The sequence below is a fragment of the Amblyraja radiata genome, chromosome 11, assembly GCF_010909765.2.
Source record: "Amblyraja radiata isolate CabotCenter1 chromosome 11, sAmbRad1.1.pri, whole genome shotgun sequence".
In the NCBI taxonomy this organism is placed as follows: domain Eukaryota; kingdom Metazoa; phylum Chordata; class Chondrichthyes; order Rajiformes; family Rajidae; genus Amblyraja; species Amblyraja radiata.
In genome coordinates this window covers 17,256,565-17,370,283 of record NC_045966.1, presented here as the reverse complement: position 1 = coordinate 17,370,283, position 113,719 = coordinate 17,256,565, and the positions used below count along the sequence as shown (strand labels likewise).

General features: G+C 41.3%; 2 protein-coding genes across 2 annotated transcripts; both read right to left on the bottom strand.

The window, feature by feature from the left end:
• Nucleotides 1-23,077: 23,077 nt before the first annotated feature.
• Nucleotides 23,078-88,148, bottom strand: pfdn1 (prefoldin subunit 1). The gene is made up of 4 exons (XM_033029439.1): nucleotides 88,033-88,148; nucleotides 84,058-84,224; nucleotides 73,642-73,726; nucleotides 23,078-23,903 (listed from the first exon to the last, which is right to left on the bottom strand). Exons 1-4 carry the CDS (start codon nucleotides 88,081-88,083, stop codon nucleotides 23,820-23,822), a joined length of 387 nt encoding a protein of 128 aa, XP_032885330.1. The 5' UTR covers nucleotides 88,084-88,148; the 3' UTR covers nucleotides 23,078-23,819.
• Nucleotides 88,149-104,121: 15,973 nt separating this feature from the next.
• hbegf (heparin binding EGF like growth factor) lies at nucleotides 104,122-110,038 on the bottom strand. Its single transcript, XM_033029438.1, has 6 exons — nucleotides 109,676-110,038; nucleotides 109,144-109,323; nucleotides 108,729-108,918; nucleotides 107,769-107,924; nucleotides 107,114-107,201; nucleotides 104,122-104,666 (listed from the first exon to the last, which is right to left on the bottom strand). The coding sequence occupies exons 1-5, from the start codon at nucleotides 109,716-109,718 to the stop codon at nucleotides 107,126-107,128; spliced, it is 645 nt and encodes a 214-aa protein (XP_032885329.1). The 5' UTR covers nucleotides 109,719-110,038; the 3' UTR covers nucleotides 104,122-104,666; nucleotides 107,114-107,125.
• Nucleotides 110,039-113,719: the final 3,681 nt, after the last annotated feature.

Genomic DNA, 113,719 nt, shown 5'->3' with positions numbered 1-113,719 from the left:
TCTAAATTCCACCATGTCATCTCGACATTTCTCCTACTATGTGAAAGCTGCATTGTAGGTTTGGCTCCTGCTTAAAAAAACACATCTATCTTTGGAACATGCAGCTTGGAAGTTGAGCAAACAGAGACCAATCTACTCGGCACAGAGATATTAACATCCTTTTCTTTAGGCTCTAAATCAAGTACTTAGATTTATTTACACAAACAATAGACACAAAGCTGGAGTAACTCAGCAGGACAGACAGCATCTCTGGAGAGAAGGAATGGGTAACGTTTCGGATCGAGACCCTTCAGATATTTGATGTGCATGAAGTGTAGATTTGCTCAAGAACGATTAAAACTGCTGGGGTTTCCAGCTGTACTAATAGCTCCTAAGAGGCATCTTGAGTTTGATCCTGTGACATTTTGAAGTGAGAAGGAAGGAAAAGCCTGGAGTTGGGAATTTTTTTTAAAAGTCCAGGCAAAAATCTAAATTCCATATCGAAACTGTTCTATATTCTTTCTATGGGTAGTAACCCATAATATTGGTTTCAGAGAGAAGTTGAGTTGTTATTTGTCTTTTGTAGAATACAGAGTGAAAAGAGGAATTTGCAAAACAACATGTTCAATAATGTTTCTTTTTGTTAGATCTTGCACAACAATTAAGAAACTCTACGCCTAGATTACCATCAGTAGGACCTTAGGGTTTAATTTTCCATTTCAGAGGGTTCAAATACACTTGATGACTTTGATTTATGAAATCAGAAAATGCTGAAATCACTCCGCTGATCAGTCAGCATCTCTCTAGCAAGGTGAAATTGACCTATCCAAAGATATAGCATGAGCTGCTGAATGTTCCAGCAATTTGGTTTCATTGCAGTATTTAATAAATATACAGGTTAACAAACCGCAGAAGAAAAGTGAACATTTTCAGCACCATTGACCAATGTTTTCTCTTTTTTTCTCTTCACCACTCTGTTTTGTATAGCAGTGAGTTTGGCACGTTGAATTGAATTGAATAAATGTTATTAGCCAAGTACGTATACATACAAATAATTTACCTTGGTGCTTTTCTCACAAGTACCAACATGATATAGAGTAGACAATTTAAAATAAAACTTAATTTAAACATGTGAAGAATTAAATAAAATACCAGAGCAAAAGGAGGCTATAGACTTTTGGCTGTTGAGTAGAGCCACTGCTCGTGGAAAAAAACAAAACTTTTTATGTGGCGGCTTTGTGGAGGGAAGTGCTTCCAAGAGTTTGTGGCCAGGGTGAAAGGGGTCGGAGATCTTACCTGCTCACTTCCTGGCCCTTGCAGTGTACAGTTCGTTGATGGGGGGAAGGTTGCAGCCAACTACCTTCTTGGCTGATCGAATGATGCGCTGCAGCCTCCGGATGTCATGCTTGTCGTGCCAGAGCCAAACCAGACCAGGATGAAGAAGGTGAGGACAGACTCTATATAAAACTGGACCATCATTGCCTGTGGCAGATTGTGTGTTCTCACCTGCCGCAGGAAGTACATCCTCTGTTGGGCCTTTTTGACTGGAGTCGATGATGGCCTTCCATTTAAGGTCCCTGGAGATGATGGTTCCAACAGATGTGTCTGTTGTGTTGGTGATGGGGAGGGGAGGGGGAGCTCTCCTAAAGTCTACAATCGATTCTACTGTCTTAAGAGCTCCAGGTATTTGCGATGGCACCAGGATGCCAGCTGTGTCACTTCCTGTCTAGGCAGATTCCTCCCCATCCTGGATCAGTCCAATCAGGGTTGTGTCGCCTGCAAACTTGAGAAGCTTGACAGAGGAGTTTGTGGAGGTGCAGTCGTTGGTGTAGAGAAAGTAAAGGAGAGGGGAGAGTATGCAGCCTTGCGGTGTTCTTATGCTGAGGGTCAGTGGGTCGGAGATGCACTTTCCCAGCCTCACATGCTGCTTCCTGTCTGTCACTGACAGAGCAGTTCAGGCACAGTCAACTGGGAGAGTTTGGAGTGTAGCAGCTCTGGCACAATGGTGTTGAATGCAGAGCTAAAATCCACAAACAAAATCCTTGCATAGGTCCCCCTGGTGGTCTAGATGCTGGAGGATGAAGTGCAGGCCGAGGTTGACTGTGCCATCCACTGATCAATTTGCCCGGTATGCAAACTGCAGGGGGTTTGATGATGGAGTTCGCACTGTGTCCGGCTACTCAGTCATGAGTATAGAGTAAGTACAGCAGGGGGCTGAGCATGCTGCCTTGAGGTGCTCCCGTACTGATTGTTATCGACGATGACACATTTCCACCGATACGGACAGACTGTGGTCTGTGGATGAGGAAGTCGAGGATCCAATTGCAGAGGGATGCGCAGAGACCCAGATCTGAGAGCTTGGTAACCAGCTTGGAGGGGATGATGGTATTAAACGCTGAGCTGTAGTCTATGAATAACAGCCTGACAAAATGTTAATTGCATTTGAAGTAATACAAATTACATTTTACATAATTTAAATGCTTTTTATCATTCTTATGGTCATCTATCAATAACATCTTATTTTTTAAGTATCTTTTTGTAAAAAAGCAATTCTAATCTCCCAAAGCCCATGTCTGGGAAGATGAGTTTAGTTTTGGGAACCTGAATGATCTCTAAGTCACGCTCCCACAGCAAAAAAAAATTGCAAGTTGTGTTCAATTACACATGGTCTGTGGTCTGGTAATTGCATTCAAATGGTGTGGCATAAACTAGGTTCCAATTACTGCAAAAGGTCCTGGCCATTAATGCTTGCCCTGTGCTATGATAGAGAACTTGTATCTCTTTCTCGAATTTAACACAATTTTTCTTCTCACAGGTCAAAGTTAAGGCCGTTTGGACACACAACACAGCACAGCAACTAGCCCTTTGGCTATTGTGTTTGTGCTGACATGTTGTAGAATATTCTGCAGCAATCAAAGCTTGAAGGGTCAACATTTACATGTTTTTATTCTAAGGGAGCTGAAAGCTACTGTTTATTAATTGTTTTGCTTTCCTTGGGTGTTTCCATTTCTCCACGGACAATCATTTATTCATTTTCCAAATAATTTAAATTAATATGTTTCCATCTAGATATATGTCCAATCTCTATGCTGTATGAATTGCAATTTTAATGGATCCAGCGGTGAAAGATAGACTCTACAATAAAACCATCATTGCTCCTAATTACTGGGGTTGAACGAGAAAAATAGATCGCCGATGGTAGAGTAGTCAGGCAGCATTTCTAGAGAACATGGATAGGTGACATTTTTGGTCTGGACCCTTCTTCTGACATAGTGTGAGGGGAGTTCTGTGAGACCCTCTCACTCCTGCCTCTCTGTGGATATGAGTTCTATGAGACTCTTTCTCACTGCTCCCCCTCTGTGAATCATGTCTGAAGAAGTGTTCCAACCAGAAACATCACCTATCCATGTTCTCCAGAGATACTGCCTGACCTACTGAGTTTCTCCATCACTTTGTGCCTTTATTTGTAATACAGCATCTGCAGTTCCTTGTCTACAGAAGAAATCAGAGTTGGATTTGTTTTTGTGCTTCTAAGCACAGAAATGAGTGACAGAAGTTATTTGGGAAGGAAATTATGGATGTGTTAATTTTTAAAGCAAGTTCAAAATCTGCCTGACCTGCTGAGTTACTCCAGCATTTTTTGTCTTTCTTTGGTGTAAACCAGCATCTGCAGTTCCTTCCTCCACAAACACTGTCCCTCTCCCTGAAGGTGAAGTTCACCCAAAATTAACAACTAGTCTAACTGCTTTCTGTCCATTGGGGCCTCCTACTTGCGATGGCTGGCTGGGGGAACTTGAGGATTCCGGCACCATTCTGATCCCGGTCCAAGGTGAAGTTCTCTGCACACATATGTAACATGCATTTTATACCCAAAAGCCTGAGGTTCTACCCTAATCTAAGAACTAACAATTATGTTTTAAAACTAGCTATCTTTCTTAGTGTCAAAAACAAGAGATATTTGTTGCAACGGGTATCAAGCTTGTCTCTGAGAAGGTAAAGGTTTATCTCGGTGACCTAGCAGGTGTCCTCATAATATACTGGTTCTTCTATATTAGCCCAAGCATCTAATTGCTTTTCTAAGCAAGACTGCTTGTTTGACAGGTGGTCTGTTAATTTAACTGAAAAACATGGTTAGCTGGCAACTCCAATTTTAATTGACACCGTCTGTTTAACCCTTACATATGCCTCACTGTTAGCAGTCAGTTTTGTGTTTTGCTTAAGATTCCAGCATCTGCAGTTTGTTGTGTCTCCAGATTATAATTCTACTGCACAAATTTTCACTTCGTACTGAAAAGGTTTTATGGAAAGGATCTTATAAGATTTGCTTGAATGAGAACCTTGCAAAAAATTGAATACTGTGCATATGAGAATTTCATTTGTTTTGCCTGCTAATGGTTGCTAAGTTATAACCAAAAAATCCATCCCTGCTCATTTCAACCAATTCTAAAAGGAATGCACTCATTTTGCATTAAATGTTCTTCTATTAATAATATAATGAAATACAAATACGAATAGATGAGTCTCTCTTTTTCTCATGGCTCAGCAAATATGATCACAGAGATATTGTGTTGAAGAAACTGCCACTTCTTGCATGCGGTTTGAGTACCTGAGGCAATCAACACTCAAAGTTATAGGATTAGGAAAAAAACAATAAAGTAAGATTAAACAAACTAATTCACTGGCACAATGGGGAGAAATGTCCATGATACCTGAAGAAATGGAGGAACAAATTCCTTGATTTATTTGGATTTGAAAAAGTTTATGGAAAAAAATACAAAGTAAAATAAGGCTTTAGGCCTTACAATTATGCAAGTTAATTATCTGGCCTATGTGACATCGTGAATATTTGTGCTCTGCCTTCAATCACTAAATGGAACATCAAAAGTCATTCAACAACTTTCAGCTTTAAATTTTAATTTCAGGTTCAATATTTGAAAAAAAAGTCAAACACTTTGAGAAATTTATCTGTGGAGGTTTTTATTGCCAAAGACTGTCAAATATGTTGAGCCTGCAGTATCAACATTGAACACCCTTTTGTCAAAATTGGAACTAAATAAAGTACTTTCTGGTTAACTACTCACCCAATCCAAATAGCACCATTCTTTATTGATATGCTGCAGAATGTTTCTTAAATAGATGTTAAAAATAGCTGTATTGATAAGAATGTTAGGCAGAACCCATTCAATTATAGTTATATACATAAGGATGGAAGAGCCAAGTGATTCTATGGAAAAGGTATTAAACAAGGAAATTGATTCTTGTGGATTTTTCGGCCAACCATTTCAAAATGTGTGAGAATTAAGAGAACGTTTAAAGATTTACAGTAAGTAAAGGAGAGATACTTTCTTCTGTTTTATATTACAATGTTAACTTTCTTGTCAAATGAAACCAAAGCAAACCTCCCCTTGACCTTCGCCAATCCTTTGGTCTCACCCGTCTATCCATAAATCTACCATCTGAATTTTTCTCTGGGTTCCTTTCATGCCTGCTACAAATGCACCAGTGAATCCACATCCTGTTTCATTTTTCCCATTTCTTTTTCTTCAGCAGTCTCCCTAGATCAAGATTAAGAATGACTGGTTTTAACTCTGTTTTTGTGCTGGTGGTGATGGCGGTGGCTGGTGAAGCTAATGTAGGAATTGCAACCTCTTCCACAGATAGGATGCTGGGTGGAAAGGTGATGCATTCCTGTTTCCATTTACCAAAAACTTTATGCTGATGCATTAACTTGTGATTCCCAATACTATCCCAAATTCTTCTCCACTTTAAGCAGTTATGGTTAGGGACCCAACAGTCGGAACGGATGTCGCATTTTTCAAGGCAGCTTTGAATTCTTTTCCTCGATTTGCCTGGTAATCTCTTCAGAGAGAAAGAGATCATAAAGTCATACAGCGTGGAAACAGGCTTGTCAGCCCAACTTACCCACAGCGGCCAACATGTCCCAGTTACACTTGTCCCACCTGCCTGCATTTGGCCCATCTATCTATATTTAAAACTCTGTGGCTGTGTGTGTGTGTGTTTCTGCCTGGCTGTGTTGTGGGTGCCACATTCGGCCTTTGATTCCATGCAACGCCAGCACTCCGTCATTAAACTCCGTCATTTTTTCCATGTCGCTAGCTCATTCATTTTACATCCGATTTTGCACTCCTCAAAACATTTTTTCTTTTTATGTACCCATTTTTTAATAAAATCATACACCCGCCCCCCCCACTCACTCATTTTTTCGCCTCCTGCTGGCCAGCGACCATAACGGCTGCTGGCGCCCGCCTCTCGCCTCAAAGACTCCATTTTAAAACAGCCGAAAGAAGCCGCCCCACGACCGCCAGCTGTCTTCCCCCTCTCTCTGTCTCTGGCTCTCTGGCTCTCTGGCTCTCCCTCTCCCTTTCCGGAGACTGCCGCTGCGGGCAAAGCCCGGTTCGACGACCGCCCGCCCGCCGCCTCGCTCGGCATCCTCAGGTCTATCCCCGCCCGTGGCCCCCCCTTCAGTCCATGCCTGGTGGGGAGGCTGCTGCCTGGGCTCGAGCAGAGCCTGGAGCTGGAGTGAGCACCCGCTCCAACCCTCCCCCCTCCTTCACCTCTCTCCCCCATCCTCTCCTTCCTCTTGTCCTCCCCCCGCAGACAGAGCAGAACACCGGCTGTTGCCAGAACCGCTACAATAGGCACTGCTGGAATCCAGCCCGCCCGCCTGCCCGTACACTTCACCCCCCCCCACCGCCCCCATTCTCAAAATGCTCTGCAGATCAGGAGGTCACCGGAGGTCACAGCCGGTCACCGGCTTGAACATGGCGGCAGCAGTTAATGTCGCGCGGGGCATTACTCCCTCTGGGAAACCTGAAATTCCTCCGTTGATCGCAGGCCCCGTCCGACCCGCATGCTCACCGAGTTCAGGTCCGCCCTCTACCTCTCTCTCCCCACCTCTCTCTCTCTCCCCACCTCTCTCCCTCTCTCCCCACCTCTCCCTCTCTCCCCCCCTCCCTGCCCCCCATCTCTGTCCTCCCTATCTCTGCCCCCCCTCCCTCTCTCCCCTCCCTCTCCCCCCGCATCCCTCCCTCCTCCCTCTCCCCCCCCTCACCCCTCCGTCCCCCCGCCCATCCCGCTCCCCCCTCCCTCCCTCCCTCTCCCCCCCCCCTCTCTAGACGCGCCTGCGAGTTGGGGGCTATGCGTCAGTAGATAGGGCTATTATGGGGTAAAAGGAGCAAATTAATAATATTAATATATTAACAAGGTGTGATTACCGTGTGTGCGGGGGGGTAGTTAGTGTGTGTGGGGGGGGGTGATTAATGTGTGTGATGCCCAATGCCCCTCCCCCCCTCAACTGAACGTTGGGTTGGGGGAACAGACCCAACGGGTCTGCACTTGGTCTAGTATCCCTCCAAAACTGTCCTATCCATGTACCTGTCCAACTGTTTCTAAACAGATCAGAATAGCGTGTGTTCTGGGAATCATTCGTCAGACATGGGACAATGTTAACTGCTCATTGGAGCCCTCCGAGTATGTGGGGCCCCAATGATTGCCGAGACGAGAACAGTGATGTTAGGTCACTTATAAATCCAGATAATTTGGAGGTTGCTATGGATACATTGTTGATGGTTTCTTTCCAGTGCCCTAAGCTATCAGCTGTGGGTAGTGCAAATTTCAGAAGTAAACACTTCTCTCGCTGCACTGCTGCTGTACATCACACTCCAATTAATGTTTCGTTAGTTGCAGCCTGTCTTTACAACTAATAGAAAATTGTTCATCCAAGGTGACAACGTTCCAGAATCAAAAAACATCTCAGTAGTCAAACTGCTATGAGCAGATGATAAATAAATGAACATTTTAAAAAAAAATCACAGATGCTGGAAATACAAAAATAAAACAGAAAATGTTCAATAGACACAGCAGGTTGGGTCTGATGAAGAATGACCTGAAAGGTTAATTATGTTTCTTTTCGATATGATACAATACAATAGAACTTTATTTATCCCAGGAGGGAAATTGATCTGCCAACAGTCATAAAAACACAAAATACATGAAACTTGAAATTAAAGTGACAAGTGGAAAGGATTGGGGATGTGCAAAGATTGGGGAGGTGGGGGGGGGGGGTCAGTCTCAGTCTACCCCACGACAGAAGGGGGAGGAGGTATACAGTTTGATAGCCACAGGGAAGAAGGATCAACTGTGGCGTTCTGCACTGCATCTTGGTGGAACCAGTCCGTTGCTGACCAGTGTGTCATGGAGGGGACGAGCTGTATTGTTCAGGATGCTCCGCAGTTTATGGAGCATCCTGCATCAACAGTAAGGCATTATTTGTGTTTTTTCTTGATTCCTTAAAAGTCTCAGAAGTGATAAATCTGGCTGTAAATTTTGCTTCAGAGGCGTTTTATTTTTGTATGTAAAAACCCACTTGAAAACCATGGGCGATTTTAAAATTTGACAGCCAAATTTATCACTTCTGAAACTTTTTAGATGCCAAAGGAATCAAGAAAAAAAACAAATAATGCCTTACTTGTGCAGTGAACAAAAGGCCAATGCTCACCAAGCACTGTTGTTGTCCCTTCAGCTCTCGCTTCTATCTACCGTCATTTCTCCTCACTTTTGGAATTCTGAAGTAGGCTAAATGTCTCTCACGCTTATCCCGATTTCCTTAATTGTTTAAAGTGCAAAAATTGACAATTTCGGCGGGTTTTAACAGGCCCGCTACGCTGGAAACAATGGTAAGTGCTTACCTGCGGTTTCCATATAACCATATAACAATTACAGCACGGAAACAGGCCATCTCGACCCTTCTAGTCCGTGCCGAACACGTATTCTCCCCTAGTCCCATATACCTGCGCTCAGACCATAACCCTCCATTCCTTTCCCGTCCATATAACTATCCAATTTATTTTTATATGATAAAAACGAACCTGCCTCCACCACCTTCACTTGAAGCTCATTCCACACAGCCACCACTCTCTGAGTAAAGAAGTTCCCCCTCATGTTACCCCTAAACTTCTGTCCCTTAATTCTAAAGTCATGTCCCCTTGTTTGAATCTTCCCTACTCTCAGTGGGAAAAGCTTATCCACGTCAACTCTGTCTATCCCTCTCATCATTTTAAAGACCTCTATCAAGTCCCCCCTTAACCTTCTGCGCTCCAAAGAATAAAGACATAACTTGTTCAACCTTTCTCTGTAACTTAGTTGCTGAAACCCAGGCAACATTCTAGTAAATCTCCTCTGTACGCTCTCTATTTTGTTGACATCCTTCCTATAATTAGGCGACCAAAATTGTACACCATACTCCAGAATTGGCCTCACCAATGCCTTGTACAATTTTAACATTACATCCCAACTTCTATACTCAATGCTCTGATTTATAAAGGCCAGCACACCAAAAGCTTTCTTTACCACCCTATCTACATGAGATTCCACTTTCAGGGAACTGTGCACAGTTATTCCCAGATCCCTCTGTTCACCTGCATTCTTCAATTCCCTACCATTTACCATGTATGTCCTATTTTGATTTGTCCTGCCAAGATGTAGCACCTCACACTTATCAGCATTAAACTCCATCTTTCAGCCCACTCTTCCAACTGGCATAAATCTCTCTGTAGACTGAAAATCTACTTCATTATCCACAACCCCACCTATCTTAGTATCATCTGCATACTTACTAATCCAATTTACCACACCATCATCCAGATCATTGATGTACATGACAAACAACAGTGGACCCAACACAGATCCCTGTGGCACCCCACTAGTCACTTGCCTCCAACCTGACAAACAACCATCCACCATTACTCTCTGGCATCTCCCATTCAGCCACTGTTGAATCCATCTTGCTACTCCACCATTAATACCCAACAATTGAACCTTCTTAACCAACCTTCCATGAGGAACCTTGTCAAAGGCCTTACTGAAGTCCATATATACAACATCAACTGCTTTACTCTCATCAATTTCCTGAGTAACCTCTTCAAAAAATTCAAGAAGATTAGTCAAACATGACCTTCCAGGCACAAATCCATGTTGACTGTTCCTAATCAGACCCTGTTTATCCAGATGCTTATATATATTATCTCTAAGTATCCTTTCCATTAATTTACCCACTGCTAACATCAAACTAACAGGTCTATAATTGCTAGGTTTACTCTTAGACCCCTTTTTAAACAATGGAACAACATGCGCAGTACGCCAATCCTCCGGCACTATTTCCGTTTCTAATGACATTTGAAATATTTCTGTCATAGCCCCTGCTATTTCTACACTAACTTCCCTCAATGTCCTAGGGAATATCCTGTCCGGACCTGGAGACTTATCCACTTTTATATTTCTCAAAAGTGTCAGTACTTCCTCTTCTTTGAATCTCATAGTTTCCATAGCTACTCTACTTGTTTCCCTTACCTCACATAATTCAATATCTTTCTCCTTGGTGAATACCGAAGAAAAGAAATTGTTCAATATCTCTCCCATCTCTTTTGGCTCTGCAGATAGCTGTCCACTCTGACTCTCTAATGGACCAATTTTATCCCTCGTTATCCTTTTGCTATTAATATAGCTGTAGAAACCCTTTGGATTTACTTTCACCTTACTTGCCAAAGCAACCTCATATCTTCTTTTAGCTTCTCTAATTTCTTTCTTAAGATTCTTTTTACATTCTTTATACTCTTCAAGCACCTCATTTACTCCATGCTGCCTATAATTATTGTAGATATCTCTCTTTTTCCGAACCAAGTGTCCAATTTCCCTTGAAAACCATGGCTCTTTCCAATTTTTACTATTTCCTTTCAACCGAACAGGGACATAAAGATTCTGTACTCTTAAAATTTCACTTAAAGTTTCATCACGTAAACTTCATTTGGCGTAGCGTAGCAACAGTACGGGTCATGGGTCATGACCCGACTGCCGTGCAACATCCCTATTAACCTCGTGAACCTACATTGCACTCCCTCAATAGCAAGAATGTCCTTCCTCAAATTTGCAGACCAAAACTGCACACAATACTCCAGGTGTGGTCTCACTAGGGTCCTGTACAACTGCAGAAGGACCTCTTTGCTCCTATACTCAACGCCTCTTGTTATGAAGGCCAACATGCCATTCGCTTTCTTCACTGCCAGCTGTATCTGCATGCTTACTTTAAGTGATTGATGAACAAGGACCCCTAGATCTCGTTGTATATCGCCTTTTCCCAACTTGACACAATTCAGATAATAACTGTTTTTGCCACCAGTGGATAACCTCACATTTATCCACATTAAACTGCATCTGCCATGCATCTGCCCACTCACCCAACCTGTCCAAGTCACCCTGCATCTTCATAGCATCTCCTCACAGTTCACACTGCCACCCAGCTTTGTGTCATCTGCAAATTTGCTAATGTTACTTTTAATCCCTTCATCTAAATCATTAATGTATATTGTAAATAGCTGCGGTCCCAGCTCGTGTAAACATTGTACACTAAACATACAATAAACAAGGAAAAAAAAAAAAATGATGGGTCTTTGTCCCAAACATTATGGAGAGCACTGTATATACACATATACATACACACACACATGTGGATATATATATATATACACATATACATACACACACACATGTGGATATATATATATATATATATATATATATATATATATATATATATATATATATAATATATATATATATATATAATATATATACACATACATATATGCATACACACACACACATACATGCACCTCTATAAGGTCACACTCTCCGAGAAAACAATCCATCTTATTTAATCTCTCCTTATTATTCAAGCCCTCTCTGCCCAGTATCAACCAAGTGATTTTTTTTTTGCACTCTTCCAGCTTAATGATATATTTCAAAAAGTTAGGCACTCCAAAAATACACACAATGTGCGGTCTCACCAAAATCTTGTAGTTGTAACATGATGTCCCAACTGTTCCACTCAGTGCCCTGTCTGATGAAGATAAGTGTGCCAAATGTTTTCTTCACCCTCCCTGTCTACCTGTGCCGTCACTTAGAAGGAGCGTTTTACTTGTACCCCTAGATCTCATTATTCAATACTTGTCAGGGACTTGCTGTTTACTGTGTAAGTCCAGCCCTCACTTACCTTCCCAAAATGTTAAACTTTGCACTTGTCCAAACTAAATTACATGTCATTCTTTGGTTCACTTTACCAGTTCTTCTTGTAATCTTAGGTCACATTTTTCAGACCTTGATACCAACAATTTGGTGTCACCTGCAAACTTACTAACCATGCATTCTCCACCAAATTTGGATGAAAAGCATCAGGGTACCGAGCACCTTGGCCATAAGGTCATAAGTGATAGGAGTAGAATTAGGCTATTCAGCCCATCAAGTCTACTCCACCATTCAATCATGGCTGATCTATCTCTCCCTCCTAACCCTTCTCCTGCCTTCTCCCCATAACTCCTCTAGGGGCGCTGCACTGGCAGCAGCCTCTGCCTACAGCCTGTCTGTCATTTCTATCTTTTTATTTTTATTTTCAGTTAGTCCAAAGTCTGTTTTAGGGGGAAACTTTAACTTTTCTATGTGGGGGAGGGGGGCAGGGTAAGGGGGAAACCGTTTCCCAGTCTCTTCCTGGCGGGGACGCGACTATTTCTCCAAGTCGCGCCCTCGCCCCCCACCTCGCGGCCTACCAGCTGGATCGGAGCGGCCTTTCCTGCCGGGGACCGAGTACTGGACCAGGGCTGCTACAGCGGCGGCGCAGCGCTGGAGTCACCGCGAAGCGGGCGATGCCTACCTGGGTCGCCGTTTGGAGCTCCGGAGCGTTGGGCCGCTGCTCCAACATCGTGGAGCTCTGGTGCGGAGAGCTTCCAACGCGGGCGGCGCTGAACGGCATCGTGGAGTCCTGGGGCAGCAGTCTCCACCCGGCGCGGCCTGCGGACTTTGGGAGCCGCCGACTCCGGTAGGAGGGGGCCGACTCTGGTGTCCACGCCGCTGAGGACGTCCCGCAGCCCCGACGTCGGACTTACAACACCCCGGCGAGCGGTCCTGGACATCGGGCCGCCCGTAGCGGCAACTGCGGAGGGCACGGGGAGGCCCTGACCACGGGGAACAATGGAGGAAGAGACTGACTTTGGTGCCTTCCCACACAGTGGGAAACTCTGATTCTGCTGTGTGGGGATGTTTTATGTCAAACCCTATAGTGTGTTGTGTCCCTTTTTTTATTGTATGGCTGTATGGGAATTTCATTTCACTGTGCCATCTGGCACATGTGATGAATAAATGTATCTTGTATCTTGTAACCTCTAACACCTGTACTAAACAAGAATCTATCTATCTCTGCCTTAAAAATATCCACTGACAGCCTCCACAGCCTTCTGTGGCAAAGAATTCCACAGATTCACCACCCTCTGACTAAAGAAGTTTCTCATCTCCTTCCTAAAAGAACATCCTTTAATTCTGAGGCTATGACCTCTAGTCCTAGACTATCCCACTAGTGGAAACATCCTCTCCACATCCAATGGCATATGTTGTGGCATATCATTGGTCATAGGCTTTCATAGGGATGAATAACATCCCTCCACTACCCTCCTGACTCCCACCACCAAGTTAATTTTGTATCAAATTGGATAGTTCACCCTAGATCCCATGTGAGTTGACATTTTTGACCAGCCTACCATGTGGGACCTTGTCAAAGGCCTTGCTAAACTCCAATTAGCCAACCATCCTATGTCTGCCTCAACATCACAGCCCTTCTTAAAATAAAGGCACGACATTAGCCACCTAAGCTTCTGGGACTCATCTTGGGGCTAATAATGATGCAAATATCTCTTCTAAACCCCAGTAATTACTTCCCTGGTAATTACTTCCGACAATATCCTAAAGATGCACATCATCAAGCACCAGGTTTATCCACCTTTACGCACTTTGAGACTCCAAACACTTCCTCTTTTGTGGTGTGGATTTGTTTCAAGACATCATTGTTTTCTTGCTTGAGTTCCTAGTTTCCATGACCTTCTCTGTGCTAAATACAGATGAGAAATATTATTTTAAGACCTCGCCCATCTTTTGTGGCTCCACACACAGATTACCACATTGATCATTAAGGGAAACTATTTTCTCCCTAGTTATCTTTTGTTCTTAGGTGCCTCTAAAATATCTTAAGATTCTCCTTTACCTTATCTGCCAATGTTATTTCATGTCCACATTTAGCCTTCCTGTTCTCCCTTAAGAGTATTCCTACATCTCTTATACTCCTCAAAGGATTGACTTGATTCCAGCTGCCCATGCCATTCCTTTTTTCTGAAGTCTCAATATCCCCTATCAATCAGTGGCAGCCATGCCCTTCACTAACAGGAATATGTTTTTACCTGAACCTCCCTTATCTCACTTTCCAAAGCCTCCCACATATTAGATGTCGTAGAGCTGCAAAAACCCTCTCCTGATCAACCTTTGCAACTTCCTTATTTAGCCATCTTACCATCCTCCATAAACTTTATCTCATCCAAAAGTCTACTATGCTACCCAAAGTCGCATTCTACTGTATCATTGTCAACCTAGATTGTTTCCACATCCCCCAATGTCCACTAATTTAACATTGTCGGAAGAACCTGGGAATCAATACTGTGGGAGACCTCTATAAGAAGGGAACTCTCTTCTTTTCAAGAACTACAGGTGAATTATCACTTGAATGCCAATAATTTTTTAGATGACTTCAAATCCGAGGTTACGTGAAAACATATACACAAGACTGTCCTCTTATGGGTCCAGATATATTAGACGATTGTTTGAATAGACATGCCGATACAAGTAAGTTGATATCTTACATTTATAACACTCTTCTAAATATTGATACCCCACCCTCTGAGATTTATAGGCAAGCATAGGAGGACGAGCTGGGTTTACCCATTTCGAAAGATATATGGGAGGAAAGCCTACTGTACATACACTACTGTTCTTTAAATGCCAGGCATTGCCTGATACAATTTAAAGTATTGCATAGGTTATACTACTCAAAGACCAAATTGAACAAGATCTTCCCAACTGTCTCTCCTCTCTGTGATAAATGTCATTTCCAAGAAGCCACCCTAACTCATTCTGTTGTATCCTGTATAAAAACACAAAATTTCTGGACGGGAATATTCAATATCATTTCTAAAACACTTAAAATTCAATTGGAGTCAGATTCAAAATTAATAATATTAGGAATGTCAGAGGGCTGCCCTAATTTAACGATATCTCAAAGACGCTTCCTTGACTATGGTTTAATAACTGCAAAAAAACATACTTAAATTCTGGAAAAAGATGACAGTCCCCACAGTGAAGATGTGGATCACAAAAATGATCGAGACACTACATACATCTAGAAAAAATAAGGCTTGTCTTGACTGACAAACCAGATCAATTTTCCAAAATATGGTCTCCTTTCATTGAATTTCTTCAACAACATAATGTTTGAACACAAACTCAAAACCGACGCTAGGGTTGGATAAGCGGGCGTAGGGAAGGGTAGTGGGATATATCTCCGCTTCCTTCACTTCTTTGTTAGTTCAAGGGTTTTTCTTTTTTCTTTTTCGTGTCTTTTTCGAAATTCTTTCGTTTCTTTATCTTTTCTTCTTTCCCTTTTTTCCTTTTTCCCAATTTAGTTATTAGTTTATAAAATGTTAAAATTGAAGCAGTACGAAAATTGTATAATTGTTATGTCGATTACTTTCTCCTTGTACAATTGCTTATTTGTTGTACAAATAAATAAGTAAATAAATAAAGAATTTGACATTCTACCTGTTCCTATCCCAGTGATCCCCTCTACAACTGTTCTTCCACCCTCTTCTAGCTCCCAGCCATCCCTAGATTCTTATGAGTGGCGTCTCACCTCTCTGTCTCTTTCATCTTTACAACTATGCTTTGAGCCACCCAATCACTATTCTGGAAAGTTTCTCAACACATACTAACTTCCTTCCTTAAAATTCAGCTGTTTGACCACACTCCTAGATTCCTTTTTTTCTGTCGTGCTTTAAGGCCTTTTGTCTTCGTTAAAGGTAATATTAAACTGGCATCTATTGTCATAAATCACAAAAAATAGATTAAATTAGTACAAAATCAATCAATCAATCAATCAACCTTTATTGTCATCTTGCAAGCAACAGTGCAAAATGAAAAGACGTTTCCCAGGGAATAGCGGAGCATCGCACATGAAATTTAAAACATTTCACACATAATAACACTAAAAACAATCCAGTCCCTGATGGAACAGTATAAATAGTTAAAAGCAGGTAAAACACAACGTTAAAATACAATAAACCAATCATAAAAATGTCCGGGGCAGCTGATTTGAGTGGCCAGTGCCAGTTATTAAAGTGGCCAGTGGCAGTTATTAAAGTGTCCGTGCCAGCCGCAGAATCAAGTGACTGAGTACAGAGTGACTGTTTAGCAGCCTCACAGCCTGTGGTAGGAAACTGTTTAGCAATCTTGTAGTCCGGGCTTTGATGCTTCGATATCTCTTGCCTGATGGCAGGAGATCCAGGTGTATGTGGAGGGGGTGCAGTTTGTCCTTAGCAATTCTCTGACCTTTTTTCAGACAGCGGCTCTGGAACAGTTCTTGTACCGAGGGTAGGGAGACGCCAATGATCCTCTCTGCTCCCCTCACTACCCTCTGCAGAGCCTTCCTGTCCGAGCAGTTGCAGGTGGAGTACCACGTATTTATGCAGTACGTGAGTACAGACTCCACCGTACCCCTGTAGAAAGTCCTGAGGATGTTGGTGGGGAGTGAGGCCTGTTTTAGTTTCCTCAGGAAGTGCAGTCGCTGATGGGCCCGTTTGACGGTCCCAGTGGTGTTCCTGGACCAGGTGAGGCTGTCTGTAATTTGCACACCGAGGAACTTTATGCTCTCCACTCTCTCCACTATAGTGCCACTGATGTTGAGGGGTGTATGCTTTGGCTGCACCCTCCTGAAGTCGACAACCATCTCCTTCGTTTTGTCGACATTTAATTCTAGATTATTTTTGCCGCACCAGTCCACTAGTTGTTTTACTTCCTCCCTTTACATTGATTCGTCATCTCCGCTGATGAGTCCCACCACTGTTGTGTCATCCGCGAATTTTATGATCTTATTGTCCCTGAATCTGGCAGCACAGTCATGTGTGAGCAATGTGAACAACAGCGAGCTGAGCACACAGCCTTGAGGGGAGCCGGTGCTCAGCGTGATCGAGCCTGAAGTGTTCTTGCCAACACGGACTGACTGCGGTCTCTCTGTCAGAAAGTCCAAGATCCAGTGACATAGGGTGGTGTTGAGGCCCAGCAGGGTTAGTTTCTCCACAAGTCTCTGTGGGATGATGTTTATGTATTGAACTATTCTAGTTACAGACTATTCAAGAAGTATTGTAAATCATAATTATTGCTGCTCTGTTTCACCACATGAGGGCACATTGATCAAAATTGCTGCATATCTCTTCTGAAAAAAGATCTTTCTATTGTTTCACTCCTATTGCAATGAATTTTAAAGCCAATTTTCCTGAAAGCTACAAGCAAAAATATTATTATTTTATTGATTTGTATATATCATGCATTAACTAAAACTCAAATTATTCAGAAAAGTATCTTTGGTTTATTCACCGTGTTTTCCATTTATGTTGCAAAACATGTTGATAGTTTCCTGGTTATTTTCTACATGTCATGCAGCTCCACAATTTTCAAGAAAACTGACTTTTAATCATTAGATCACATGGTTAAATTTTCATTTTTGTTGTACTAATCGCAAAATGGGCACGAGGATATAGACATGAGAAATTAGGTTATTTATTTTTAATTTTGTTTAATAAAAAGCTGTAAAGCCAAATCTGGAGGACTGGTCCATGTGATGGACTAGGCTACATCTGCAACTCTCAGCAATTTCTTGTGCCCTTGGGCAGGGCCTTTACCAAACCAGTTAAGTATACAAACTTAAAGCACACGGCATTGGGGGTTCAGTATTGATGTGGATAGAGAACTGGCTGGCAAACAGGAAGCAAAGAGTAGGAGTAAACGGGTCCTTTTCACAATGGCGGTGACTAATGGGGTACCGCAAGGCTCAGTGCTGGGACCCCAGCTATTTACAATATTATATTAATGATCTGGATGAGGGAATTGAAGGCAATATCTCCAAGTTTGCGGATGACACTAAGCTGGGGGGCAGTGTTAGCTGTGAGGAGGATGCTAGGAGACTGCAAGGTGACTTGGATAGGCTGGGTGAGTGGGCAAATGTTTGGCAGATGCAGTATAATGTGGATAAATGTGAGGTTATCCATTTTGGTGGCAAAAACAGGAAAGCAGACTATTATCTAAATGGTGGCCGATTAGGAAAAGGGGAGATGCAGTGAGACCTGGGTGTCATGGTACACCAGTCATTGAAAGTAGGCATGCAGGTGCAGCAGGCAGTGAAGAAAGCGAATGGTATGTTAGCTTTCATAGCAAAATGATTTGAGTATAGGAGCAGGGAGGTTCTACTGCAGTTGTACAGGGTCTTGGTGAGACCACACCTGGAGTATTGCGTACAGTTTTGGTCTCCAAATCTGAGGAAGGACATTATTGCCATAGAGGGAGTGCAGAGAAGGTTCACCAGACTTATTCCTGGGATGTCAGGACTGTCTTATGAAGAAAGACTGGATAGACTTGGTTTATACTCTCTAGAATTTAGGAGATTGAGAGGGGATCTTACAGAAACTTACAAAATTCTTAAGGGGTTGGACAGGCTAGATGCAGGAAGATTGTTCCCGATGTTGGGGAAGTCCAGGACAAGGGGTCACAGCTTAAGGATAAGGGGGAAATTCTTTAAAACCGAGATGAGAAAAGCTTTTCACACAGAGAGTGGTGAATCTCTGGAACTCTCTGCCACAGAGGGTAGTTGAGGCCAGTTCATTGGCTATATTTAAGAGGGAGTTAGATGTGGCCCTTGTGGCTAAGGGGATCAGAGGGTATGGAGAGAAGGCAGGTACGGGATACTGAGTTGGATGATCAGCCATGATCATATAGAATGGCGGTGCAGGCTCGAAGGGCCGAATGGCCTACTCCTGCACCTAATTTCTATGTTTCTATCCATCAAGACGTGGGGAGATGTCAGTAGCTCATATTTTGCTTGAGAAACAATTCAGTCCTTTAGCATTAATGTTATACTGTTTTCTAGTGTTTTATTGCTGAACAGAGAAACCGTGGCATATTTAGAATCTAAAATTCTGAAAAAGAGCTAGCAAAAATATCTGTGACAATGTAGTCCTGTTGCAATGACCTAACTGGTTACTATTTTACCCATTTTAAGCCTGGATGTGACTTGCATGACACATTAATGAATTGTCACACACTTGTTGATTATTAACAGAGCTATTTCCCAGACACACTGTTAGAATGCAGATAATCACAGAATAAGAGAACTGGAGTAGCTCTGCGGGTCAGGCTCCATGAACATGGATTAGCAACGTTTTGAGTCAGGACAAAACATTGCCTATCGATATTCTCCCGAGATGCTGCCTGACCTGCTGAGTTATTCCAGCACTCCTGTATCTACTATTGTAAACCATCATCTGCAGTTCATATACAGGCCACTTCTGGGGAGTGAGCATCGTCCTATGAACATCTGTACATACTATTGAACTCCTATATTATTGCATTCAAACGTCCGATGTACATATATATTAATTCCAACGGCAAACCTAGCTTCTGTCAACTTTTTGTCAACTTTTTGTAATTGTTCTTCCTTATCAGTGCTTTTGATGCTATTCATCGTAATATTGTACGATCACCGCTTTGGACGATTTTCATGTAGTTTCCTAATTAAGAGGAAAATCAATACAAGTACATTTGTTAATCAGTGCTGGCCTATACAGGGTTGGTTAGGTGAGGCTTTACCAAGGCAACTATTTAAGTCTGAAATAAAACAAAATAATTAATGGACTAAACCAAAGTCTAATGAGCCAAGTCTTCGAGTATTTTTAAAGCAAAGATTGATAGATTCTTGATTAGTAATAATAATAATAATAAATTTTATTTATGGGCGCCTTTCAAGAGTCTCAAGGACACCTTACAAAAATTGAGCATGTAGAGGAAAAACATGTAAGGGGAATGAAATAAATAGTAGAGACATGACTAGTACACAAAGTAAAGACAGAATTCAATACAAAACACAGTATGAGGCAATTAATGCACAGATGAAAAGGGACGGGGACGAGGGGCTAAGGATAGGCAGAGGTGAAGAGATAGTTCTTGAGGCGGGACTGGAAGATGGTGAGGGACACGGAATTGCGGATCAGTTGGGGGAGGGAGTTCCAGAGCCTGGGAGCTGCCCTGGAGAAGGCTCTGTCCCCAAAACTGCGGAGGTTGGACTTGTGGATGGAGAGGAGACCGGCTGATGTGGATCTGAGGGACCGTGAGGGTTGGTAGGGGAAGAGGAGGTCAGTGAGATATGGGGGGGCCAGATGGTCGAGGGCTTTGTAGGTGAGGACCAGGATTTTGTAGGTGATCTGGTGGGAGATGGGAAGCCAGTGAAGTTTTTTGAGGACTGGAGTGATGTGATGCCAGGATTTGGTGTGGGTGATGAGTCGGGCGGCTGCGTTCTGGACCAGTTGGAGTCGGTTGATGTAGGTGGAGCTGATGCCAAGGAGAAGTGAGTTGCAATAGTCCAGTCGGGAGGAGATGAAGGCATGGATGAGTCTTTCAGCAGCGGGCGGTGTGAGAGAGGGTCTGAGTTTGGCGATGTTGCGGAGATGAAAGAAGGAGGTTTTAATGACATGGCGGATGTGAGGCTCAAGGGAGAGGGTGGAATCAAAGATTACGCCAAGGTTGCGGGCCTGGGGAGATGGGGAGACAGTGGTGCCGTCGATGGTGAGAGTGGGGTTATTGATTTTACTGAGTGTGGCTTTGGAGCCTATGAGGAGGAATTCTGTCTTATCGCTGTTGAGTTTGAGGAAATTTTGTTGCATCCAGGTTTTTATAGCTGACAAACAGGAGTTGATATGGGAGAGGGGGGGGGGGGGTTGTGGGGGGATTTGGTGCCAAGGTAAATCTGGGTGTCATCAGCGTAACAGTGGAAGTCCAGATTGAAGTGGCGGAGTATCTGACCAAGGGGGAGGATGTAGATGATAAAGAGGAGGGGGCCGAGTACGGAGCCTTGGGGAACGCCTTGAGTGACTGCGGCTGTAGCAGAGGTGTGGTTGTGGAGAGAGATGAAGTGGGATCTGTTGGAAAGGTAGGAACGGAGCCAGCTGAGTGCAGAGCCTTCAATGCCGAGGTCTTTGAGTCTGGTGAGCAGGATGTTATGGTTCACTGTATCGAAGGCTGCGCTCAGGTCGAGGAGGATGAGGATGTTGAGGGAACCAGTGTCAGCAGAGGTGAGGAGGTCGTTGAGGACTTTGAGGAGAGCAGTTTCTGTGCTATGGAAGGGGCGAAAGCCAGATTGGAGGGGTTCAAGTAGGTTATACGCAAGGAGGTGGGAATGAAGTTGCGACGCAACGATACGCTCCAGGGTTTTTGAAAGAAAGGGGAGGTTTGAGATTGGGCGGTAGTTAATGAGAGAGGAGGGATCAAGACCAGGTTTCTTTAAGATTGGTGTAACGGCAGCAGTTTTGAAAGCGGAGGGGACAATTCCTTGGGACAATGAGGAGTTGAAGAGATTAGTGAGGTAGGGGCAGAGAACGGGGAGGCAGGACTTCAACAGGGGAGTGGGGAGAGGGTCGAGGGAGCAGGTAGTGGGTTTGGAAGAGCTGATGAGTTTGGAGATTTCAATAGGGGTGACCAGGTCAAACTGGGAGAGGAAGCAGTGTGGAGGAGGGGTAAGGAGGTCAGTGGAGATGTTGAAAGGAGGGGCCTTGGTAGGTGGTGGAGTAGATGCTAGGGAGTCGGGTACAGGGGATAAAGATTGATAGATGGTGCTGATTTTATCAGCGAAAAAGTGGAGGAATGAGTTGCAGAGATCCGGAGTAGAGGTAGGGAGAGTGTTGGCTCGAGGCTTGAGGAGGTTGCCCACTGTGGAGAAGAGGGTTCTGTGGTTTAGGCAGGGATCGGTGAATATGGAGGAGAGGTAGGCAGATTTTGCAGCAATGAGAGCATCTTTGTAGTCAATGAGGTGGAGTTTGTAAGCTTCAAGGTGGACTGTGAGAGATGATTTCTTTATGTCGTTCGAGTTGGCGACCAGTCTGTTTCAGTTTACGAAGTGCAGGTGTGTACCAGGGTGAAGATGTGTTGAAAGTTACGGTTCTTGTTTTGAGGGGGGCCAGAGTGTTGAGGGAGGTAGACAAGGTGGAGTTGAGATGGTTTGTGAGATCATCAGGTGAGATGGGGGTTGAGTCCAGGGGGAGAGTGGTGGAGAGCAGGTCAGAGAGATGGTGGGAATCAATGGATTTTAGATTACGGAAGGTGATTTCTCGGAGGAAGCGGGGGCGAGGTGTCGGAGAAGGGATGGTGAACCGTATAAGCTTATGATCAGAGAGGGGGAAGAGGCAAGGATGGAGGTCGAGTACCGGTTGATTTGTGGAGCAGACCAGGTCAAGGATGTGACCTTTGTCATGGGTGGGAAAGGTGACATGCTGAGTGAGAGAGAGTAAGGGTGTCAACGGTTACGAAGAGAATTCAGGAGAAGGAGAGGAAAAAATAGATCAGCCATGATTGAATGACTAAGTGGACTCAATGCGCTGAATGGCCCAATTCAGCTCCTATGACTTATGAACTTATGAAATGTTGTAAATAGAGATTGTTTGTACCTTACAAGTATCAGTAAATTATTCAGTAACCAAAACATTGTTCATGTTGATGTAATGTTGGATTATTTACACGCTACAATGGTGAGCTTAGTGTTCATTAATCCACCACTACTCATGTATCAAATCTTGTATAGAGCTCCTTTATGAGGGAATTTCCAGTTTCCGGTTGTTAGCATGAAAAGGGAATTTAAATGTCACAATTTGCAACCACTTTAAATCAGTTTCTAATACATCAAAGTCCCATTTAATGTTTAAACACACTACAATGCTTTCCTAATTTTGCTAATTAATTGACCCAGTAGCTCTGTGGGATGCTGCCACACAAAGCAAAAGTTCAAAGCTTAGCCTATTCACATACTTGTTAGCAAGATGAATCCTATTTCCTAAAATAATGGCATGACCAAGGCCATATTACTGACTTCAAGAGAACATTGTCACAACATTACAAAAGGAAGTGTGCAATTGAAGATTTTATTATTGCTTTGCCAGATTATTCCCATCATGTGGAACAAATAATGAGACAATTTCAAAACAAAACATCTGACATTCACAAACACTTATTTATATTCCTTTTATATTCCATTTACATTACATAACAGATGCCAGATTAAGGGACAATGGTGTTAATAAACCTCTCAAGATCAGTTCACCTCTCAAGATAAATTCACCTCTCAGAATACACAGAAAACACAAAAATGCCTTCTAAGCAATGCAGCTACTTTAGGTTCAGTGTTAAAATGACTGTGATATAGCAAAATGGGGCTACTTACATTTACCATATAAACAGAAGTAAGGATTTGCTGTTTTGACAAGGACATTGAGGAAATATTAATAATTAGCAATAAACATATTGCTGGATCGCACTATATTGACTGGACCAAAATGTTCCCACAAGCAAATAATCATTTGTACAGATAAGATGTAACATTTCAACTGCTCTTATATTAATGTTTATTTCAGTTGGATTCCAGGTTATTGGTCATGAGACAGCTCCTGTCATTTACACTACTTGATCCTTATAGAAGGATTACAGGACGTAATGATAAATGGGCCTACAATTATGCCACTGGAGAAGGGACATTGACCTACAGGTAAAGCTATGATCTAGGTTATGTGCACCAGCCTCCTCAAACCCAACTAAAATGAACACTGATATAAAAGTGGTTAAAAACCGGTTCCTAGTTACTAAAACCGTTATTGTCCTCTTCGTGCCATTAACATTTCTCTAATGTTGTCTTCTGCATCTTTCACACTACGTTCCAAATAGGACTTCCGTTGCTGTCAAAAGAAAAAAAAAACACATGTAATTAATCTGTTACCAAATTGTTCACCTTTAGCTTTTCTATTAATGACTCCAAGGAGACCAAATTAATTGCTGAATCTATCTTTGTAGCCATACAATAATCATTGAATTAAATCATGCAAAAATATCTCTAACGGCTCTCTTGTGCGTACTGAGCGGAGAAAAAAAACTAGCCACTTAGTACATCATGGTGCTTCCAGGTGTTTCTCAGACAGCTGAAGTACTTGTGCAACCACTGGATAGAAGCATTTATTTTATCATTCGGGTTTTCTGAAAAAATGTGCCAATAAGTGAGCATGAAGTCTGTTCATGAAAATAAACTGAGGATGAGTAAATGGACATTCTATTTGAGTAATAGACACAAAATGCTGGAGTAATTCAGCGGGTCAGGCAGCATCTCTGGAGAAAAGGAATACATGTCATTTTGGGTTGAAACACCTCTTTAGACATTTTTGACCCAAAACGTCATCTATTCCTTTTCTCCAGAGATGCTGCCTGCCCTGCTGAATTACTCTTGAATTTTGTGTTTATCTACTAACTGAATAACTTACCCTGCAATGTACCTTTCTGAATATGGTTTATATTCAAGTTCCATGACAGAAAAAACACAAAACATGTTTTCAGTTTTCTTCTAATTTTCCAGAAATGATGGCCAGAATTTATATTATCAATATTCTTGTACAAGGTTATATTTTTCTACTTGAATGTATACCTACTGTTTTATCTTGTTCATTCATGTAATATTTCCCATGCTATCTAAACACCTAATTTTTTTAATCAATTGGTGTTATGCTGTACACCCAAATCCTGTTTTGTTCACTTAATTCCCAGTGCTGGAAAGTTTCTCATACACAATTCCACAAATAGATTTATTTTTACAACCAACCTAAATTTAAGGGCGTATTTCAAAATATTGCAGCTGAGTCAGTCGGTGTGTTCATTTCTTGGGAGTAAATAGCAGCTTTTAGAGTACATAACTTCTGATATTTTACCTGCTAACAAACGTGTTGGCTTCAGACATCGGTAATTGGCCTTCCTTAGCCATTATTATTCAAGGTGGATCAGGGAGTGAGTGGGTCACGGTGTTGACAGCACTGAGAGATGGGCTGCTTTGCTCCCTTGCCCCTTAGCCGAGACATCCTGGATCCAATACAGATTTCCCCCAATTTCTGATCAGAATCTACATGGGTCAATCCCTCCACAAACTCCCCAATAGCTCTGCTGTAGTACTCTCTCCAAGATCTCTTTTGCTCTCTCTCCTTTCTGGAACAGGCAGGGGCAATGGAGTGGTGTTGAGAGCAGTCTACCACAACTTTGTGATAGGGACTTCTACCACAATTTCATCAAACTATCAATGTAGATACGATATTTTATTATTAATCAGAATGTAAACCTATCTGTACATTGATTAGAATCATTGCAACCTTCCAGAGATCTGAAAATCACCTGTCACTGGAGAAGTAGTGTATTGGCTCCACAAGCCCAAATAAGATAGAGTTAATAAAGCATAACCTTGCAACTTTTTGTTTTAGAAAGCTATAAATACCATCTGGTTCCCCATCTATTTTCAGAAGGTTTGCCAAAACAAGGCAAATTACATATGACCTTCTTTCAAGCTTTTAGTTAAGAATTCTGGGTCAACTACTACAAGAAATTTCTCAGCTTCATCGACAACTGAGACCATAAAGGCAGTGGAGTAAATGAACTTTGTGCTATCTGTCATCTCATTCTCTAACAAAATCACCATCACTAAAGTGTATTGTGTACAATATAAGGTTATATTGCAGACAGTACTAGCAGCACTATGTAAAATAGCCATCATTATGGCAGATATAATCTAGAACATTTAATCCTGATTCAATTATACACAATCATAATTGAGCTAATTAAATTAGTTTATTATCATGTAAATCTTGCTTGCCGCAACATCAAAAGGTGCATAGACTCAGACAGCACACAAAAATAAATTATACTTAAATTATACATGAGATTTAAAAAGAAAAGACTGTGCAAGACCTTAATGCAGTTATAAAATAAGTCCATGGTAGTGTAAGAGGTGGTCCGTGGTGTTCCGTTGCAACGGTAGGATTACAGTTGTGCAGGTCGGTTCAATAACCTGATGTAGGAAAGTAACTGCTCCTGAACCCGGTAGTGTGAGAATTCAGGCTTCTGTACCTCCTGCCCGATGGCAGCGGCAAGACATAGGGCATGACCGGGTTTGATGATAGATGCCACCTTCTTGAGGCAGTGCCTTATGTAGATGCTTTCAATGGTGGGGAGAATAGTACCCATGATGGACAAGGCAGATGGACAAGGCAGAGTCCATCACTCACTGCTGCCCCTTCTATTCCTCTGCATTGGAATTGCCATAGCAGGCCATGCAACCAGTCAAGATATTTGAACAGTAAATCTGCTCAGTGTCTAGTTTGGTTTAGTTTAGAGATAGAGCATGAAAACAGGCCCTTCAGCCCACCAAATCGACACCGACCATTGATCACCCATTCACACTAGTTCTATGTTATCCCACTTTCTCATCTGCTCCCAACACACCATGGGTAATTGTTACACAGGCCACTGAACCTACAGATCCACACGTCTTTTCAATGTGAGAGGAAAGGGAGCACCTGGAGAAAACCCACACGGTCACAGGAAGAACATGCAAACTCCCCACAGACAGCACCCAAGGTCAGAATCGAACCTAGATCTTTGGCGCTATGAAACAGCAGCTGTATCAGCTGCGCCACTGCGTTGATTAATTTCCCCAACTCCGATGAACGCTATTTCTTCCGAAGAGCTGTCTGGGTTTCTCACTCCCCAGATGTTGTCCGACCTGCTGAGTATCCCATGTATTTGTTTCATATCTCCCAGCCTCTATGGTTTTACTTACAAAATTCTTAAGGGGTTGGATAGGTTAGATGCAGGAAGATTGTTCCCGATGTTGGGGAAGTCCAGGACAAGGGGTCACAGTTTAAGGATAAAGGGGAAATCCTTTAGGGCCGAGATGAGAAAACATTTTTCACACAGAGAGTGGTGAATCTCTGGAACTCTCTGCCACAGAAGGTAGTTGAGGCCAGTTCATTGGCTATATTTAAGAGGGAGTTAGATGTGGCCCTTGTGGCTAAAGGGATCAGAGGGTATGGAGAGAAGGCAGGTACGGGATACTGAGTTGGATGATCAGCCATGATCATATTGAAGGGCCGAATGGCCTACTCCTGCACCTATTTTCTATGTTTCTATGTTTATGTTTCAATTATCAGCCTTGATGCCCATTATTAATTTCAGCTATTTTCATCTTCCAATGCGCCTTCCAGACCTCCCGCCAGACACAGGGACAGCTTTTTCCCCTCTATTATTTGGCTTCTGAATGGTCCTTTCATAAGTTATGGTACTGTTCAATTCACCTCTACCCCAGACATTGGACTTTGTCTATGGAACTGGTGAGTTACGATGCTGAGAACAATATTCTGCAAGGCATTTAACTTCTTTTTGATCTTTGTATAAATATTGTTTTCTGTTTTTTAAAAGATCAATCAATCAGTACTAATGCACTGATAATCGAGTCACTAAATGCTACTTTACTCTGCATTTGGACAACATGGCTCCAAACCACATCACAGGCTTGGTTCACGAACTTAACCAATGAGCTGAGTTCCAGAGGTGAAGTGAATGGCTGTCTTTGATATCAAGCCAATATTTGATCAACTATGGCATCAAAGAGTTTCAGTTAAACTGAAGTTAGTAGGCTTGAAGAGGACCAGATTCCAATGGTTGGGAGTCATACCTCACACAGTTGTGGTTAATGGATGTTACTCAACATAGCTATGCAACATCACTGCCAAAATGTATCTGAGCCCAACCATCTTCCGTTGCTTCATCAACGATTCTCCTTCCATCATAAGGTCAGAAGGAGGGATGATCACTGATGATCAAGAAGGTGAAAAGCAGATTTACCAAAATGATACTGGATAAGGAATTTTAGCAATCAGGTTAGATTGGAAAAGCTGTAGTTGTTTTCTTTGGAGCAAAGGAAGTTGACATAAGATTTGACAGAAGAGTACAGGATTATGATAGATTTGGACAAAGGAAACAAAGAGAAGCTGTTCCCATTTGTTGCTGATGGGTCAGAGGCTCAGCTTTAAAGTTTTAGACAGGAAACATGGGGGCTATACGAGGAAGATAAAAAAAACATACCAAGTAGTAATGAACTGGAACTTATTGCTTATATGGGCAACGGAAGTAGAGAATATAAATGATCTCAACAGGGTTGGGGAGGCATTTAGAGGGAAATAAACTTACATCATTAAGAGGATATGGAGGGTATATTGGGAATGCCAGGAATGAGTAATGGAGAACTGACATGGAGAATAATTGCCCCTGCATCTGAAGGCAGAGAGCCAGTGGTAGGGTCCCTTGGTATTACTTGCTCCAGCCCATTCATTCACAAGAAGGATCTTTCAGCAAAGGGACATTGGGAGAGATATGCATAAGGTAAGCAGATTCTGGAACAGTAACAAGGAAGAGCATGAAATACGTAAATAGGAAAATAAAATTTTAATACCAAAAGAATACATAACAGATTCAAATTCTAAAATAAAGTAGGAAAAATGCAAAATAATAAAATATTTTAAAAAGCAACAAGTTGGTGCATGAGAAACAAAAATGTTGGATATGCACTAGAAAAGTGTCTAGGAGTATTCGGCCATCTACCAGCACACAGAACTTTAAAATACAATTTCAAAGCTAAATGAAAAAGTACGCCCAGCACTCTTTTATTTAAAAATGTGTCCAATAATCTTAGGAAATATTTCATTTTTTGTTTCCAATCAAAGCATATATGGTGCTCTGCTAAAGGAAATTTTATAAGGACTGAACTACTATTAATGAAATCATCTAATTTTATAACAATCCAGATTAATAGTGATAAGTGCCTGATTTATTCAGGTTTGTCAAGTATCATTGTCACACGGCCAGGATTCAACTTAAGATTCTAACTACATATAAGAAATGCCCTCAATGCACGGATGTGTGTTATAGAGTAAATACGTAAAGGACAAAAACCATCTACAGAAAATAAAATGGATGCAAATTATACCAAATTGATGAATTATCTTCTAGTGTGTGAGTACAAATCTATGCATAAACTCTGAAGTCTCAACAGATCAAAACTGATTTCAATTAGATTTTTGGGAACTGGGGTACAATGCCAAAACTCAATGCACTCTGAATGTTTAACATTGTCAGATTTCAGAAATACATTTTTTTTAAATTATGTGACAGTCAATTTTAAATTTCTAGACAAAGCTACATATGCAAATACGCAATATACAACACATGTATTCTTCAATTTACCATGGTTTGATTTGGACATTTTCCCAACAAGGCAGAGACTCTAATGGGTATGCGTCTTTGATTTAGTTTAATTTTATCAATGTATCTAAAATTATACCAATCTCCATGCATAATGCATTTTATATATCCTCCCACGTCAATTTGTCTTTCATGGGGTCGCAGTGCTCCACACGTTATGATGGTTCACTACAATTATTGTGGACTTTCTTCAAGACAAGTAGTTCTGGGGATTGCTCCTTCCGAGCAGTCAAGACTAGCTATAAATATTAATGTTAAGCAAGAAGTACTTAATAGGTAAAAAGTTGAGCGTTTGATAGACATCTAGAGTTTGTTAAATTATGCAGAGCCAATAATGTGAGCAAACTGTAACAACATGAACAAAATTAAAAAAGGCAGGCACCCATTTACCCCTGAAAGTACTTTAAGTGTTACAAAGGACAGTAATATTATAACGATTAGAATGTAAAAAGGGTTAAACATGTAGTCACATTGGAATCACATGATGGGTCTTAAGGTCTGAAGAAGGGACTCCACCCGAAACGTCACTCAATCCTTCTCTCCAGAGATGCTGCCTGTCCTGCTGAGTTACTCTAGCTTTTTGTATCTATCTTTTAAGATCTTTTTTGATATCTTCAAGGCCAGTCTTGGCTGTTTGAATCTTTCAAGACATGTGCAAACCGGCATAACATTTGTCTTGAACAGGAAGCAGCCAGCGCAGGTACCATGGTGGTGAAATATTTTCCAGAGTATTCTCCTGAACAAATGTCGTGTGGGAATAAGATGAGCTTTTTTGGAAGACTTCGGATCTACCACACACAGTGCCTCAGGAAGGCCGTCAGCATCCATAAAGACTCCTCACACCCTTGTAATGGTCTGTTCGAACTACTTCCCTCCAGCAGACGTTACAAGGCCTTCTACGCCCGAACCTCCAGACTCAGGAACAGCTTCATTCCCAGAGCTATAGCGGCTCTGAACCGGCCCTGCTGAGTGCCCCCCATCCCCCCTGGACTGTCTCCCTCGGATGGTCACGTCGCACAGACACATATGCACTTTAGTCTGTTGAACAGTTTTGACTGTTTTACTGTTCTTTTTACAATCCATGTTCTCGGGATATCAATACCTAAATCCAAATTTTATTAGTTATTTATGTTATGACATCGGTTGGAAGCTGCATACCAAATCTCGTTGCGCTTATGTGCAATGACAATATAATATATTATTATTATTATTATTATTATTATAGATTTGAGGGATGAGAAAACTACTGCAGACTTCAACACAACCAAAGACTACCTTTCTCTTATCCTTGAAGACAACGTTGATAGACCCTATTTGTCAATCACTCAGGAAATTGTTTAGGTTTTTCTGACTGTAATTTGCTGAGTTCTGGAATGTAACTAAGCTTTTCACATTTAATAAATGGGACCCTTTTGATTCAAGATATGCAACACTTATCAAGGAATATCTTTACATAATTCTCTGACACATCCAAGAGATTGTGTCCATAAACTGTTCAAGTTGATATAGATGCCTCTCAAGCAGAAGCAGAAAATCAAAATTCTACTTGGTTTAAATGAAATACATTTTATTTTACGCTGATGAAATTTAAGTCAGTCACAAAAGAAAAACTTTTAAATTAAAAATTGTGTTCTTATGGCTTTTAACATTGTCATGCGGTAGGATAACTTGCTTGGCAGATGAAATCTCTAGAATTGCACATAACTTAGTAGTTTGATCCTCTTTAGAACTATGTAGTTGTCCTTTGTCCAAGGGTAACTACCACAGTCAGTAGTAGCCAACCTAATAAAAATCAATATAATGTATAGATCCACACTCCCCTACCCACTACCCCCCCCCCCCCCCCCCCACCCCCCCCCCCCCCCCCCCCCCCCCCCCACCCCATGCATACTGGCTTCTAATTCCCATTTAATATTCCCACCCAATTTTTCAGTGTTGCAATCTTAGTGACTAGTGATAAAGTCAGGCACTATGGCTCAATCTACAATCTTTGGAATTTATTTTCCACAGGTCTCTGAACATCCAGTTCTCATGCAGTTACATCATGATAAGTCACTGGACTGACAAATTAAAAGCAAGTACCTGTGGTTAAGTTTTAAAAAAGTGGCTTCCGTTTTAGCAAACTAATGGTTTATCAAAGTAGATGACAAGGCTGTTCAATCTTTGCTCACCTGGTAACATTTCTCTGTAGTTGTGACAACTACCTTTTATTTACCAGCTGCTTATGTGATTACAGGAGAGATAAGCATACAGTCATCCAGCATACCCAGCAGGCATTTACCAACATGCATTTAACTATTTTAATAAAAGTAACTTACATTTGAACAAGTACATTCTGCCAGCAATCTAGTACTTCATGAATTGCATGTATGTTAAGTGCATCCAATGCATATATTCATACATTTGGGGACATTAAATAATCAATTTTAAGTAATGTAGACCAACCCACATTTTAATCTAACATGTGAAGCACAACAACTCGAAGATGAAAAAGCCACTAAACCACATCATCCTTAAATTCGCATTTTTAATTCCTTCCTTTCCACAACCGACTCACAACTCGGACCAACAAAATCATCCACAAAGATCCAGTAAAATCAATAATGCTTACTCACATTGAAGACATAGAAATAAGAATTATGAAAAACGAAAACATTTTAACCATAATCAAGGTTACCAGACAACTGGGATGACTAGAACAGTCCTCTCTGGGAGGGGGAAGTGCTGCGGCCATTTTGCTACGTCCTAAATAGGTGGTTTCAAGACAAAGGCCAACATGGACGATGCTTTCTGCATTTCAGAGCTCAAACGCAAAAGCTGCATCCATGTATCTGTTGATTACGGTCACTTTTGAAATGAAGTGAAGCCAATTTTAAAATAAAAGGCATAATTTATTTTAAAAAGTTGATTATTAAAAAGTTATTTTTATGCTATCGTTCCCATTTTATTAATTAACAAGATTCTATTCTATGGTTAGTCTAGCATTCATCTCCTCCAAAATTGCTGAGGATATCCAGCAGTTTTGCAAGGAACTATTGCAAACACCAGTTTGGAATTCTTGCACAAATATGCAAGTCCTGAAATTACTGGTTAATACTGGGCAATGTTATGGCAAATGGATAGGGATTCTGTTATTGGCATATGTGGAATCACGAGAATCCGTATCTGTAGGACCCATAACCTGTCATCAAGTGAGTCAATGTCTGTAGACTTACACCCAGTTAAAGTCAGTGTGTGGAACTAGCCTGAGACTCAGTGTGCACGGCTCCCATTTCCAGGGAGAGTTTATGTGTGTTTTTACTCCAAGGTCACATGGAGGCAGTAATGATCCCAGCAAATAATAAATATTTGTTTGTCTAAGTCCCCCTGACTTCAGCAGGTCTGAGGCGGGGGTAATAGATCCGGTGTTGGAGATCTGTTCTACAAACTATAGTGGAAAGAAGGAACTGCAGGAGCTGGTTTACAAATTAAAGACATAAAATGCTGAAGTAACTCAGCGGGCCAGGCAGTATCTCTGGAGAACATGGACAAGCGATGTTTCGGGTATTACAGCATATATTATACATTAATAAATGAAGGAATTTGGAAATTTGGTAATTGTTAGTTTCCTGTATAATGCAGATAGATATTTACATTTGTTAAAGTTTCTCCAATATCCGTGTTATATAGAGGTTATGCTATAGTGTCTGCAATCTCTGACGGTCAGAGGTTATCATTTAAGATAAGTAACAGTTAGTAATAATTAAAACAAACTATCTTAATTAAAAATGTAATATACTTTTTATACATTTCTTTCTTGAAGTAGTCTCTCTGGTCATATGGGCTTATGGGATCCTGTCCGAGGTTTAACCTGACAGTGGTTTATCAAACAGACTCCTCATGGAAGTGTCGGGAATGTTAGCAAATTTGTGCTCCAAATTTGTGCGGAAAAATGACCGTCACAGCTATTTGGAAAAACTTGACACCGTTGACAGAAGGCAAAGCCTAGGAAGTAGCCCCTGCCTTTGTCAGAAGTATTGTAGGCATTGCATGGGTGAGCCTGGTTACACACTCAGTGACCTGCGATCACATAGTCCTCACCATTTTAAATCCAGAGTTGAACTTCTGCAAATTCAGCTTTCCAGATGCGATTCGGTGATGTCTGCCACTCACACGCAGACTTGGCAAACATGAACAGCGATCTGAACTTGGCAAATATCAGACCAATAGATTAATAGCTTCCTTCGATATTTTCACTAAGGAAATGGGTGCTTTGAGAGAATTGTTCATGGGAAAATGTATCATCACCTTCATTCATTCAGAGAAATATTTTGTTCATTACATTATGGAGGAAGTAAGAACAGGATGAGTAATGACCTAGTCAGGTTATGACTCAAATCTTCAACTGTAGGTGGTAGTTATAATTGACAGGAAATGATATATCATCCAAAAAGAATGAATGCATGAATCGTTTCAACTTTCTGCCACAAATTATGTCGAATACTCAGCTCTGGTGTATGTGAAATAAAATGACCAGACATACAGCATTATCCCTAAGTAGGTTAACTGTAAATAGTGAATTTTTCTACTAAGGTTACAGTAACCTAATATTGTTTGATGTGGTAGGGCCTATTTATTCAAAGATTATAAGAAATACAAATGTTTTCTATATTAGAAAATGGGTCTCTCTTTATGAAAGTACTCACTACAGTTCCCCCAGGCTTTCCTGAATTCACTGACTTATCATTACCAATGATTCCATTAGATATGAGAGGCTCAACCAAGTAACCATTTATCACACAAGCTGAAACAATCAAGGCAAGCCATCCAGTTGATCTGTGTAACAAAAGTGATTCTGAGTATATTTTATATCTAAACATATATTTTTCCATTACGGAAAAAGATATGTTTAGATACAATATATACTCAGAATCACTGTACACTAGTGTATGACTGAGGAATGAGCCTCGAATGGCCTCTCTGGAAGATAGAGGGTGCAGGGGGAAGAGGGAGAGGGTGCGTGATGGTGAATATTAATCCATTTTCTTTTCCTGATCACAGTCCAACTAATTCGGGATGAACTAGTTTTGATGAATGAATTTATGGAATCCCCTGCCACAGAGGGCAGTGGAGGCCAAGTCACTGGATGGATTTAAGACAGAGTTAGATAGAGCTCTAGGGGCTAGTGGAGTCAAGGGATATGGGGAGAAGGCAGACACGGGTTATTGATAGGGGGTGATCAGTCATGATCACAATGAATGGTGGTGCTGGCTCTAAGGGCCGAATGGCCTCCTCCTGCACCTATTTTCTATGTTTCTAACTTCATCAGTGTCAGTCGACATGCTTCACTCAATGCAGACTCATATTTGAAGGCCAAAGGGACGGACCATATCACATCCATGGGATCCACAATTCACTGTAAGCAGTTATTGGCAGGAAGGAATAAAAATAAAAATAACTAGTAGCGAAAGAAGCTAATTATGAAAAATGTAAAAGACAATTATATGTTCTCCACACTTCTTGATGCATCTCATTTATCTGCAATGCACAGCTGTAGAGTTTCCAATGAATACTAAATGACATGACACGCCTTACAGAAACAAATAATGCGGTAAAGATAGTGACCACAAACATCCTATATTTTCATATTTTGTGATGGTGTTTGCAAATGTACAGCATTAAAAGGAAACCCTACGAGCTCAAATAAGTTTCTATTTCTTCATGACTTCAGAATTAAGGGACAGAAGTTTAGGGGTAACATGAGGGGGAACTTCTTTACTCAGAGAGTGGTAGCGGTGTGGAATGAGCTTCTAGTGGAAGTGGTGGCGGCAGGTTCGTTTGTATCATTTAAAAATAAATTGGATAGGCATATGGATGAGAAGGGAATGGAGGGTTATGGTATGAGTGCAGGCAGGTGGGACTAAGGGAAAAAAGTTGTTCGGCACGGACTTGTAGGGCCGAGATGGCCTGTTTCCGTGCTGTAATTGTTATATGGTTATATTTATCCTTCACTCATAGTTACTCATGTGGTGAAACAGTTGTTAAGAAGTTTATGAGCGGCACACTGGCGCAGCTGGTAGTGCTGCTGTATTACAATGCCAGACTTCTGTGTTCAAACCTGACCTCTGGTGCTGTCTGTGTCACGTTTCACATTCTCCCTGTGCCCACGTAGGTTTCCTCCAGGTACTCAGTTTCCTCCAAAATCCAAAAATGTGTGGGTTTGTAGGTTAAGTGGTCTCTGTAAATCGCCCTTAATGTGTAGTGGATTAGAAAGTGGGATAACAGAACTATGTGATGGTCAGCGTGGACACGGTGGGCCAAAGGGCCTGTTTCCATTGCTATACAGGTGCACAACCTTTTATCCGAACATCCAAATAACGAAAAGCTCCGAATAGCGGACATTTTTTCGGTCCTTGAAGAAAGGTCCTTGAAGACGTTCACCGAGGGCGGCCCGCAGAGGTGACAGCGGAACCTCGGTCGGTCGTCGAAGAAAGGGGAACTAAATCCCCATTCATAAAAGAGAAGGTGAGAGTATATTGCGCGGGAGGATTAATAATTGACAATCTGCTGCTGCCTGCCCGCTGAGTTAAAAAGTTCCCACGGTAGACAGTGTATCGTGTGTCTTGCGTGGGAACTTTTTAACTCAGCGGGCAGGCAGCAGCAGATTGTCGCTCCCTTCAGTTTCACCCCACCTACACCCCTCTGCTTCCCGGCCATGTGTGTGACCCCTTCCCTCCCCTCTCCAGCGTGGAGGCTTTGCACTGTCTTCACGTCGGCGATGCCAGTAGGTCAGTGCCAGTCACCGGAGACGTCAGGACCAACGGGACACCGACCCCCAGGCCCACTGCAAGCACGGAGATCCCAGAGACCCACAGCCAGCAGCAGCCCAGCCCCGTTCCAACTCCAGAGGAACACGCTCCCCGTAGGGACAGAAGCTGATGGTGTGCAAGGTATGCCTTGTTCTTGGGGTTGCGGATGAGGGGGCTGTGATATCTCCGGCCACCCCCTTGTACAGGAGCTGAGAAGTCCTGTACAGGGGGGTGGCCGGAGACGTCCTGTCAGCTCCTGTCCAGGGGGGTGGCCGGAGACGTCAGGACCAACGGGACACCGACTACAAGCACGGAGATCCCAGAGTCTCACAGCCAGCAGAAACTCTAGCCCAGCCCCGCTCCAACTCCAGAAAGGTTGCGGATGAGGGGGCGCAGCTCGGGCTGTGGGCGAACTGCCACTTGTCGCTGTAGCGGCCCATCGGGGAGCGGGTTCCTGTTGGTCCTGACATCTCCGGCCACCCCCCTGGACAGGAGCTGAGAGACGTCAGGACCACCAGAAGCCGCTCCCCGATGGGCCGCTACAGCGACAAGTGGCAGTTCGCCCACAGTCCGAGCTGCGCCCCCTCATCGGGACACCGACCCCCAGGCCCAATGCAAGCACGGAGATCCCAGATCAGCAACTCCAGCCCAGCCCCGCTCCAACTACAGAGGAACACGCTCCCCGTAGGGGCAGAAGCTGATGGTGTGCAAGGTACGTCTTGTTCTTGGGGTGGCGCAGCTCGGGCTGTGGGCGAACTGCCACTTGTCGCCGTAGCGGCCCATCGGGGAGCGGGTTCCTCTGGAGTTGGAGGGACAGGGAGACACAGCGGCTTTTGAGAATGGTGGGCAATCACTTCCAAAGTTCTGCCCACACAGTCAGTACACCTCTCCTACACTTGTCTCCCGCACTAAGATCATCTCGCAGAGAATTATCCCAGCCTAACCCTCCCTATTCTCTCCTATTCTGCAAGAAAAAACTACATTGAAGACTCAAACTCGCGATCGAGTAACTGCCGGGATCGAGGCGCAAACTCGCGACCTTGCGGATATGAGTCGAGCACTCTACCACTGAGCCAGCCGTTAAAATCTACGCTAAAAAATTTCCAATCCGAAAGCCGAAAAATTCTGAATTACGAAAAGTGTCTGGTCCCAAGGCTTTCGGATAAAAGGTTGTGCACCTGTACCTCCAAACAGAACGAAACTAAATTGGAAAAGTGATACAAATCTCAGGTTTTCAAGAGGCCCTTTAAATTATTAGTCGTAATGCAAGATATATTCTGAATATTCCACAAGCAAACCTGCGAAACAGCAGAGAATAAAATACAAATTTAGCTTCCAGTTTCAATGGTGGCAGGATTTTCCCTTCTGGAAATACATAATTATCAAAAGAAAAGGAACGTCAACAACTTGTGGCTAACATCAAATCGTAATCAAAACAAGTGGCTTCCAAAATTTCTTATGTAATAAAAATTGGGTTTACTGTAACACGGAATGCAATTATTCCCAATTAAAGAAAGCTGTAAAGAAATGACAAACGGGTTATCATTTATTGCAGGTTTCTTCACCAAAAAAAAATGTTTCTTTAATTCCCAGTACCTTCCCTCAGCTCAAATATATCAGGCAACACCCACCATAATCAACAGCTTTAAGAAGATTAATACTAAGGCCAGATCTGACCCTAAATTAAATCAGGAGGTTTTAAAAAGGGCCCTTCATGTGGTCAAGACTTTCTTTGGTTTTAATGTCTCAGTCAAACTAATTGAATTTTTATGATTGGAACGAGGCCAACCACAGATTTCTGAGAGCAAGTCTAAAAACATTGCCTCAGGATGAGAGATCAAATTTCAATGAAAGGTTGAGACAATTACACTTCCACTGGTTGAATAATATTCCATAGGAAAATTACAAAAATCTTAAAGTATCTCAAAAAGTAGCATATGGTTTTCAGCTTGAAATATTAACTGAAAGAATTCTGCTGCAGCTACACTCATTTAGCACTGACCTGTGGTTACTGACACACTGTCTAGCCACAGGAAGAAGTGAAATGAAGGTCAGACGAAGATCAGACTATTACATCCTCCACATTCATAAAGTTGTTCCACCGGAATTTTCTACCTCACCCACTTAAGCCACCCACTTTATTGCTAATTCAACCATCCTTAACCAGCTCCTTAATAAACACAAAGAATCATAGGCTGATGCAGCTGCCAAAAATGGCACTGGAAATTTTAATATTGCTTGGAGTACCACATTGCAAAAAACTGATAATATGGAAACCTGAGCATAAATAGCAGCAGGTGCTTGAAATTTGAATCAAACACAAAAAACGCTGCAAGCACGCAGCAGGTTAAGTGGCATCAAAGAAAATCTGAAGTGGACACATTACAGATACACAGATCCAAGGGATCTGTTAAAAAAATATTCCATGGCTGGTCACTGGAATTATCTTTGCACATTACACCTTAATCCTCTGCCTATCTCAAAAAGACTCATTAAAGTCAATTGAACTGTCAACTGATCAGGTCATATATTTGTACTTCAACAAATGAATATTTAGTATGGGTTTAGAACAGCCCTGTTTAAACCCACATTTACATGATGCTTTAAGTATGACGTCCATATCAACATCTTCTCCTTGGCTCAGCCTTATGAATGATTTTTAAGCTCTATCTTTTGCCCAGGAGTCATTTGTTGTACATGAGTTATTTGTTTACCAGTCAAATAAAAAAATGTTTCTGTTGATTGATCTCCAGATATTATTTGCTATGGCTCATTTACAATCCAGATTGGCCAAATGTACTTCTAGGATCAATATTTTTTTACCATAAATTTACCCTATTTCAATATTATTATTCTAATGTAAATTATGCTAAAAGATTTCTATTAACTTTACTTTGACACCATTGAAACAAATTAAATAATTTCACTGGCCAGCACAGCGGAATAAATTCTAAGAATGTGGTGTTATGTGAAGTGAATGAAATCATGAAGTAGAAAAATTAGCTCTGCATCACTCTTTAAGAAGTCACTGCATTTCATTTCACTGCACATCTTGTAGGTGTATGTGACAAATAAAGTTGACTTGGCTTGACTGGATCCCTGTATTGGACATTTAGCGGTTTTGAAGCAACTCACATAATGTAACTATAACACGAGGATATTGTACGCAATCTTATCAGTACAGAAATTAGTTTTAAATAACCTCACAAAATACAGCATTATAGAACATTTCTAAAAACACTGGACAATTCAATTTCAAGTATGGTGTGTCCCATTTACCACGTCAAATTTCTAGACTATTTTATTTTGATTTGAAATGTTTTCCCTGTCAACCAGTTATATCAGACTGAAGCATTGTTCTACACAGGCAGGAAGTTTTCCTAATGCCTGTCGGAGTCATTACCATGCATAAGTCATTCTCACAATTGCGCACTTGCTCAGAATTTCTGACAAAGACACCGAATGAAAGGGAAGTGTGAAAAATTGCTAGAGGAGGCTAATATGGGTGCAATTTACCTTGTCACTCTCAAGTTGTAGTAAAGTTGGGCCATTCTTGATCTGATGTTTAATATTAAAGATGCTGTTAAAATAAAAGACCTGGAGCGAACAGCAAAAAGCTGGAGTGAATAGTAAACCTTTGGAAATTCCCTATCTGCATCTCATCCTGAACCCAACTTACTGCAGGACAAAATTAGGGTCAAATGTTATGTTTCTTGTAAGGGTTGTGGCTTGGAACACTCCAAAAAACAAATTTTACTCATGGGAAGTCAGCACTCTTTTTTTTAACCTTTCACTGTTGATTTAGTCTGGCTATTCATGAAGCCTGATTGCAATACATTCTGGCATGAATGCAAGTGAAAGTTCTATAGATTCTGGAAATCCTGATGGGGATAGGACTTGAGCAGTGACAACACCAATGGTCAGATCTATGGCACGGAAACAAAAGTGTAGATACAGTGGACCGTGAAATTAATTCTGTGCTCATCACAACCAAAGATAACTTTCTTTTTAAGCTGTACAGAAAAAGCCCAAAAATCTTAGAATACATTCAAGGTAACAATCTCCAATAATTCCAAATAATTGAGTGTTTCAAAATGTAACCGAATGCAATGAATGTGGCATCTTTTTATTATGTTCTCACATCTTTCCCACCACCACCTCAAATTCTACACCACCTCATAGCGATCTTAATAGTACATCAGGAATTGCTGTTGGTGAACGAAGAGTTCAAATTTTCGACATTTATAAGAATCTCACCATATTTTCCTAATTGAATCTTTTCCTAATTGAATTGAGTGTTTGCATTACCTACTATAATCAGATATATGGCCTACATTACTTTAGCAGCATTTCCTATTTTCTTTTAAACTCACAGAAGAAAACTAATTGTAGCACCCCAAGGCTTATCTGAGTTTAGCTCACTTATCAAGGACCTAAAATTGACCATGGAAATCTTTCTTTAGCAGTCCACTGCAATTGCACAAAATGAAGTGTAATTAATCTTGGAGGAACCCAAGCAAAAGGTAAATCAGTTGAAATACCTGATTACAGACCTTGAACTCTTTCCTCTGTAACGCTACAATGCTGTTATAATAGTGTATTCAGAAAGTATAAGCGAGTTTGATTTCCGACTGCGCATGCCGAGGTCATAGGTCACTCGCCATAAACATTCACGGCAGCTGTGGTGCTGCATTGTGTGCAAGCCTGTGTTTCGTCCGTGGTCGGGGTCGGGCCCGGGTCTCCGGCGCTGCGGGCGCTGTTGAGTTGCTGCTGGGCCGTCCCTGTCCGGGGTGGCCCTGGACTGGCGAGGTGGCGGCGGCCCCAGACTTACAGCTGGCGCGGGGTGGGGGGGGGGTTAAATATATTTTTACACATAAATGAAGAATAAAGATAGGAATTTATACACAGTTTATACAGCCAGTGCTTCGTACGCTTTTTCTTTATAGCGAGTGACCTTTGAAAAATCATCCAGGATCTATCTGTACTTTGCTCCATTCTTCTTTCCCTCAATCCTGACTAGTCTCCCAGTTCCTCCCGCTGAAAAACATTCTCACAGCATGATGCTGCCACCACCATGCTTCACCGTAGGTATGATATTGGCCAGGTGATGAGTGGTGCCTGGTTTCCTCCAGACGTGATGCTTGCCATTCAGGCCAGAGTTCAATCTTGGTTTCATCAGACCAGAGAATCTTGTTTCTCACGGTCTGAGAGTCCCTTAGGTGACTTTTGGCAAACTCCAAGCAGGCTGTCATGTGCCTTTTACTGAGGAGTGGCTTCCATCTGGCCACCCTACGATAAAGGTCTGATTGGTGGAGTGCTGCCGATATAGTTCTCCTTCTGGAAGGTTCTCCGATCTCCACAGAGAACTCTGGAGCTCTGTCAGAGTGACCATCGGGTTCATTATCACCTCCCTGACCAAGGCCCTTCTCCCCCGATTGCTCAGTTTGGCTGGACAGCCAGCTCTATGAAGAGTCCTGGTCGTTCCAAAGTTCTTCCATTTAAGAATGACGGAGGCCACTGTGCTCTTTGGGTCCTGCAATGCTGCAGAAATTGTTTTATACCCTTCCCCAGATCTGTGTCTCGACACAATCCTGTCTTGGAGATCTACGGACAATTCCTTTGTCTTCATGGCTTGGCTTTTGCTCTGACATGCACTGTGGGACCTTATATAGACAGGTGTGTGCCTTTCCAAATCATCTCCAATCAATTTAATTTACCACTGGTGGACTCCAATCAAGTTGTAGAAACATCTCAAGGATAATCAATGGAAACAGGATGAATCCAAGCTCAATTTTGAGTGTCATAGCAAAGGGTCTGAATACTTATGTAAATGTGATATTTCAGTTCTTTCTTTCTAATTACTTTGCCAAAATTTCTAAACACCTGTTTTCGCTTCTTCATTCTGGAATATTGTGTGTAGATTGATGATTTAAAAAAAAATGTAATCCATTTTAAAATAAGGCTGTAACATAACAAAATGTGGAAAAAGTGAAGGGGTCTGAATACTTTCTGAATGCACTGTATTCTGCACACTGGTGTTTTTCTCTTTGGACTACCTGTTGTACTTATGTGAGGCTTGATTGTACTCATGTGCAGTATGATTTGACTAGATAGAATGCAAACAAATCTTTTCAATGCATCTCAGTACACATGAAAGTAATAAACCAATATCAACACTTTTTCTAAACTTACCTGCATTAGTAGGAATGTAACTGGATTATTGGATTATGCAACGTGCATTTGAAAATCAGCACATCTATTTATCAGTTTATTCAATCAAATACAGCATTACTGTCTACGTTTTGTTTGTGTAATGGTGTACCCAATGAACTTACATGCAAGTGTTATCCTGCGTTTCTTTACGTTTCTTCAAAATTAAGCTTTTTTTTCCTTAACCTATAAATTCCACTGAGCCAGTAAGTGGTGCTGCACCTGATTTTATTAACAATGATAGAACTAGTATACAGCAACGATGGGCTGAAGGGCCCGTTTCCATACTGTATTTCTCTCAACGCTAAATAAGAGTTGATTCTAGTAGATCTTCCAGAATCTAAGAAGATTTTTACTGAGAGGTGGAGAATTTCTTGTATCATCGAAAACAAAGTATCTCACTTCCAGTAGTTTTCAGATGAAAAACACTTCTTTTAAAATGGATAGAATCTTATTGTGCAATTATTTGAAAATTATGACACACCTTATGATCATTCCATCATAAATGATGCGTTAGGTTGCAGAATGAATGGATCCTTACAGGATTTCTTACTCCAGCTGTCTGATGTAATGGGTGGAACCTGAAAGTCACTTTAAGTCGACTAGTTGTAAACAAAATTTGAGAAAGTGTGCTGAGTGCTCTTTGTGAAGCTTCCATTGCTGTGATGACCCTCGCCATTTATTCATAGACAAATGAATGCACAGTGTAACATTACCCCCCTCAAATTTCTGAGCATTGGTGGCCATCATATAAAAATATAGTTGCGCAACATATTTCAAAACAAGTTCAGATACAAAACCACTCCAATCTTTCCCCTGATGAAACAACAGAGGAATGTCTCGGCATACACTGCTTTTTCAAGTATTCTGATGTCACTCTGTCCTCTACGCTTGGCATGCTAACAAGTTCTCCATTTCAGGAAAGTTAATCATATGTGACAGAGAAGTTATATGATACACCAAGAATATGTTCATGGCAATTAATAACTGCTTACATTGTATAATGTAATACACCACATAATATTGACCAATGCGGGAAGTATTTATTGCTCTATAAACAATCCCACCAAAAATGCTTATTTGGGTCCTATGTGTAATGAATTCGGACAGTCTCACTCCAGTAGTGTGACTTCCATAGTGCAAGCCTGTCCTCAAACAGGAAACCTCAGAGAAATCAATAGGATTCCTGGTGTGTGAAAGGAAGACGTGGGTGTTATGTCTGATAAACGTACGTGTTGGTGTGGTAAAGTAATGTTTGTTTTCATGGTAGTTTCCGTAATATTCTTCTTAGAAGACTGTAGTTTAAGCCCTACAAAATTCTAGTCCCAAATGAAGTTCTATACATTTTAATTGCTATGCAGAGGAAACAAATTATGTTGGTTTAGGGGGCATTATTCTGAATTTGGATTAGTCATATAATGGAGGTTATCTTAATTTTCATTTTGACAATTTACACTTGACAAAAGATGTTTTGGCCAGATTTTAAAGAATTGATACAACTTCAATTGGTATAGTTAAGGGAGTCAAGAGTGCTTAACTGGCATATGCACTGAAACAGAACAGTGATATTCTTACGTTTAAAAAGGAACTGCAGATGGAGGAAAATCGAAGGTAGACGAAAATGCTGGAGAAACTCAGCGGGTGAGGCAGCATCTATGGAGCAATGGAAATAGGCAACGTTTCGGGCTGAAACCCTTCTCTCTGAAGGGAAAGGAAACACAAATGAACTATTCTTTTGGAGAGAAATAATCTAACATACTGCAAGTTCCTTCGAGGCTGTATTAACACAATCTAATTCTCAACTATTTTGAAATAGAAACAATTTCAGGAATGCACAAATTGCTTAACTTAACCATTTAAAAAAAGATTGTGCTTGCCAGTTACTAGAGCATCCCACAACGAATGATAAGGATGTTGTAGTCTTGCATATAGATAACAACTATTTGCAAAGCTGTTCCAACTTAATTCCCTGGGGAAACACTCATCTGAGAGTGTGAGATGAGTCAAAAAACTTCTGATCCAAATATAGATACCTCGTGTTCATTAATTTACAAAGCAGAAACAGAATGCGGAATTTCCAGTGTAAGTTATCAGGAGTACTCTGCTGGAAATCTGTCAGTTACTGTCAGATGGATCCCTAATATGCCAAGCAAGCCTTTCATTATACTGGAAACTTCCCAGTACATATGAGAGTCATTAAAATGTATGAATTGTATACTACCTATTTATTCGATGAATGAATTTAAAAAAATTATAAATGCCTAGCATTGGTCTTTATCAAAAAAAAGTAGCCAAAAAATGAATCAAGCACTTTAACTTATAACTTTTACATTTTTCCTTCCAAACAAAAAAAAGAACAGGTAACCAACATTTAGATGCAATTCACAATCCCAGCTGATGACTTATTCACAGAATTGACATTTTATAGCACCTTGAAATTGGTGACTAAAAGCCAGCAGGAATGTTTTCAACATTTGGGTAATTGACTGGCAAAGGGCATTAACTAGCCATCCATCTTTTCCACTGAACAGTCAGCCATAATTTTGATACACTGGTGTGATTTGAATCAGGTAAACTGTGAATGCCAAACAGATGACCAAAAGCCAAATGCAAATCTCCACTGTTCAGCCTTCCAGTAATCAGAGTGCAGTAAGCCAGTACAGTCTCATGGGGCTTTCTCACGGGGCGACTTGACGCAAGAGGTAACCAGAGTTGAACATCGTGGGAACCTCGTACGATAACCGTACGGCATTCGTGGACCACCGTGGCGCTAACGGCAGGTACTCGTGTAACTTGTTGACTCAGGAGAAAATTCAAGCAAGCTTGAATTTCTCCAAGAGTGACTTGTACACTTGTGGTTGAACATTGAAACATTATATGGACGTAGTGGCCAGTGCGATATCCGTAATAACTCTTGCGTTTACCGTGGGAACTCCTGCGAACGGTGAACCGGAAGCTGGACAGAGGGGACAGAAGGTGAGTAAAAAAGGTGGTCTCAATATCGCTAATGGAACATGTGTCCATCGAGGACGTCCCACCTCATTGTCATTGTTGGAGAATCTTTTTCACTGGAACACTTGCAGAGATGGCTCCCAGAAAAGCTCAAAGAAAGGGGGTAAAGCGTGTCAGAAAGGTTTTTGCCATGCAGGAGAATGAGGAGGAGACGCAGCAAGAGAGACAGGTGGAGAGGCAACAGGAGATGCCACAGATAACACTGCCTGTGGGCTCCTTGGAGCAGGGAGAGGGTGAGCAAGGTGGATTTCAGATTGCCTCCCCAGTAGCCGTTGTAGGAATAGCCTCAACAGACGCGTATATAAAGGGAAGATGGCAGAAGGTAAGGCCATATAACTTCACCAGGGAACAAGAGGGGGAACTTGTAGAATGGTACCAATTCAACAAAATTCTTTACGATAAATCCAGAGAGGATTACAGAAACAGGGAGAAAAAACGGAACCTGCTGGAGACGAAGGCTGCGGAGTATCCCGGGTGCTCATGTAAGTATATATAACGATATATTAGTACATCAACAGGAAAACCATTTAATGTTATCCATGATTTTAAAACATACATTGCTATCGATGTAAAAGTGCTGTTTTTGCAGATAACTTAAACTTCTCTTATAAGTGTGTCTGTGCCCTGCAGCTGCAAAGTAAAAAAGTCGCAGACAGCTTTTGCACGCTCTGTGTTTGAAGTTGGAATCATGTCTCCAAGAGCCATAAAATAAATTATGCATGAGGGCAGGCAATTTCCTCTTCGCACAGCACATTAAGCAGTTTATCATATTGTCCAAATAGAGGTCTCCGTTGAAAGATGGGCTTCACCCAGTGAGACTTCCTCTTAATTCTCTTTTTCATTAATCTCACCCTTCTGCCTTCACGCAAGCGTCCTCGATTCACATAGAGGGCTGCTGCATACAGCGAGTCAATGAAAAACACCACCATCCAGTACTCGAAACTACTTAGTACAGGCATGTCTCCAAATGAGCCAATTCAACGAAGGGAGGATATTTATAGTGTGTGAAAAAAAAAGTGACATCATTTGTGCCACGTGATGATTTAACAACACTTCACAGTTCACAATATTCATTCAAGATTTAACGGGAAAGCTCGGGAGACGGACAAGTCACTCGCACAAATAACAGAAATGCCGAGTACCCGTGGGAACTCTTTATCTACCCCCCGTTATATCGTGTGATATCGTGCTAGACCACGACCACTTCACTCTGGTTACATCTTGCGTCAAGTCGCCCCGTGAGAAAGCCCCATCACAGTTAAGGCCTTGGAAAGCAAGGGCAAGAAGCTGACACTTTCATCATGGTTAGTTTTTATTTAACCTAGAAAGGGATGTTATACCGTCATAAGGAATAGGAGTAGAATTAGGCCATTTGGCCCAACAAGTCTACTCCGCCATTCAATCATGGCTGATCTATTTCTCCCTCCTAACCCCATTCTCCTGCCTTCTCCCCATAACATCTGACACCTGTACTAATCAAGAATGAAGATGTAATGCTCTGCAAATTTTTTTTTTACAACTTTGTCTTTGTTGCTTTAAAATAATATACACACATAATACTTGTTTGCTTTTATAATTGCTATCGTCCTATAGCTTAAGAGCTATAAAACTTGAATTTAAAGGTCATTTTCACAATTTCAGGATAGCTTAAAGTGCTTCACTGACAATCAAGTATATTTGCAGTTGCACTCTGGGGCAGAGCAATGTGCCAGTTAATGTGTGTGCCTTGTGGGAGATAAATGACCAAATATTTTTTTAAGAATAGTGTTTGGGGATAAATAACAACCAAACCGCTTTTACACATAGGTGGGGCATATCTGCAAGGTTGTATCAGTACCATCCCACCATTCTTTCACTCCCAAGTCTCATTCCATAATATATGCTTATCTTACAACTAATAATTGGTGACTGGTTTGAACCCACAATCTCTGACGCAGACAAGTCTACTATCACTGCCTCGGGCTGACTGACACCTCTAATCCAGGGCTTCTGTCTGCTCAATTGTGGAGCAAGCAAACAAATAGGCTGGCTACATGTGTGAAAGCACATCTACCTCAATCATCGCTGCACTTACTAATTTTTAAAGGCATACCAATTGCATTTAAATGTATTTGTAATTCAACTACTTTATTTCTATCAAAGGCTGTAAGGCTGTACACCTGGGAGCCTTCGGGTAGTGCCCTGCACGCCTTCAATAAGACTGTTCAAAAAGATGGATAACAATTTCTCAACATTTACCCCTGCAGTATTCCACTAATTACTCCCCCTCACGTAGAAGCACTTCAAATTAATACTTATTTTCTTGCCACAGGAATCCAACCACATCTATATCTAGTTTGATCTGCCAGCAAACCTACAAATGTTTTACTTACAAATGTATGTGGACCACATTAGCTCCTATGCTCAAATATGCAATTGCAGTTAAAGTCCACATTGATGATAAAACTAACTCAAGATTTTTTGAAACACTTGATACATAATTATGTTGATGCATCTAATAATCAAAAGAAAATCGATAACTCAAAAACTGTATTACAAATCCATAAATGCAAATTCTGAAGGCGATGTATCCATTCAGATTCAACTTTAATTGTCATTGTCAGTGTACAATACAGAGACAACAAAATGCAGTTAGCATCTGCCTGGAAGAGCGACATAGAATATGATTTCAATAAATAAATCTATTTACATGCATACAGTCATAGTGTTTTTCCTGTGGGAGGAGTGTCCGGGGGGGGGGGGGGGGGGGGTGATTGGCAGTTACCGAGGTACATTGTTGAGTAGTGTGACAGCCGCAGGGAAGAAGCTGTTCCTGGACCTGCTGGTCCGGCAACGGAGAGACCTGTAGCACGTCCCGGATGGTAGGAGGGTAAACAGTCCATGGTTGGGGTGAGAGCTGTCCTTGGCGATGCTGAGCGCCCTTCGCAGACAACGCTTGCTTTGGACAGACTCAATGGATGGGAATGAGGAACCGGTGATGCGTTGGGCAATTTTCACCACCCTCTGCAGTGCTTTCCGGTCGGAGACAGAGCAGTTGCCATACCATACTGTGATACAGTTGGTAAGGATGCTCTCAATGATGCAGCGGTAGAAGTTCACCAGAATCTGAGGAGTCAGATGGACCTTCTTCAGTCTCCTCAGGAAGAAGAGACGCTGGTGAGCCTTCTTGACCAGAGTTGAGGTATTCTGGGTCCAAGAGAGGTCATCAGAGATGTTGACCCCCAGGAACCTGAAGCTGGAAACACGTTCCACCTCCGTCCCGTTGAAGTGGATGGGGGTGTGCGTGCCGCCCCTAGACTTCCTGAAGTCTACAATGAGCTCCTTGGTCTTCTTGGAGTTGAGGGCCAGGTTGTTGTCAGCGCACCATGCTGCTAGGAGCTGGACCTCCTCCCTATAGGCCGACTCATCGTTGTTGCTGATGAGGCCAATCACCGTTGTATCATCTGCATACTTGATGATGGTGTTAGTACCATGTACAGGTGTGCAGTCGTAGGTGAAGAGGGAGTACCTTAGATGCGTTACTGAGGATGATTCAAACCTTTAACTGCTATCGGTACTAAAGATAATAATTGATGCACTGGTCATACAGTTAAGATAACATTCATTTACTCTTAATCTGGGGTCAAGGAAAGAGCGCTCACGTCGCTGCCCTGTTTCCACCAATCTTTCCACCACCATGCACAAGAAGCGACCATTGTATGCAGATGCCGAGAAGTGTGTTCAGCTCTAGCTGAACAACTTCTAATCTTATGTGTGGACTTGATAAGATGAAGAAGACTCTTAATCTCATTTATGAAAGAATCAAATAATAAATTGACCGATTTTTATCAAATATTCAAATGTTTTGCATTTTGAGACTAAATATATTTTACTATAATACAATTCTTTAAACTGATACAAAATATATCCTGAGGGTATAAAAACTGTTTTGACATACCTACAGCAATATAACATTAAAACATCTGTTGCATGAGTCACTGCTGAATAATCATGATTGATTACTGTGTTATTTGCAATGTCGCGTGTCCACACCTATTAGCTAAGAAGCAAGATGTTATGTATCCTAGGCAATTTGGAACCTGTAGTTGACTATACCTTAGGTACACAAACCTTCCTCAGTTCTGTATAGCACTGGGAAGAAAAAAGAAATACTATGGCAAAACCGTTTAAGTTTAACCAAAGCATGAGATAATTTAGTTTGGTTTAGAAATACAGCGGAAACAGACCCTTCAACCCACTGAGTCCACGCCGACCATCTATTATCTGTATACACTAGTTTTATGTTATTACCGGTAATAATAATAATAATAATAATAATAGTCTATTGTAGTTCAGAGCTTATTTGAGTTTGTTGTATTTAATAGTCTGATATCTGTAGGGAAGAGGCTGTTCCTGAACCTGGACGTTACAGTTTTCAGGCTCCTGTATCTTCTTTCCGATTGCATGGGTGAAATGAGTGTGTGGGCAGGATGGTTTGGGACTCTGATGATGCTAGCTGCCCTTTTGAGTCAGCGACTCCGATAAATCCCTTCGATGGTGGGGAGGTCAGAGCTGGTGATGGACTGGGCTGTGTTCACAACTTTTTGCAGTCTTTTTGTTCCAGGACATTCAAGTTGCTGAACCAGGCCGTGATGCAATGAGTCAATATGCTCTCGACTGTACATCTGTGGAAGTTCAAGAGGATCTTCTCTGACATCCCAAATCTCCGTAACCTTCCCAGGAAGTAGAGGCATTGATGTGCTTTATTTATAATTGCATCAGCGTGCTGGGTCCAGGAAAGATCTTCGGAAATAATTACGCCCAGGAATTTGAAATTTTTGACTCTCTCCACCTGATATAAACAGGATTGTGGGTCCTCGTCCTTCCTCTTCCAAAGTCCACAATCAGTTCATCGGTTTTATTGATATTGAGAGTCAGGTTGTTGTGCTGGCACCATTTGGTCAATCGGTTAATCTCACTTCTATACTCTGAGTTCTCACCATCTGTAATTCGTCCAACAATAGTGGTGTCGTCGGCAAACTTGAAGATGGAGTTCACATTGTGTCCGGCTACACAGTCATGAGCATAGAGGAGGGGGCTGAGCACGCAGCCTTGAGGTACTCCCGTACTGATTGTAAATGAGGAAGAAGCATCTCTGCCAATTCGAGCAGACTGTGGTCTGTAGATGAGGAAGTCGAGGATCCAATCGCAGAGGGATGCACAGAGACCCAGTTCCGTGAGCTTGGTAACCAGCTTTTTTTTGTATCAAAAATAATTTATTTAATTACAATCACGATAACAAGCCATGGTGATACACCCACCACCATATTACAAAATCACCAAATTATCTAAATTCTCAAACAACTATGTTACAATCCTTACAAAGATACTAAATAACAACTATTCAACTATGTCCCTCTCTAATACTACCCGGGCGCGGACGTAACCCCAGTAAAGGGGAGAATAAGTGTTCGGCACGGACTAGAAGAGCCGAGATGTCCTGTTTCCGTGCTGTAATTGTTATATGGTTATATGGTTAAAGGGGCAAGAATCTGGCTCGGGCAAAGCCCTCTTCCGCCTGGTGCCGTGACCAGGCCTGGCCAGGCCAGCTTGGCCAGGCCTAGGAGCAACTCAACCAGGACATCTTCGGCCCTGCCCACTCCCTAGATCTCGTCACCAGTCCTTCGGTCACTGACAGCAGAGCCACTCCTCCCCCTATGGACCCTAGGTGGAGTAGTGGTGCTCCTTGCCCTCCGGACCCTGGCTGCAAAGGACGCTCTACTGGTTCCTCTGCCCTCAACAGGAAAGACATTGCTCTTGGCCTTGGCGTCCTTCTCCAGGTCGTCCAAGAAGGACCCGAGCTGACGCCAGTCATTCCTGGTAACCAGCTAGGAGGGGATGATGGTAATGATCGCCGAGCTGTAGTCTATAAACAACAGCCTGACGCAAGTGTTTTTATTGTCCAAGTGGTCCAGTGCGGAGTGGAGAGCCAGTGAGATCGCATCCTCTGTTGACCTGTTGTGACGGTATGCAAACTGCAGTGGGTCGAGGTTCTTGTTGAGGTAGGAATTGACATGCACCATAACCAACCTCTCAAAGCACTTCATCACCATGGACGTTGGTGCCACTGGTCAATTGTCGTTGAGGCACGTCACCTTACTCTTCTTGGGCACTGGTATTATAGATGCCCTCTTAAAGCAGGTGGGAACCTCAGACCTCAGTAATGAGGTTGAAAATGTCTGCAAAAACCCCAGCCAGTTGGTCTGCACATGTTTTGAGAACTCGACCGGGGAAACCATCAGGTCCAGATGCTTTCCGAGGGTTCACCCCACTGAAGGTTCTTCTGATGTCAGCCTCTGTGACTGTGATACCATAGCATGGGGGTTCGGGAAGGCACATCAGTGTTCCCCCTATTAAAGTGTGCGTAGAACGCATTGAGCTCGTCAGGGAGTGATGCTTCGCTGTTGCTCGAGCTGCTTTATGATTTTACCTTGTAGGAGGTGATACTATTCATGCCCTGCCACAGTTGCCCAGCATCCGCCTCATCCTCCAGCTTTGAGCAGGTCCCTTTTGGCCTTTTTGATGGTCTTGTCAAGGTCGTATCTGGACTTCTTAAAGACAGCGTCACCAGACCTGAATGCCTGGGATCTGGTCCTCAGATGAATGTGAATCTCCTATTTCATCCAAGGCTTCTGGTTAGGAAACATTTGGATGTTTTTTGTAGGAACAGTCCTCCACACATTTCCTTAAGTTTGTACGAGGCCAATTAACCTACAAAGCCGCACCTCTTTGGGATGTGGGAGGAAACTGGAGCACCTGGAGATCATCATCCCAGGGAGAACGTGCAAACTCCACAGAGACAGCACCCAAGATCAGAATTGAACCCGTGTCTCTGGCGTTGTGAGGCAGCAGCTCGACCCACTGCACCGCCCAATGTGTAAGCTTCAATTCAAATTAAAATACAAACTTATTCTACTAAAATTCTCCTTTTTTTGCTCAAACTTTCAGAATACAGAGTCTCCTGTGTCGCCAAAGAAGCATATTCTTTCTTGCTACGGTAAATTGTTTAGCACAATTCGATTAGCGGAAAAAGAATATCATTGATATGACAGTCTCCCCAGTCTACTATCAGTTTGTCACTCCTACTTTAGGTAATAATTTATGTTATGATATTGTTTCATATAGAAAACTTTGGTACTTAACACAGCATATTTTCAGTATTTTAGTGAAAATCACTAATCAATAGTTTGGACACATTTTCAAATCTTTTGTAGACAAAAAATGCTGGAGAAACTCAGAGGGTGAGGCAGCATCTATGGAGAAAAGGAGTATGCGACGTTTCAGGTTGAGACCCTTCTTCAGACTGACGTCGTGGGGGGGGAGGGGGGGGGGGGGGGGGGGGGGGAGAAAGGAAGAGGCGGAGACAGTAGGCTTCTGGGAGAGCCGGGGAGGGGAAGGAGGGAAAAAGCAAGGACCAAAGATCCTATAGCAAGCAAGATAGTGCACTCGACGAAAAAGACGTGGTAGGGTCATGGGCAGATTCATGGGTAATCTTCGGCCCCATTTCCGGAACCGGCTTCCGTTTCCACACTTCTATCCAAAGCAAAGATCCTATAGCAAGATACTATAGCTTGCTATAGCAAGTTTAATACAAACATCAACTCAAACACAGCACATATTAAAATATATATATTTTTTTTAACTTAAAAAAAAAAAACATTAAAAATAACATTAAAAAAAAGAAAATTAACAGAATTATAATTTATTGACCTATTAATCATTAACAAAAAAATAGCAGAATTATGAATGAACAGAATTATGAATAATGGGTCTAACACTATATCACACATATAAACTGTTCCCCCGCGACGCTGATTACACTGCGAGAAGGGTTTACAAAGTCGGGTCGGGTTTACTGAAATGGCCCGACGAAAAGGCTGCTCCGTAGCGTACTACACGTCAGCCCATTGGTTTTTGCAGGAATGCACTATCTTGCTTGCTATAGGATCTTTGGCAAGGACTGTGGAATTCTCTGCCACAGAAGGTAGTTGAGGCCAGTTCATTGGTTATATTTAAGAGGGAGTTAGATGTGGCCCTTGTGGCTAAAGGGATCAGGGGTTATGGAGAGAAGGCAGGTACAGGATACAGAGTTGGATGATCAGCCATGATCATATTGAATGGCGGTGCAGGCTCGAAGGGCCGAATGGCCTACTCCTGCACCTATTTTCTATGTTTCTATGTTTCTATGACTGTCTGAAATTAGAGAAGTCAATGTTCATACCGCTGGGGTGTAAACTACCCAAGCGAAATATGAGGTGTTCCTCCAATTTGCGCTGGGCCTTGTAGTAGCCATTTAGCTTAACTCAGTATGTTATAACTATAACCAGTTACCTTTACATTTTATCTGCCTGTAATTATGTAGGTGGGATTTTTACGTAGTTAGAGGCATGTTTGCAGCTGGGATTCTCACGCAGACGCCCTAGCAATTAGTTTAGTTTAGTTTGGAGAAGCATGGGGGAGAGGTCATTGCTTTCCACCATGCACGAGTTCCACCATGCACGAGTTCCACCATGCACGAGTTTGACAATGAGTAAGATCAAAATGTACTTAAACAAGAAGAAGTTTGGATGAATATCTTATTGTTTTTACTACAATAAAGAAACTATTAATTAAGAGACTGTTTTGGAAGATTTATCTTTCGACGGCATTGAATGTCTCGTGGAGAGCTCGTAAATGCGTTTTGATTATCCCCTGAACCCCTGTCTTCAATCATAGTGACTAGAGGAAAGATTCCTTGAATGATATGAAAATCTGCCACTACAGGCCTCACTCTGGCAATGGAGGAGGCAGAGGACTGAAAGGTCTGATTCAGAATGTGAGGGGGAGTTGAAGTGCTGGGCAACCGGGAGATCAGGTTGGTTAGTAAATACCTGGTGGTGGAAGGCATAATGTAATTTTGATCAAGGACATGAATAGTAACTATATTTATCCTCTCCAGCCTGTGGACATGCATTTACTGATGTCAAATGAGATGTGTTCAATTCCACCCAGACCCACAATCATCACTGCTATGATGGTTTCAGTATCACAACTAGCCAATATAACCAGCATCACTGCCAGAACAGCAAAAGCTAGTTTTAGTCCAAGAAATGTGCAGGTCAGGTTTAAACTTATCAGGTATCATAGGCATGGCAATATTCATTTCTGACAGTTACTCTCATATTAATAGAGCCAATAGTCCAGCCGCAGCAAAGGAAATATAGAGTTGATGATCAATCTGTCATGAAAATGAATCATTTGAAAGAGTGGGAAACAAAACTCAAACTAAGAAGTGCTGCAGTAAAGTCAAAGTGATAACTAAGGTAGACACAAAATGCTGGAGTAACTCAGCGGGACAGGCAGCTTCTCTGGAGAGAAGGAATAGATGACGTTTCCTGTTGAGACCCTTCTTCAGACATAACTGAGGTGCCAACCAGTGTGGAAGTTATCACTTCCAAATCTGAGGGAAGACTAAAGTGAGGATAGAAATGGGAGTGGAGGGGAGGGGAGGGGAGATATAGGAAGCAAGAAAGAGGACTACACAACAAGAGGAGTAGGTTTAGCTGTGAGAGGCTGAGGTGTTTGGGTGAACAAATTGGGAATGTAGTAAGCTTGGAAGGATTCTACGACACAGAATAAGTACTCACTGAGTGAGACAGCAATAGAAAAGATAAAGTAGGACTGGGAAGAAGGTTTAACAATTTGACTATACAGTATATATGACATACTTGTTTGTATTTTCAAATTAAAAACACAATTTGATTTGCTATATTTTAAGGCAAAAATTTTTTATGAAAGAGCAAGGGAAATTCATTAAATCTGCATTTGTACTAAACAAAAAGAAAAAGAAAAACGAGGATTACTGATTGTTAACTTTACAGTGGTACAATGTAGTCAAAATATCAAATACCCTACATAATGAACAACAGTTCCTCAGATAAGCTCAACATTCATCAGTGTGAGTTATCAAATTCCATTCCACCCACATTGAACAATCCACCATTATCATTGGCAAATGAGAAGACTCCCTGACTCATAGTTACGGAACTCTGGCTAACGCTGCAAAAAAACCACCACTAATTGGGATTTGAAGGTGACAATTTAATTTCCAGTTTCTCTTTGAACACGACATGCTTTCTAACTTCTTTAAAATTTAAACGAAAAAAATCAAATCGTGCCATTTGACAATCAAATACTTTTTAAAAACTTACTCCACCTATGAAATTACATGTGTACACTGAAGTAACTAAGTTTGAATCTTTAATTGCACAAGAATGTTCATCAAAGAATGGTTATTAATTCGTTACAATTTTCTGGATTTAACCATTGGGAAGGCCTAATTTATTAGCTGTCCATTTTCCTTATCATCGATTCTATCCCTCTCTGGGTACTGAATTGAGACGATCCAAACTGCTATGACTATGATTAAGGTCAGATCTGTACCCTTGTTCTACTTCCACAGAGAATATGTTGCCCTTCTCCACCCTTCCTTGTTTTATCCATTGTTGAAACGTTCGGCCCTGCTTTTCTTATCCCTCAACCCTGTATTTCTTATATATGATTGCTTATTTTCTCCATTTTCTCCTGTGTGTAGTATATCAACCAAAATCCAAGTTCTGAAATTCTCTGCATTAAAAACTCATTTTCTTAGACTCCTCCTTAAAACAAATTTATTTTGCCATTTTTTCGGTAATCTCCTCCTTTTGCTCTGTGTCAACTTTTAGTTTAAATTTTCCTGTGGGGCATCATAGGACAATTTCCTGTGTTAAAACACTTGAAACATGTTAAAACTGTTTTGAAACAGGAAACATGTTCCCGATGTTGGGGGTGTCCAGAACCAGGGGCCACAGTTTAAGAATAAGGGGTAAGCCATTGGGAACGGAGATGAAGAAAAACTTTTTCACCCAGAGAGTTGTGAATTCACCGTGGAATTCGCTGCCTCAGAAGGCAGTGGAGCCCAATTCTCTGTATGCTTTCAAGAGAGTTGGATAGAGCTCTTAAAGATAGCGTAGTCAATGGATTATGGGGAAAAGGCAGGAACAGGGTACTGAGTGTGGATGATCAGCCATGATAACAGTGAATGACGGTGCTGGCTCGAAGGCACTCCTGCACCAATTTCGTTTAAATGATATATGAACCTAAACCAATAAACCAAATCAGATATATGAACCTAAACCAAATTACTCGGGTAACTGAGTGGGTCAAGAAGCGTTTGTGGAGGGTAAGGAAATGTCGACGCTTCGGGGTGAGTACTTGCAGTAGAGCTGAAAGCAGAGAGGGAAGGTATAAAGTGTATAAAGAAGTGGGGAGGGTAGAATCAGTGGATAATGAACTGAAGAGTGGTGAGGAACGATGTGCAGATGGAGAGAGGCAGGGTAAGGAGGATGGATGGAGTTGGGAGACAGGCAGCCTGGTGATGGAACAAAGCAGACAAGGGGTACAAAGGATGCAGATGATACATCTCTCCCTTAAATGGTTCCCATAATCACATCCCTTGCATATCAAACTCCAGTACATGTAGCCTTTGTGTTCCTGCTTATCACCCTCCAGTGTCGGTCTCTACCTTCACCAACTCCACCTTTGTATTCTTCCTGTCTGCTTTCACCACCTGTCTTTGTGTCCCAACTCCACCCCTCCCTTCTTCCACCTGGCTCCATCTGCCCATCATTCATAGATACAAAGAAACAGAGAAAAATAGGTGCAGGAGCAGGTCAATTGGCCCCTCGAGCCAGCACCACCATTCAATATGATCATAGCTGATCTAAAATCAGTACCCCGTTCCTGCTTTTTCCCTACATCCCTTGATTCCTTAAGCCCCAAGAGCTAAATCTAACTCTCTCTTGAAAACATCCAGTGAATTGGCCTCCACTGCCTTCTGTGGCAGAGAATTCTACAAATTCTCAACTCTGGGTGAATTTTTCTTCTTCATCTCAGTCCCAAATGGCCTACTTCTTATTCTTAAACTGTGACCCCTGGTTCTGGACTCCCCCAACATTGGGAACATTTTTCCTGCATCTAGCCTGTCCAATCCTTTAAGAATTTTATATGTTTCTATAAGATCCCTTCTCATCCTTCTAAATTCCTTTCACTAAACAGATGCCGCTGAGTTCTTCTTGAATTTTGCTTTTAGCTCCAGATTCCAGCATCTACCTGCCTTTGCACTTATAATAGCCAATTGAGAAATGGTTGAAAAAAAGAATTGGAAAGAAGAAAAAGTGAAAAATATAACATGAAAAGATACTAAATGTTTTTATAATCACAATTAGATTACAGTTTGGAGAATGAGGACATTTTGGAAATATAGTGGGGGAAAAAAAAGTAAACAATGCTCATCTTTGATCCATTTGCGATTAACATGTATTAGTGCTTCCAATGTTTGCCGTTCATTTAATATTATTATTTGCCTATGTAAAACTCTATCAATAATGTCAAATGTTTCTAACTTTAAAAGATAATCTTATGTTGATCTGTTAAACATATTACTCATTCTGCTATGGAAACAAACAGAGCTGATGTCACAAGCTTCCAAATCTGTGCACCGTAGAAATGAGCCAATATCATGAGTTAAATTGTCCCTTGCCCGACTTGAAAAATGCTCAGGCGTAGCATGTTCAGGCAAGTTACACTAATGCATCACATTTCAACCACCCATCATTAACTGCAGACAAGCTAGGATGAAAAACAAAGTTTACACAGCATATTCTAAAAAGCAGAAGAAGAAACAAAAAGGTAATGGAAGTTCTTTAAAAGTCTGTCAGTTTCTCTGGAGAGAATAGGAAAATTAACATATCCAACCTGGAATGCAGCAATGAAAAGATACACCAAAAACAGCTATGTATTCGCTGAATAAATGAACAGCTATGCATTTTCAAATATAAAATAATTAATGTTCAGCACAAACAGGTTACATTTCAAAATTACAAACAAGATCCCATAAAATGAGGAGATTATGTGACAGTACACTGCAGGCCAAGGAAGATCTCCACAGCTGATGACAGAAGAATTCTCTCTATAATAAAGAAAAATCCCCAAACACCTGTCTGACAGATCAGAAACACTCTTCAAGAGTCAGGTGTGGATTTGTCAATGACCACTATCCACAGAAGACTTCATGAACAGAAATACAGAGGCTACACTGCAAGATGCAAACCACTGGTTAGCCGGAAAAATAGGATGGCCAGGTTACAGTTTGCCAAGAACTACTTAAAAGAGCAGCCACCGTTCTGGAAAAGTTCTTGTGGACAGATGAGATGAAGATTAACTTATATCAGAGTGATGGCAAGAGCAAAGTATGGAGGAGAGAAGGAACTGCCCAAGATTCAAAGCATGTCACCTCATCTGTGAAACACGGTGGTGGGGTGTTATGGCCTGAGCATGTATGGCTGCTGAAGGTACTGGCTCACTCATCTTCATTGATGATAAAACTACTGATGGTAGTAGCATAATGAATTCCGAAGTGTATAGACACATCCTATCTGCTCTAGTTCAAACAAATGCCTCAAACTCATTGGCCGGCAGTTCATTCTACAGCAAGACAATGATCCCAAACATACTGCTAATGCAACAAAGGAGTTTTTCAAAGCTAAAAAATTGTCAATTTTTGAGTGGCCAAGTCTATCACACAATCTGAACCCAATTAAGCATGCCTTTTATATACTGAAGAGAAAACTAAAGGGGACTAGCCCCCAAACCAAGCATAAGCTAAAGATGACTGCAATACAGGCCTGGCAGAGCATCACCAGAAAAGACACCCAGCAACTGGTGATGTCCACGAATTGCAGACTTCAAGCAGTCATTGCATGCAAAGTATATGCAACAAAATACTTAACATGACTACTTTCATTTACATGATATTGCTGTGTCCCAAACATTATGGTGCCCTGAAATAATTACAAATCTCAAATTGTGGAGTACAGAGGCAAATAAATAAATGATGGGTCTTTGTCCCAAACATTATGGAGGGCACTGTAGCTAACACCCTCAAATCTGGGCATCATTCTGGAAAACTTCCTCTGGACCCTTTCCAAAGCCTCCATGTCCTTCCTATATTGAAGTGACCAGACCTGCACACAATACTCCAAATACAGCCTGCATAACACCATACACTACTCCAAACTCCTAAAAAGCTGCATCCTGACTTCCTAACACATACTAAATTACTTGACCAATGAAGACAGGCATAACATATGCTTTCTTTACCACTCTGCTACCTGTGTTTCGACTTTCAGGGAGTTATGGACTTGGACCCTAAGGTCCCTCTGTACATCAATACTTTTAAGGGTCTTGTCATTAACTGTTATTTTCTCTATACATTCAATTTGCAAAGTGTAACACCTCACACTTGCTCAGATTAATCTCCACCTGCCATTTCGCTGCCCATTTCTGTAGCTCATCAAATACCGCTGCATACTTTGACTGCCTTCCAAGTCCAAGACCCCAGCAATCTTGATGTCATCTACAAACTTATTAAACAACCCACACCCAAGTCATTTATATATATCACAAACAAAACAGAGTCCCAGCACAGATCCCGGCGGAACACAAGTCACAGACCTACAGCCTGAATATCGTCCTTCCACCACAACCCTCTATCTTCTATTAGTGAGCCAGTTATGAATGTATATGACCAAGTCACTGTTAATCCCAAGCATCTTAATCTTCTTGATCAGCCTACCTTGAGGGATTTGATCAAATGACTTACTAACATGCACGTAGACAATATCCATTGCCTTACCCTCATCCATTTGGGGCTTTTTTTAAACCCAATTTCTATATTATTCTCCCTAAACTTTCATCAGCTATCAGATCTGAGCAGTCATCTATCTACACACTCGTGGAAATGTACTATCATTAGATACAAGATACATTTATTTGTCACATGTACCAATTGGCACAGTGAAATGTGTGGTCACCATACAGCCATACGAATAATAAAGAGCACAGAACACGATAGTCTTTAACACAGACATCCCCACACAGCGGGATCAAAGTTTCCCACTGTGAGGGAAGACTCCAAAATTCACTCATCCTCCTCTGTGGTCCTCCTGTGGTTGGGGGGCTCCCGAACCCCCCCCGCTGTCGCCGCTACGGGCGGCCCGATGTTCAGGCCCGCTCGCCTGGGTGATGGAAGTCCGACGTCGGGACTGGAGGACATCCTCAGCGGCTTGGACATCCGAATCGGCCACCTCCTACTGGAGTCCTCGGCTCCCGAAGTCCACAGGCTGCGCTGGGCGGAGATTCAACCCTGGCGGCCCTCGGCAAAGGGCCCCAGGACTCCGCGACATTGCAGTCAGCGCCGCCCGCGCTGGAAGCTCTGCAAACCATAGCTTTGATGTTAAAGCAGCAGACCCAACACTCCGGAGCTTCAACGGCGATCCAGGTAAGCAATCGCCCGCTCCGCGAAATATCCAGCGCTGAGCCGCTGCTGCTGAAGCTCTGGTCCAGGTCCCCGGCAGGAAAGGCCACTCCAATCCAGGCGGTAGGCCGCTAGGAGGGGGCCGAGGACGTGACTCGGAGAATAGTCGTGTCCTCGCCAGGAAGTCTGGGAAACGGTTTCCCCCTTACCCTACCCCCCCCTCCCCCACATAGAAAAGCCAACGAAATCTCCAAAACAAACCTTCAACTGACTAAAAAAAATTTAAAAGACAGAAAAACAGACAGACTGTAGGCAGAGGCTGCCATCAATGCAGCGCCCCTAGTGGCTTATTAATCAAGCAAGCCACGCCTTTTTAGAATGTGGGAGGGAACTAAAGCACCTGGAAGAAATCCACATGGTCGCAGGGAGAACATGTAACTCTACATGGACAGAACTGGAGGTTAGCATCAAACCCGGGTCGCTGGAGCTCTGAAGCAGCAGCTCGAAAAATGTCGCCACAATTTCAACAAATTTTTCTGCAGTTTGAAACCTGGAACCTTTCGCATGCAAGGTAAACGTGATAATCACTGTACTACAGAAACTGTCATCTTAGTATCTACAGAACTATGAAGACCGCAAGATACATAGGTGAGATAGTGAGATGCGTGTCATTATAGATTAAAGAGCAGTATAAAAGAGACGTAATGGAACTCCATTAAAACACTGGTCACACCCTAGCAGGAATCTAGTTACTACACTCCTGAAAGGATATGATAGCATCAGTGAAGAAAGAGAGATTTGTCAAGATATTGTCATGGCTGGGGATGTTTAGTTTCGAGGACAGACTTATTCGCTTTGGGGGAAAAAGAGAGGGGATATTTAATTGTGTATGAAATTGAGACACTTACGAGATGAATATTCCACTTTTTTTAAACAAAATCATATAACATGTTCTAGCCATCTTTATGAGTGCAGCAAGATTTACGAGATCATTGCTTTGCAAGGCCTCGCTCAAGAGTCTGAACCAGCTACTCAAAGTAACTTCTCGTAAGTATCAATTTATTTTTTTGCAACCAGGAAACGTTCTCAGATTCTACTGGCAATGATACGTCAAACTGTGGGGTGGAAGCTGGTAGTCATGTTGCACTGTGACCAGGTTCCTGGTGCTTGTGGTGTGTAGGTCCCGGCATGTTGGGCAGCAGGAATGCTTCTGTCAGTATTGGTTACGCCAAGTAACTGGCAGAGTACTGCAGCACATAATGAAAGACAGGGCACCTAATCAAAGAGAAAAACTGAAGAGCAAGCGCAGAAAAAGAGAACAAAAAATACCAATGGCATTGTGATTCCTGCAGTAATCAAAAATCACTGAAAGAATGGAATCCTGGACCATATGATTGACATGGTCCAAGCAAATAGTCGCAGTCATAGAGTGATACAGCGTGGAAACCGGCCCTTTGGCCCAACTTGCCCACGCCAACCAATATGTCCCAGCTATACTAGTCCCACCTACCTGCATTTGGTCAATATCCCTCCAAAACGGTCCTATCCTAACTGTTTCTTAAACAGCGAGACAGTCCCTGCCTCAACTACCTCATCTGGCAGTTGTTCCATACACCCAACATTCTTTGTGTGAAAAATGCTTCTCCTAAGATTCCTGCTAAATCTTTTTCACCACCTTAAACTTATGTCCTCTGGTCCTCAATTCACCTACTCTGGGCAGGAGAATCTATCTGATCTCAGTTTAATTTATTGTCATGTGTACTGAGGTATAGTGAAGTTTAAGTGAAAATCTATTCCCTCTCATGATTGTATACACCTCTATAAGATCACCCCTCATCCTCCTGTACGCCAAGGAATAGAGTCCCAGCTTACTCAACCTCTCCCTCTCGCTCAGACCCTCTAGCCCTGGCAACATCCTCGTAAATCTTCTCTGAAACCTTTCTGGCCTGACAACATCTTTCCTATAATATGATTCCCGGAACTGAACACAATACTCTAAATGCATCCGCACAACGTCTTATACACCTGCAACATGAGCTCCCAACCTCTATATTCAATACTCTGATTAATGAAGGCCAATGTGCCAAACGCCTTTTTGACCACCTTATCTACCTATGACTCCAACTTCAAGGAACCATGCACCTGCACTCCTTGATCCCTCTGCTCTTCAATACTCTCCAGAGCCCTACCATTCACTGTGTAGGTCTTGCCCATATTAGGCTTCCCAAAATGCAACAACTCGCATTTCTCTGTATTAAATTCCATCAACCGTTCCTCAGCCCACCTGGCCAATTGATCAAGTTCCTGCTGCAATTTTGCACAACCATCTTCACTATCTACATAACCAACCACTTTTGTATCATCAGCAAACTTGCTAATCAGGCCATGTATGTTCCCATCCAAATCATTGATATAGATGACAAACAGTAATGGGCCCAGCACCGAACCCTGAGGCACACCACAAGTCTCAGGATATATATCGATAACATAGACTGCATTGGTTTATCTGTCAACAAAAGGTCTGATGAAGAATCAAATAATCTGAAATGTTGACTCTGCTTCTCTTCTCACAGATGCAACCTGACTTGAGTGTTTCCAACATTTTCTATTTATATCTTAGATTTTCAGCAGACAATCATCTTAGTTCAGCATGTTTGGTAAGTGGAAGTGTTTGCTTGGGTTCATATAAAGGAATTTCTTGAAGCAACTTATTGGGAATTTAAGAATTACATTTGGGATAGCAAAGAAAAACATGGACTTCCTGCTCTTTCAAAATAAGGAAGCAGCAAAAAAGTCTTGAAGAATTGGCGTTAAAGTAACCAGATTTCTGAACGTGAAGTTTGAAGTGTATCTCCAGGCATGTAAATCAGCTCGCATTGTATCCCCATTTCAAAGCTAAAATAAATTATCTTAAAAAGTATAATTAATTCACATGATAGAAATAAGTAATACATGTTAGATAACATTAATGCATTCTGATTTAATGACTCTGCAGTATTTCATATCTCATCTGGGCAACAAAAGAAAGGCTATCTATTTGATCTTTGGTTTGATTCAGGCAATGATTAGGATAAGCACTGAAACCAACAAGTCTTGGCAGTTGTCAACATTACCACAATACTTGTATCTGTAACATTTAAAAAGCATTTAATTGCATCAGAAAATGATTATACTGTTTCAGGACATTAGGCACAATGCACCCCATATTTCAAATGCACAGTAGAGGATTCAAACACCAAAAAAAAGAAGAAATTCACACAAGGACATTGTGCAAAAGTTTCACATATTCCAGTAAGTTACAGATGCAGCTTTGTTCACATTTGAAAGAAATCAGTGGGAGAAGACATTCTGGGTCCAGGCTATTGGAAGCAATAGATACAAACAGCTGAATGCGTCAGCAGTTTAATAGAATGCCACTCCTACCAGAAATGTGTTATTTCCCCTCTGCCCTTTTGCAAAGAACTACATTCAATGCATTACATCAGTAACCACTGCAAGCCTAAAGCCCCCGCAAAGGAGATTATTTTTAGTAATTTATTCTGCACACGTCTGCCAAATCAAGTGCCCAGCATAGCTTCACACAGAAAAAATTGTGCGCACCAAGCCAGTCACTGTATCAGAATCCCGAATCACTTCTACGGTCTTCAAATAATTGCAGTGTTAGACAGTGACTTAACCATTAAATTAAGGTGCCAAACAGTATTTATAAAGTTGTAGAACACAGTTTGCCATATTATCAATTATAGGATTAAATGAATAAAGCTAATTAAGCATCAGACACATCACTTGCATTTAAACTGAATGTTTCTTATTTAAGTCAATTGCAGACTCAGAATGATAATTTTCTAATATTTGATGACAGTAATTCATCTCTACCATTGTGTTTTCCAGTACACCAAGTGTTTTCAAAATGTAGACAAATCTTTTAAGTTTTGATCCATATTAATTCACAAAGACTTTTAAACCCGTCCTTTACTGCAATCAGTTTACAGGATGTAGAAAGTAAAAAAATGTGGCAGAACTAATCACACGTAGCCTTCCAACTGAATTTACCCACTACAATTCCCATCCTGGTCCAGATGCAGACGGACAATTTCACGAACGCCCCATATTCAGACGTTGGGGAGTGAGCAATGGTAACTTGACCTCAGGCACTATATTCCTCAGACCCCACCCAAGAACAGCATAACTATCCCCAACACAAGATAAAGTTTGGCTGGTGTTCAACTTGACCTTCTGATAAAGTTGGGGTTTTTTTTTAAATCATTGGTTAATATTTCCAATCTCAATAATTCAAAAGAAAACATTTTAAAAAAATTAAAGCGTTTAATGAAAGACATTAAAACACCAAGAAACAAAAATATTGAAATAACCAGCTTTTTCCCCTCTTGATCCCGAGTGTAATCAAGACTCTTGGCTATTGGACTCCTTGTGGACCAACAACTGCGTAAAGGAATAAATGCACCACAATCCATTACTCAATGAGTATACTCCAACTATTATTCTACATGGAATGGCCAGCACAGAGGCTGTTTGTGCTACTGAACCAAAGGCCAAATAGTTAGTTGGGGGAAAATGCAGAGGTTTGAAAGATGTTCATCCAGCAATGTTCTCCAGAGATGCTGCCTGACCCATCGAGTTACTCCAGTACTTTTGTCTTTTTTTGTAAACCAGCATCTGCAGTTCCTTGCATCTCCAAACATCTTTAAAGTTAATTTACCTGAACTCATATCATCTACAATATGATGGAAATGAATGCTGGCTACAACACAAGTGTTGGAAACAAGTTTCATTTATAAATAGCTGGTAGATGATAGCAGATTGAGCACAGGAACAATCTGGTCATGAAATACTCTTTAAATGGATTCCTAATTTATATGTAGTTACTGAGTTTCTCCAAGCACAGATCTTTACCATTCCAAACAGTTAAAAGATGTCCAACTCCAGCAAAACATATTATTCAAACTGAACTTTAGATGGGAACATGAATCTCCATTTACATTATACATTTTAGGCGATTTATTTAACTGCAAGTTTAAGTACATATAGGTAAATATGTGTAATAACTGTGGGCATGTGTAGTAACTCAGGATATTACAACTCTTGGGATGATGTTACAAAATAAATGCACACAGCTGTACAATTCTGTTCTCAAATTTGAAAAGCCGTTCTGTCATTGCAGTAGAATTTCCTCTGACAGGATGCTGGTTTCTGCTTCCCATGCGATGTGGTGTGTCTAAACTACAGATCATGTTTACAGAAATGGGTGTATACATTACAAACCACATCACTGAACCTCACAAAGAAAGTTTTGGAATCAATCTTTTCTGAATGAATACAAAAAAGAGTTACAAGAGTTAATGTTTTCAATGTAAATAGAGATTTACAATATGGTAACCACAAAATTCACAATGGAATTAAATCATGACAATTGCCTTGCTGGAACAGAGCTAAATATTTTACCCTATGTTCCAGATATTAAAACTTAAACAGAAAATAACTAAGTTGTTAATCAAATGAACTGTGTGGGAAGGAACTGGAGATGCTGTTTAAACCAAAGATAGACACAAAATGCTGGAGTAACTCAGTGGGACAAGTAGCATCTCTGGAGAGAAGGAATGGGTAAAACTTTCATCAAATCACCCATTAAGAATTTAAGTCTTATGGAATTCAATCATGGTATTTGTAATTTCTTCTTGTAATTTGAAGCAGGAAACCAACATCATTTCAGGTCGAGACCCTTCTTCAGTCTGAAGAGTTCACATCATCACAGTTACAATTTTTCAATTAAACAATCAATCAACAACAACAATCAGTTTTATTTGTCACATTGTACATAAAGTGCAAGTGAAATGAATTTGTTAAACAAACTGGAAAATGCTAGAATGACACCTCCAAAATAAAAACACTAGCAAATTATGTCATAAGGAATAGGAGTAGAATTAGGCTATTCGGCCCATCAACTCTACTCCGCCATTCTCCTGCCTTCTCCCCATAACCTCTGACACCTGTACTAATCAAGAATCTATCTATCTCTATATTAAAAATATCCACTTTGGGGCTGTGGAGGCCAAGTCAGTTGATAAAAATTTAGTCAAAAGTCAATAAATTTCATCCGTTAATAGACAGTCAAATTAAATTAAATTTAAAGTAAATAGTATATTTAACTAGTCTTCCATAATTAAACTGTTAACCTTTGTTGAAAATTTGGTGGCCAAAATTGTCACACATAAAGCTGGACAATTATTCTAAAAGAACTACAAATCACAACAACGGAACAGTTCCCACCAGAAAGAATCTCCGTAAAGGATGAAAATAGGAAACTATAAAAATCTGCTGAGATGAACTGCATTGGTGTAGGACATAACACTGGAGAGACATTATAAAAGTACAGACATTCAGCTACTCGAACTCAGTGTTGTTCGAGAGAGTGAAAGATCTGGGAAATACAGTTAGAAAAAAATAACATGGTTCACAAAGACTGGCATAAGCCTCCAGCTCTGCCATACCAGGAAGCTTCAGAGAACCAGAACCACGAAGTGGTAGAAGTTACACATTAGCTATGTAAAGTCTGGTCATGCATTGCCATGAACAGTTCCAAGTACTAGATCTTTGGTAGAATGAGTTGAAGTTGGAATGTGCAGTGTAGATTTACCAGAATGATGTGGGTTTCCAGCTTCAAATTACAGGCAAAAATTACAAATACCATGATTTAAATTCTTAATGGGTGATTTGATTAAAGTTTTCAGGATGTAAGGGGGACAAAAATGATGAGAGAAACTACTTCCCTTGGTTAGTGGAGTGGGTGTTTCATTTCAAAACTTAGAGCAAGGCCTTTCAAGAATTAAGGAATTCAGAAATTAAGTTGGGAAGCACGTATATATGAAAGGATGATAGTTGAAGCTTTTCTTCTACAATCAACAATTGATCTAAGTTCCAGTGTTAATATCAAAGATTTTTGGCTACTAAAAGAAGTAACAGAAACATTTGTAGATTTGGTTCACCAATTACCTATGATCTCTTGAAAGGCAGAACTGGTTCAAGAGGCTAAATGACGTAATTCTAATTATGCACAGAATCAGCGAAGATGTACTGACTGGAAGGAAACCATTCTGTCTGTCAGGTTCATATTAATTCTGTGAAAGACTGTGGAGGTGGAGTTAGTCTTTGCTTGGCGCTCAAAATATGAACATTACTTGGCAACTATCAACCCATACTGAAAGTTGTCCACATATTACTACATGGCAGCTATGATATAAATGTGAAATTGTTTTTTTTCCCATTTTAGTGCACAAAACAGAATAGCTGAATATTTTTTTTCAAAACAAGATTGAATAATAGAGACATGGGAGACTGTAGATGTTGGAATCTGAGTCACAAATAATCTGCTGGCAGAACTCAGTGGATGAGGAAGTGGAGTAAAGCGAACAGTCAACATTTCTGGTTGGGACCCTTCATCTAGACCGGAGAATTTGCAGTGGGGTAGTAAATGAAGACACACGATATTGCTGATGCTAGAATATGGAGCAACTAACAATTATCTGGAGGAACTCAGTGGGTCAGGAAGCATCGCTGGAGAGAAATGAACAGTCCTGTTTTGGATTCAGAACCCTTTATCTGGACTGCCATAATGTTCATGAATATGCTAATATACAAAGGTATGCTTGTACATAAAGTGCTGAAAGCTGAAACATATATGCGCAATAAGTGGATGAGTTCAGAGGAAAACCAATAAGGTCTTAGGAAGATCATACCTGAAGTATTGTATGAAGTTTTGGTCCCCTTAACACAAAAGAATATGCTCGCCATGGAGGTGGTGCAGTGAAGATTCATTAGATTGGTTCCAGAGGTGGCAGGTTTTCCAAATGAGAGATGGAATGGACGAGGTCTATGGTCTCTAGAGTTTAGAAGAATGGGAGGAGATGTTGGTGAAATTTAAAGTTTTTTTACAGGGCTTGATGGCTGATTTTTCACTTTGCTGGGGAACCTAGAAACTAGATACAGGACATCATAACCACAGAATGAGGATAGGATATGTGGGACTGAGTTGAGGTGAGATTTCTTCAAAATAGTATATGAAGTATCTTTGGAATTCTCTGGCACTGAGGGTTGTGAATGCTCAGTCATGAGGTAATTCAAAAGTTTGAGGAATGACACATCATCTTTCATCTGGACATTTTGCAGCCTCCCATGCCCATATCGTTTTTTCCAACTTTGGGGAATTGGCTTCCTCTGTCTGTATTAAAACTGACTACTTCATCCAGTTATTCACATGCAATTTTGACGGCTTCTCTTTCCATTAGTACAACCTGACCAGTTATCCCAGAGCCCCGCCAATAGCAATAACATAATATTAAGCATATTAAAACTCTCATTGTCCCTCAGGATTGTCTCATCTCTAACAGAAATTCCTTTATTCCTACCCATTAACCCCACCATCTTCACTGCAACTTAAATGTATCTTTATTGTACCCAATTAAGTCCCTGACCGGAAATGTTAATTCAGTTTCTCTTTACGCAGATGCTGCTTGACATGCTGAGTTTTTCCATCATTTTTCATTTTTATTCCAAATCTATACATGCTTGGAAGGTCATGGAGAGTGCCTGAACAGTTTCTTGACTTACTTTCCATATGCACACCCCACCTGGATCTAGTGATTTGATCACTCAGTGAAGCCAACATTTCTGGAACCCACTCTTCAATAGTTGTGATCCTATCCGGAAAGTTAGATACATCTTGCTTTACTGATACTCTGCGAGTAGTTTCTTCTATTGTATCATCAACCACATCCTCTTTCCCCATGAATAGATTTCATTTTTAAAACTATTATCAGCCCCATCTCTCCTATTGCCACTATTTTCTTTTTCTGATCTCTATAGAATATTTTTGGATATACTTTTGTACACCCTTTCATGTTTGCTATTATTTTTCTTTGACTTTCTTATTTTCGTTCCCTTCTGCATTTATCATCACATTGACTTCACACATCATCAACATGGCACCAGTCATATGCTTTTTTTCCCTCTGTTTGGTTTTATTCTCTGCTATCTTGGTCATCTCGGGATCTCCAGCTGTAATTTTGTAACATGCCCAAGGTTACAACTGAAATAGCTGAAGTTTGAAGTTTCCCGTCGCTTACAAGGCGAGTTAAGTTTGCATCCCATTAACATTGATACTTCCCGAATAAATATATGTTTAGACATTATTTTTATCCTTGAGTGTTCCCTATCCTTTCCGATAGCTCTTCTAAACTTTTTGACATAGAGCTCTGCTTCCAAGATATTCCCCTGTTAATACTTGTTCCAGCTGGCATTTCCCAGAGCTGCTAATATTGCCATCCTTGACATTTGGCCAGAAGTTCATTGTTTAAAAAAGTTATTCTGACAATAAACTTCTCCGCCACCTCCTCTTTGCCATTTATGTTCCTGCTCTCTGTCTATATCTGGATAGCTCAAGTCCTCCATTAATAATCTATTGTGGCATTCCTCATCACTGCACAACACTGGGTAAATTACGACTTCAAAGAAAATATGGAGAATGACAATGAAACTGACATCAAAGATTAGTTATATGAGATGTGAGAAGAGACAATGGCTTAAATGTTGAAAGCAAATCAAAAAAACAGCTGAAAGAGGGTTTGTGGTTCAAAAGGGAAAAGATAACCTTGATATACTGTAGTAAACACAAATCATACCAAATTCTCGAGTGTTAAAAATTCTTGAGTGTTAAAAATTGAAGATTAATTACATTAGTTGAGGGATTGGCCAGAATTTGGGAAAAAATATTTTCTTTGAATATTTTATTCAAAACAACTTTATACAACACATTCAACATTGCAAATACACCCCAAGGCACTTCACAGAAATATTATCAAATGGAAAATTTGATACTCAGCCACAAAAGATGGCATTTGGGCAGATGATCAAAATAGTTTATTCTAGAGGATCATCTTAAAAGAAAGTAGAAAGGAGTTACAATTAAAACACAAAGTACTTGTGCTATAACTCCAGGATAAGCGCACAACTAAGAAAACCAAGCCCAACGCCAAATTATTATCCAACTATCTAAATATACCAACATCCTAACGCCAAATAAATAACTGTATGCACAAAACAGGTACCTACATGTTAACTAGCTCTTTAAAAAAAATCATATAGATGCAAGTATTGGGATTATCAAGTGGGCATCTCCCTTCACTGGTGTTTTGTTGAGTTAGGCCCTAATGAGTGATCAATCATTAGTTGAACACCATGGAAATACTCCAACATGTTTTAAATATGATTCCATAATCAAATTAATAAATAATCTCTTTTTTGCACTCGACAGTTTTTGTGTGCATGACTGATGAGTTTAATTCCAAGTAAAAATTGCCCGCAAGTAGGTGATGAGCCACATACTATGTATGATGTTTTTGAGGCCATTAACTCCCAGCACTTATGTCACACGTTCTTGAATTTTGACCATATGACAATGAAGAAATGCAATACATTTCCAAGACTATTGGTGGATCATGAAATTGAGAGGCACATATTCACCTTCTACCATTGACCTTCCAGATGGCAGACAACATGTTCTGGTGTTATAGAAGTTTGGAAAGCTGCTGCAGAGCATTTTGAGCAACTTTGCATCAATTGTCACCAGTAGAGGAATCAATGATCAAGGTGATTGATGAAAAGCCAATCAAATGAGGGGGTTCGTCCTGGATAAGAATAAGCTCGCTGGAAAATTCCTCCCACGACTTTGTTCAGTGACCCTGACAGTTCTTTCAGGTTAGGCAGAGATTCACTTGCACCTCCTCCAACCTCATCTACTGTATCCGTTGTTCAAGATGTGAACTCATACATCGAGGAGACCAAAAGTAGACTGGGCGATTGTTTCGCTGAACACCTTCGCGCAGTCCGCCTGGACCTACCTGACCTACCTGATCTCCCGGTTGCTAAACACTTTCATTCTCCTTCCCATTCCCACACTGACCTTTCTGTCCTAGGCCTCCATTGTCAGAGTGAGGCAAATTGGGGGAACATTATCTCATATTTCCCTCAGGCAGCTTATAACCCAATGGTATGATTAAGAAAGAATTGCAGCTGCTGGAAAAATCGAGCTTTTCCTTTGACTCTTCCCATTTCCTCCAAATCCAAGGTGTAGCTATGGGCACGCATATGGGCCCCAGCTATGCCTGCTTCTTTGTAGGGTACATTGAACAATCCTTGTTCGAGGCGCACCGTGGCCCGATCCCCGAACTCTACCTCCGCTACATTGACGACTGCATTGGTGCTACTTCCTGCACCCATGCAGAACTCACTGACTTCATCCATTTCACCACTAACTTCCATCCGGCACTCAAATGGTGCATTTCCAACATCTCCCTACTGTTTCTAGACCTCACTATCTCCATCGCAGGTAACAGACTACTGACCGACATCTAGTTTCTCCAGCATTTTTGTGTACCATCTACAACAAACCCACTGACTCTCATGGCTATCTGAACTACACTTCTTCCCACCCTGCTTCCTGTAAGGACTCTATCCCCTGCTCCTAATTCCTACGTCTACGCCACATCTGCACGCAGGATGAGGTGTTCCAAACCAGGGCATCGGCAATGTCCTCATTCTTTAGGGAGCGGGGGTTTCCCTCTTCTACTATAGATGAGGCTCTCACCAGGGTCTCCTTTATATCTCGTAGCTCCGCTCTCACTCCCCATCCCCCCACTCATAAAAAGGACAGAGCCCCCCTTGTCCTCACCTTCCACTCCACCAGCCGTCACATACAACAGATAATCCTCCGACATTTCCGCCACCTCCAACGGGATCCCAACACTGGCCACATCTTCATCTCCTCCCCTTTTGGCTTTCCGCAGAGACCACTCCCTCCGTAACACCCTGGTCAATTCGTCCCTTCCCACCCAAACCACCCCCTCCCCTGGTACTTTCTCTTGCAACCGCAGGAAATGCCACACTTGTCGCTTTACCTCCCCCCTTAACTCCATCCAAGGACCCAAGCAGTCTTTCCAGGTGAGGCAGAGGTTCACCTGCACCTCCTCCAACTTCATCTATTGCATCCGCTGCTCTAGGTGTCAGCTGCTCTACATCGGTGAGACCAAGCTTAGGCTTGGCGATCGCTTCGCCCAACACCTCCGCTCGGTTCGCACTAACCAACCTAATCTCCCGGTGGCGCAGCACTTCAACTCCCCCTCCCATTCCAAATCCGACCTTTCTGTCCTGGGCCTCCTCCATGGCCAGAGTGAGTACCACCGCAAATTAGAGGAGCAGCACCTCATATTTTGCTTGGGCAGTTTACACCCCAGCGGTATGAACATTGACTTCTCCAATTTCAGGTAGTCCTTGCTTTCTCCCTTCTTCCCCTCCCCTTCTCACCTCTCCCAGTCTGTCTCCGCCTCTTCCTTTCTTCTTCCCGTCCCCCCCACCTCCACAACAGTCTAAAGAAGGGTCTCAACCCAAAATGTCACCTATTCCTTCACTCCATAGATGCTGCCTCACCCGTTGAGTTTCTCCAGCATTTTTGTCTACCCAATGGTATGATATTGATTTCGCTGACTTCCTCCGGCTAACCCTGGCATTCCCTCTCCATCCCGTCCCCGCCCAAGTCACACCAGCTTCTCGTTTTCACCCAACAAACAGCTAACAATGGCCTATTTCCTTTATCATCTTTACTTTTTTGCATATCTTTCATTGTATTATATCTTTCTACATCATCGTCTATATCTCTCGTTTCCCTTTCCCGTGACTTTCAGTCTCAAGAAGGGTCTTGACCCGAAACGTCACCCATTCCTTCTCTCCGGGGATGCTGCCTGGCCCACGGAGTTACTCCAGCTTTTTGTATCTATCTTTGATATACAGGGATAGCCTTACAAGGACAAAGTCATTGCAAAATAGCAATTCATGTGTTTTAGGATGAAAATTCTAGTTCAACATTCTTCATTTTCATGAATGATGAGCACTCACCTCAAGTTCCTTGATCTTTTCTTCTGCTATTTTTTGTTTCTCAAGGAGCTGATTATGAATTATGACTTTTGGTTGCAGGATAAACCTAAAAGTTAAAAACATTTTAAAAAATTGCTGCAAGGATCAATTTTAAAGCCCAAGTTAAATGTCAACATTTTTCTTCCAAAGAATCATATCATAATCAATGCATAGAAATTAAATACAATTTTATATATTTTTTAAGCATACATATCCATGCTCATCTACTGTTATATTGCATCATATGTCTATGAGGTATGAAAGGATTTAATTGCAACAATATAAAAAGAACTGAAAGGCAAACATAAAATCAACCAAAAATCATCAACTTTATTCTGGACAGAACCAGTGGGAGGTAGTTCATGGTATGTACTCAGTATGCCCTGCAGTTTGCAGGAAATGCTGTCTTGGACTTACTGGAAAGAGTTTAATATTGTGGTCCTAGACACATTACCCGAATCACTTTTGTATTTTAATCAACAGTCTGAAGTTCTCTGTAAATTTATCTTACATTAAGATTTTTTTTGATATAGAAGAAAAGCTTGAAAAGTTTTTTTCACACATTCATCCAAAATGAAAAGCTTTCAAAATCTATTTTGTTACATCGATCATCGAGAAACAGGGATATGAAATCCATAGTTATAGAAGTAGGCAGGTATAAAAAGTGATATTAAATTTAATTACATCTCTTTGTCATACACTTCAAGGTAAAGACTCCATTGGTAATATTGCACAGAACCAATATTCTAAAAAACACAGAATTAAACATTAAATAACACACACACTTTTAACATTTTCATGCTGTCCTTGGTTTGTAGATAATGAATATCAATTTGTTAAACTGCTGGACATTACTGTCAAGCCTGATCTTGTCCTAAAATAGTACCACCATGTTATTTTTTTAAACTATAAATCATAGCATTGTAATCAAGTGTAGAAAACTTGCCTGACATTTCCCTGATCTCAGTGACATTAAGACCAACTAATCTCCATCTGCTAATTCAGAGTATCCCTATGACTGAACCCATAATATTCCTGGTCTATATGGCTCAGCCATATGTACATAGATATACTTGACAAGAGCAATATGCAGACCTTACGTAAGCCTAGTTTTGCAGTCTACTCTGAAGAAAATATGGAATACTAATTTAAGTTTGGAAACTGCTCAAATATTTTACTGCAGCTGTTGGATGTCCTCCAAAAATACAATAAAGGAAAATTAAAAACTTAAACTTTTAAACCTAAATTCAACTCATCACAGAAGATAGGGATAAAACATGAGCTTATTGTATTTCATTTGTTCATGCAAGTTTATTTAAAAAAATAAAATGGGTGTTGCATGAAAGAGGGTTGTATTACAGCCTGCAAGAATTTCAGTATCACTAACAAAATATGGTCATCATGCAAGATGAGTCAAGTGATTCAGAATCTACTGGCACATTGCCAGATACAAGTATACTTATCACCACTCTGCAACACAGTGCCTTCAAATTTGTTGGCAATCTATTTTGCTGTGATACTAAATACACATACGCCAGAAATTCTGCCAAGTGAACCAGAATTGTATTTGTTTTTATTTAATGTCCATTTCTATTCATTTGTTATATATTCTGGAAGGACATACAAGTTTGAAATCTTCATGTACATGGGTAACATACTCACTATTTCTATTGCACTTTGCTATTGATTTTTCTTATCCAATAAGTCTCTGGCATTTTGATTCCCATACTCCAGCATACCTTTCCCAACAATACTTCTAGACCCTGCTTCTTGTAAATATTCCCAGTATTTAGCCATCCCAAACAATGTTATGATTTTGAGTATTTCTAATCTTGTTGGATCCCAGACTATGCAAGATCCCAATCCTGAAAATCCATTTCAATGGTCACATGCCCATAAACTGCTTTGTCAATGTCCTTTCATCTCACAGCAAAGTTCCCCTACTCAGATCCACCCAGAATCCAGGACCATTCTCTTCATGATCCACATTGTTCTCTTCCAATACACAACTTGGTATTAAGACCCCTTTCATATGCAATCAGACATCAGTTGTCATCCTGTTCAGAGGTCACCGTTTCACCCAACATAATTCCTAACATCCTTATGGGAACAAGGATATATAACAAAAGCCAACATCTACCATAAACGGTGCACGTGGAGATCTGATACTTAGGTGTAGAAAATAAATTAATTTTAATTGTTATGTCATTGTCGACTAATATCTTAAATAATGAACATTATTCGATGGACCTCCTCTCAGCATTCACCTCAATCCCCTTCTTCTTCTTCTTCTTCTTCTTCTTGCATATAGCATGCACAGCCTAAAGTTGGAGGATAACTTGTACTACTTGATCTTATTTGATTGTGTACACCAGCTTAATTGCATTCGTTGAAACAGGGCAGACCACATGAAGGTTGCAATCTCCCACCCCACCTCAATCCCCTAAAAATAGTACACTTTTCCATGAATTATAATGTCCTAGAGATGACAATTTCTCATTCCTGGCTGAGATATTGCTGAAAACACCAGCAAAATATAATGCACACCAGGAAAAATAAAGTGTCGTAGTACACTGACATTTTCAGACAAAGGGAAAGAAAATGGGTGTGCAAATCGCCATGGTCGTCTGGCATACAAAGAAACACAATGAATAACACGCTACTCATATTGTTGGTCAGAAAATAATGCATGCAATGAAAATCTAAAAGGAATAATGTAAATCGATTAGAATTTGAAGCAGCATATTGGAAAAAGAACACTCCTTCTGAGCATGCAAAGTTCCTTGTTTTGATTTTACTGCTATGAGGAAAAGAAAACAATTCTCAATTCATCTGAAGAAGGGTTCCAACTGAAAACATTGCTTATCCATTTTGTCCACAGATACTGCCTGAGTTGCTCCAGCACTTTGTATTTTACTCAAAATTCCAGCATTTCCAGCTTAGGTTTAGGTTGATTATAGTCATGTGCACCGAGGTACCATGTAATTCTTTGTTTTGCATGTTATCCAATCATATCAGATAAATACAATCAAGTCAAACTCAAGTACAGTGGATAGATGAAAGGATTAGGTACAGAGTGCAGAATATAGTTCTCAGCATTTCAGTTCTCAGACTTTGTCAAGTGGTTATAATAGGCAAACAATTGTATTTCAGGTTACTTTTCACAGATCACAGCCTAGTAAGGAGAAGATAAATAGGAAGAATATTTGTTGTTTAAAAAAGGGGAAAATTTGACAAACAATTCATTTAGGCCACATAGGATAAACCTCTCATTGATGTGAAACATTTAATTAACAATTCACTGATAAACTGCAGTGACAGGCATTGTGAAACTTGCCTACAAGGGAACAAAGGTAAATATGCCTGCACACCTAACATGCGCATCAGTGTTACAAGGTTCTTAGAAGACATTAAAACATAGTCAGTGGGGACATTAGTACACCACGTTTAATATGGTAGAAATAAAATTATCCAAAAACACAAGGCGGGGTCAACATAGCGGCACAAATGATAATGCTTTTTGTGTCCTAATTTGGGCATTTGCAGTTTGAATCTAAAGAGACCAGAACACATGCAAGAGTCTGATAATCTTTCAAAAGTTCCTCAAGCTGCACAACTTCCATTTATATATTTATTTCCGCACAATGAATAACATACATTAGAAATATCCAGGAATATACAATTCACCATATCTTTACATCACATTTGCTCACCAACATGTAACACCAACTTCAGTCCTGCATAGTAGAAAACACACCTTTCACAAGAATGTGTGGACCCTTATGATAAACAACATGTTCTTATATGCATCCAGCCAGCCAGCTCTGCCCAGCATTTTCCTCGCGAATGTCCGGTCCCTGGTGAGTAAAATCGACGAACTACGGCTGCGGATCACCACACACAGATGGATCGCCGACTGCAACGCCATGGTCTTCACCGAAACATGGCTCAACGATAACATCCCGGACAACGCCATCGAGCTGGAGGGGCGCACTGTCTTCAGGGCCGACAGAACAGCGGAGGACTCCGGTAAGACCAAGGGCGGCGAACTGTGCATTTATGTGAATAACACATGGTGTACGGACGTTGTTAGGATTGGTAGTCACTGCTCTGCTGACCTGGAATGCCTGATGATAAAGTGCAGTCCCTTCTATCTGCCCAGAGAATTCACATCGACTGTTATCACTGCAGTCTATGTACCCCCGGACGCTAATGCCAGGCTAGCAATGGAAGAGCTGCAAGCTGCTATCAGCAAACAACTAACTGCACACCCAGAGGGGGCATTTATTGTTGCGGGTGATTTCAACCACTCCAACCTTAAAACTGTACTCCCCAGGTTCCATCAGCATGTTTCCTGCCCAACCAGAGGAAACAATATTCTGGACTTAGTATATACTAATATTACTGAAGCCTACAAAGCCCTCCCCCTCCCTCACCTTGGACAGTCTGACCACCTCTCTCTGTTCCTGCTCCCCAAATACACACCTCTGATCAGACGTATGAAACCTACCGTGAGGACAGTGAAGGTTTGGCCTGAGGGGGCTGTCTCTGTTTTACAGGAACAGTTTCAGCAAACAGACTAGAGTCTGTTTGCCACCCAGGCCACCTTTAACTCCCAAGTGGACATCAACTCATACACCTCAACAATTTTGGACTATATAAAATTCTGCACTGATAACGTCACTACCCACAAAGAGATAAAGACCTTCCCTAACCAGAAGCCGTGGATGAGCAGGGAGGTCAGACTCCTGCTGAAGGCTCGCGATGCCGCTTTCAGATCTGACAACGCTGAGGGATACAGCTCATCCAGGGCCAATCTGAAAAAGGGAATTAGGAATGCTAAACTCAATCACAAACGGCGGATTGAGGAGCATTTCCAAAACAACTCCGACCCCAGGCGCATGTGGCAAGGAATCAAATCCATTGCCAATTACCAGAAAGTTAACACCCCCAGACAACGCCTCCCTTCCTGACGAGCTAAACCATTTCTATGCTCGCTTTGACTGGGACAACAAAACTCCAGCCATCAAAGTTGCTCCACCCCCGAATGAACAACCCCTCAGTCTCTCCACCTCTGCTGTACAAGATGCACTGAGCAAGATGAATGAGCACAAAGCTGCCGGCCTCGATGGCATCCCCGGGCGGGTGCTCAGGGCATGTGCTGGACAACTATCCCTGGTCTTCACTGACATTTTCAATCTGTCACTGGCCCAGGGTGTTGTCCCCACTTGCCTCAAGACATCAACCATTGTGCCAGTGCCCAAACAATCAGCTACAGGGAGTCTCAACGATTACCGCCCAGTGGCACTCACCCCTGTCATTGCAAAGTGCTTTGAGCGGCTGATCTTGGCTCACCTCAAAGCCAGCCTCCCCCCCACACTGGACCCCCATCAGTTTGCCTACCGGACCAACAGGTCTACAGAGGACGCCAAATCGGCGGCCCTACACTCTGCCCTGACCCACCTGGACAGCAATAACACCTACATCAGGATGCTGTTCATTGATTTCAGCTCCGCCTTTAACACTGTCATCCCCGCCAGCTTGATCACCAAACTCAGCGGACTTGGCATCTCCACCTCCCTCTGCAACTGGACACTGGATTTCCTCACCAACAGACCAGTCTGTTAGGGTCAACAACCTCACCTCCTCCACTATAACACAGGGCTGTGTGCTCAGCCCTCTCCTCTACTCCCTCTTCACCCATGACTGCATCCCTAAGAATGGTTCCAACGCCATCATTAAATTTGCCGACGACACCACGGTGGTAGGACTGATCAGTGACAACGACGAGTCAGCCTACAGGGATGAGGTCCAGCACCTGACAACCTGGTGTGCCAACAATAACCTCGTCCTCAACTCCAAGAAGACGAAGGAAATTATTGTTGACTTCAGGAAGATCAGAGGGGGCAGACATACCCCCATCCATATAAACGGGACTGAGGTGGAGCGCGTCTCCAACTACAAATTCCTCGGGGTGCACATCTCGGAGGATCTGTCCTGGTCCCTCAACACCTCCAAGCTGATCAAAAAGGCGCAGCAGCGCCTTTACTTCCTGAGGAGGCTCAAGAAAGCTCACCTGTCCCCCCAGATCCTGACCAACTTTTACCGCTGTACCATCGAAAGCATCCTGACCACCTGCTTCACGGTATGGTACAGCAGTTGCACCGTAGCAGACAGGAAGGCACTACAACGGGTGGTGAAAACCGCTCAGTACATCATCGGTGCCCCGCTCCCTGCCATGGATGCCCTCCACCGAAAACGGTGTCTGAGACGGGCCGGGAAGATCATCAAAGACCCCTCACACCCTAACCATGGACTGTTTGCCATCCTCCCATCAGGGAGGCGGTACAGGAGCCTCAGGTCTCGTACTATTAGGATGAGGAACAGCTTCTACAACAACACTATCACATTGCTGAACTCGGAGTCCCGCCGATAGATTTCTCCAGTCTCTCCGTCCACATTGTTTGATTATTCTGTATTTTTATTTCTATATTGCACTATTACTACGGACTGACGCTAAACTGCATTTCGTTGTACCCATACTTGTATTTGTGCAATGACATTAAAGTTGAATTGAATTGAATTGAATTGAATCAAAAATGCAATGCAGATGTCCATTGGATTGTTAGGACATACTGGAGGCAATGGAGAATGCATATAGAATTTAATTTAACTCACTAAAAGGCAGGAAGATATCACAATGATAAATAAAATATTTAACGTGCAATAAAACATGTTTTTTAAGAAAGATAAATTTGTTATTCATAACCAAAATATAAACAAAAATATTAATTTAATTAATGAGATTCTTAGTCCTTTAAATGAATCTACGTAAAATGTATTAGTTCATGTTCAGAAAGTTCAGATGGTGCAATGACCTGAAAATATATATTACACCTTGAAAACATATGCTACATTGGCCAGGTGCAGGACAGATGTATAGCACAAATTGTCAATTAAGATATTTTCAATGGCATGGCACCATTAACTGAATAATAGTACAGTTCACTGTAGCATTACATACCTGATAAATGCCATGACAATTTCTAAACAAAGATATAAATATAAATGCTTAAACATCAGTGAAGAAAGGAAAGTAGGTTTTATGTTTCAGATATTCTGACAAAGGACCACGGATAAGAACTAACTTTACCCTGTGTGCTATCAGAAGGGACATAAACCTGTGGGGGGTTTTTAAGTTTTGCTGTTGCTTTAATATTCACAAATGAAAATATTTGTTTTTGCACCTTCACTTGATCTCAAGCTGCCAAGAGATCATTTCCAGATTTCAGTAACTGTTAGAACATCAAGTGATTCTGATATTATTTCAAAGATTCAATTGCATTTTATAACCTTTAAATGAAACTACAGACTATACAAAAGAGAAAAATCATAACTTTTCTATTAATAAATTAAGACAGTTCACCATTCACTTTGTAGTTGTCATTTAATGAGCAAATGTTCCTGACTATTCCAATCCTAATTAACTGAAAAATAGGAACATATTATGAAATATTAAAATAATATTCATTATTCAATAAATAGAACCTAACAAATTGCTTCTTATGTCTTGTCTGTCCTTTTGCCCAATCTCTCTCTTCCATCTTTGAATATAGCCATGGAATGTCAGCAAAGATTAATGCAACGAAACATAATTTTCTTAGTATAGCTACAATGATGTAACCATTTCTCTGAATAGAATATTCCCATCTGGACTCCAGCCAAAGAGATGACAAGTACATCAACCTCATATTATGTTTCGTAACATTTGTTGCAACCTTATATCCCACTAGACTGTTCTGCAGTTTTCAATAGCTCCCTAAGTTGTTTAAGTTTTCTTTTTCCTCACAACACTTCCACGCACCATCTCCAAATAGTTTGCTGAATGGACAGCAACAAAAAGTGTTGGTCCTTATTCAGCTTAGTTGGAAGATAGACACAAACACACATGCACTTTCCTCTTCCCAGTTTCTTTTCTCAATAAATATTAGTTGAAATCTTACCAAAGGTTCCTCGGTACAACAATCTGAAAAAGTGTGTACTTCATCCAAATTGCTGCAACATCTATAAACCTGCAACCAATTCAATTCACAAAGGCAGGCCACAAAATCTATTTCTAGATGCTGGGTAAAGTATTCAAAAATCAAAATTCTATGCAATCCAAACACAGTCACCCAAATAGTGGTTAAAGACCCTTCTATTTCTGGAGTGTATAGGTTTATTGTTAGCACATTTTTCAAGTAAACTATTTGCTCTGCCATTTTTGTTCAGAAAGATATTATCACGCAATGGGTGTTAGTGGTTTACCTAGGGAATTATTAAATAGCATGTTTCAAACTCACATGAAATAATAAATACTTGCAATTTGACAACTTCATTTCTGTGAAGACTAGCCACTGGGAGAGTGTATGTTCTCCCCACAGTCACATGGAACTGAACTTCAATTGCAAGCAGCTTCAAATTTCAAAAAAGCAGCTTTTCTTCAGGACATTTCCTTAATCATATTATTTTCAGTATTCACTATTTCTGAACAAAAATTACATCACGGCAATTTGCCAGTATGTGCTCATTCTTTAAACAGGAACAGGAGTCTAAGGAAAGAAAATCTCCTACGGTGTCTATTTAAATATAAACAATATTTGGAAATTCTATTGTTCATGAATTCAATGGAATGCAAATAATCCCTACAGAATAAAATAAATAAAATGCACTGCCTTTAATTATATAGGAAAACAAAAGATTATTGCCTAGAAATTATATAGTTTTTTTGTGCACCATTTAATTGAATTTCCATAAAATATATAAAATATTAGGAAAAATCAGGGTCTCATGTCAAGTTGCACCAAGCTAAAGTTGCACCCTCACTAAAGATTTGATTATATATTGGGACTACCTTCCTCAAATTTAACTCTCCACATAAATTCATTTTACACCTGTTGCAATTTAGCATGCAAGTCATGATACTAACCAGGGTCTACAACAGAACCAACCTCCCTGAAGCTTGGAGTTAAGCATTTTTTTCTAATCTTTTTCACTACAATGTCGTATCCACTTTCCACAAATCCTCTGCAGAAATAGAATTATTTGTTAGAACTAGCAGGAAATTTTCAAACAGCAGCAACTACATTCCAAAACCAAGGTCACTCCAAACCAAATAGGTTAGACACAAAAAAAATGGAAGCAAGTCAACCTTGATCCCAACTGCCTTAAAAAAGGATGCGACTCCCAAATCTAAAACCTCATGATCGTCAAGAAGCACATGCGATCAAATATAGCAAAACAAAAGAGAAGCTTGTTCCTTATGCCAAGAGGTCAACAGCACAGTGGCCCAGCTGATAGAGTTACCGACTCACAGCGACAGAGACCTGTGTTCAATCCTGACCTCAGGTGCTATCTGTGCAGAGTTTACATGTTCTCCTTGTGAGGGCGTGGGTTTCCACCGGGTGCTCCGGTGTCCTCCCCATCCCAAAGACGTGCAGATTAAATGGCCTCTGAAAATTACTTCTAGTATGTTGGGACTGGATGCAATGACATAGAACTAGTCTGAATGGTCAGTGAGGACTCAGTGGGCCAAAGGGCCTGCTTCCATGCTGTATCAATCAATCAAAACCACAAAAAGCCAGTGAATGGAGCAAAATAAAATGGAAATAGGAATAAAAAATGGAAGCATGACATAAAATCAAGTTAAATCAAGGAAAATCCAAAGATGTCATCATAAATATATAGGAAAGAACTGCAGATCCTGGTTTAAATCGAAGGTCCACAAAATGCTGGAGTAATTCAGCGGGACAGGCAGCATCTCCGGAGAGAAGGGGTCGACCTTCTCTCCAGAAATGCTGCCTGTCCGCTGAGTTACTTCAGCATTTTGTGTCTAATATCATAAATATATAGTGGGATGAGTATAAAAAACTCAAAAATAAATGGGTCTAGTTCAGCTACACTTCTTCAGATCTTAAGATCTGATTGGACTATGTAACCTCCTGGCCACTTCAAAGGCTGTTTTAAAGTCAACCAGAAGTCACATATGGTTCAGGCAGATCAAGGACAGCAAATCTCCTTCTAGAAAGGAATTGTGAAGGAGCTGAAAATTTACAATACAGTACACCAACCATTTCTACAAGCACCAGCATTTTCTATTTTCATGTTCTTGTATAAACTTAAATTACTGCAAAATATTTTCTTTTATTTGCCTGTCAAGGAGGCCTTCAAAGTCTACATGTACACTGCTCTGACAGGAAAAAACGTACAAGAGTTATTCGTGGCACTTTAATTTCTCCTTGTCATGAAGCAATGTTGAAACGATGAACCCACTGACTCATTCAATAATAATGCAAGCTGTGAAGGACAACAAACTTTAAAAGATTCAATAGGTTAGGAGTTTAAAATAATAATACTTACATTCTACCAACACCTTCATACATGCGTGCTTCTCCTGGCAGTGCAGCTATTTCTCCATCTGTTAAATTTGCGTGTTTTATGGTTCTATTTAATTGTTCAATCTGCAAATCTGCAAGTTTCACCTTCTGTTGTGTATAAAGCACTTTGGTCTGTAAATCAGCAAAAGCCTAACGAAAGTACAAAATGAATTAAAAAATTATTAATTTGTTTTAAAGTTAATTATTTATTGGCATAACAATTATGGCATTTTATTTGGGGCATACTATTTTCTTGAGTCCATTTTCGCAGTTCTGTCAAAATCTTTATTTCTTTTATATCAGACTGTACTATGATCTTTCCATTTTGCAGAAATCCAGTAAAAAGCAAGCATGATGCCAAGATAAAATTGTTTTCCAGTTATGCATGTAGTGGTAAACCCAAATTATTTTTAAAGGGCCCTGACCCTATCCATGTCCTCCAGATATGCTGCCTGACCTGGTGAGTTACTCCAGCACTATTGTGTTCTGTTCAAGATTCCAGCATCTGCAGTTGCTTGTGTATCTGAATTATGTTTGAATTGATTTGCAAGAGAGTAATCTTATTTTATGCAAAGTAAACGTTATCCAGCAAAATTCCTAGCTATCATGGAAAAGCCAAAGAGTGAATCTCCTTTCAACCTATATTTAAATTAAAATTGTATAATTAGTGAGTGACCCCAAATATTTTCATTTGTTTTATAAAACCATTGCAGTGAAATAAATATTCAAATTTCCATAACTTGGATTGAAATGAAATTTATTTAATAATTGAAATAAATAGATTTACCAATATGGAGATGGATTTTTAACTTGCATTTAATTTATTTTTCTTACAAGATTCCAAAATTTACATTTACAATCGTAATGTGAAGCCTAGCATTGTAATAAACTCCTAATATTTCTACTATGCACAATAAATGGTGAAGAGGAATTAACTTAGGTATTAAGATTTGAACGGTTATTCAAGCTAATAATCCTTGATGCCTGAAAAATGTTGATTCCAATATCAACTAATGTAAATTAGAATCCAATATCAATTAATATATCAGGTTATGTGATCCAACTACTGCAGCTTCAATCATTGGTCCAGAACCGTCAACTGTCCATTTCCCTTCACAGATACTGTCTGGACCGCTGTTCTTCCACAACTCTGTTTTTGCCCAGGATTCCGGCATCTACACTGTCTTGTGTAACCATAAATGTTACATATGATGCACAATTATTCAATCTTTATCTCACCTAACTGAATTGCAGACATACAAGTTACAGTTTAATTAATAGTCATAGATATGTACAACACAAACATGATTTTCAGCCCAACTTGCCCATGCCAACCAAGGTGCCCATGTACACTCTTCCCACCTGCCCACATTTGACCCTTATCCCTCTAAACCTTTCCTATCCAAGTAACTATCCAAATGCCTCTTAAATATGGTTATAGTATCTGCCTCAACTACCACCTCAGGCACTTCATTCCATATAACCAGCAGCTTTTGCGTGCAAAAATTATCCATCAGGTTCCTATTATACCTTTCCCCCTTCACCTTAAACCTATGTCCTCTGGTTCTTGATTCCCATACTCTGGGTAAAATACTCTGTGCATTTACCCTTTCTATTCCCCTCATGATTTCATACACCTGGATAAGATCACTCCTCATCCTCCTGCATTCCAAGTAATATAGTCCTAGCCTGCCCAACATGTCTTCAAACTTCAACATATAATCACAGTACCTTCAATATAGGATAACATTTAAAAAATACTCTTAATGCATCATCACCATAACCCTGCAGCATTTCATAAGAATGTTTTTCTCAATAAAACAGATGGGCAATGAATGCAACACTGCCATCTCATTCCATCCCAAGACACATTTTGTAAAAAGTCATGTTATAGAGTCAAAGGTTTTAAAGGTTCCACAGAGTCATACAGTGGAGAAACAAACCCTCGGCCCAATTTGCCCACACCAGCCAGCATGTCACAGCTACAATAGTCCCACCTGCCTGTGATTGGCCCATATCCCTCCAAACTTGTCCTATCCATGTTCCTGTCTGTTTCTTAAATGTTGCGATAGTCCTTGCCTCAACTACCTCCTCTGGCAGTTCGTTCCTTACACCCACGATCCTTTGTGTGAAAAAGTTACCCTTCAGATTCCTATTAAATCTTTTTCCCTCCACCTTAACCTAATCCTTGATTCCCCTACTCTGGGCAAGAGACTCTGTGCGTCTACCAGATCTATTCCTCCCATGATTTTATACACCTCTATAAGATTGCCCCTCATCCTCCTGCGCTCCAAGGAATAGAGTACAAGTCTACTCAATCTCTCCCTACTGCTCAGACCCTCAAGTCCTGGCAACATCCTCATAAATCTTTTTTGTACCCTTTCCAGTCTTACAACATCTTTCCTATAATAATAGACAATAGACAATAGGTGCAGGAGTAGGCCATTTGGCCCTTCCAGCCAGCACTGCCATTCAATGTGATCATGGCTGATCATCCTCAATCAGTACCCCGTTCCTGCCTTCTCCCCATATCCCCCGACTCCACTATCTTTAAGAGCCCTATCTAGCTCTCTTGAAAGTATCCAGAGAACCGGCCTCCACCGCCCTCTGAGGCAGAGAATTCCACGGACTCACAACTCTCTGTGAGAAAAAGTGTTTCCTCGTCTCCGTTCTAAATGGCTTACCCCTTATTCTTAAACTGTGGCCCCTGGTTCTGGACTCCCTCAATATTGGGAACACGTTTCCTGCCTCTAGCGTGTCCAAACCCTTAACAATCTTATATGTTTCAATAAGAAACCCTCTCATCCTTCTAAACTCCAGAGTGTACAAGCCCAGCCGCTCCATTCTCTCAGCATATGACAGTCCAGCCATCCCGGGAATTAACCTTGTAAACCTATGCTGCACTCCCTCAACAGCAAGAATGTCCTTCCTCAAATTAGGGGACCAAAACTGCACACGATACTCCAGGTGTGGTCTCACTAGGGCTCTGTACAACTGCAGAAGGACCTCTTTGCTCCTACACTCGACTCCTCTTGTTATAAAGGCCAACATGCCATTCACTTTCTTCACTGCCTGCTGTACCTACATGCTTACTTTCATAAACTGATGAACAAGGACTCCCAGATCCCGTTGTACTTCCCCTTTTCCCAATTTGACGCCATTTAGAAAGTAATCTGCCTTCCTGTTTTTGATACCAAAGTGGATAACCTCACATTTATCCACGGTGCCCAGAACTGAATACAGTACTCTAAATGCAGCATCACCAACGTCTTATTTGTCATTGTTACCCAATTATCGAGGAGTTTAAGTAAATTAGTTGAAGGACTTTTGAAGGACAGAAGATAAACACCGAATGGAAAAATGTCATTATGAATGCCTTTACTAGATTTAGGAAGTTCAATGAAATGATGTGAATGCAAAAAAATCTGGAAACGTCCGAGGTCAATCGCCAGCAACATGCATAACAGACAAAATAAAGACCCGTCCTTCACTTTCAGACGAACGTGCGACGCACTTTATAATATATTGTTTCTGAAAGTATTATTTGCATTTAAAGATAATTTGCTCTGTCAACAATTTCGATTAAGCATAAAAATGACATGTTTTTAACGTGTATTGCCACCATCCCGTTTCCTTCCTGTTCCAACCGCCCAAACTGCTTCCCCTCTGATGAAATGACCTAAATCTTTGCTCGAACGGGTTAAAACGTGAAAACAGGCCGGGAAATATACTTAATGATTTGTTGGGAGTTCAACGGAACTTCAAAACGACAGCGCGAGGTCTCACCGGCACAAGGCCTGAACCAACAGAATGCTTATAATATCAGCTGAAAACGAAGAATAACCCCGATTTTAAAAGTTGCCCCGCTGACACGTGCTTGTCAGTCTCAGATGCGTTGAATTGGCGATCAAATGAGCGACCGTGCACGAAGTTTTAAAGATCCGCGGCCTCCCTGTACCTTCTTCAGCTCCTGGTCCACGGGGGCGGCCATGTTTGGAGAGGTGAGCATGCGCAGCTCGCTTCCTCCCACGGCAGACCTTTCGGCCCATCCCCTCCATGCCCACCATGTTGCCTCTCGGACTTGGTCCCATTTGCTTGTGCCTGAACCCTATCACTCCACACCTTTCCTATCCCATGCGTCTGACCCCCTATTGCTCCACCCCTTTCCAATCCATGCACCTGTCCAACTGTCTTTTAAATGTGGCTATAGAACCTGCCTCTTCTTTCTTCTGGTAGCTGGTTCTACACACCAAAGATCCGCTATAGGATCTTTGCTACACACCCTCTGCCATCTGTGTGAAAAAGGTGCCTTCAGGTTCCTTATAAATAGCAATGTTACAAAATTTTGAGATTTTAAAAATCAAGTCTTTCATTTATCCCATCAGATAAAGCATAAAAAGAAGTTTAATTTGACACATAATTCACTTTCATACCTTCAGTATTAAAAAAGGTATGGCCATTTTCATGCTCTGAAATTGGCATCTTGTTCCCTATTGCTTTTTCATTGACTTAACACAAAAGCTGTGATCGAGAACATTTAAAAGCCCATAACTTTCTTAAAATTTAAGAGAACTGAAAGAAATTTTCAGTTATTATAGATTGAAGCATTCTGAAACAAATATGAAACAATCTTATTTAGATGATTTGAAATTAAAGCATATAGTTAGTTAGTTAGTTAGTTACCTAATTGTAGCTAATTACAAAATTCAATTACTAGATCTAAACATCTATCCATTTCTTAAGAATAGATTAACATTTTTAAATAGCCTAAGTGTCCAAATAACATTCACACAAGAATTCACAATATAACATACTTTTTAAATCTCATTGTCATGGGTTTATAGGCCAAATGGAAGGAATTTAGTGTTTAATACCTGTAAATTAATGGCCATTTAAATCAGCTTGTGAGTGGGATTTTCTGGAACGGGACCATTTGGAACGTTGAGGATGCGGTGAATTTAGTCCCCCATTTCGGCAGCAAATACACTGCCGGTTCTTCGGGGGGGGAAATCACCGTTTCGCAACTTTTTTTTTTTTTTTTTTTTTTTTAATATTTTATTTTATTAGAAGTAAGTACAGTCATATGACACCAAAGTGCCTAATATATATTTTCATAATACATTTTATGTACAACTTCTTTTTTTTTTTTTTTGTTACACTGAAAAAAGATTAGAATAAGAAAAAGAAGTTAGATAGTAAAGGATAGAAAGATGTGAAATATATAGTGTGTGAAAAAAGAAAACGAGTAAATGAAGAAAGTTGAGAGAGAGAATAGAGAAAAGAAAAGAAAAGAAAAAAAGAGGAGATCATTATTTATAGTCTTGACCAACCCTCGTCCAGTCCTGAAACAGTTATTTTTTACAATTGTGTTGCACCATATGATTCCAAAAAAACGACGAATGGAGACCAACTCGTTATGAATTGGTCTGATTTATCCATTAGGAGGAATCGCATTTCCTCAAGATGAGCGGTGTCCAACATACTTGCAATCCACATTTTAAGCGTTGGTATTGATGTACCCTTCCAAAATTTAAGAATTAATTTTTTTGCTATTATTAAACCATAGTTAAGGAATAGATTTTGAGATGTGTTCAATTTATTCCCATCTTCCATTACGCCAAATATAATCATTTCAGTATTAGGTTCCATTCTTGTCTTGAATAATTTTGTAAATATTTCAAAAATATCATTCCAAAATCTATAAAGTTTTATGCAGGAGACTAAGGAGTGTGTTATAGTTGCCTTTTGGGCTAGACATTTATCACAAGTGGCGGATATATTTGGATAAAATTTGTTCAATCTTGTTTTTGAATAATATAATCTATGTACAATTTTAAATTGAATTAAATTATGTCTTACATTAATTGAACATTTGTGAATATATATCAGGTATTTTTCCCATTTAACCTTCGTAATTTTTATCATTAGTTCCCGTTCCCACTCTTCTCTAAGTACCTCTGTCGATGGTAGGTCTATATTTAGAATACTATTATATAAATATGATATTAATTTTTGTGAGTCAGCTTCAATATTCATTGCCTCTTCCAATAAGTCAGGAGTTACTTTTTGATATCCTTGTATATATTTTTTCACGAAATCGCAAATCTGAAGATATTTAAAATATTGGTTGTTTTTCAATTTAAATTTTAATTGTAATTGTTGGAATGATAGTAAGTTTCCCATTTCGTACATATCCCCGATCCTTCTAATTCCGAGACTTTCCCATTGGTTATATGTCTTATCAATAAGAGATGGTTTAAATAAAGGGTTATTCGCTATTGGCATTAACAGTGATAGATTTCTTAATTTTAAAGATAATTTTATTTGTTTCCAAATTCTTATTGTAACCGTTTCGCAACTTAAAATGTGAATTAAATACATCTTAAGAAACACTTTTGTACATAAAAATAAACTACTTTCTTTTACCTGTCCCCTACATAAAATCCGGCCCCGTTGTCGGTATTGACGGATTCAGAAGCTGATTTAAAAATCATTCCAGCGATTAACTTGTCGGGCAATTTTTTTTTTAAAAACACACAGAACGGCCGTCGGAACGATTCTTTAGCAACATCTTGCACTCCAACAAATATAATTCAGGACCAGGTAGGTAAAAAACCCCGTTTTAACCCCGCACCCCCCCCCCCCCCCTCAAACGCGCCAAAATCGCGCGCACACGGCCAGTGGCAGAATTACAGCGCCGCTGAAGGTAAGTATTGTAACATACCTATTATAAATCTTTCTGCTCTCATCTTAAACCCATGTCTTTTAGACTCCCCTCAGCCTTCTACACTACAGAAAAAAAATTCCCTAGTCTACCGAGCCTCTCTTTATAACTCAAACCTTCCTGTCCCAGTAACATCAGTGTAAATTAGTTTAATGATATCTTTCCTATAGCAACGTGACCAGAACCATACACAGTACTCTTTACAACATAGAACAAAAAAGCACAAGACTAATAAACATATCTCAACTTTTTTCTCAGTACGACAATACTCCACAAGGCCCTAAAATTTACCGTGGGTCCTGTTTTTGTCTCACTATCTAGAATGTGTTTGTAGAGAGGATTTATTAGGTCTCCTGAATGTTTATGATTAGCTTTAATGTTTAAATTAATTTAGTTTATTATTGTCCAGTGTACCAAGTTACAGTGAAAAGATTTTCTTTGCACGATACCTAGTAAAAGAAAAGACTATAGGGAGGTTTCACGGCAGTCGGGTCACGACCCATGACCCGTACTATTGCTACGCTACTCCAAATGGAGTACACGCGTTGAACTGCAGGTAAGCACTTACCATTGTTTCCAGCATAGCGGGCCCGTTAAAACCCGCCGAAATTGTCAATTTTTGCGCTGTAAATAATTATGGAAATCGGGATAAGTGTGAGCGACATTTAGCCTACTTCAGAATTCCAAAAGTGAGGAGAAATGACGTTAGATAGAAGCGAGAGCTGAAGGGACAACAACAGCCAGAGTGTTTGGCGAACATTGGCCGTTTGCTCACTGCATTTCATCAACTAAGGCATTATTTGTGTTTTTTCTTGATTCCTTTGGCATCTAAAAAGTTTCAGAAGTGATAAATATGGTTGTAAATTTTTTAAATCGCCCATGGTTCTCAAGTGGGTTTTTACATACAAAATGAAAACGCGTCTGAAGAAATATTTACAGCCAGATTTATCACTTCTGAGACTTTTTAGATACCAAAGGAATCAAGAAAAAGCATAAATAATGCCTTACTGTTGATGAAATGCAGTGAGCAAACGTGATAATTCCCAATATTTTCAATTCCGATATGTTCGCCAAGCACTTTAGCTGCTGTTCTCCCTTCAGCTCTTGCTTCTCTTTACCTTCATTTCGCTTCACTTTTGGAATTCTGAAGTTGGGTACATGTCTCTCACACTTACCCCGACTTCCACAATTTTCTTCAGCGCAAAATTCAACATTTTGGCGGTTTTTAACAGGTAGGAAAGTACGCGTTTCTTGCATTAATAACATATACCGGAAGTTACGGATGTCCTCCAGATGGATTGAGCGGTTCCGTGCGTCAAGCCCTATGACCCAGTGACCTTACGTGCAACCCCCCTATAAATCATATATACATCACCTGCTGCTCTAGCCGAGGTTTGGAGCAATCAGCCAACAACTAGGATGCATCACCCATGGTCAATCATGACCGAGGGGGGCCTACAATACAATCAAGCCATCCACAGTGCACGGATAGAGCGAGAGTACTACACTCAGTACAAGATAAAATCTGATTAAAGATGGTTCAAAGGTCTCCAATGAGGTAAATTGGAGGTCTGCACTCTAGCTGATGAGAGGACTGTTACCTTGCCTTATAACAGTTGGGAAGAAACTGAAATTGCAGACATGTGTTTTCAAATTTCTGTATCTCTTACCTGATGAGAGAGGGGAGAAGAGGGATTGACTCGTCCTTGATTATACTGGTGGCCTTGCTGAGGCAGAATGAAGTGTAGATAGAGTCAATGGAAAGGAGGCTGGTTCGTGTGATGGTCCGGGCTACACAATTTCTTGTGGTCTTCGATGGAACTGTTCCCAAACCATGCTGTGACGCATTCCGATAAGATGTTTTCTATGGCACATCTGTAGAAGTTGGTGAAGGTTGTTGGGGACATGCTAAACTCAGGGCTGCCAACTCTCACATTTTGAGCGTGAGAATCACGCCCTCAAGCAAACTCTCACGCCCTCACGCTGATCAGAAATTTCTCATGCTCTGTGGTGAGAAATTCTGTGATCAACGAAAATTTCAAAACTCGGATAAACTTCTTGGTCCGCGGGTGTTGGGGAGCCGGGGCTGAGGGAGGGATGGGAGCAGAACCAGTGGCGGGAACAGATGCGGGGAGCCGGGACTGGCGAGTGTTTGCGGGGCTGTCGAAGGTTTGCGGGGCTGACGAGTCGCTCGCTGCAGTTCCAGCCATGGAGCCGTGCAAGTCCCGGGCCGTCGGAGGCGTCAGAAGCGTTGCGCCGCTGCCGTGAGAGTCTCTGTGCCGAATTTGCCCAGGTGACCGGCATGGATCAGTTGCGGCTCGGTGCATCCTGGAGGACAACCAGTGGCTGCTGGAAGTAAGTACCAAGCACTGGGTAGAAACAGTGGAAGATAGTGGACTTCAAATGGGGGAGGTTGGGGAAAGCATCCTGCTTGCCTGCTAGATTTTCACTTACTGTAACTGCAGGAAAAATGGTCCCGATGTTGGGGGCGTTCAGAACCATGGGTCACAGTTTAAGAATAAAGGGGGGGGGTCAGTTAGGACTGAGATGAGAACAAACTTTCTTCACGCAGAGAGTTGTGAATCTGTGGAATTCTCTGCCACAGAAGGCAGTGCAGGCCAATTCACTGGATGTTTTCAAGAGAAAGTTACATTTAGTTCTTGTGGCTAATGACATCAAGGGATATGGGGAAACAACAGGAAAGAGGTACTGATTTTAGATGAATAGCCATGATCATATTGAATGGCAGTGCTGGCTCAAAGGGCCGATGGCCTATTGCTGCACCTATTTTCTATGTTTCTATGCTTGAGTATATGGCAATAAAACTCGATCACGTGATTTTGAAGCATTCATGCATGGTGGAGGTATAATGTAGTCATAGAGTGATACAGTGTGAAAACAGGCCCTTCGGCACAACTTGCCCACACCCGCCAACATGTCCCAGCTACGCTACCTGCTTTTGGTCCATACCTCCAAACCTGTCCTATCCATGTATCAGTCTAACTTTTTCTAAAATGTTGGGATGTTCCCTGCCTCAACTACCTCCTCTGGCAACTTGTTCCATACACCCTTTGTGTGGATAAAGTTACCCCTTAAAAAGTTACCTCTTAAAAATACTTCATATAAAAGACATTGAAATCATACTTCTACAGTGCACTAAAGCATGATTTTAATACATCAAATTTCAATAAGTTCCTACCCTGGGAGGGGGGACACTCTTCTTCCACACCCTCTCCCCACTCGGTTGCCCCACTCCCTCACCGGGTACACCCAAGGCCAGTGATCAGTGATCGCACAGCCTCCCCCTTTCAAAAACGCTCCAATCAAATTTAAAGCATATATATTGCATTCAAGTGTAAGTTAAAAGACTCGCTACAGTATGCACCATATTGCACAATTTCAAGCTGACAAATGCAAATGTTCTGTACCAATGGGAGGGGGAAACCCCCCCCCCCCCCCCCCCCCCCCCCGGTCGCTATGCTCCCTCGGGCTTGGTCTCTCGCAATTTCTCACTCCCAACTCTCGCCCAATGTTGGCAGACCTGTAAACTTCCTAAGCCTTCTAAGGAACTAGAGGGCATCTGTGTGCTTTCTTGACCATAGCTTTGATGTGGCTGGTCCAGGACAAATTGCTGGTGATATTTCTTCCTAGAAACTTGAAACGTTCGACCATCTACTTCAATGCCATCAATGTAGACAGGGGTGTGTGTACTGCTTTGCTTTCTGAAGTCAATTACAATCTATTTTGTCTTGCTGACATTGAGGGTGAAGTAGCAGGAAATGCTACTCTGACATTGTAGCAGGAAATGCTACACTTGGCGCTTTACCTCCCCCCTCGACTCCATCCAAGGACCCAAGCAGTCTTTCCAGGTGAGGCAGAGGTTCACCTGCACCTCCTCCAACCTCAAATATTGCATCCGCTGCTCTAGGTGTCAACTGCTCTACATCAGTGAGACCACGTGTAGGCTTGGCGATCGCTTTGCCCAACACCACCGCACAATTCGCAATAACCAACCTGATCTCCCGGTGGCTCAGCACTTCAACTCCACCTCCCATTCCGTATCCGACCTTTCTGTCCTGGGCCTCCTCCATGGCCAGAGTGAATCCCACCGCAAATTGGAGGAGCAGCACCTCATATTTCGCTTGGGTAGTTTACACCCCAGTGGTATGAACATTGACTTCTCCAATTTCAGGTAGTCCTTGCTTTCTCCCTCCTTCCCCTACCCTTTCCAGCTCTCAAACAGCGCACTGTCTCCGCCTCTTCCTTTCTTCTTCCCACCTCCCCCCACCCCCACATCAGTCTGAAGAAGGGTCTCGACCCGAAACGTCACCTATTCCTTCGCTCCATAAATGCTGCCTCACCCGCTGAGTTTCTCCAGCATTTTTGTCTACCTTTGATGGAGAAGTTGTTGTCTTGGCACTAAATTACAAGGTTCTCAATCTCATTTCTGTACTCGTCTCGTCATTATTTGATATCCAGCCCACTACAGTGGTGTCGTCTGCGAACTTGTAGATTGAGTTGGATTGGTCTTTGGCTGCACAGTCACGAGTGTATAAGGAGTATAGTAGGGGGCTAAGAACATATCCTTGCGGGGCTCCAGTGTTGTGAATTATCGCAGAGGATAATTGGTCACCTATCCTCACTGAATGTGGCCTGTTGGACAGGAAGCTGAGGATTCAGTTGCAGAGATGAGTGGTGACTCCAAGTTCCACAAATTTGGAGATGAGTTTTGTTGGGATAATGGTATTGAAAGCAAATGTATGGTTGTTGAATAGGAGTGATATAGGGTGTCCTTCGTATCCAGGGATGAGTGTAGGTCCAGGGAGACAGCACCAGCCATGGACCTGTGGTGGGGGTAAGCAAACTGCAGTGGATCAAGTCTGCTTGGTAGGTTGGAGTTCATGTGTGTCATAATCGGCCTCTCAAAGCACTTCATGATGGTGGAAGTCAAGGCCACTGGATATTAGTTATTAATGCATGAGATTTTGCTTTTCTTTGGCGCCAGGATGAAAGTGCTCTTCCTGAAGCAAGTGAGTACCTCAGAACGGAATAGCAAAAGAGTAAAGATGTCCATGAACACTCTTGCTAGTTGGTCCGCGCAGTCCCTAAGGGCAGAACCAAGGACTCCATCTGAGCCAGTTGCCTTTGAGGGTTCACCCTCCAGAAGGCCGGTCTTACTTCTGCAAGGGTGACCATAGGAACAAGCATACTCAAATCTTTCGAAATGGATGTTATTGCCCTGTTGGTCTTCTGCTCAAAATAAACATAGAATGCTTTAAGTTCAACAGGCAGGGGGCTGCACTGTCACCGGTGATGCTGCCTGGTATGGCTTTATAGCCAGTTATAGTATGCAAGCCTTGGCACGGTCGCAAGGTGTCCGAGTGGTTATACTTGCATTCAAGTTTGTCCAAGTATTGTCTCTTGGCGTTCCTGATGGCTTTGCGAAGATCATGGCAAGGTTTCTTGTACCACTCAAGATTGTTTGACTTGTACACAGTGGTCATGGCCTTCACCTGGGGATGGACTTAATTGTTCATTCATGGTTTCTGGTTGAGGAATACTTGGATTCCTTTCTTTGACATGCATTCCTCTATGCACTTACAGAATTGGAAATTGGATCAAATTCAATTACCAATGTGGATTGAGTTGGATGCCATATAGAATTATATTGATTTGTGACATAGAATTGGTGCCATTTAGTCCATCATGATCATACCTACCATGAAAAGCAATTTGGGTTAATTTGAGTCTACGAGCACCGGCTATAACAGGGCTCTTCTATTTACCTTTGAATCTCTGCTTCCATCATCTTTACATCCATTAATTTTCTAACCCCTCCCTATCGCCCCATAGGTTAAAAAAAAATCCCACCTAGTTCTTTTTACAATAGCCTGAAATTGATGTTTACTAGTTTTTTTTAAAACCTCTATTGATTAAATAGTTCTATTCTGTTCAAACTTTCTAAAACTTTCCAATTTATATACATATTTTTATTCAATCTCCCTAGTTAGCAAAGAAAACAATCGCATCCAATCTAACCTCGCACCACAATTAAATTCCACAATCCAGGCAACATCCTCATAAATCACCACTCTAGTTCAGCATATTGTTTCTACTTTCTGTGCTGAATTGTATACAGTATCGTAGATTATGATTAGCTAATGTATTAAACAGTTTTAGCAGAATTTCCCTGCTCTGTATTTTATAATACAGAGCAGGGAAATAAGTGATAGGTGCAGAATTAGGCTATTCGGCCCATCAGGCTTACTCCACCATTCAATAATGACTGATCTATCTCTCCCTCCTAACCCCATTCTCCTGCCTTCTCCCCATAACCTCTGATACCAGTACTAATCAAGAATCTATCTATCTCTGCCTTAAATATATCCACTGACTTTGCCTCCACAGCCTTCTGTGGCAAAGAATTCCAGATTCACCACCCTCTGACTAAAGAAATACATCCTCTTCTCCTTCCTAAAAGAACATCCTTTATATTTGCGGCTATGACCTCTAGTCCTATTATCTCCCACTAGTGGAAACATCCTTTCCACATCTACTCTATCCACGCTGCGTACAGAAAGCTCTACACTATTCTTTACGTTAGCAGTCTACAGTATATACTTTTTTAAACCAGCTTTCCTAATTAAAACATATGAGGACATGCACTTTAAAAAAACCACATTCTTCTATCCCATTTTGCCACTTAGTGTATATTGTCTTGCCTTGTTTTCCTTCATCAAATTATATTATCTCAAACTTCAAGATTGAATTTTCTTTACAGGAATGTTTTTAATTGACAAGCTATAATTCAACTTTACAGTACCATTTAAACTATTTAAGTGTGAGTGGCCATTTGATGAAAAAGTAGGGTGTCCACAATCAAGTATTTGTTCCCTTGGTCACATCCTGAAGAATTGCAGAAGTGCTGCTGTTGGTCTCCTGAGATAGGAAATAGAAAAAGCTGTTAAAGCAGAAAAAGCTGTTAAATCCTGTCCTGGTTGGTTACAGGATTCTTCCAACAAATGCTTCTAGGTGAAGCACAAGTTAGTTCCCATAAATAAACAGGAACAAGATTTGGAAAAGCTTGTCAAAAACTAGTCACTCGCAACAATGTTAGTTGCTGCTCTGTCTTATCATGATAGTTAGAAATCAACTCTGGATGCCCTAAATAAGGATAGCTAAGAGTGTAAAGGGTGGCACAGTGGCACTGCACCCAGTGTAGACTTCACAGTTTCAGCAACCTGGATTCAATTCAAATCTCCTGAGATGTCTGTGTACAGTTTGTATGTTCTCCCTGTGACCACATAGGTTTTTCCCATGTTTCCAGCATCCTTCAAGATTCCAAAGATGCGAGATTGCTAGGTGTTAGGTTAATTAAGTATTGTAGTTTTTTTCCTGGTGTGAGAGAGCTTGTGGGGAAGGGGTAGGAAGAGGATAATGGGCATGTCTGAGAAAAAGGAGCTGGGAAATAGGACACAAAGTGCTGTAGTAACTCAGCAGGTCAGACCCCATCTGTGGAGAACATGGATAGGTGATGTTTCGGGTCAGGATCCTCCTTCATGCTGACAGTGGGCGTGGAGGGGGATAACAAAGCTGGAAGAGAGGAGGGGCAGGACAAAGTGCGGCAGATAATAGGTGAACACAGGCAAGGGAGGTTTTCACCTATTACATAGAAACAAAGAAAATAGGTGTAGGAGTAGGCCATTCGGCCCTTCAAGCCTGCACCGCCATTCAATATGATCATGGCTGATCATCCAACTCAGTATCCTGTACCTGCCTTCTCTCCATACCCCCTGATCCCTTTAGCCACAAGGGCCACATCTAACTCCCTCTTAAATATAGCCAATGAACTGGCCTCAACTACTTTCTGTGGCAGAGAGTTCCAGCCCTTCCTGCCCTTCCTCTCTTCCAACCCTTCCCCCTACAAGTTCAAGTGAGTGAGTTTATTGTCATGTGTCCCTGTATAGAACAATGAAATTCTTGCATTGCTTAAGCACACAGAAAATAGTAGGCATTTACTACAAAACAGATAAATGTGTCCATATACCATGATATAAATATATACACACATGAATAAATAAACTGATAAAGTGCAAATAGCAGAAAGTGGTTATTAATAATCAGAGTTTTGTCCGAGCCAGGTTTAATAGCCTGATGGCTGTGGGGAAGTAGCTATTCCTGAACCTGGTTGTTGCAGTCTTCAGGCTCCTGTACCTTCTACCTGAAGGTAGCAGGGAGATGAGTGTGTGGCCAGGATGGTGTGGGTCTTTGATGATACTGCCAGCCTTTTTGAGGCAGCGACTGCGATAAATCCCCTCGATGGAAGGAAGGTCAGAGCCGATGATGGACTGGGCAGTGTTTACTACTTTTTGTAGTGTTTTCCTCTCCAGGGCGCTCAAATTGTCGAACCAAGCCACGATGCAACCGGTCAGCATGCTCTCTACTGTGCACCTGTAGAAGTTAGAGAGAGACTTCCTTGACAAACCGACTCTCCATAATCTTCTTGCACCCCAGCGCATACAATCAGTTTGAAGGAGTGTTCTGAACGGAAACATCACCTATTCATGTTCTCCAGAGATCCTGCTGAGTTACTCCTGCTCTATGTGTCATTTTATGTAAACCAGCATCTGCAGTTCTACGGGGAAATTTGCCTCTACAGGGAAATGAGCATGGAGAAGGACTGATGGCACTGTTCTGAAAGTCAGCAGACACCCAAAGGGTTGAAAGGTTGTCTTCTGTGTTATTCTTAAAAATAAACTAAAAGAAGTAGGAATAAACCTCTTTGCCAGTCTGCTCAATCTCAATTTGTAGGGTCGTCAATTTTCTACCAGGAATAAAGTTGGTGATATTTGACACACACACACATCCTGTTACAAGCATATATTTTAAGGGGAGACAGATCAGTACAAATATTCAAGATGGGGGGTCTCACCAGGTCCATAAAACATTTCAGTACAATGTCAGATGGTGGCTGAAGGATGAGAGGAACTTTGCCAGTGAGTGGGCTGTGCGCTCACCTCACATGCCCTCAGAGGCGCTCTGCATGTTCTGAGGTTGTGTGGGGGACAGCAGGAGGCACCCCAGCGCATAGAGTCAGAGTCGGAGTGGATATTATCGAAGGGTCGTTGCGTTCGTGGGTCTACATGACTGGGTCCATTTGTCTGTGGAGTGGGCCATAGGAGGCTCTGCAGCAGTCTGGGGATCACTTGTATTATGCGCCACTGGAAGTCCTAGAGAGGTCAGACAAGCTTGCAAATCTGACATTGCACCAACATCATTGCCAGGCAAGCCAACCCCTGCAACTCTAATCCAGTGCCAATGGGCAATAGGCCCTGAAGATCAAGTTAAGATGTCAAGTGGAATTCCCTGCCTCAGAGGGCGGTGGAGGCAGGTTCTCTGGATACTTTCAAGAGAGAGCTAGATAGGGCTCTTAAAGATAGCAGAGTCAGGGGATATGGGGAGAAGGCAGGAACGGGGTCAGGGGATATGGGGAGAAGACAGGAACGGGGTACTGATTGGGGATGATCAGCCATGATCACATTAAATGGAGGTGCTGGCTCGAAGGGCCGAATGGCCTACACCTGCACCTATTGTCTATTGTCTACATTTTTAAAGAAATATGAAACTTTCTACTCTGTATTTACCGAGGAGAAAGACAGGACGGAGGAACTTGGGGCAGTCAATGGAAATGTCTTGAGAGCAGTCAGTGCTACCGTCGAAGAAGTACTGAAGGTACTATCGTGTATGAAGGTAGACAAATCTCCAGGGCCTGATCAAATATATCCGAGGATATTGTGGGAAACTAGAGAGGAAATTGTGGGAGCCCTGGTTGAAATTTATGAGTCTTCCTTAAATGCAGGAGAGGTGCTGGAAGACTGGAGGGTGGCAAATATTGTGCCTCTATTCAAGAAGGGCTGCAGTGAAAACACTGGGAACTATAGGCCGGTGAGCTTAATATTCGTAGTTGGAAAGTTTGGATGGGCAAGGGATGATTAGGGATAATAAGCATAGTTTTGTACGTGGGAGGTCGTGCCTCTCAATATGATTGATTTTTTTGAAGACCTGACCAAAAGGTCGATGAGGGCAGAGCTGAAGATGTGTACATGGATTTCAGTAAGGCATTCGACAAGGTTCCTCATGGTAGGCTGCTCTGGAAGGTTAGATCGCATGGGATCTAAGGAGAAATAGCTGAATGGATAGCAAATTGGCTCCATGGAAGGAAGCAGAGGGTGATGGTGAAAGGTTGCTTCTTGGACTGTTGGCCTGTGACTAGTTGTGTGCCTCAGGATTTGGTGCTAGGCCCGTTACTGTTTGTCAACTATATCAATGATTTGGATGAGAACATGCAGGGCAAGATTAGCAAGTTTGCTGGTGATACAAAAGTAGGTGGTTTTGCGGATAGTGAAGATGGTTGTGAAAAATTGTAGCAGGATCTTGATCGATTGACCAAGTGGACTGAGGAATAGTTGATGGAATTTAATACAGAGAAATGTGAGGTGTTGCATATTGGGACGTCTAACAAAGGCAGGACCTACACAGTGAATGGTAGGCCTCTGGGGAGTGTTGTAGAGCAAAGGGATCTAGGAGTGCAGGTGCAAGGTTCCTTGAAGGCCGAGTCACAGGTAGATAAGGTGGTCAAAAAGGCTTTTGGCACATTGGCCTTCATCAGAGTATTGAGTTGGGAGGTCATGTTGCAGTTGTATAAGACGTTGGTGAGACCGCATTTAGAATATTGTGTTCGGTTCTGGGCACCGTGTTGTAGGAAACATATTGTCAAGCTTGAAAGGGTTCAGAGAAGATTTATGAGGATGTTGCCAGGACTAGAGGGTCTGAGCTACAGGAAGAGGTTGAGTAGGCTGGGTCTCTATTCCTTGGCGCGCAGGAGGATGAGGGGTGATCTTAAGAGAGGTGTATAGAATAATGACGGGGATAGATAGGGTAGATGCACAGAACTCTGGCCCAGAATTGGGGAATCAAGGACCAGTTCAAGGTGAAGGGGAAAAGATTTAATAGGAATCTGAGGGGTAACATTTTCACACAAAGGGCATGGAACAAGCTGCCAGAGGAGGTAGTTGAGGCTGGGACTGTCCTAACGTTTAAGAAACAGTTAGACAGGTACATGGATAGAACGGGTTTGGATGGATATGGACCAAGCGCAGGCAGGTGGGACCAGTGTAGCTGGTACACATTGGCCGGTGTGGGCAAGTTGGTCTGAAGGGCCTGTTTCCACACTTTATGACTCTATGAAGGGTAGAAGATGGTGCCAGAGAAGTGGCAACTTTTGTGTAGTTCTCAGTGTAATAATCTCCTATTCTTACGATCTTGTTGGGAGATATGAGTATGCTTATGTATTGTAAGATTTTTACTGAATTATATGCAAAACAGGAATTTCACTGTACCTAGATACATGTGGCAATAAAATACCACTGAACCATTGTATCATTAACCCTTGCACTTAAATCCTCTCGCAACAAAGGCCAACGTATTGTTTTCTAATTTCTTGCTGTAACCCTGTACTGATTTTCATTGACTTTTAACAGTTGCAGTATTAATTCAGAATATCTTCTGAGGAATTCTAAAATTGTATGGCAAATCCATTGTCTGAGCTGGTATTAAAAACTGCAGGGAATGTAACATTAGAAAAATTGAATTTAAAACATGCACTTGATTTAAATTTTTGTCAACTCAAACGTTTTCATTTTAATTACTATTGGAAAATATATGTCAGAGGGTCAAGAATAAGAATTGCACTAGACTAATTAAACAGCTGTACTGGAATGCACATTGGAACGATTAGCTGCTTTAAAAATGCCAAATAGATATAAGATTGGAAAATATATCATGGAATATCTTAATACTAGCAAAATATGATGTTGCTCCCAAATTATTCTCCATACATTAGAATGGTTTTGTTTCTTTCCTCAAACCTTTCTCTTCGCTACTTACACTAGGTCCAATATTTTGTGCAAGAGATCATTCTTCCGCAGGAACGCAGAAGCTATTATTTTGCCATTCTAATGGATGAATCTTATTTGGTACTAACAAAAAGAATTTAAATTAGAATTAATTCACCAATGGACCAGCAGAACAACCCTTTCAAGAATTTGGGAACGCAAAAGACAAGCCAGCAAATCAAAAATAAATGTGAAATTAGGACTAAGCTCCTTAGGATTCTGGGAATGAGACTCTAGGACTGGAATTGTATGTGGCTACAGGCCACAATTTAGTTACCCCTGGACGAGATGGTCTGTGTTAATACATTGCTAAAGTATGAGACAACCAGATAAACTTAATACGGTCATCATCTGATGTCTTTCTGTTCCAACAGAGATCATAATGATCAGAGTAGGACTTTAACTACTTCTACTACTTACGAAGGTACACAAAAAATGCTGGAGAAACTCAGCGGGTGCAGCAGCATCTATGGAGCGAAGGAAATAGGCAACGTTTCGGGCCGAAACCCTTCCTGGCTCCACGGACCAAACTCAGCACTTCTTCAGGGTGTGATCACAGGATCTGATATTTAAATGTGGAAATCCAACCTTTTCATCAAATGCCCTCTCTTTTTGAAAATATCCATTACTGGTTTGTAGTACCTCAAACCCCACCCCATGTTACATTAGTTTTATATTGCGACATTTTCTATTGTTCGCAGAACTTGACTACCTAGGCCATCAAGATAAGTGGTTATGTATTTAACTTTCACCAATTAATATTACTAAAGCATAAAATTGGACTCCATGTATGTGGATTTTTCCATATATGCAAATATGCATTAATGCAAACTACGTATCTAATTTTCACTTCTCCCCCCCTTCCCCCTTTAATATGCTATTTTAGATTCAAGTCCTCCTCTTCTGAAGATGGCAACTGATACTTGTGATGATCCTGCAGGCTCCGTGTGTAGTCTGGTATCCCTTCTTCATACCTAAGTCTAGACAGTGAGTGCTTTAAGGCTATTTGGATATGGGTAATACTGCCCAAATTTACCTATGCCCAGCATCCATGCATTTGCTGTACTAGCAGCAGTCTTTGGATAGCAAACAGAATTGGAGACATGGATCCATTTGCTGTATCCAATTTGTATTTTTGCAGCCCAAGAATAGCAACCACTTTAGAAGAGTCAATTTAGCACAAATCAAAGATAAATATTTTCTGGATACAACTAATGACATATCAAACCGAATATTTATCAATTGAACCATCCATGAAGGTTGTCTTTCTCAGAGATAGTAGAGAATGATATTTATGTTATTATTTTATTGAAAATTACTAAAATATAAATATTCTATGCATACAGTATTTCAATAACTAATTTCATGATTACTCATTTAACAAACCATTTGTTTATTTTCTGTGAAATTGTATTAATAATTTCTTTGTGTTTAAATAAAGGAATCCAATGGATCGGACTAGTACATATAAAAAAACATTTATTTTACACCAATTCATAATGAGCTATTTATTTACTGTTAGGGGCGGGCATTTTACATCAGAAACTATTCAAATATGTCTTATGAACACATGTACACATTTTAAACAGGCAGCAGCAGAAATCACATGCTTTAAATAGTAAGTTGCAAATAACCTAAATAAGTTAAGATATAAAATAGTAAAATAAATATGTACTGAGAATTTAAGAACCAGATATAAATAAATTGCTTTAAATATTAACAGTATAATCAGAAAATGCAAAAGGTCGGTACACCTGTAATTTACAGTCTCCCAGCTACTGGGCAATACATATGCATCCAATGGATGCAGTCACTTTACTCATTCAATACATGAACAAATTGACTGTTTACATCACTCCTTTTCTTTCATGATTTCTTCCATCAATGAGGTAGATTTTTATAGGCATCTTGTACCTGCAATTAGAAATTATATGTTAAAACTTTATCGAGTTTTTGAGGAGGCAACAAAGCGACCAATGAGTGTAGGACGGTGGGTGTTGGCTCATGGATTTTTGTAAGGCATTTGATGAAGTTCCCTATGGTAGGCTGATCAAGAAGATTAAAATACATGGGATTAACAGTGACTGGGTCCTATTCAGAATGACTTAATAATAAAATACATTGTGGTGAAAGGACAATATTCAAGCTGGAGGTATATATATTCCCTATGGTAGGCTGATCAAGAAGATTCAAATATTATATATTATAGATATACTTGGACATAAATGTAGAAAAGTTAATAAAAATGTTTGTGAATGACACCAAGATTGTTAGGGTCACAGACTGTGAAGAAGGTTGTTAAAATACACAGTAGCATATAGATCAGCTGCAGAAATGTGTGGAAAAATCACAGATTGAGTTCAATCCAGGCAAGTGTGAGGTGTTGCACTTTGGGAGGTCAAATATAAGGGGAACATGTACAATTAATGGCATACCCTTAAGTACATTGATGTACAGAGAGATCTTGGGGTCCAAGTCCGTAACTCCCTGAAAGTAGTGACACAAGTAGATAGAGTGGTAAAGAAAGCATATGGCATGCACGCTTTCATAGTTCGGAGCATTGAATATAAGACCCAGGAAGTCACGATGCAGCTTTATAGGAGTTTGGAGTATTGCATGCAGTTTTGGTCACCCCATTACATTAAGGATGTGGAGGCTCTGGAAAGGGTGCAGAGGAGGTTTACCAGAATGATTACTGGATTAAGGCGTTTTGGCTGTGGGGAGAGTTTGGACATACTCGGATTGTTTCTCTAGATTTTAGGGAGACCTGATAAAAGTATATAGAAGTATGTACAATTATGAGAGGAATATGTAGTGTAGACAGTCAGAACCTGTTTTCCAGGATGTAAAAATACTAGGGGGCATAGTTTTAATATGAGAGGGGCAAAGTTTAAAGGGCAAGTTTATTTTTTACAGAGGGCGGTGAGTGCTTGGAACACACTATGGTGGTTGTGGCAGATAAAATAGGGGCATTTAAGAGACTTTTGGATAGGCATATGGATAGCAGTGAATGGAAGGATGTGGATTATGTGTAGACAGATAAGAGATAGTCTTGGCATTATTTATGGCACAGACATTGTGGGCTGAGGGCCCGTACTTGTGCTGTACTGTTCTATGTTCTATGCAAAATGATGATTCTAAAACAGTAATGTCTTAAAATTTGATCCATATACTTGCAACACATTTCCTGTGACTATCTTGTATTCAAGGGCGTAGCTGATAAAATAATTTACTCATCCTACTCATATTACTATAATTCCTACCCTGCAGCAATATCTTTTTTGAAACATTAGGTTTCTGTACAGCGAAGAACTATGAGTACTAGCATGGGAGAATATGGGTGTAAACTAATTATTATGCAAGGCTGGAATTCTTCAAATTGCAGTGGATCTCATCTCTTATTTTGAGGAGTTTTATTACTAAAATTCCACGATCTCTTGCTTTATTTATAACATTTATGTGATTTAGAAAAAAAAATATTTGGTTATATCCTAATGAAAACAAATCAGACTTATATGTTCTTTAAAATGAAATTCATAAAGCCACTGAATATTGATGGAATTAATGAAGCATTAGCATAAACTGAACATTTAATGACAGAGAAAAGCAAAATCTCAAGGCAAATCCAAACAAGTTAAATTTACCACATCAGCAAACAAGTTCAATAATTATTTCAAAAGCAGGAAGTAGAACATGTGAATCCAGCATGATATTGGAATTATTGGATACATTGTCCCACTTGTACAACTGTTTCTAAAATGGACCCAACGCTATATTTCTCTAGACATAACTTGAAAATAAGTTTGTTATGAACAAATGTCTTCAAAAGATTTCCTGTGTCGTGTGTCCTTCCTCTCTAAAAACAGTTTATCAAGCTGTTTTCCACACTCTTAAGACCAGCTGCTAAGAGTCTTGCTATTCTTAATGGTTGTAAGGACTTTGGGTGTGAGTAATCATACTTCATTGTTGCACAGAAACTTAATGTTTCCAAAAAAGTATATGGGGCTCATGCTATTATGTGTGATGTGACCGCAGTGTTTTTGTTGCACAATAAAACATTGGGGGCCAGAAATGTTATCTTTGTTGTGTACTCTAAACTCATGATACAGTAATATATGGGTTCTGACGGCAAGCCAAATTTTAGAAGCACAGTTCAAGGCAGTTATTTCACAATTGGAGCAGACAGCATACATGTTAAAGAGGGTAATGGGCATGATGCCATATAGTATTTTTGTTTAAATTCTTTGGCACAACATGCTGAGGCCATGGTACTTTACACCACACATACTTATGTGGGTATTTTTAAACTTTTTTTTCCTCTATGATCAATATAAAATTTCAGAGTAATTCATGAATCTTACCATTTTTAAAAATCAGTGACTGTTATTATTTCCAAGTTTAATCTTTTCTTCATTTTTTACATTATAGCTGGCAACTCGCCTGTGATACCTATCAAGAAGCAAACCAAAAGTTGATAATGCAATAATAATAACTTGTTAAAATGCATATTATTTCACAAATGATGGAAAGTCCAGTTTAAGCGCAGCTGTTGAGTATGGATGTTATAAAGAACTATTTTCAAATGATCAATTATATGTTTTAATCTGGAATGTTAATTTCCCTTGTTTTAAGCAGTCCATTTGTTACAGAATACACGATACATTTTATTCATCCCCGGAGGGAAATTGGTCTGCCGACAGTCACAACACACAAGGTGCACAAAAACATGAAATTAAAAGTGAAAACAAAAAGAAAAAGACAAGCAAGCGACTGTTGGCTGGCTGTCGTGTGCCCAGCGCCTTCACCTGAACAAACGAACAAACAGACTTATCCCCTGGGCAGAGGATTGTAAACTAGAGTGTTCCACCCCCTCCCTCACACCAGGCCACCCTTTGTTCTCCCACCGTCCCTCACAGCGGTCTCCCCACGCCAGGTCCCCATTGTCTCCCTCACGCCCTCACTGCCACCGAGGCTCCCGGTCGTTTAGATGTTTTACAATTAAAATCGAGAACTCACCCAAGAACTAGAAGAACAAGGATTACAGTCAGACTAAGTGATGAGAGGACCACGGCCACAATAGCTAGAGTAGTTGTGTTTTCATTTGGATCTTTTGGATGTTCCACGGCTAAAATGTAACTGTGGCATCTGATGCCATCATATCCGGGGAAACACCTGGAGAGAAATCCATAAGTTTTTTTTAAAACTTTGCTTATCGTTTATCAAAAGCAAAAATCGACAAATACCCTAACAAAGGTACTGCTTCCACTGATCTTATTAACTATGGCGTGTATTTAAGCATAATTTTAAAAAAAACCTCACATAAATTATTAAATAAAAGGTTCTTGAATCCTGTGTCGATGCACTAAAAACCATTACATCTCTAACATTTATCCTGTATAATGTAAAACCATCTAATATTGTAAACTAATTGTAATAAAAATGCACTAACAATAGCTTCTGTACTTTCCTAACATATTAAATCCCATATCCTAAATATTTCTTTGTATATTTTCTATTACAGGCACGAAATAATTCAGCAGCCCGTTTCATTTCACAAACGATGAAACGTTTTTCTCTCTCCAGTTTTCTGAAATTTGATTTTGTAAGGTGCAGGATTCATTTGTAGCTTTTGTCTTCGGTTGTAAATGGGAACGTCATTTTCAAAAATCTAGACTTCAAGGTGTGTGCGCTGATTTCCGAAAGAGGCACGACTCTCTTTGATTCGATAACAGCAATGCAAATGTAACTAAACTGGGGTTGTTTACATTTCAAATGGTTATCCGTTTCTTCGTTTGCTCGGGAACTGTGAAGGTATCCGCTTTGTCTAGAGCATGTCCGGTACACAGGTATGATAAAAGTCGCAGGGTCCTGTTGTTCCGGGTTTTGCCACACGAACCGGGACACTCTTTAGCTTTGACCACACATAATCAACATTTGTTTATACATTCAATATCTGTTCTATGAAAAGGTAAATACCTGCATGCTACCTCGTTAATGTTGTGCAAGTACCGGCATTCCCCATGGAAGCAGTAATCCTTGTACTTTCTGTAGCATGGATTTCTTTTACCCTTTTTCTTGCCACGTTTGTTTTTTCTCTCACGTTTCCCTTTGCGCTTCTTCCCCTCTTCAGTCACAGTCGAATTTTCCGCAGATTTATACAAGGCCACTGGTTTAAAATAAACAAAACATTGATGTCTACATAACTTTCCCTTTAAAAAAAAAAGCATAATACGAAAAAAAAATACGACTCGTGTTTCCCGGAGCTTTTAATAGGTGGCTTGGAGATTACCCCCCTCCCCCAACAACACATGAAAGCGCTTTGTTCAAGTGTGAGAGAAACTACCGCCAGAGGAAAGTTTAGCCGTAATTCCTGACACTTTCTTAACTTTACCTTGCGACGTTTCGACTGCTCGCTCAGCCGGTGAGCGCTCGACTGCCGTCTCCGCAGTCGGCTCTTGCTCAAGCACCCCTCCTAGGATGGACAGAATATCCTTCTCTCCCCTCCTGCGGCTTCGAGTGACTTCACTCTCGTAGCCATCGATCGCCGCTCCCACCGCACGGTTGTATGAAACTGCATGAAAACAACGCGATCCGTGAAAACACCAACAATAATGGGAACTCTTTATTTACTTTTTCAATCTTTACAAATAAAAACAGGTTGGAAAGTGCGCGCGGGGAGAAGAGGAAAACTGTGACAATTGGTGACAACTCGGTGTAACGTGAAACTATAAATGCTGAGAAAGTGAAAAAAGCCACGGAACACTCTCACTCCACTGGCCAGCAAGCCGACGCTTATACATCTGATAAGATATCCTCTTTTCCCCACTGCCCACATTAGGTTGGAATTTCAGACAATACAACAATACAAATTGCCCCGTGTAATTTCTCCGCTCGGAGCGATGGTTTGGGTGAAATTCACTTACTTGCGGCGAGAACAAGGAGCGTTATTGCCAACGAAACCCTCATGTTTGGGCTGCGGGAACTTGAAAAGCGAAAAACCGTTCGCGACCTCCGGTGCTGTCTACTTCCCAATGAACAAACGCCGCCCGCTTTGTATTTTGATCGCGTTGTCCTCAGAAGTTGCCGAAAGCAGTCCCACTCCCGAATAACCAGTTCGGTTCTGGCACCTTAATTTTAAATAAATTTATGACGGCAGTAAGGGGCCGGGGCAAATCCAGACAGGAGATATGTTAAATGTCTCGAGTACTATTCATATTCCTTGCAGGCTGGCGGCGAGTTAAGAATAACTGCAGTCAGCGACCTCTAGATATATATACAGCCAGCCGAACAGGGATGACGCCCAGCTGACGTGCCTCTTGAAGAGTGCAATACACTATTAAGCTTTGTTGAAGCGGGCAGTTCCTGTCCGATCTCTCTGCGCAGCAAACCTTTACACTGTAACAATTATTTGAATAAAACACTACTTGTCACGGGGAAACCAAATCAACATGAATAAATATTGCAATCGAAAGCACTATTTTTGCTAAATCATAAATACTGGCAGTTTCGTAGCTGGTTATTATTCACCCAGTTTATACGCATAGCACTAGCCTTCCAGACTTTGTGTAGCCACTGCTGCCGAGTGGGTGGACTGTGTGCACTGAGCTCAGACTTGTAGTTGGGGACAGGCCATGTGTTGATCCTCTGCACAGCAAAGTTTAACTAGGGTTTTCCTGTGCGTTTCTGTGGTATCTGGCATAAGCTCGCCACAGTTTATCTAAGATAATTTTGTTAATTATAGTTCAGTTATTTATTTATTTAGATACAGCATATCCTCCAATTTACTGTGAGAATTTGGCAAAAAAAATACTGGGCACAAGCTTTCTGCACCACTGAACTGCACTGCACCGCTGTCTTGAAGGTCTCAATTGACCTAGCTGCCAAGGCCATTTGGGGATGAGAGAGTTAGTTCTCTGGGACAAAATGTGTGGAAAACAAAGTTGCATTTTTTCCCACTGGTGAAGGGACAAACCACATCAAAGATTGTTCTCTAGAGAGACAGTTTTGCTCACACTCTTTTCCTGGCATTCTCCTCCCCTCCAACGAGACTGAGCCTTCTCAACTCTCTCCAGTAAAGAATTCCAAATGTCCATCGCCCTCTAGTTGAAGAAGTTTCTTCCCATTTCAGTCTTGAATGGCCAACCCCCTATTTTGAGACTGTGACTCTTGGCTCTGGACATCCCACTCAGGGGAAACATCATCTCCAAACCTACTCTGTGAGGCATTGAAACAATTTTGCATGCCCCTGGCAATGAACTCTGGGCAATATAGAGCAGTTAATCTTGGTTATCATAAAGTTCCACGTGTCAGACTACTCTGGAAGGTAAAAGCACAGAGTCCTTTTTCCAGGAAAATAAAATCAAGAACTAGAGGGCAATTTAAGGTGAGATCATAAGATCAAGTGATAGGAGCAGAATTAGCCCGGCCCATTTAGTCTACATCGCCATTCAATCATGGCTGATCTATCACTCCCTCCTAACCCCATTCTCCTGGCTTCTCCCCATAACCTCTGACACCCGTACTAATCAAGACAGGAAAGATTTAATAGGAACCTGATGTGCAAGTCTTTACACACAGAGGATAATAGGTTTATGGAATAATCTGCCAGAGGAAATGTGGGCAAATGGGACTCTCTTAGGTAGAGCAACCTGATAAGGATGGACAAGTTGCGGAAAAGAACCTGCTTCCATGCTGTATGACTCTATGCCTCTCCTCAGCTCTCTTGGGACTTCTGATTCTGAGCCTTCTCTGCTTTCTAAAACTCTGATGCAGTCATGATGCAGTTTTCCTTGTATGAAGTGGAGCACACTTAGTTTTGCAATGGACCCATGAACAAAATGGTCCTATGTCCACTGGGCAATTATGATAAAATGTGCCATAATTTCTCACCACATTCTTCAATTCATATCTTGTGCGTAGTTTAACATGTAATTAACTTTGTATAGGAATGCTGAGTTGTGGGAAGTGGTAATTTTCACTATTTTAAATAGCAATATAAAATATGATACAAAGTCAAAGTCAATTTTATTCGTCACATGCACTCGAAGGTGCAGTGAAATGAATTTGCCAGCAGCGATACACTTAAAAATAACACACAATACACAATATAATTTAACACAAACATCCACCACAGCATTCTTCACTGTGGTGGAAGGCAACAAAGTTCAGTCAGTCCTCCTCCATTGTTCACCCGCGGTCGGGGCCATAAACCCTCCGTAGTCGCCGCTATGGACGGCCCGACGTACAGGCCCTCCCGTCGGGAAGATCAAAACTCCGACGTCGGGACGGTCAAACACACTTTGCGGCTTGGAGGTCCCCTCCGGAGCCCGTTGCTTCAGGATTTTATAGGCCGCGGGCCGGCAGTCGGAGCTCTTCTCCGGCAAGCTCCGGCGAAGGTTCCCAGGCTCCAGATGGTAAGTTCATGCCACGCCCGCAGCTAGAAGCTCCGTGGACCACAGCCCCATGATGCCAAAGTCACCAGGCCACGATCGGAACTCTCCTCTCTGGCGACCCCCGGCCAGGGTTCGCTCCCGCTCCACGATGGAAAAGTCCATGCTGCGCCTGCTGCCGATGCTCCGGGCCTGACTCAGGGAAAGGCCGCTGCAATCCATGCTGTTAGGCCGCGAGGGAGGAGACATGGAAAAAAAGTTGCCTCTCCGTGGAGGAGACGACCGAAAGTGGTTTCCCCCCCCCCCCACACACAAGACACACCAAGAGACACCTAAACTAACATTAGACACACCAAAGAAACAAAAAAAGTCGAAATGACAAACACGCTGCTGGCAGGGCAGCCAACTCGCAGCGCCCCCACCGACCTATTGCCTCATGTTAAGGCACGTAGCTTCAGAGATACCATTTTGTACACATAATCGAATCACTTTTCAGTTTCACGTCATTAGGATGATAAGTAGTTGAACTACAATAGAACTGAAAGAGAAATAGAGCTAACGTTTTGCACCTTTCTTCAATACTTATCTGGTGAAGGGTCCGCAGATTGAACTGTTTAGTTTAGTTCAGAGATTCAGCGTAGAAAGAGGCTCTTTGACCCACCGAGTCTGCACTGCCCAGCGAACACCTATATACTAGTTCTACCATACACACTAGGGACAATTTACAGAAGCCAATTAACCTACAAACCTACACGTCTGTGGAATATAGGAAACTGGAGAAACCCCACTCGGTCGCAGGGAGAACGTAAAACTCCTTAGAGACAGCATTCATAATTAGAATCGAACCCGGGACTCTGCTGCTGTAAGGCAGTAACTCTATCGCTATGCCATTTTGTTAGCACTGTTTCCTTTCCACAAATGCTTACCGATCTGCTGAATATTACTGGTATTTTCTATTTTGATTTCAGATTTCCAGCAACTGCAATGTTCAGATTTTCAATAAAAAACACTGTGCCTTGCTTAAGCACAAAATCTTCATTGGCACATCAGTGCAGGACTAAGAGCTGGCTGAACTTCCAATGGTGTAATCTTAAATATCCAATGGGTTAAACCTGGACTGTCAGGCAGGTGTAAAATGTCCCTTGGCAACATTTTTTTTTAAAGAGTTTTCCATGGAGTTCTGGTCACTAATTGACCTTCAGCCAGTATCACTGATAAAGACAATCTATTCATTGTCTCAAAGATAGACACAGATTGCTGGAGTAACTCAGCGGATCAAACAGCATCTCTGTTGAAAATGGATAGATAACGTTTCGGGTCGGGGACGGTCCCAATCTGAAACATCACCTATCCATTTTCTGCAAAGATGTTGCCTGACCCATTCAGTTACTCCAACATTTTTGTCTATTTTTGATAGGGAGGGATAGAAGGAAAGCACCCGGTGAGCACCGTGCAGCCATGCTAGAGTGGACCTGGACACCGGCGTGGAGCTGATCTAGACAGGACTCGGCCAGTGGCCGCCACAAGCAAGGACGGACCTGGCAGCCGAAATGACCACCAAAATCAAGGACAAGTAGA

What these genes read in the sequence shown, in the direction of transcription:
- pfdn1 (XM_033029439.1), bottom strand. Translation starts at nt 88,083, where the DNA reads ATGCTCACCTCTCCAAACATGGCCGCCCCCGTGGACCAGGAGCTGAAG. An exon ending in TGGACCAGGAGCTGAAGAAG is followed by an intron (nt 84,225 to 88,032) that starts GTACAGGGAGGC and finishes TACTTTCGTTAG; the next exon opens with GCTTTTGCTGATTTACAGAC. An exon ending in AAAAGATCAAGGAACTTGAG is followed by an intron (nt 23,904 to 73,641) that starts GTGAGTGCTCAT and finishes TTCTTTTGACAG; the next exon opens with CAACGGAAGTCCTATTTGGA.
- hbegf (XM_033029438.1), bottom strand. Translation starts at nt 109,718, where the DNA reads ATGAGGGTTTCGTTGGCAATAACGCTCCTTGTTCTCGCCGCAA. An exon ending in AGCAGTCGAAACGTCGCAAG is followed by an intron (nt 108,919 to 109,143) that starts GTAAAGTTAAGA and finishes ATTTTAAACCAG; the next exon opens with TGGCCTTGTATAAATCTGCG. An exon ending in ATTAACGAGGTAGCATGCAG is followed by an intron (nt 107,925 to 108,728) that starts GTATTTACCTTT and finishes ATTTCTCTCCAG; the next exon opens with GTGTTTCCCCGGATATGATG.